At 43.1% G+C, this 144,179-nt stretch overlaps 2 protein-coding genes and 1 pseudogene across 11 annotated transcripts; 2 read left to right on the top strand and 1 right to left on the bottom strand.

Annotated features, from left to right (window-relative positions):
• Positions 1–4,217: 4,217 nt before the first annotated feature.
• Positions 4,218–14,843, top strand: LOC147640298 (protein VERNALIZATION 1-like). 9 transcript variants are annotated; one of them, XM_086778968.1, is made up of 9 exons: positions 4,218–4,381; positions 4,830–5,012; positions 6,538–6,619; positions 6,805–6,866; positions 7,038–7,137; positions 13,852–13,893; positions 13,975–14,016; positions 14,141–14,282; positions 14,408–14,843. In XM_086778968.1, exons 2-9 carry the CDS (start codon positions 4,831–4,833, stop codon positions 14,434–14,436), a joined length of 681 nt encoding a protein of 226 aa, XP_086635094.1. In that variant the 5' UTR covers positions 4,218–4,381; position 4,830; the 3' UTR covers positions 14,437–14,843. The 9 variants fall into 9 exon arrangements, with proteins under 9 accessions (XP_086635094.1, XP_086635074.1, XP_086635066.1 ...); XM_086778948.1 differs by having other exon boundaries at positions 4,827–5,012; positions 14,408–14,842; XM_086778940.1 differs by having other exon boundaries at positions 4,824–5,012; positions 14,408–14,842.
• Positions 14,844–28,652: 13,809 nt separating this feature from the next.
• Positions 28,653–29,489, top strand: LOC147640297 (adenosylhomocysteinase pseudogene; annotated as a pseudogene).
• Positions 29,490–36,981: 7,492 nt separating this feature from the next.
• On the bottom strand, positions 36,982–129,986 carry LOC147640296 (RNA polymerase III subunit RPC82 family protein). Of its 2 annotated transcripts, XM_086778924.1 has the most exons (14): positions 129,836–129,985; positions 129,503–129,650; positions 114,800–114,918; positions 87,947–88,034; positions 87,298–87,437; positions 84,854–85,021; positions 41,010–41,120; positions 40,785–40,896; positions 39,132–39,290; positions 39,011–39,048; positions 38,817–38,906; positions 38,651–38,734; positions 37,503–37,658; positions 36,982–37,320 (listed from the first exon to the last, which is right to left on the bottom strand). In XM_086778924.1, exons 1-14 carry the CDS (start codon positions 129,902–129,904, stop codon positions 37,147–37,149), a joined length of 1,656 nt encoding a protein of 551 aa, XP_086635050.1. In that variant the 5' UTR covers positions 129,905–129,985; the 3' UTR covers positions 36,982–37,146. The 2 variants fall into 2 exon arrangements, with proteins under 2 accessions (XP_086635050.1, XP_086635054.1); XM_086778928.1 differs by lacking the exon at positions 84,854–85,021 and having other exon boundaries at positions 129,836–129,986.
• Positions 129,987–144,179: the final 14,193 nt, after the last annotated feature.

Below are 144,179 nucleotides of genomic sequence, written 5' to 3'. Positions count from 1 at the left end.
TCACTTAAAGTGACACAACATTAATGAAGCCCATGCAAGAAAAGATCATATGTCCAAAAAAAATCTTGAAAGATTGCTAGTCATGGAAGGAGAAAAATTATGTCTCGAGGTCTATACTTGCATACTTCAAGTAATTAAAAATTATGGTGCATTTTTTTTTCTTGCATTTATGATTAGTTATTGAAAGATTGCTAGTCATGGAAGGAGAAAAAATATGTCTTGAGGCCTATACTTGTTGCATACTTCAAGTAACTAAAAACTATGGTGCATTTTTTCTTGCATTTATGGCCAGTTATTATTAGAGAATTGATGACAACACAAAATCTAACCTCCACTCCACTATAGAACAGTACCACTAGCTCAAGAAGTCATTATTCATGAGTCAGAAAACATTTTACATAAGGAAAAAGAGATATTGTATGTGTGAAAAAACTACTAGCACATCCTTAATAGCATCGCGAGAGCATCGCATGTTGATACTTCAAACAAGATATTGTGTAGACTATATCTAAGTATGGATATTGTGTATACTATATCTAGGTATACTTCAAACATGATATTGTGTAGACTATATCTGGGTATGGATATCATGGACACAACAACCATGCTCATGTGAAAATCCTTATAATTGTATGTATTTGCCTTTAGCTACGTAAGTAGGCTCGTGTATTCAATTGTATTCAATCAAAAGTACCTATCATAGCCAAACACTTACAATGGCTTTTATCTTAGAGTTGGCTCTTATAAAAACCACCACTCATAGCCAAACACTTATAGTGGCTATTATCTTAGAGTTGGCTATTATAAAAACACCACTCATAGCCAGACACTTACACTTGCTATTATCTTAGAGTTAGCCACATGTGGTTCCATGTGGATGTATTCAAGAGAAGACTAGAACCAAAAAAGTTTGAATGCATTTCTTAGAATTCAAGTCCTATAAAGGATCCTGACTATATTATTGAAACCCAATATTGAGTAAAGTTTACCAGGACTAATCTTCTTATGATAACCAATTTTTGAGGTGGCAAGTTTAGAATGGAATTAACCAATTTTTGAGGTGGCAAGTTTAGAATGGAATTATTTTTCAACTTGTGTTGTGCACACCTTTGGTAGAGTCTCAACTAGTGTAAATTATCAGTAACCTCATCACTTATTCAACATTTATGACATTCATTTTGTCTTTGTACTTACAAACAACATTCAATTGTGGTGATCACCAACAACCATATTTTTGAAAATGGGTATAACGGGTTATTCTCACATTTATAACAAAAATGGGTATAATTATTGCATATCTACCCACCATTGACTAAAGGTTATGTATATCTACCCACCATTGGTGGCCACCAACTTGACTCACACAAAAAAGGACGAGATACAAGTCATGTTTCACATTTTTGAGTAATTTGATATCACGTTTTATAAAGATTTCCTAGCCTTAGATTAAAAAATGAACACTTTTCTCAATGATTTTGATAGCTTCCTTTGTTACATACACTGTAATAACCATACCATGGAAATTAATTGGCCTAATTTTGTGAGATAGTAGTAGCACCTTGGTGGCCATGTGGTGTGCCAAAGGAGGGAAGGGCCTATTTTCACAATGTGTTCTACAGTAGCGAGGTGATGAACTTCCCACGTGGTATACCTAGTATGCCACCAGTTCGCATAACAACATTTAAAAACATTGCATAGGCAAGGTTTTGTTGCTTTGCAACTGTTTGGTTTCTTTTTTTTGGGGGTTTACCTCTAGGCTTTGTTTTTGGGTTTATACTTTTGTACAGTTTCCTATTTTTTGGTAATCTATAAATTTCGTTATTTAAAAAAAAACATTGCATAAGGAAGGTTTTACACATTGTTGGGAAAAAAAAAAACAACAACATACATGTGGAAGAGAAGATTGAAAGGAAAAAGTAGGGGCCTTAATTTTCCGTATTTAGTTAAAGAGGACAAGAAAAGAAAGAAAAATGAGTGCTTATGAGAAAGGGGACGATTGCAGGCGATTGTCAATCAAATGAGGAAAAAAATTGGAGTGTACGCGATTGCACAAACCACGTGAATGTGGGCAAGGATGCTAGCAGGTAAATTATTTATTATTGTTGGACGGACAAAAGGGTGGAGAATGGGCAAAGGGCGAATTATTGATGGACGGAAAAGCCAATTTTTATTATTATTAATGATAGAAAAGGAAAGGCTTCACCACGTTTTGTGCGCTTCTCTTGCCATCTTTTTTATAATTAACTGCAAATTTACCCCCCCCCAAAAAAAAAGAAAAAAGAAAAAAGAAACTCTCTCATTAAAAATCCCCCCTTCCTGCTACCATTGGAGACACAGCCTAGCGGTCAGGTGTTGAAGTCCCATGCAATGCAGGAGGTGCTGGGTTCAAAACATGCTAGCTGTTGACAGCGGCACGAAAGCACACGAGCACACGAGCACAAAAGATCGAAAAAAATCCCCTCGTCTTGTGGCTACTTTAAATTTTATTTCCTCAACTTTAAAAAATCTACAAAATTTAAGGCATTTTATCTACACTTCAGCTCACATTTTTACAATCTATTGTATATAAAAAAACCTTCAAAAGGCTCTTAGTTTGGTAAGTTGCTGATAAAAATGTTTTATATGGTCATAATAGAGAGAGTCTACCTCAAATTCCAACTCAATTTATTTACACACATATAGTATGTCCCCTATCTTTTGGCTATTTATACTTAGGCTTGATTTTTTATGCTTGTTTTGAATACTTAAGACATTTTTTACTTGTATTAATCCTGTTATTTTACTTGCATTAATCCTAATTGTGTAGTTTGTAGAGGTTTTGGGAAATTTTGATTGGTCAAGGTCCCTTAAGAATAACCCTACTTGTATTGATTAGGGGGGGGGGGGGAGAGAGAGAGAGAGAGAGAGAGAGAGAGAGAGAGAGAGAGAGAGAAGGGATTTGGTTGTATAAAAGGGTTACTATTGTGGCAAGTCTCTTCCTTGCGGTCAACTCTCATTTGGTGGAGAATGACACGGCTATATATTGGATGAGGATACTCCGAGCTACACCTGTGGTTTGGAGTAATGAGTGAGGGAAAGCTAGTACATCACATGACAGCCATGTGGCCATTTATAAAGTAATTTTGGTAATATATCTTCTTCTATTATGAAGAGAGAGAGAGAGAGAGAGAGAGAGAGAGAGAGAGAGAGAGAGAGAGAGAGAGAGAGAGATTTAATGTATTTTCCCAATAGGAATTGCCAATTCTACCAATTTACAAGGCTTTTTTTTTTACATATTCAGTTATGATGCCAACATATAGTACCTTTTCTCAATAACTTTTGAGGATTGTCTTATCTTATTGGTTCAAAGAAATGCTTTTTTTCCGACTCATAGCGCACCAGAAACTTTTTTTAGAAAACAGACACAAAATTCCTCTTCATTTCATGAAATCCAAAAAGTGAAGAAAATATGCGTATAATTCACACCATCTTTGTAAATTCCTTGTAGAGAGCTCTCAATTGACCTTTCTAAATTTTCAATGGGTTGGAGGATAAGATGAGAGGCTACCCTTTCGTGAGAACACAGGACAAGATGAGATAGTAGCAGTAGGTCACGGTCATAGTAGGAGACCAAAAACTCACCCAATAATAATGGTCTTTTCTTGGTTTTCACTTGGCCTCTAGTCTCCTTTGTCTAGTGTTAGAAATTAACTTTTCAAGCTCAACTGGTTTTTATTGAAAAAATGCATTTTTAAACTAAAACTTCATAAATTTGAATCTTTTAATTCAAGGTTATGTAAAATTACAACCGGTTTTTCTTAATTTGGGCTGTGAAAATTGCAGTAAAGGATAGTTTTTTCTAACACTGCCTTTGTCTACTTTGTGGCTACTCTCACACTGGCCACCCCCATAGGTGGCAAGGTGATGAGAGTACAGAACATTGAGCATGTGACCAAATTGAGGAGGCCACTAGTGGCCTGACCCCACAACTGGCCACAAGAGGCCTACATGAGGACGGCCCCTTGTGTGCTTCCATTTTTGACAACGAATAAAAAAAACACATACCATTTAAAAAAAACACATACCATAAAAAAAGTCACCCAATAATTAAGTATGGTCTTTGAAGACTTGGCCTATAGTATCCCTTGTCTACTTATGTGGTTCTTCCATTTTTGTCAACCCTAAAAGAAAAAAACCACACACACACACACACCCCCTCCTCCCCCCCCCCACCACCCAAAAAAAAAACACATCAGTTCTTCCTGCCTTCCTGCCTTCCTGCCTCTATCCATTGTCTTGCCTGCCAAGCTTCTCTCTCGCACACCATCCCCACTTATTATACTTGATATTAGTTAACCACCCAGTCTCTATACAGAAAATTTTGGCATTAGAAAAGGAGGAGGTAATGCTTATATTTCCTACCAAAAGATGGCATTGTGAGCATCTCTGGCCTGCAAATAAGTGCATATGAGTAGGACTTGAACGTGTTTGAATTGGTCAAGAGCAGGTTAACCTTTGATTACAATAAGACCTTGAGTACTTAGTCCTTAGGATTAAGAGCTGATTACTGCTATAGCTTGAGGGAAGGCCTTAAAAATTTAGCTATATTTATCGTTGTAGCCTGAGGGAGGCCTTAAGCATTAGGATTATACCTTCAATTATAGCTAGACCTTGATGAAGGCTGATTCAGGATAAAGCTGAGCGAGACATCAATGTATAATCAGGGTTAATACTGGGATTAATCTTGAGTATTAGAGGTAATGCTTGAGGCAGGCATGGTTAGGATTATAATACCTTTGAATCTAGGTGGGTTAAGGTTTTTGATTTTAGTATTTTGATAACAGCAGGAGGATGGGGAGAGGCAAGATTGACATCCGGAGGATCGAAAATTCAAGCAGCAGGAAGGTGACGTTCAACAAGAGGCGGGTGGGGCTGGTGAAGAAGGCGCAGGAGCTCGCCATACTGTGCGATGCGGAGGTGGGGCTCATCATCTTCTCACCTGCAGGAAAGCTGTTCGAGTTTGCAAGCACCAGGTACTACGTATAATTACAACATCATTACTCCTTAATCTAACTGTCCTTACAACATGATTACTCCTCCATCTAACACCATTCGTACTCCTTAATCTAACTTCCAAGCTTGGAGCCCAGTTAATTAATGCTGCTTTAATTAACTCCCTGTTTTGCTTCCTGCTGCTCGCGTATACTTCAGTGCACCTGGTTAATTCTAAACTATAGTAATTAGCTCTAATTAGAGTGCTGGTTAATTCTAAACTATAGTAATTAGCTCTAATTAGAGTGCGAATCTGCTTTTAATACTTACAACTCTTGCTCACTAATATCGTGCATTCTCTCTCTACACGTTGCTACCGCATGCAACATTAAAGGTGGTATAATTTAAATAAACTTCAATTAAACAACTCCTTTAAGAAAAGATGTTCAATTAAAACAAACAAAAGTGGTATAATTCTTTTGTTGGAAGTTAAATAAACTTCAATTAAACAAAGTCCTTTAAGGAAAGGTGTTCAATTAAAGAAAGTCCATTAAAAGAGGCGAAACCTTTTCCCTACACAAGGAACATAGCCCAATTAAAGAAAGTCCCTTAAGAAAAGGAAAAGGTGTTCAATTAAATAAGGGCCATTAAGAAAGGTGAAACCTTTTCCCTAGGCCCAAAATCTTGACTTTAGGAACCCACGCCCCACAAATTTGCCCCAAAGTCTATCGCTATAGTATCTACTTTTGCAAAGCATGCCCAAAAAAGAAGAAGTCGTCCTAGGCTTCTTATTCAAAACCTAATCAATGAGAATCTTCTAAATTGCTTTCCTACTCATGTCAGCATGGGTTTTGAAAAGAAAATGTATATCACTCATCTAAGGGTATTCAAATTTCACATGCACCAGGTGATATAGGTAATGGATCTGGAATTTCCCACTCATCTGACATGTGGATTTGAGAAGCACATGGATTCCAGGGTATTCAACTTTCATACACATCATGTGTTAAAGGCGATGGAATTGGAAGCTAGACAAGCCTGCTTACTTAGTGTTAACATTGAGTTTCATTCTCAAGTTGCATGAGAAATCTAGTTATCTACGAATTTTATTGTTTTGCAATAACAAGACATGTATACATCAAACTTTCAAAGTACTACAAGGGCTATCACTCCTTTACCTATAAGCCATTCTTGATTTACTTAAAGCCTTTGAATTTCATACCCATGGCTTTTAATGGATAAAATATAAGTAATTAATGCACTATATAAGATGTATAGGCATAAGTTTGACGATCTTCTACACTATGATTTTATGACTTTGTAGTGGTGTCCATGAGATATGAAGCCAAGGCCCTTTTAATAAAAAAGTTCAAATTTATAGACTCTTTATGCCTACCTTACTCACACATTAGAGTGTCACAAGGACCTTTGGACCCCTTCTAATGTGTGCTAATTACTTGATCGTTTCTTTAAAATCTTCTCTACCAAGTTTGTTCAAGTTTTATAGTTTTTCAAAATTTTGCAAGCTATTTTATTTTATTAATAATTGGTGTTTTGTGTTAAAAGTATGGCAGAGGTTACTAAGCGATATATGAAGTGCATGGAAGAAAACCAAATCTTAGACCATGAAGAGACAGATAATCAGGATGTAAGATCCCATTACACCATCAAATGACAATGAAATGACCAAAGGTGTTTCAATGAAATTATTGCACAGTCTTGATGCATCTAATGAAATAGGGTCTATACACTCATGTGTGCATGGATTTACTAACATTTCAAAATATTTTTCCAAATACTAATGACTAATACATGAAAACTTGGTGCTTGTAGCATTGGAATAAAAAAACAAGATGTCTCATGAAGCAAATAGAGACTTTACAGTCCACATGCAAGTGAGTATCTTTTATCATGTCAAATAATGTGCATTATTAAATCTCAATTAATGAGATTAAGGTACTTTTATGGCTAAATACAATAGAATTTATATTTACCTACTTTATACATGGTCTAGAACTCAATAAAATCCATCAATTTCTCTTTAACAAGGTTTCCATTTGTTTCAGACATATGAAAGGGGAAGACATTGTAAATCTCAATCTAAAAGAGCTACATCACTTGGAGCAACAAATGGGTATAGGCTTGAGTCATGTCAAAGCTCGAAAGGTTAGAACTCTAGTGTTCTATATATTAGTGATTTTCATGTGTATATGAAATTGCATCCACTACTTCTCCTCATGATCATTTATAGTTAAATTTCTCACCTAAGATAAAGTAATAGCTAATATTAAAAGTTCTTACATACTAAATCTAGCTTATTAAATTTCAAATGTAATCTACGAAATATTTGTGTCTAGCATTTGAAAACCATATTTGCAAACAAATATAAATCTCGTTGCATGGATGTTTTATGCCTCTTTCAACCGTATATGCATGAAATTCCTTTCACATTATATAGTCCCTCCCTCCCTTTGTACGAAGGGTGATATCATATACTCCCCCCCTTTCCTCCTTCCCTCCCCCCTCTTTGTAAGAAGGGTGCCAACTTTATATGCAAACACATTTTCATCCATAGACACAAAGTGTCTAAAGTATGTATGATACATCCAAGTGTACTTAGAATAATCATCAATAAAATTCATAATTAGAGATATCTCCCGATTGATGGTATCCTTATAGGACCACATATATCACAATATATAAGATATAATTCTTGAATAGCTCTTACTATAAACTAGAGATATCCCCCGATCATGGTATCCTTATAGGACCACATACATCACAATGTATAAGCTATAATTTTTTAATAGCCCTTACTAATCCATCTTTTGAGAATGATGTCTATTGCATCTTGCCAAAAGTGCATCCCTCACATACATGTTTGATTGGGGCCTCAAGCTTTGGTAACTCTGACACCACCTCTTATCTTTTTAGATGCAATAAAATGTCGAAATTCAAGTGATCAAAGTGGGCATGCCATAGCTCTGCATCACTCATAATACATATGACAGTTTTTGAACAAGCATTATATGTCAATGTCGTATACATATCCAACCTATAAAGCTCATGGCTTAAAGTACCGGATATCATGGTGGTGATGTCTCCATCACTCCGGTCATGAATTGTATACACCTCAACAAATCTAACCACTAGGCCTACCCTAGCAATGGAAAAGAGCCTAGCAATGAGTTCTTTTTAATGCGTGGAATGAATAAGACTTTTAAGAGAGTGATTGTTCCACCATTTAAAACTGAGCAAAACCTTGCCAACTCGTTTCATTGGATATGAGTTGTTTACACATGTGATTGTGTCTCCTTGAGTAGACTTAGCGAAGGAAAATAAATCATGCTAAGAAGTAATGTGCTTGCTAGCACCACTATCATTTCATTAACATACATATATTGTATGGACAGAAGGATCATACTTTTAGTGTACAATGAATGCCTAATCATCACGTGCATAGTTCATTGACTTCTTCTTTTCAGCACTTGGTGCTGATGCATCAGCCAATAGCCATACCTGACTTCTTCTTCTTCTCCAACCTTTTTCTACATTCATTGATATAATAGCATGGCTTCTAACACAATAGTTGTATTTGCCTTTCTTCTTCTCACCCCCCTTCTCGGAATCCTTATAAAAAAACGAGATTGAGTCCACCTTCACCTTACAGCTTCAAGAAAAGGCTTTGCCTTTACCTTTTTGACTTGCAAAGTGAATGCCTAATCTCCCATATGCATACTGGTTTGATTTTTTTGGATTTTTCTTTTTGCAAGAGCACTGCAATCAACTCATCAACGTAAGGGCATTGGGGTTACCCTTCATCGCAAGCCGAAGTGTGGATGCAAAATCGTGATATGAATCTGCTAAAGCTATGAGAATAGTAGACACCAATGAACTATTTGAATAGGCCTCATCAATATATGCAAGCCGCTCTTTGAGATCTTTGATCCTTGTGAGAAATGCATCCATTAAGTCTTCCTCATTCATATACTTGGACTCTAACTTCTTGTGCAAGTAGGCCACTCGTGCTTACGCATCTCTTACGCATCTAGTAAAGTGCATTTCAAGCCTACTTGGCAGTTCTACATGACCTAATACGAGGAATAATGCTTCCTTTAATAAAAGTTCCACCAATGCATGTGCTTATATATCTCTTCCATCCCACTTGGCTTGTTCCATTATGGGAGGTACGGAGGCAGATGCCACAATTACATCTGAACTAGTATAACCGTCCAAAGTACCTATATTATTTTACATTGGTGAGATAGGGCGTGCCTCAATGCTAATAGCAAAACTTAAAAGACCTTTGGTGACCAATACATGATGCATCATATAGGGCCACAACAAGTAGTTGGTCCAGTCAAGCTTATCCTCAATGGAAAGTATCCCAAATACATCATTGTCTCTCATTTCAGTCTGTAAATAACGAATCTCTTACATAAAAATCAAAACACAATCAAGATGGCTACCATTAGATCACTGATGATGAAGAAACCTGCAAAGTGTACGAAAAATGGTAGAGTGTAGAGTGTAGAGTGTAGAAATGTTACTAGCAGGAATGTAGAAATTAGTGACAATGATGACGATGTTATCAAAGGTGTTGATGATGAGGTCAAAGATGCGATGTCGATGACGATGAGGGCCATGTATGTACACTAAATGTATGCTACTGTAGTGCAAAAAACCTAATATCAAACAAAGACTGTTCAAATTGACACTCCCTTGGGATGTCAAACCTTACAGGGTGCAAATAAGCCTCGAAGTACACCAGAATCTATAGGATATATCTTCTCCACCTAAGAGGATAGCTCAATAAAAATCTTATGTAGCTTATTTCTTGAAGGTTCTTCCCACTTTTACAAGAAGGGTGCAAGACTTGACTAAGGTGTATAAAAAGTCAAATTTGCAAACAATCACATGACCCTACTATTTAATAGCTAAACAAAAGAAGTTGATTGCTAATAAACCAAAAAAAAGGGTTATAGGATACCACATTTTCATCTCATTAGACAAATTATTCTAGAAGACCACTCTTCATTTGAGGGAGAGAAGGGGCACACACAAGGGGGGTGGGGAGAGGGGATGTAAGCAATATAAAATCATGTTGGCTGTTGTTAGGTGTGTCTAGCCTAAGCAAGTGGAGAATGCTTGCTTACATGCACATCAAGTGCCTTGATAGTAGAGTCATTGATGTTGTGTCCTAATAAAGTGAGATGAGGGTCCATTTGAGTCCATTATGTGAAAAATCTATGGTCCATGATGTAGGTGTTTAGAGTGCATGGTCAAAGTGATGAGATTATCTGAGAATTTCTAGTTTAGGAATTTTACCATTGCTTCATGATTGATAAAAGCATGTTAGTAGCAGTGGTTAGGTATGTCTAGCCTAAGCAAGTGGAGTGTAATTAATTCTATGCACATCTATTCTTGGTAGTCATTTATGTTGTCTCCTAATAAAGTGGGTTGAGGGTCCGTTATGTGAAAAAACCATGCTCCATGTAGTTGTTTGGAGTGCATGGTCAAATTTAAGAGGTTATAAATTATTACTAAGGAATTTATCATTAGTATTAGAGAGTGGAATGATATGTAAAAGTGGCCGTCTCTTGCCACTATGGGAGGAATCTTGGTAGGAAAGGACAAGAATGTCATTTTCTTGGCAAGAAGATGTACTCCCATTTATTATTGGGTAAATACCCTCATTTTTTCTATCTTATATTTTTGATAATATGAATACCCTCATTTTCTTGCCAAAATCTATTTGCTTATCTCTTGAAAAGAAAGGTGTATCAACCTTAAACATATGTTTTGGTACCATAGCAAGTTAAGTAGAGATGCTTCTTGAGAAATTTGTGTATGTAGTTTTGTAGTTAGAAGTTCCTTGAAGTATCTGTGGATGTTTTTTTAAAGGATCGATGCTTTTGCGGCCGGTGGTTGGAATTCTCTCTACCTTATGCATCTCTTCAACTAGACTAGTGAGTAAACATCTCTATGCCTTTTCACTATCCCCTCTCTAGTGCAATGGCTTTCTTGGCTTTCAAGTTGATTATCACAGCTAGTTCACCAAGTTTATCTTCACCAAAATTCCTACAAGAAATCCCATTCTTCCTCCTTAATCACCTCTTTAATTTCCTCTTTAGTTGATTTCTACACAAGACAAACCAAAGCATAACCTCTGAGTGTGACACTAGATAATAGCCCCCCAAACTTGAACCTTAGTATATCCAAAGTAATTTCCACTATCAAGAACAATGCCCAATAAAACATTTTGATCTTTAAACTATTTTGATGTCTCTTCGTTCCTAGAGTACTTGTAGAGGCTAAGCCTCTACATGACAACCTTGGAGATGCATAGCTCAATCATATCAGCACTATCTCCATAGCATAGTAGTGTCATTAGAGGTTCATTGTGTGTTTGCTTAATAATATCTAGTGATAGCTTCTCCAACCAATGCATGCTTTCAAAAAGGCTAGTAATACTTTAATAAAAAGCACGAGTAAAGATCATTCCAGCTTATTTTTTTAACAAGCTTGCGTTTTTAGTACATTGCATGATTTCAAAAGGTTTAGTATACTTCAATAAAAAGCATGAGTAAATATTCTTTACTCATGCTTATTCTTTTAACAAGCTTACACTTTTAATACAACTTCCTCCCCTTCTTCACAATGTCATAGAAACAAGTAAGGTAATGGAAAAGTGAATGCTTACCCTATTCCTTGGATGCAAAAGCCCAACCTTCTCACCTCCATTTTCACAAAATAAACCACATTCAATAGATAAACCACATTCAATAGAGGGGATGTAAGCAATATAAAATCATGTTGGCTGTTGTTAGGTGTGTCTAGCCTAAGCAAGTGGAGAATGCTTGCTTACATGCACATCAAGTGCCTTGATAGTAGAGTCATTGATGTTGTGTCCTAATAAAGTGAGATGAGGGTCCATTTGAGTCCATTATGTGAAAAATCTATGGTCCATGATGCAAGTGTTTAGAGTGCATGGTCAAAGTGATGAGATTATCTGAGAATTTCTAGTTTAGGAATTTTACCATTGCTTCATGATTGATAAAAGCATGTTAGTAGCAGTGGTGGTTAGGTATGTCTAGCCTAAGCAAGTGGAGTGTAATTAATTCCATGCACATCTATTCTTGGTAGTCATTTATGTTGTCTCCTAATAAAGTGGGTTGAGGGTCCGTTATGTGAAAAAACCATGCTCCATGTAGTTGTTTGGAGTGCATGGTCAAATTTAAGAGGTTATAAATTATTACTAAGGAATTTATCATTAGTATTAGAGAGTGGAATGATATGTAAAAGTGGCCGTCTCTTGCCACTATGGGAGGAATCTTGGTAGGAAAGGACAAGAATGTCATTTTCCTGGCAAGAAGATGTACTCCCATTTATTATTAAATACCCTCATTTTTTCTATCTTATATTTTTGATAATATGAATACCCTCATTTTCTAATCATGAGGAAGGGCTTAATAAAAGGAAAAACATGCTTACATACTATTTAATAGTGGATCCACTCATAATGTCATTAATTTATAGTTGATAAAAGATTTAAGATTAAGACTTAATTTTCAAAAAATTATTATACATTTGAGCTTGATAAAGGCAAAAGGGAATGAAGAAGTAGTTGGTCCTTAGCTAACTAGTGAGTCCTAACAGATTTTAGCAGCATCAAGATAGACTCATACTTTAGTATCATGATAGATATAAAAAGTGTCCTCAAAGAAAAGATCCAATTTTCCCAACCTTTGGTTGCCTGTCTACTAGATTATGCATAAAATGAAAGATGCTCCACACAAAAGGTGAGCTAGTGATTCCTCAAATATATATGATTGGTGTAACACAATTTTTTTAATTAAATAGTAAGCTTTGTAATTGTTATTCATTCAAGATATTTCACTAAGTTTTTCAAGGACACAAATATAATAACTATCTGTTTAAATTCCATAAAGCATCTTAGAGAAGAAGCCGAAGATGTTTTTTTAATATATTTTCAAAATCATTTACCATGTTTACTTGTATAAAGAATATTGAAGAAAATGATTGTATGGATTCGGTCAATTGATCATTGTATTGGATAAGGTTATTAAAAACAAAATAAAAAAGGTGATTGATGAGTACCTTAACAGTTATTCTTTCCTATTCCTTGCTAATCACTTCTTCTATTCTTCTTCTAGTTGAGAAGAAACTACATGTATATGCATATATATATTACCAAGGTTTATATTAGATAACAATCAATGTTTGATATCCAATGCCTCAAATTGATGATTTTCTAGATGCTAGAACTAGTTTAGTGTTAAAAGTGGACATCATCAAATCTAAAGGCAAAAGGATAATGTTCCAAAGGATTTTATTTTCTTGTTTGAGGAATTATAGGTTCTTAGTGATGCTATCCAATGAACCAAGTATATTTATTATGCTAGAAAATGGCCTTTATAGACAGTCATTGGCCTCTCATTGTGGCAAGTTTGTGTAGACTTCATTGACAATATTCTTGTTTACATGAAGAATATTTTTGAGCATGAACATCATTTGGTCAAAGTATTGGGTGCTTTAAGATGATGCTATCTTTATATAGTTAACATAATAATTCTCTATCTCAAGAGAGGAGGTAGAATACTTAGGTCATAGCAAATGGCCTTTATTACAGACATTCATTGGCAAGTTTGTGTAGACTTCATTAAAAATATTATTGTTTACATTAAGAATATTGTTGAGCATGAACATAATTCGGTCAAAGTATTGGGTACTTTAAGATGTTGCTATCTTTATATAATTCTTTATTTCAAGAGGAGGTAAAATACTCAGGCCATATTATCATTTTAAAGTATTGATACCACAAGTATTGTGAATGTCTTATGTTCTTTTATGTATCAGGATCGCCTACTCTTAGAATATATGGAAGATTTGGCCCAGCAAGTAAGTGAACATAAATATTCCATATTACATGTCCTTTTATTCAATAAGACATAAAAAGGGAGATATTCTTTGATGAAATAGGAGAAGCAGTTGCAGGAAAAAGACAAGGGCTTGAAGGATCAGGTATTACCAATAAATATATTGTATAATTTGTAAATTATTTTTTATTTTCTCAAATTACTCCAATTTTCTCAATTACCTAGACAAGTAAAGTAAATTATTTTACTGATGTCTGTCTTCTTGGCAGATTGTGGAGATTCAAAAACTGTTAGAGACAGCTAGCTCACAGCCTACCAAGGCCACCTCACCACCCCTCGCCTTCCTAGTTCAACCACCCCAACCTAACCTTCATAACTCCCCAAAGAAGCCCATCGTCTGTTTGCAGTTAGGTTAATCATCAACACTCAATAATAACTCGTATGGTGCTTATTTATTATATTGATTTTACCCCTTCTTAGTTCCATTAATCATGTTTAAGGTACCATTATTGTTGCATTCTCCTCATTTTTTATAGGTTGCTTAAGACTTAAAGACCAACTATGAGCGAGGCAAGCAAATGAGAGGAGGTAATGTATCAGAAATAAAACAACCTCACTAGAAGAGTCATCATTTTTGCAAAAGATTTTCATGCAATGCCTTTAATAATTTTGATGAATGTTGATGAGAGTGGAACCACTTTGCATCTATCTACAAGCATGAAGCCAACCCTTAAACTTTGATGATTTAGGAGGAGGGAAGAACTTAGTCTCACCCATAAATGCCAATAGTCCTTTTTGTTATCTAGGCTCTCCTATGTGTTGATTGGCCAAGGAGAGGTTTTTTGGGTGGTGATAATTTTGGCCCTCTTATAGAAAGACTATGTGCAAAGCATGTTCCTTGAAAATTAAGAGTAATTTAGTCCTTCAGATGATTGACCAAGGAGATGTTTTTTTGGTGGTGCTAATTTTGGCCCTCTTATAGGAAGAGCATGTTCCTTGAAAATTTAGAGTAATTTAGTCCTTTTGATATGCTAAATGAATTCTATTAGAATTAGTGAATATAACCACCACCAAAAAAATGTAAATTATATCACTAGAAATACACAACCACTCGCCTTATTCACTTGACTTTATAAGGTATTTGTTGAAACCCATTTGAAACCATGATTTTATTATAATCATGTTGTTTATCTCATAGATGGGTAGTTGCTCATCCAATGTTCTATTGATGATTTCATGTTGCTTTTGGAGACCATCTCTCAAAATGTGCCAAAAGCCTTGGATGTCATTTATCATTTTTTTGTCAACTTTTGGTCCTAATTTGTAACAAAGTCAAATCCATGATTCTTAGTCTCTCTAAAATCTAATCGGTGTGGGGTTATCTATGGATACTATCTATGGATACCTTAAAACACATTTTTGGTTATTGGTGTGAATTTCTCTATTAAATTTATTAGCTGGAATAGGATATTTTCTACGATCTATGTGAAGTTTCATAAACATGATGGTGTTGGTCTTCCTTTCCATTCTTTGCTCGTGGTACTCAATTCTATATTCATATAGTAAGTATATAGTTATATCTTCCTTTGATGTTTTAGAGTAAAACAACTTTTACAATATTTCATAGCATTACTAAGATTTTCTTTGACACAAGGTTCTTAACAAAGAAACCATTAAATTTTGTTCTTTAGTCTTAGCATAAATGTTCATCGCCTAGATGTTTTGGGGGCCAAAAAGTCCCTGATCTTTAGATTTATGCTCACTCATCATTGCATCAATAGGTGATTACTATGGCTTCTTAAGCTGAAACTTGGGCTCCTTTATAGTGCCCTATGGCTTCTGGTCTCATTCACATGAGATGAGAGCATGGCTATGGTTGGAATGATTTTTGCTACATCCCTCAAAGGTCCAAGAATGCCTTTTGCCTTTCTTGTTGCATCCTTAGAAAGGTACCCTTGTTACATCTTGAGGGTCCTTTGACTAATGGCTAATCCCCTAATTTAGTATTCTTTGTGATTGTGCCCCCCTCCCCCCCAAGCCCCCAAAAAAACTAAGAAGGCATGTTAGATGCTTATAGAGATAAGGCTCTGCCCACTATAGAAGTGCCTTAGCACGGAACGAAGTTCCAATTCTTCTTTGTTTGGACATGGAACAGGAAAAGTTAGGAAGGATAAGGAGCCAAGGATTACCTCCTCAATCATCACCACAAAGGGAAACCGTAAGGGCATTTATAGAACATCTCTTCAGTGAGCCTTTAGCCTCAAAGACCAGGCTGACAAAGGACAAGTGTCATTGGAAAGACCAGGCTGACAAAGGACAAGTGTCATTGGAAAGACCAGGCTGACAAAGGACAAGTGTCATTGGAAACCGCACAGTCTAACCCCATAGGGGAAGATATTACATACCACTGGTCTCGTACAACCACCTTCTTATGTTTTACTACCACATGAATATGCAAAAGACATGCTGAGGATGATGTTTAAAATGGGAAGGAGGGTTGCAACCAACATAGCACCTAGAGGCTCAAAGTTAGGAAAAACCAAGCCAATCCACATCTCAAGCATGATGACCAAATTTGATAGAACTAGAGATCCCATTCAATACCTAGAGGAGTTCAATCAAATTTGTGAGGCCATGGGACATATTGATGATCCCACTAAGACCTTATTATTTGGACTTTTCCTCTTGAAGGCAAAGTAGGTTAGTAGTTTAGGTCACTAAACCACTAGCCTACTTTGCCTTCAAGTGGGTTTAGGTCACTAAACCCACTTGAAAAGGCCAGCTATAGGAGGTCTTGAGACACACATCCATAGTGGGATTCTTACTATGCCTAGTGGAGCCAAATAAGCCCTATCACATACATCAATAACCTAAAGTAGGAACAATGTGAGACTATATTCCTAGAACCACGAATCTCCACATGAGATGTAACACTTAGCCAAAAACAAGATTACTTATCGCTCATTAATCAATTTATGATCGATCTTAAGATTAAGAGGCTTCATGGCCATCTCTATAGATCTAAGAACTTCATCTTTGATGAGTGCTACCATGAGGTAATAGACCTAGTAGTGTAGTATAGACAACCTGCAAGACAAGGATATAGAAGTCGTCCAAGAGATAGGGGACACATCATCCAAAGCCTCATCATTATTGACCAAGGGTAACCAAATAGAGCCCTAGTTAATGACATGAGCATGGATGAACTGCACATCTATTCCCATGAAGAGATATGGTTTGGTGCACAATTTGCCATAAGTGTAGAGTGTCCATTGCTGAGGCCTAGACAACAAAAATTTTGCACTCATTGCCAACACCAGGAGCACCATATCACAGATCATTATTGGTACGAGTGAAACCCTCGACACCAAAATCTATGCGCTCCTAGTGCCAAAGTAGCCAGTAGCCCTATTGCCCATACTAAATGCTTCTCAACTAACACATAATCTAGCACCCATTCATCAGAACCCTATAGTGAGAGGTATGTACAGATTGCCCCCACCAATGTGATACCACCTCTGATATTACCACCCCAATCCATTCCTCCTAGAATCCCACCTGTACAAGAATACTCAGTGACATTACCAGTAGTAGCAGACTCAAAAGAGTCTAGAATAGGAAAGCTATGAGCCATATGAGAAATATGATTCATATGGATATTCAAAGCAACCCCCAACTATTGACTATACCTCTCTGTTCAAAGCTATGGTGTAACAAAGAGCGAGAGACCTCAATAATATGGCACGCAAGCCACCTCTTCAATTTTTTCACTGCAAGGGCCCACACTGTGTTATTGAGTGTCCTCATTGAACCATAGCAACTAGTGCCCTAGCTCCATCCCTAAATCTAGTGCCAAAACCCAATGTCATTCCATATGGAGGCACATGTTACACATGTGGATTTGAACATGCTTTCAAGAATTGTCCCAATAGAGTGACAATCACCTATGTGGCAAGAGCATCAACCACTTTGACGAGCCTTAACTCATTAAGTGTTATACAAGGTGGACTTATTCGACAAAACTTAGCACGGCAAGACATGAGACCAAGCCTCGAGAGAGACAAGTTGCAGGAGCTGCCAAGGTAAAAGGTACGGGAGATACCTAATCTATGGATCGAAGCCAGCAAGATGGGGATCCGCAAAGTAGGGGTGGCTAGAGAGAAGGAAATGGTGGCTAACTGCTAAACCAGGCAGTGTTGAGAAATGCAATGTGTGAGGGTACATCATGAGTAGAGCAGGGGAGGAGCATGCACATTAGAAACGGATAGACTAAGGGTACATTGGCAAAGTTTGTATGGTCATTTGTAAAAGGTGAAGTCAAAGGTCAAAAAGATAGCACATGGAAAATTCAAGGAGGCACATGTAGTTTGAGCATTTATGGACACATGGTTGGCACTAGGGTGCACACATCTTGTGAGTTGGGAGCTCCATAAAATCTATAAAAGAATGTACTTGGATCATAATATAATGTGATTATCTTGGTTTGTGCTAAATCATTGTCATTAGTGTAGCTTAATCATATCTTGCTTATTATCTTAATTACTATGCATAATCATGATTATCAAGTTTTGATCCTCCATAATCTCAACCATGATTGATTTCTCAACATGGTATCATAGCCATGATCCCTCCCCAGCATACACCTAATTAGCCTTTAATCCTCTTTTAAGCAAAAATGACGGCTCTCCAAATTTGCTTAATTCTCAAAATTTGCTGATTTTTGAGTGAAACAAACCATATAGGCATCTTGCTCTAACCTTAAGCTACTCCCATCAAAATTCTTATTGCCTAATTTTACTTATGCAAGGAGAATTTGAGCAATTCTCAGTCACCAACAAATTCTGCAAATCCGTCAAGTTCTCAAACTAGAAGCAACATTGTCCAAATTCCTCTCAGAGACAACTTCTTCACTTCAAGGCGCAACTATTTGTTAGAGGATTTGAACAAACTCACCGCCATGCACTTGATTTTTTTAAATTCTCTACAATATGATGGTTTGCGCCATTCGCCATCTACGCGCCGAATTGGGATAATCCCTTTAGTGAGTCTCTTGCTCAGGCCCTAAGCTGCTCACAGTCCAAATCCCACTGCATTTCATCCACTGTATGTAGCATAGCAGACCAACAACCAGTTTTGCCAATCTACATTCATTCTCCCTAACGGTTGCAAATTGCGACAAGTGGCTTCTTTGGGACATCAATAGTCACACAAGATCTACACAAGGTCCAAATTTGTGGAAGTTTGGTTGAAGGATCTTGGAGAACCAGGCATTCTCATTTTTTTGCTAGTTTTTGGTTCATAGATAAATTAGGGGACTTAACTAAAGGGTTTTGTGCAATTGATTGGTCTAAGCATACATTAAAGTGTTGTTAAACACCCTCATACCCCTACATTTCTTTGCCCCATGATTTGTTCACAAAAATTCATCCTCCAAAAGGTACCAATTGTTTTTGCATAAAACAATGAGCTTGTTTGTTTCTTGAGGTTTTCTAGTTAATCCCTTGTATTAGCACTAATCTATTCATTCAAATCACTCTTGTATTGAGATTATACATTGAGCTTGAGTAGTACTCAAGTGTTAAGACCTTCTCAAACCCAAAATGACTACTTCATTTGTGTTTAAAAATTTTAAAGGGAAGTCCTTCCACACATGGCAAGTCAAAATCAAAATTATGTTAATGAAGGATGTGCTATGGGGCATTGTAAATGGAAGAGAAAAATGTCCGGAGGATGAAGCTAATGAAAAGAACAAATGGTTAAGCCAGAATGAAAAAGGATTAGCTATCATTGCACTAGGATTGGGAGATGGATTTAACCATCTCATTGCATCACAAGATACATCTAAGGGTGCTTGGGATGAGCTAGAGAAATTCTCTGGGGGACAAAGCAGAAGAATACAAAAATAAGCTTAAAAATACAATTCTTTGGCTTAGAAATTAAATATAGTGAATCACTTTTAGCACATCATATAACAAAATGAAGAGCATAACACAACAATTGGCTGGCATTGGGGCATTGGTAGAAGAAGAGAATGCCATAGCCATATTGTTGAAAAGCATATGACACTTGAGGGGTCAAGCTACATTGAGTGAGTCTTCTCAAGAGAGGACAAGGACCAAGGACTAGAGAAAGACCAAGGACAAATATAACATCATCATTGTGGCAAAATTGGTCACATATCAAAGGATTAATAGCATAAAAAGAAAGACGAAGAAGCTAATGTAATGTCAAAGAAGGAAGAGAGTGATGAGACCTCGCAGGATGGAGGCAACACCTGATCATCTCTTCTAGATGATATGAGGAGCATGGCTCCTACTGCTAGTTGTAACCCCACTCTCCCAGTGTGTAAAGTGTCAAGATAAAGTCAATAGTGTAGCTCATAGAGCAACCTAGATGTCCGCTCCAACCCATATGAGTATGGAGTGTAGGTTAGGTCAATACATGTTAGGTGTTAGACCCTCATCACATTGAGGGGAGGTTTTGAAAGATGCAATTTGTGAGGGTACAATATGAGTGGAGCAAGGGGAGGAGCATGCACATTAGAAAAGGATAGATTAAGGGTACATTGGTAAAGGTTAATTTGTATGGTCATTTGTAAAAGGTAAAGTCAAAGGTCAAAACAGTGGCACATGGAAAGTGCAAGGAGGCACATGGAAAGTGCAAGGAGGCACATGTAGTGTGAGCATTTATGAACACGGTTGGTACTAGGGCGGCGCACACATCTTGTGAGTTGGGAGCTCCATGAGAGCTACAAAAGGATGTACTTGTATCAACTCTAATATAATGAGATTATCTTGGTTTGTGCTAAATCATTGTCATTAGTGTAGCTTAACCATATCTTGCTTATTATCTTAATCACTATGCATAATCATGATTACTATGCATAATTATCTTATTATCTTAATTACTATGCATAATCATGATTATCATAGTTTTTGATCCTCCATGAGCTCAACCATGATTGATTTCTCAATAGGCAGTGTGAGGCCTAGTAGGGTGGTGTGTAGGGGACAATGCTATGGGCACAGTGCAAGAGGGAAGGGCAGGGGCATGGGAGGCAAGGCTTGCGTGGCGCAGGCAGTGGGTTTTTTTGGAGCAAAGAGCGTGAGGCTATACATATACATATACATATACATATATATGGGCATAGGACACAAGGCTAGATTTATTTATTTGTGGGTGTAGGGCTATATTTTTTGGGCACAAGGTGTGGGACGTGAGGCTAGTTTTTTTGGGTGCACGATGCAAGGCTAGATTTTTTGGGTGCACGACGCAAGGGTAGATTTTTTTTTCTTGGTGATCCAAGTGCCATGTCATCCAAAATCGTGATCCAAGAAACCCAATCGTACGATCACACTTCCTTAATAATCCAACTTTCCACATGCCATGATCTAACTTCTTCGATCATCGATTCTTTTTCTCAAATCGCGATTCAACCTCACCGATTTCACATCTTAAATTTGTCAAACCTTGTATTATTGGTGACCCAACCATATTGGACGATCCCACTTTTTCTAGATGATTCAGTTTCATTGTTTGTCGATTCTTGGATCATGCTGATCTGACTCTTAGAGACGACTCTTGGATTGTGTGGTGGCAATTCGACTCTTGGACGATTCAACTTCCTAGATGGTTCATTATCTCTTTGATTGTTGATTCTAGGATTGTGGACGATCAGATTCCATTAATCTCACATATTAAATCATCGATCCTATTTCTCAAATCACAATTAACCCTCACTAATCACCAATCTCAATCTCAATTCGACTCTTGGACGATTCAACTTCCTAGATGGTTCATTATCTCTTTGATTGTCGATTCTAGGATTGTGGACGATCAGATTCCATTAATCTCACATATTAAATCATCGATCCTATTTCTCAAATCATGATTAACCCTCACCAATCACCAATCTCAATCTCAATTCGACTCTTGGACGATTCAACTTCCTAGATGGTTCATTATCTCTTTGATTGTCGATTCTAGGATTGTGGACAATCAGATTCCATTAATCTCACATTAAATCATCGATCCTATTTCTCAAATCACAATTAACCCTCACCAATCTCAATTGTTGAATCGTCTCCTTTAAATCATCAATTTGACTTTACAAATCACTAGGTGCCCCAAATCATCACAATTCGACACATATTGATTTGACTTCAAATCACCAATCAGGTGATCAAACTTTTGAGATCACCGATTCATAAAAAAAAAGGTTCTTGGTATGTTTTTGGGTTGTTGTGTTTTTTATCATTCATGGTGGTGAAGGTAATCTGAGGCTATGTTACATATTACCCTTGGAGAAAGTAGTGACTATGCAATTGCATGGGGAGGCTACATTACATATGTAGAGTTGCATGGAGAGGCTATGTTACATACCACCCTTGGTGAAAGTAGTGACTGTGCAATTTCATGGGGAGGCTACATTACATATGTATGCATGTTGTCAGCATGCCCAACGAGCAAGGGTGGAGAGTCACTTGCCCACCATGATGAAAGCTTGGACACTACCACAGTCAGCTAGGCTGGTGCACTTCTGAATTTTTGCCTTCTAGCTAGTGAGTTGATGTTGTGGGTGAGTGTTGCCATATATATATAGGCAGTGATGTGTGTGAACACACTTAGGACCGCCGGGGCACTTTTTCCCTCTTTAGGAGGTTTTTTCCCCGGCTTGTATATACGCCCATCCTTCTAGGGCTAACTTATCTTTTGTACATTGACACAATCTAATACACTTTGTGTTGTGTGCATTCTTGCTTCTTCTTCTCCAAGCTTTGTGTGCTTTCCTGCAACCCTAATTCCAACAATTGGTATCAGAGCAGGCATCGGCTCCCAAGGCTACGCCGCCAGCACCCTCCGACTCACGTTCTCCGATTGAGGTGAGCTTTCACGATCGCTTGCAGGTTCCTATACTCTACAAATACGCCCGTAGGGCATTGCGTTCTCAGAAATCACATTTGAGGTCGTTTTGGTCTCCGTTTTTGCATTGCAAGTTCTGCACAGGCGTTTTCGTCATTTTCTGCAGAAATTTTGACAGTACAGTTTTCTGCAAAACAGGCATACGTACTCTATTGTGGATCGTGCTACATAGCACGAGTTGTTTTCTGTTCAGTGTTTGCTTCATTACAGGTAGCTTTTGCATTAGTTTTAGTCAGTGGCCATGGCTGATAACAACAATGATGTATTTCGCATGTTATGCGCTGATGACAAATTGGATGGAGACAGTAACTACCCACTTTGGGCATACATGATGCAGCATGTTTTGGTTGCAAAAGGAGTGTGGAACATTGTGCAGGGTATGGATGTACGTCCAGGTTCTGTGGATGTAGGATCTGTTGAGGATGTTGCAAGTTCTAGCAGCTCTACTATTGCTGCTGTTTTACCCATTGCTGAATAAGCTCGTTTTGGGATGGTAAAGATGCGCATGCTCATGCCTTGATTGCACTTTCTGTCAAACGTAATATCACCCCACATATTCGTTCAGCTAAAACAGCAAAACAGGCTTCGGATATTCTAGCTGGTTTGTATGCAAGTCGTAACTGAGATTAAAGATCTCAAAGAACAGTTGATTTCTGCAGGTGAGATTATTCCTGATCATTCTCTTGTGTAGACTGTTCTTGATGCTTTACCTGAGACATATCAGAATTTTGCTTCCACGTGGAGACTTCTTAATGAGGACAGACCTGATGCTGTCAAGTATGATACTTTAGTCAATAAGCTCTTGCAAGAAGCGCAGTCCAGGTAAAACAGGGCCAGGCAGCGTGCAGTTGATCAAGCATTTATTGCTGCCCAGCAGCAGAGAAGAAGTGGTAAGGCAGTCCCTTCCACTGTTTCTTCTCCTATTAGTAGGTCTGCAACTTCTTCTCCTTCCATAGGTAGCAACAATAAGTCTGATAAGGCTCTTGTGATAAAGGCAAGAAAAAGACCAGGTGCAACTATTGTAAGGCAAATGATCATGTCATTAAGAATTGCCCTAAGCTAAAGGCTAAAGAGGCAAAAAAGAAAGAGTCAAATGCAGCCACAATAGCGGATGCTTCTACAAATGCAGATTCTGCAAATGTTGTGCAGGATACAGAATGGGCGTTTAGGGTGTATTGCCAGTATGACCCATCTGTACATGATGCATGTTTGACAGTTTCTGTTGACTCTAATATATGGTATTTTGACAGTGGTGCTACAAAGCACATTACCTCGTATCGTGATATGTTCACTTGTCTTGAGGCTGTCTCTAATGGGAATACTGTCACATGTGCCAATAATGCTTGAAGGGCGTTGGTAAAATTATGCTTACTGCTGCAAATTGCAGCGCTTTCACATTTTCAGATGCTTTGTATGTGCCAGGGATGAAGAATCTATTGTCTGTCTCTGCGCTTGCTAGACTTGGATTTGTAGTCAAATTTGTGGATGACAGATGCACTGTTCATGATTTGACTTTTGGTGATACGATTATTGCATCTGGCACCTTGTTTCGTGGGCTGTATAGGCTCAATTCTTATGACAAGTGTGTGGAAGATTCAGCAAATGCAGTTTCTGATGAAAAGGTAGTTTCAGATGCAAAACTATGGCATGCTCGTTTTGGTCATCTGAACTTTGCTAGTTTGTTGCGTTTGCAGAAATTTGATATGGTTGCTTCATTGCCCCCTCTTGAGGCACCATTGAAACATGTTTGTGAAGGCTGTATTTTGGGCAAAATGCAGCGTTCTGCGTTTCCAAAGGATGGTTCTGTGCGGGCCACTCGTAAATTGCAACTTGTACATAGTGATGTATGTGGGCCTATGCAAACTCCGTCTCATTTGGTAAACACTTGTACTTCGTGACTTTCATTGATGATTACTCGAGGCATGCATGGGTATATCCACTAAAGGCAAAGTCCGAAGTGTTTTTGTGCTTCAAACAGTTTTTTCTTATGGTTGAAAATGTATCCAATTGTACTGTGGGCACCCTCCGTTCTGATCGAGGGGGGGAGTACTTGTCTAAAGAGTTTGATGCATTTTTGGCTAGTCGTGGGATAAAACACCAATGTACAGTGCCGTATATCCCTCAGCAAAATGGTGTTGCTGAGAGGAAAAACAGGTCACTTATGGAGTTGGCACGATGTATGGTCAACAGCCAAGCTTTGCCACATGCGTTTTGGCTTGAGGCTGTCATGTGTGCTGCATATGTACTCAACAGGTGTCCCACTAAGGCCTTGCAGTCTATTACTCTATACGAAGCTTGGCATGGCAGGAAGCCTTCTATTAGTCACTTACGTGTCTTTGGTTGCTTGGCCTATGCTTTAGTGCCTGTGCAACAACGCAGAAAATTGGATGATAAGGCTGTCAAATGCATTTTTGTTGGTTACAGTGCTGAGAGCAAGGGTTACAGATTGTATCATCCGCAGTCAAAGCGTATCTTGATTAGTCTAGATGTTGTTTTTGTGGAAGATGCTGTGCAGCCTTTGTTATCATGTACCAAAGAGACAGGTGTGAGCTCACGGGATATATTTGATACATTGTTGCCTCTGTTTACAGGTGGGAATTCAAATGTAAGTCTTAATGAGGCAAATATTCAGCCTATGCAGATTTCAAACGACATCATAGATCAACCTATTTCTGATGCAGATTTACAGGATGTAATTTCTGAGGATAGGGCTGAAAATGAGCAGGCTAGAGGTATGCCTAAATGGCTGGTGCAAACCTTGCGTGATAGTAAAATTTATGCATCTATATCTAGTCGTACTCGTTCAGGTTTTCAACATGCCTCTTATGCATCAGATTGTTATGCTTTGGCTGTGTCTAGTATGTGTGAAGACGAAGAATCTCTTTCATTTGATGAGGCACAAAAATCAGAAAATTGGTTGGCTGCAATGCAAAGTGAATATGATTCTATAATCAAGAATGGTACATGGTCTTTGTGTGATTTGCCTATTGGTAAAAAGGCCATTGGATGTAAGTGGTTTTTTAAGTTGAAACGAAAGCCAGATGGCAGTGTTGATCGCTATAAGGCTAGACTTGTTGTTTGCAAAGGGTTATGCTCAAGAAAAGGGCATTGATTTTGATGAGACCTTTGCTCCCACTTGTCGTATGACTACCATCGTAGCATTTGCATTGGCAGCTCATAATGGTTGGAATGTATATCAGATGGCAGTGTTGATCGCTATAAGGCTAGACTTGTTGCAAAGGGTTATGCTCAAGAAAAGGGCATTGATTTTGATGAGACCTTTGCTCCCACTTGTCGTATGACTACCATTCGTAGCATTTGTGCATTGGCAGCTCATAATGGTTGGAATGTATATCAGCTGGACATAAAGACTGCATTCTTGAATGGAGATTTGTATGAGGAGGTATATGTATCGCAGCCTCGTGGTTTTGTTCAAAGAGGGCAGGAAAACAAAGTGTGCAGGTTGAAAAAGGCTTTATATGGTTTAAAGCAAGCTCCACGAGCTTGGTATGAAAAGATACATGCATATTTGACTGCACATGGGTTTCAGAATAGTCCAACAGAAAGCACTTTGTATGTTAAACGTGTGGATGGTGTACATCTAATCATTGCTCTCTATGTCGATGACATACTGCTCACAGGACCAAATGAGAGTCATATTGCTGATTTTAAGGCTGATTTGAATGCCTCTTTTGAGATGTCAGATTTGGGGCATTTGCATCATTATTTAGGGATACAATTTAAGCAGTGTGATGGAGTATTGCTTTGTGTCAGACAAAGTATATTGAGACATTGTTGCGGAGATTTGGCCTTGAAGACTGCAAGCCTATTGCTACTCCAATGGAGACAGGTTTGAAGTTGAGTCTTCATGATGCTGGAGATCACTTTGATGTCACACTCTATCAGACAGCTATTGGTTGCCTCATTTATGTATGCATTACGAGGTCGGACATTCAGTTTGCAGTCTCACAGGTGAGCAGGTTTATGCATAGCCTAGGGTCTCAGCATTGGAAGGCAGTTAAATGCATCTTTCGCTACTTGAGTGGCACCATACATCTTGGGTTGTTTTATCCGAAGGGGGGATCGTTGCCGCCAGATTTACATGCTTTTTCGGACTCAGATTGGGCTGGTTGCTATGACACAAGAGTGTCCACAAGTGGTTTTTGTTTCATGCTCGGTAGCTCATGCATATCTTGGTTGAGCAAGAAGCAACCTACTGTGGCCACTTCTAGTTGTGAAGCTGAGTACAGGGCAGCTTTCACAGCTACGGTTGAGTGTGTGTGGCTCAGACGGCTTATGGCTGACTTGGGTGTTGGACAGGAGTCTGCCACCTCTATCTTCACTGACAGTCAGAGCGCATTGGCAGTTGCGGCGAGAAACCCAGTTTTTCATGCTCGCACAAAGCACATTGAGGTGCATTATCACTATGTCAGGGAGAGACTCTTAGCAGGAGAGATCAGCTTGGCCTATGTGCCAACACAGGACAACCTCGTCGATCTTTTCCAAAGGCGCTTCCTCGTGAGAAGTTCGAAGCTTTCCGCAAAGCTTTGGGCTTGCTCCCCTTTGTGGACTGATCTACTTTGGGCATGGCACTCCCCTATATATGAGTGCCAGCTCTCGTTCACACCATCACTCCCAGGGGGGATTTGTTGCCATATATATATATAGGCAGTGATGTGTGAAAACACACTTAGGACCGCCGGGGCACTTTTTCCCTCTTTAGGAGGTTTTTTCCCCTGGCTTGTATATACGCCCATCCTTCTAGGGCTAACTTATCTTTTGTACATTTGACACAATCTAATACACTTTGTGTTGTGTGCATTCTTGCTTCTTCTTCTCCAAGATTTGTGTGCTTTCCTGCAACCCTAATTCCAACAGTGAGGTGCACGGAGGTGTCGTGGGACTATGGAGGACATCTCTTTGAGCCTTGGGATTACTCGACAGTAACGCAAAAGTGTGTGCATGGTTCTCTTTAGGGTTTGACACCATGGGTGGCTCTTCTTTATCAATAGGAGCAAGGATGATTGAGAATGGTTACGGTCTCGGTCAAGGCCTTTAGCTGGCATTGAGGTTCCCTCATTGGTTCCAGGGGTAGAAACTCCAGAACTGGCTCTTTTTTGCGGCCTCTTGAGAATGGTTATAGTATCAGTCAAGGCCTTTTTAGGTGGAATTTGAGGTTCCTTCATTGGTTCTATGATTGGCTCTAGGATGGGGTTAGGGATTGGCTCAAGCATGGTCATAAACCACTTAAGTACTGGCTCTACTTCAGCCTACACCTTTCTCACAAGCTCTTGGGCATGCTTCATTTGCTCTTTCTTCAACATGGAATTGGGATAGTCCTTGAGTTTCTTTGTAAGGTTTTCATATTCAATCAGTTTCTTCTCTTTGGGAAGAGCTAGTTTGAGTAGGAGATCATTAGCTGTCTTTGGAAAGGGAGGTAGCTTTGGAGCTACGTCCTTCGAACCACTTTCAATGGCCATGACATCATTACCCATGACAACTAATCATGCATTTGCGTTTCTGCTGCAAGCTCTTTGAGGTCTTCTTCTTCTAAACCTTTGGGTCTAGTTCATTAGCCTTTTTAGCGCGACTGATGTAGCCTTTTGGGGCTTGCACCTTTGGCTCTTGGGTTGCTAGCTTTGAGATTGAAGCTTGAGTTTTATACATCTTTGTTTCCTTGGATGTATCCTTGGCAACTGTCCTTGACTTGGTGATAGAGCAGTAGGGGGGATTATATGAATAAGTCCACCTTGTATAACACTTAATGAGTTAAGTGTTATACAAGGTGATAGAGCAATAGGGGGGATTATATGAATAAGTCCACCTTGTATAAGTGCTAAGGCTTGCTAGTGATCCTGCCACATTTTCTCTACCCACACAGGACCATGCTGATGGTACCATTGCTCGTGGTGGTAGTGCATCTTTCTTTACCTGGAAGGGAGAAACTTTATAGAATTTTTCATGGTACACACATAGAGCCTTGGACTGTGGTGGACTGTGGTCCAAGCAATGGCCTAGATCTGATTGTTGTTGAAGATGGTGGTGATGCCATTCTCCTCCTCATCCATGAGGGTGCAAAGGTAGAAGAAGCTTTTGCCAAGGTTGGTACGCTCGTGGATTCTGCTTCACTTGACAAGCTGGAGTTTCATCCATCATCCTGGAAGGCATCAAGTAGGATCCCAAGAAGAATTGCAAGGTGAAGAACACACTTATTAATGTGTCTGAGGAGACAACTACTAGACGCACCACCTCTACCAAAATGGATCTTCTTTGCTCTGTCCTACCATTAATGTGCATGCCTCAGTGACCAAGACTAAGTTTGATAACTCTAAGGATGGCATGACTCTCAGCCTAATTGACTCATAAGGGCCACTAATGTCATGAAAGTTGGTACATTGGTTGTTCTTTGTGTCTATGGTGATGTTGGCAAGTGTTGGACGCTACTATGAAGGAGTGGTTGTTACTAAGATGGATCCCATATGTACTTGGAAAGCCTTAATGGAAGGACTTCATGTCTGAATTCTCGAAGATGTTGTCAAGAAAACTTCTGACATCTGTCACTAGTATTGGTCACAAGCACCTTATCATGGTAAGCCACATGAAGACGATGAAAAATAATGACTTTGCATGTAATATTGGCCACCTCGTGCCAATGTGATCCACTTGCATGAATTGGAGACCTTTCCTACAGTATAGCCTCACACTGAGAAGGTGTTCCCTATTGGGATGCCATCACATGTAGTTTCTATGCTTAACTTTTTAATGTACGAAAAGGAACATGGTGTGTGTGTGTGTGTGTGTGTGTGTGTGTGTGTGTGTGTGAGAGCATGATAGTTTATTTATTTTCATAGTTATTAACTAATCATGCTCGTGCACTAATGTGTTTCCTCTATAGCATGTTGCATTGTTGGGTTATACATTTTATCTTGGGACTATCTACACAGAGACCTTGCACCTTATGTTCACTACTATTAGTGGATATCCACATGGTAAAGCACATGCCTAGATCCCCGAATTGTGTGAGAGCAAGGCATTGAGAGGATAAAGAAAATGCCTCTAAGAAAGCGAGAGAGGAGAGACCGCCTTTTAAACTTCATAATCGGACACCCAAACTTCGCCCTCTTCACCAACAAAACCACCGGACATTCTCCCCCACACAAGCCAATCGGGTTCTTCAACACCACCACTTACCATCTATTGCTACACACTCGCCTACCTCACCAACCAACTCCCTTACAAAGTAATCAATAAAGAGATCGAGATATCGGCCCATCAACCTCAAAGCATGTTGTGTCCCGATGGAAATTTCACGACATCAACACACCCGCGCGATGTTGACAACCCTCAACAAGGCAAACCGTTGTTCGTAAAAAGAAGCCACTGGGTAGAAGACCACATCCGATCACTATCGTGGCAAGCAACAATCAATGCAACATCGATGCCTGTGTTCTTCCCTCGACAACTCGATAAGTGCAGCTAATAACCACTTCACCCTCCTTTTATTGCTTATATTGGCTCCCCACACTGAGTGGGTAGAGCGCTCCACGAACGGTAGAGCTAGTACTATTGGGATTGTTTACAAGTACATTGTATGAATAGCCAATTGTCAAACCACAAATCTCGCTACCACCAAACCCAAACCAGCTTCAACTTACAACCAAACCCTGGCAAAATTTTAATGTACAATCGACCCTCTTCACTCGCATCCATTCATCTCATCACCAACACTTAGGAACTTCACCCCCCAGACAATCTTTCCTACCTTGTGGTCTATCCGACACCAATCCATGTGCTTATGCCTTCCATCGATCACCCCCAATGGTCTTAGCCACACCTTTTCAAGGCACTCCAACACTGGACCCCATTCTTGCATGTAGCTTCCATGCCCCATGCCAACACTCTGCATAGTTTTCTTTGATAATGTTACCTTGAATTCCTCATTGAGTCTTGTTCTTACTTAGTCCAACCCTCTTCCCATCCATGACTCACCATTTTAGTTTTTACACACTCACAAGGACTACTTGCCTTCCTTCCATGCATGGCATGCTAGGCATTCATGAAGATGCCATTGAAGCCTCCATCTTGCCCAATCATCAGAAGGGCATCAAGAATCAAAGTCTATGGAGCCGTCGGATCCATGCACCCAAGTGGAGATCTCCACATAAAGTAATGACTCCATTAAGCACACTTCGCATCTCCCTAGGCACCACACTTGCCTACATTTGTGCTAATTAAGTGACATGGAGCTGCCCAAAAAGGCCAAAGCAACTCCCCCTATTGCTATGATTCAAGAAAACGGGTTGAATAACCACCACTAGTTCAAAATGATGCTCAAGAAGCGACAGGATCCATGCAGCCATGTCCCACAAAAGCCACCCATCATTCGCGACTTACTAATGGTCTAGTCGACCTGGGGATTCTTCTATTCTCATATGGACAACCCAACCTCAGCAGTCACATCCACCTTATCGGCCAACCTCAATACACATCAACCACCGATTCCCTATCTCAAACCATGTGTAAGAGTCAGAGAAAGCAAAGAACACAATGTCGAAGAAAATAATGTGTGAGCGTTTTCACCGGAAGAAGCTTCTACATGGGTCCACCTTTTGCTGAATGCCCATGCATGCCACCTATAATATCCATGGGCTCTACATTTATTAGACACATAGGAACTATTCTCACAAAAACCTACATTAAACCTCATCACTAAGACACCTGTCCAAGTGCATTTATAGATGGGCGAACCATGGCGAAAGCTTGGCCATGCACGTCACTTGTAGATTTCATGACAATGCACAATTTTTTTCACTCCTCACATCTCACGGCACTCTTAAATGCATGCAACTAACCTCGTCAAAACCAACCCTCCAAGTATATCTTTGGATGGGGGGACCATGGTGGTGGTGGTCAAAAAGCCTGGGCCATGGTATGACCCATTGCCTGGAGAACCCTTGACCTTGTAAGTACCTCCAACGAGCTTCCATGCCTCTATCCTCTACTTCAACTCCGGTTCAACACCAATAAAACCTTGCCTTGGCCTTGATGTATTTGTTAAAGCAAAGCCCAATCTCTCGGCATCATGTTATAAAATCCTAGGGTGCGGACCGCTTCTACCAATTACCTCATGTTGAAGGTTCCACACCACTTCCACAACCAATGAAGGCCCGGTATGAAGAACCTCTACATTGCCTACTATCACTTTTCATGCCACCTCAACAAGTTGCCTACCATCATAGCTCCATAAAGCTACCCATCATCTTGCCTTACAAATCAGTTCCTCATTAACCACTTAACATTGACTACGAGCTCCATGGCATATCTTAGACTATCCACACCATCCACTTCTCGGCACAGTAGCTTCATCACTAACTTGGGTGATACGAGAACATAGTCACCATTGGGAAGGGGGGTATGTTAACCACTCCATTGGTTAACATGGTTTCACCCGCTCAACCTACCGTAAGGCGCTTTTCCATCTTACCCGCACGAACATGCACTTATCTTTTGTAAGATGACACTTGAATATATAAAGTAGCCTTACAATGAGCTTAATGTCTAATAGGAAAAGTGTATGGACTTAGTGTACATAGTTGCTTAAGACTAGTAATAGATATTGGACCATTTCTAAGTTTGGTCAACCTAGTGTGAAAACTAGTCAATTGTATATAAGTCATTTTTTATAATAAGCAATACACAATCATTCCGTTGCAATAGTTTTCTCGTGACCTCTTCTTGCTTGTTTGTTTACTATTGAATCTTGCTTACTTTATGGATGCATGCTAGATAGGTTTGATTGTAGCTTTTCTTCTTGCATTAGCCATAAAGACGGATCTCTTGTTGCCTCCATCAAGGTATAGAGAGCTCTCCCTTCACCCCTCGCAAAGGAGCACCAATCTGATAATGGTGTGAGGACACAACAAACGAGCTACATCACCCACATGGGAATTTACGGATTACGGCTCTAAGGCAAGACCTAAGAACACATGCTTTGGCAAGACTAAGGTAAGCTCTTGACTTGAACAGGTATGGTCATAAGAGGACATGCAACACCAGAGGAAGAATTTCCACAAAGACCACATTAAGCTCGAGAATTTAATACGAATGATTTAATATTAGTATATGAGGCAAGATGGATTGAGGGAGCCCAATTTGATAGTTCAATCCCTAGACCCGACCATTTAAAAGTGCCAAGTTATATGATGATGGTACTAGCCGATTGTACTAGTGCAATCGCAAATTTGTCAAATTTGGTGGGAACCATTTACCTATTTAAGATTACCAAGTTATATGATGGTACTGGCCAATTGTTGTCAAATTTGGTGGGAACTTGTTTGCCCATGCCTTTGGTATCTACAACTTCTCCAAGCTAAACATAATCACTAGAGGAACTAATCATCACTATCCCACCCAGAAACAGTATATCCAATGCATGGAGGATAAGATTACACACCCGAAAGCAGTATCCAATGCATGGAGGACATATGTTCGAATACTGGTGGCGTGGTGGTTAATCTCGAAAAAATTAAAAATGTTATGTCGCCACTCACATTCATACACCTCATAAGTCTAAAGATATGTATAATACATAGCATAATTAGTAATTAAAAACCTACAAGAGGGATATGATAAAAACACTAGGTGTACATACCTAAAGTGGATGCCAAATCATGTGGTTATGAAAAAGGAATTGGCAACAAACTTCGACACATAGGTGGTCATGAATTTCAACTCATAGAGGAGATTGTTAAGGCACAGAGTAAGAAAGAGGGAGAATCGTTTCCAAGAAGTGGCAAACCAACGAAGAGAAGACCACAAGAAAAAGATGTGAAAAGATAAGCTTTGATCGCTCCCACTTGAGCTTTTAGTTTGTTTATATTAATAAATATTTATTTATTCTTCTTCTTGGCCAATCATGTGTTAGTATAGTTGTTAGAATGGAATTCAAGAGTCCCCAGGTTGTGGGTTCAAACAACTGTCCCTCATCAATAGCTCACTTATTCTCTAGTCAAGTCTCTAGCTCCTTATTTTCCAAGCTCCTAAACTAGTAAATAAGGCCTAGGCATACCCTTGTGTCATCATGGGTGTTTAATGGTACACTTACTCAGTTATATGCAACTTTGAACCAAAAATGGCTTTTGTCAAGGTGTTGGGTTCTAGGGTTTGGGGAGCAAGAACCCATCGTTGGTTGATGTAAACCATTAATATACCTTTAATCAGCATATTTGACCTTGCTAATGGTGCTTTTGACCATGGGGACCTATCTTGAGTGCCCATCCTCGTGAATTATAGGCTACTTTTGGGCTTTAGTCCGTTTGGCAGTATGCTTTAAATATTACATGCATTAACCTTTTAGGTGGCAACTATGATAATTTAGATGTGATGTTCTTGAAGCTCTATCTAAATGTGACGCCGACCCTTAATAGCTCCCGTTCATTAGACATCATCCCCCCTCAAAGAGATTTTCTTCATCTAAGATGTCATGTGGTAATTATTGTTAAACCATTGTGGTGACAATCTTTGCTTTTCTTTTCTTCTCTACATCACTTTTTTCTTCTCCAAGAGAAGCGAAAATTCTGCCCACAACCTTCTCTTTGGAGTTAACAAGTCCCTACATTATCTCCCTCTTTGTTGCATTGGTCATTGATTAATTGCCTATCTTTGTATGACATACCATTGAGTTGGGGTTTTGCTATGTATTTTGTGCACCTTTAATTGATATTGGTTTCTTAGTCGACTTTGTCGTGAATGCCTGTAATGACATACCATTGTGTTGGGGTTTTGTTATGTATTTTCTACACCTTTAATTGATATTGTTTTCTTAATCAACTGTCTTAAATGCCTGTAATGACCTTTATATTGTCCCTTATTCCTTGTTTGCATGAAAACCCAAGTATTGAGATGTCATTGATTGGTGAAACCACATCTTGAGAAATTTAAATTGTTTCTCTTCTCATCAAACAAATGTGTTGCTTCAAATTCTCCTTATTCTTTTGTGTAAGCACCATGTCTCATTGTAAGGATGGCTAGTATGCTAAGCCTACCCTTACTGAAGGTTCAATCTTTAAACGTGTCAAGGACCATTTTATTAGCTGTTTGTCACTTCTTATTGCTACTAAAGAAGATGTGAAATCACACACACCCTTATGGCACATCAATATAAAATATATCATTAAAATGTAAAGAATCATTAATAAGAGCATCATGATTGTGTTTCAAATTAAATTTTAAATAAATAACAAATTAAATATAAGTTAGTAAACTTTTCTGTAGAGATGGTTAAAGGGTTAATTTCAGAATATAAATGCTTAACAAATTACGTATATAGAGATAGCTAAAGGGTTGATTTAAAAATATAAACGCCTAAAATATTCCGCATATTTAGATAATTTAGTATTTTCAAAAACTCAATGACATTTCAAAATTAAAGATACTTTTAAGTCTATATTTTAAAAGTATATATAAGCTAAGATGGTTTAAAATTTTAAAATTATATATAAGCTGAGATCATTCATATTATTTACATATCAACATTAGTTTATTATTTCTACATAATTCAAGGTTTTTAAAAGTTAAGGTTTATTTTACAATGTTAAAGATAATTTTTTTAATTACAACAATTGTCGAGTATGTATGATTTTAGATAGTATTATCGTGTGAATCAATAGCTATGTGACCCAATTGTTGTTTCTTCACGAGTGCCCGCCAACATCTTCATTGCCTTGTTGGGGATAATCCCATGGGACAACTGCCAAGGTGTGTTCCATACTTAATAATCTTACCCCGTCTCCAGTACCCAACGCAGCCCCCCTTCGGAGTTAAGGTGGTGATATAGGGATTGACCTTCGTATCTATGGTGATTCGGACCCACACCTATACACGTGATTCAAAAGATGACAATAACAAACACCTGGACTCTCACGTCAAGCTTGCTAAGGGGCTTGACCAAACATGGTGCTTGTTAGCCATCCTAAACTACATCCCTGACACAAGGTGATTACACAAGAATAAATTCCAAGTATTGAAGCCTCTTATAATTACAAACAAATATAATCATGTTTTGGGTAGAGAACCCTTTTTTACACTCTTTTTAACACTTAGAATGCCCAATCAGTATCTATCTCTGAAAGAGAGAGTTAAGAGAATGTGGCAGTAAAGCATTTTTCAAGTGCTTAAGTAGAGGTTTCTGGCTTCTCTAGAGCATCTTCAAACTCTTCATCTTCAGTTTCAGCTACCAGGTTGGCATGATTCTTCTCTTGTTCCTTGGCCATTCTTTTGAAGCAACGGCGGTTTTCTCAATTGGTGACATTTGAGTCACGACTTAAAAGTCATGAGAAGTATCCATGTGCCTAGTGTGTGTTGTGTTTTTTTCATCATTATACTATGTTTTTAGGTGGCTTTTGTGTCTTTAAATATATATTGATTTTTTGAAACATCGTAACCTCGAGGCTGAGGTTTAAAAAAAACACACCACCCCAAAAAAAAAAAAAAAACAAAACAAAACAAAACAGCAAAAAAAACCTTGAAACGTTTCTTGTGACTGCCGATGATCTTCCTCATGGTCGGAAACCTCATCAACAAAGTGGAGTCGTATAGCCATGGTAAAGGGAGAAATAGAAAGAAAGAAAGGTCGATTCTAAAATTCAGAAAAGCGGGAGGAAAAAAATATACATTTGACGCGAGAAAAGCATGCAAAACAAGGTGACCCACCTGTGCTCCACACACGAAAGATGAAGAGCCGGCTCAGAATCCTCGCAACAGGCTGCCTTTAATTGGTTTCGTAATGCACTGAGGACAAGTGGTCTAAGGAGGTCGTCACAGCCCACCATCAGCTTCCTTCTCACTGCCCGTCTGTCTGCCAAGCTGCCATCCTGCGCCTGCCTGCCTCCTGGCCCTGTATGGCTGATCCAGGCCCTGTACAGCCTGTTTCAGGACAGCCCTTATGTGCATGTGCTGCATAGTTGCCTTCCCATGCATGACCTGCTGTTAGCGCCTAGACTCTTGTACAGGGCAGCACGCCTGCTGCTGTGCCATCTATCCCATACAACCTGTACATGTCTGCCCCTACTATGCACACCTGGCTGCAACTTATCCATAGGTGTTTGCCCGATGCTACAGCCCATGCTAATCGAGCACATACACATCATGCAATAAAACAGAAATACAACTACTGCAACACTGACATATCAGAGAGAACTGGGGTTTTCTTTCTTTTCTGCATTTTTGGAAAGGAAGCAGCCGTTTCCTGATATTGTACCAGCAATGCCCAGGAGTGATAACTAGAAGACTCAAAAATATATGAACAATCAAGGGAAAACGATTGCCCAGAAGGAATTCTTAAACTGTTTAATGATTAAAAATCATTAAACAGCATAATGCTGTCATCTAATTTTAGCAAGGATGCCTCTAGAACTGCTGCGATGCGACGGATACGTTTAACTTGCTCATGTTGAGTTTGAGTAAGGGTCACATGTGGAGCATCTTTGGATGTTTTGGAGTGATGGTATTGTTTCAACACATCCAACACCTGCAGATGGAATTTTAGAGTTAGATTTTATGGCAATGAACAGCACAAGTGTACATACAACTGTGTGCGCACGTGCACCGGCATATATGCACCTGTGCCTATACCTGCACCCGCACAAGCGTGTGTGCAGGTGGCAGGCACGGGTACCTGTGACTACGATCATCAACAAAAACAACATCTACCTCTTGTTCTTGCTGAAGTTCATAGGCAAGCCTTTGTCCAACATTGGATGCAGCCCGGAACATATCTTCGAGGATGTGGTCCACAACAGATGGATAATTAACCCGCCACAAGTAGAAGGTTTTGGATGGAGCATGATCGGGAGCTTTTGACACTTCCTGAAGACAAAGAAATGGGTCATTGAAATACCTGAATAGCAACAAATCCCTAGGTCCCAGACAATCATATGCATTCCAACAACAATGCAGAAAGAAGCGATTCACGCAACTCCAAACAAAGTTAAGCTCACTAGATTATTCCTTATCCAGACTAGGCAGACTTGAGCAATGCATGGATACAAAACAAAACATAGGAGTGCACTAAGAAAAGTTGTTCTATGAGAGAGATTAACATCTATCAAAAGACCACAGGGGTCTATGAGACCAAAGTGAACAATGTCATCTGATAGGTGACATGTACGAAAAGAGAAAAACACGAGAATAGCCATGTATAATGGAATAGTCTCCCAAATGAAGAAAGGGGGAAAGAGACACGTAGAAAGTCATAATGGGCCTCTACCAACTAATTGGCCTGTCTCTGTTGAGCTTTTGGTCGTTTTCTGTCGACAAGGGTGTGGTCTTCGGTCCTTGTGAATGCAAATAGCTATGTATATCTCAGGTGTCCTCTGTATGATGACCTGTCTACCAGCAGTTTGTTCATCTGCTTCTATTCCTTCTCTCTACAGGATAGGAGGTCACAATACATTCTCTATATCAGGGGTCTGCATCCCCAATCTAGCCTGTAATAAACTCTCTAAGGGTGTCTAATTTCCATAAAGAACGGGCCTAAGCATCTCTGACCTGTGAAGTAAAACAAGATCAGGAGTGACCCCAGATCCCTTTCTGAACGAGAAGTGAAGCCACCCCTTGATCTCATAAAATACTCGGTGTTTGAAGAGATAATGGTCCTCTGTGCTTCTCGGGACCTAGGGTCTCCATATAATCCATACCTAGTCAATGTGATATGTTTCGCATCTGACCAAGTGCAAGTGTCATGCTGTGGAGTGTATTGTTGCAAATAGCTCAGTCACTAAAAGAAATATCATCTGACAGATGCAAGAAATGGTCTCTATAAAAGGAGATCTTTGTCAAACACACCCACACACACACACCTGAAGCTGCAAATACTCCTCCTTCAAAAGCCTGTACAAAATTTCCCTGGTCTCCTTCAATGCTACCAAAGCAATGTCAGAAACCTGCACTCAGAACTTGAGATATGAGAACCTTGCAGCTTCCAATCTCACACGTCCTTTGAATCAGGTACTTCAGAATACATGCCTGCTTTTGCTCTAGCTGTCCCTTCATAGATAGAAGTCTGAAAATACGGCAACTCTCTTTCCCATAACGTTGGAGCACAATACCTTCCAACTACAAAAAAAATAGACACACACACACAACAAGTGTGTATATAAAACACGAGTGCACACGTACAAACACATGCCTCCTCAAAGAACGTTAGATAGTGAACATACCTCATACTTGCGGGCAGCCTCAATAATTTTGAGCAAATCTTTTCAACTCTTGTAAAGGTTTACATGACAACCTCTTGAAAAAAAAAATAGATATTAAAAAGAAAAAACACTGATAGGATACTCATCACGTATTGTGAGCCTAAGTCACCTTGTCTACTTACGAACCCCACCGACTCCGCGCACATCATATGAAGGGCCATCCTAATTCGCTCCATAGTCATTGTTCTTCCCTCAGGCATTGCCCTCACTGCTTGTGTGATTGAATCCATGGACAATGGTGCTGCAAACATGTCAAGTTAAAAATAAAAACTAAAAACAAAGGTTACTTGAATGTAAAAAAGACTTAATTGTCCTCAATTCCGTACCAGTTTTACGTACATAAGCATACATGCACGCACGCACACAAGTACACATACATACAATATTTGCATATACATATATTGTACATGTACATAATGATGATATACACACATACATATTCATACACTAGCACAGCCCAATGCCAAGCCATGAGTTTTAATTTATAAGTGTGTATCACATAAAGCACCCTTTGAAAACAAAGCTTTTGAAGCTTGATCGAGTTAAAACTTGGACCTAAGGTCCGCGGCTTCATAGTCGAGTTGGTAAGTATTTGAACTCTTACACAGGGGGTCTGCAGTTCAAATCCCATTCGCCTCAGCCAAGGGTCACCAAGGTCATTCATCGCCTATGAGCAAACCATGGCCTCTGCTTGCTCCTAGTGGGTTGGGCTTGGAGAGGCATAGCACTAGTTCCAAGCCCACAGCAGTTGAGGAAGTCGGCAAAGGGTGAGAAGCTGACGGGCAGAAGGGGAGCATGAGCAGCAAGGTGGATGGCAAGGTCCAAGCGGCGAAGGTGGGCGGAGCAGGCCACGCTAGAGGAGAAACTGGACGGAGGCAGCTGAACAGCTGGCAGCGGTGGAGTACTCGGCACCAATGCCGTGAGCAAAATGGGCAGCACCGTGGTGTGCCCAGCACTAAGACTACTAAATGTTGGAAACAACGACTTCGAATAACTTGGGGTTGTAAGATGCCTCTCAAGCCTATTCTTATGGAGATGCCTTGTGGAAATACTTCCAGTTTCTACTTTTCTGTAAAATGACATATCTCCAGTGATAGATGTTGTAGATGTGGATGACATGCAAAGTCTATTCCTCATCTTCTTTGGCATTGCACGGACTCCAGAAATTTCTTGCAAGAACTGACTCACAACTTCCAAGGACGTTTTCCATCATTCAAAGGAGGAAAACCCTTTTGGATTTTTGGTATTCTGCCAGCTTGCATGGCTGGATTTGACACTTTCATCATTTGGATGAGATCTTGGGCACTCTCAACTATTTGGAAGGCTAGGAACCATACTATGTTTCGACAACCTTCTCTGGATGCTTATGCTTTCTTTCGTGCCAATCTTCGCCAGTCCGTACATGACTATCACGACAGCTGGAGGCTAGTGACATCCCTCAGTTTGAAGTCTTTTTCTAATGTTTTTAGCTTTCTTCCTCGGATGACTTCTCTCTGAAGTACATCCTCCCCATGTATATTGTTTCTTGGTAATAGAGGACTGGTTTTTTACCCCCAAAAAATGTGTCTGTGCGCGCGCGCGCACGTGCGCGCGCGCGCATTCGCGTGTGCGCACGTACATTTGTATCTACGTAGGTATTGATGTGCGCAGTACATACATACATATGTATATGTGTGTGCATGTGTGCATATGCGTGTGTGTGCACTCTAGTTGTAGAAAAAAAAAACGTTTATACCTGAGTATCTTTGTTTGACATCAGTTTCTGCATTGCGTGTTGTTTCCAGCATAGCTTGGAGAATACATCCTGCACCCGAATCTATTCTGGATCTCACTTGATTAACACAGGCCTGCGAGATTAAGAAAAATTAACACCGGCTTGGTCGCATTGTTCCACCCCCCCCACCCACACACAAATAAGAAAAACTTCCCATTACCATCAACATGGAATGTTTCAGCTTACTTGATGCCTTAGCCTCCTTACAAACTCCTTAAAATTTACACGCCAAAGGACCTCTTTCTCTTCGATCACAGCCATTGTTTTCCCATCCGCAGCCAAAGCATCCCTTTTACGCTGCATGAGTAAAATTACAGAAAGTGCAAGTTATATTGAGTAGAATGGGACATAAAAGCAACCTGAGCCTGAATCCTACCAGAGGCTTTTCTCGAGTACTATGAAAAGGGGAACAGAAAGAGCTGCAAACAGAAGTTATGCCTTTTATAACACCTTGCCAAGGGCTTTGGGGGGGGGGGGGGGGGGGGGGGTGTTGCTGGCTGGCTGCTAGAGGCTTTGCTTACGCATACGTAGTTCTGGTGGTGGTGTAAGATGAAGCGTATTTTGATCGAGGTAGGTGGTTTTGGAATCAATTGCTTTTATCAAGTCCAATGGGTGTGGTGATGTTTTTCACCCTTTTTCTAGGAGACTTGGACCTTATGTCCAGCCATTGTTTTGGGCCTTTACACATCGCCCATGCCTCTGGCATTTCTCTTTGCAAAAAAGGATGTCAACAATCACGAATTTGCAATGTTCTCATGTGTGGGACATGAAACCAAACTAATCTCCCCTGCATGTAGCCTCTCTTTGACATGGTTATAATGTATCTCTATGTACTTGGTGCGAACATGGAAAACTAGATCCCATGTTACAACCATAGCACTCTGATTGTCAGTAAGAATGGGAGTGGGTGTTTGTTGACTCCCACGAAGATCTACCGTTAGCCATACACACTCAATTGTAGTCGTGAAAGCTGCGCTTCACATGAAGATGTAGCCACTGTAGGTTGCTTTTTGCTCAACCATGATATGCATGAGCTCGCAAGGAAAAAGCAATTTCACTTATGGACTGCCTTGTGTCATAATCACCAGCCCAATCTAAATCAGTGTAAGCATGGAGCTGAAAATCAATCCTGATTTTCTGCATGGGCTTGTCTGGCTGCTGATTGACTGAATCAACCCTGGCACACTACAGTTTGGGCCTTGGCCGACTGTTGCCCAAGCCCAAACTAAGGCTGCCGACTGGGCTTTGATGTTGGCTAAGGGTATTTACACCCCTCGCAAGGCAGTCCCTCTTCGGGGCTGCTTTGAGCTTACTCCCATTTAGAGGGTGATCTGCTACCCTATACATATTCACACTATCACTAAGGGGAGGTTTGTAGGAAAACTCATGGTGATTGTAGCATACGCCAAGCTAGGTCCGTGTGAAACAACGAGGCCTTCTTTAAACCTAAGTTTAGTGAGTCCTTAGCAATCCTTTAAACAACATACATGAATCTGAAAGATGTAGTCGAGACAACACCAGATGGGGTCACAAATTACCCACTAAAGGGCCCCCCCTACAAGTAGGAGTATTTGCTTTATTTCTTCTAGAGAACTGAAAACAAGCTGAACTGTGTCCACAAGACTGAGCGGGCAAACTGACTGACTGATTGCCAAACACAAGGACAAAGTGTCCAAACACTGGGCAGAACTGTGCATAAGCTGTAGGTGACTGTGGAGCTATCTTCGAAGAGGAAAACACCAGCCCAAGACTGAGGGTTGGTGTGCTGGGAACTCTTGAGGAGGCTACGCTTCGTTTGCCTTGGGCTGAAAGCACAAGATTGACGACTGAGATGGGGTCATGGCATACGACAAAATATCCTAAAAAAGAGACCGTGTACCACAATGCATGGGTGCATGTGATAGTGATACGGCTAGGTGTAAACATGGGCTTATAAGGGGCACTTTTTACCTTCTATATTGAAGATTTTTTTCTCCTTGACCATGTTTTTCACCCTTTTTGTAGGAGACCTGGACCTTATGTTTTTCACCCTTTTTCTAGGAGACTTGAATCTTATGCCCAGCCATTGTTTTGGGGCCTTTACACATCGCCAATGCCTCTAGCATTTCTCCTTGCAAAAGAGGATGTCAGTTGTCAATCTTTACGGACAAGCTCTCTAGGCTGTCCATAGGGGAAAGCATTGGCACCCAATCTCTATTGGGATTCGGAGTCTCATGTGTGAACACTCCCCTATGAGAGCCGCCCAGCCCAACCAGCTACGTTGCAAAGGGGGAGAGGTTTGCTGTTGAAAGATGAATTTGGCACAATGCCAAATTGTCGTGGGTGAGTGTTTGGTTAATTGATTGGATAGTGGTCAAGTGTGTCAGGTTATGATGCTGAAACCATCAGTCCCACATCAGATTATTCAGGTAGAGTTTGATGCACCTCCTACGGTAGTGAAGGCACTCTTCCAAACGATCACTTACATCCACTGCATCCGTGACAAGCATCCCTCATGCATTCCAAGGCTTGCTTTACAATCATCCCAGCAACTAGCAACCCCAGGACAACGCTGTAATGAAACATGGTTATATGATAAAAGAGGAGAGCTGGAGGGATCAAGCCGTGGTGATGTTATGCATAGACATGAGTGAGTGGAAGGAAGAGAGAGATGTGATAACACACACAAGAGAGAGGAGTTGCACCACACAATAATGGATGTACAATGCTTTTATAGGCATCAAGCCTCATCTTATGCTCTCTTAAGAAGTGTTGGGTATTTCAGGGCTAGCCTCGAGTCTGGTCAAGTGTCATTAGTGGTGTGAACACACTAGGTGTGAACACCCTCTTATATAGGGTCAAAAGATAAGGCTTGATGCCTACAAAAGCATTGTACATGGTGGAAGTATTATCATAATACAATCATTCTTGTACCCATTACCGGAGCATGGCGAGTAGGCAGAGATGAAACCAGGGCAAAGATATTGATCATCAGGTTTGGTGACTTGGAGAAGAAGGCCTTCCTCTCCAAAAGGATGGCCCTTAAGGGGGAAAAGATTTATTTGGATGAGGACCTTACACCGGCACAGATAGCACACCGGCAGGAACACATGCCGCGTGTGCTTGAGGGAAGGAAAGAGGGGAAATGGGCGATATACAGAGATGGCCGAGTCATCATTACGGAAAGGACGCCCCCTTGACGGTGCGCGGCCTATGAGACCTTGCGATTCACGGTGTGGAATTGCAACGGGGCCCTTAGAAGAGATGCAGGATACTTTGAGGATACTTTCAGACACAGTGATATTGCTATGTATACGGAGACCCAAGAATGCACAAACAAGAAGCTTCCTGACGTCTTGGGTTATAGATACGAATCAGTTTTCCGCCCTCAGCCACGCACAGTGGGAGGTACCAGAGGATCTGAGGATCTGGAGGAGTGGCAATACTTTATAGGGAGGAGCTTTGTGACAAAATACATGTGGGGATATATGCTTTGTATGAGTTTGTGACAGGCGGAGTCTGAGCTCCAGGGGACTATCTGATAGGGTGACTGACCAGCACGATAGGGGTGAAGCAGGGATGCCCGCTATCGCCCACCCTCTTTGAACTGTACATTGATGCGGTCTCTGATTATGTAGACAAATTGGGAGGCCCAGGGCCATGCTTGGCAGGGGTGTTGAAACCCATCTTGTTATATGCTGATGATATTGTTCTAATCTCAGCCCCTCCGGAGGGATTACAGAGACACCTGGATGCATTACAGGATTTCTGTGCGGATAAAGATCTGACAGTGAACCTTGGGAAAACCAAGGTTATGGTGTTTAACACCACACAGGCATGGGTGACGAGATCAGAGCCTCAGTTCACTTTCCGAGGGGAGCCAGTAGAGTACGTCAGGTCATATGTCTACTTGGGAGTTACTTTCACAGGACCGCGTTTCTCCCTGAAGGAGGCAGCAGCAGCTAGATTAGCTCGAGGGCATGCAGCCTTGGGGGCACTTGAGAGGAGGCAGTGTGCACACATACAGTTTCAGGAGCCACGCACCAAATTGTGGCTATTTGATACGCTTGTCACACCGACCCTCCTGTACGGAGCTCCAATTTGGGGACCCAGTATACATCACAGATCTCAGAGAGGGACAGATGAGGGATGAAGGCAAATGGAGAGACCACTAATTATGATGATTGCCCGCATGTTTCGGAGCAAATCGTCAGTACCACATGAGATTGTTCGGGCTGAGCTGGGTGCCCCACCAGTGGTAACCGAGGCCCTATTCCAGGCAGTTACCTTTTAACAGCGGCTATGGGAGCTCCCTCAGCAGAGGTACTCCCGATTGGCATTGACCTCATCCATACAGTTGGCAGAGGATGGAGATACTCATTGTTGGTACGCTCAGATGAGATCATGGTTTGACCTACATGGTTTGCGGATAGAGGCACTACCACCCTTTCAGTACAGTCTGGATTGTCCATTTTTGGATCTCACCCGCTCAGAGCAAAACCGCGTGATCAAGATAGATATCATCAGAGTGGACACAGAGAGGACATGGACTAGCCCCCTTGAGCCCTTGGGCACGAAAATGGCTCATTACAAGAGCCATTTTCTACACCTCTCACCGGATGATTTTATCACCCGCCCGGCGTACATGGATGTACACCTGTCACATGGGATACGTTGTGTCATTGGACAGATCCGGACCTCATCATCACACCAGCTGCGGATTGAGACAGGGCAATATGTGCATCAGATCTTGGATGACCGCATTTGTCAGCTCTGCTACTAGGAGGTAGAGACAGAGGAACACTACATTTGCCGATGTACAGTCTATTATGAGATCCGAGGGAGATATCACTGCCTCTTCCGAGAGGGTTTTGGGCCGTTACGCAGGGTCATGGAGTTTGAGGATTAGAGATGCCTGGGATTGTTTCAACTTGAGCTCAGGAGACGCAGAGAGACTCTCTTGGCAGACAGGAGGCCGAGCCATGATGTACCTAGACAGAGGACCCTAACAGATTTCTTCGGCACCAGCACCAGCAACCCAGCCCACACACCTCCTGATACCTCCTCCATTGGGCCATCAGGGCACCGACCACGCTCCCAGGGAGTCACCACCACTGATAGAGCAGTTATCTTATGTTGTGCTCGTCGACCACGCCCACCAGGATCCCGACCATGGCATCCTCACCATCACCAGATTAGAGCCATTATTGCTCGGCTTCTACGAAGACGCCTACCTCGCTTCTACAACCTCTCCATTCTAGATAGCCCCATGGCGGAGAAACTTGATCTAAGGAGAGGGCAACACTTCAACTCATCAGCATACATGGATCTACCTGATATACATTTTTCAATATTTTCCAGTATTTTCTATGCAGTATCATCTCGGAGACTTACAGTTCTGTTCTTATAACTGTAGGAAAATCAGTTTATTGTACTTTCTAGTCTCATTTAGTTGTTCTCTTTGATGAGACACCAACTTCAGATGTACTCTCAGTTTTGGTCTCATAGACCACTATGGCCTCTTAAAGATGTTAATATATCATTTCATTTCTCTCTTCGCCTGCATCTTCCTCTCTCTCCGCTGCCTGCATCTCTCTCTTCGCCTGCACCTCTGCACCCCCCTGCATCTTTCTCTCTCTCCGCCCCCTACATCTTTCTCTCTCTTCGCTGCTTCCATACTTGCGTCCCCTGCATCTTTCTCTCTCCACTGCCTGCATCTGTCTCATCACCTGCACCCCTGCGCCCCGTGCATCTCTCTCTCTCTTCGCTGCTTCCATCCCTACGTCCCCTGCATTTTTCTCTCTCTTCCCCTGCACCTCTGCGCCACTGCATCTTTCTCTCTCTTCGCTGCTTCCATCCATGCGCCCCCTGTATCTTTCTATTTCTTCACCTGCATCTTTCATCTCTCTCTGCTGCCTGCATCTCTCTCGTCGCTGCTTCCATCTCTGCGCCCCTTGCATCTTTCTCTCTCTTCGCCTGCACCCCTTGCATCTTTCTCTCCCCGATGCCTGCATCTGTCTCTTCGCCTGCACCCCTTGCATCTTTCTCTCCCCGATGCCTGCATCTGTCTCTTCGCCTGCACCTCTGTGTCCCCTGCATCTTTCTATCTCTTCGCCTGCACCTCTGGCCCCCTGCATCTTTCTCTCTCCGTTGCCTGCATCTGTCTCTTCGCATGCACCTCTGCGCCCCCTGCATCTTTCTCTCTTCGCTGCTTCCATCCCTGCGCCCCCTGCATCTTCCTCTCTCTTCGCCTGCACCTCTGCGCCCCTTGCATCTTTCTCTCTCTCCGCTGCTTGCATCCCTGTGCCCCCTGCATCTTTCTCTCTCTTCGCCTGCACCTCTACGCCCCCTGCATCTTTCTCTCTCTTCGCCTGCTTCCATCCCTGCACCCCCTGCATCTTTCTCTCTCTTCGCCTGCATCTTTCTCTCTCTCCGCTGCCTTGCATCTTTCTCTCTCTTCGCCTGCACCTCTGCGCCCCCTACATCTTTCTCTCTCTTCGCTGCTTCCATCCCTATGCCCCTTGCATCTTTCTCTCTCTCCGCTGCCTGCATCTTTCTCTCTCTCCGCTGCCTGCATCTGTCTCTTCACCTGCACCTCTGCGCCCCCTACATCTTTCACTCTCTTCGCTGCTTCCATCCATGCGCCCCCTGCATCTTTCTCTCTCTTCGCCTGCACCTCTGCGCCCCCTGCATCTTTCTCTCTCTTCGCTGCTTCCATCCCTGCGCCCCCTGTATCTCTCTCTCTCTCTTCGCCTGCATCTCTCTCTCTCTCTCTCTCTCTCTCTCTCTCTCTCTCTCTCTCTCCGTCTCCGCTGCCTGCATCTGTCTCTTCGCCTGCACCTCTACACCCCCTGCATCTTTCTCTCTCTTTGTTGCTTCCATCCCAGTGCCCCCTGCATCTTTCTCTCTCTTCGCATGCACCTCTACGCCCCCTGCATCCTCCTCTCTCTCCACTGCCTGCATTTGTCTCCTTGCCTGCACCTCTGCGCCCCCTGCATCTTTCTCTCTTTGCCTGCACCTCTGCCCCCCTTGCATCTTTCTCTCTCTTCGCTGCTTCCATCCCTGCGCCCCCTGCATCTTTCTCTCTCTTCGCCTGCACCTCTGCCCCCCCCATATCTTTCTCTCTCCGCTGCCTGCATCTGTCTCTTCGCCTGCACCTCTGCGGCCCCTGCATCTCTCTGTTCGCCTGCATCTTTCTCTCTCTCTGTTGCCTGCATGTGTCTCTTCGTTGCTTCCATCCCTGCGTCCCCTGCCTACTACAGATACCATAGCTCTACATCGCGCATAGAACCAGCTTCTTATGGACCGTCTCCAACTTTTGGAGGCAACAGCAACAAAACCCACTCCTCCAGTTACCCCTGACTCCGTCACCCTCTTCTTTCAGATGGAACAACAAAGACGAGAGGATGAAGCCACACAACGACAAGAAAAAGCAGATAGATGGGACTATAAGGAAGCCCAACGCAAGATCGACGAAGACCGGCATCAGGCTGAACTCGCCGCTCGAGAGCACCAACAAGAGCTCGATCAAGAGTGCATGTTACTCGAACACCAAAGGGAAAAGGAGGTCATACATCTGAAGTATCAGCACCTCTCTTCAGTTTCCCCACCCATAAGTGCCAGCAACGAGAATCCCGCGACATCGACTACCGTCATCCGAACTCAACCGAACTTTAGTAAGAATGATGGTCAGTGTGATCATTTAACTGTTAATCAGTTTATTCATCAATTTAATGCTCATTTTCCTTTAGCTAGGATCACATGTTCTCAAGATAGAGTCCACGTAGCGGCTTCCCACCTTACGGGTGAGTCAGTCACTTGGTGGCAGCATTGGTCTAGTCTTCATACAGACCCGACCACACGTGTCACAGCTTTTCATTGGGATACCTTTGTCCATGACCTTAAGACCAGATTTCTCCCTCTCTAGTATTTGACCAACCTGGCAGATGAGTTCTATAGACTCAGACAGAACGGGTCTCCCATGCTTCAGTTTTCCGGTAAGGTTATAACTTTAGCACAACAGTTAGGGTTATCTAAGCAAGCCAAGATGAATCAATTCATTCGTGGATTGGATCCTAACATCCGGTTCACAGTTCGTAACTTTGAACCCAGCACATATAACCGAGCTTTGACTCTGGCTCAAAATGAGGAAATGAAGATGAACAGAGGCAAGCCTAAGCAACCGCAGTCTAGTACAAAACCCGAGCAGCAATAATCTGCTCCGCAACCAAGGAAAGGTAATGCATCCTCTAAAGATGCTAAGAAGGACGGCAGTTCTAACTCTAGTTCAGGGGGTAAGAAGGATAAGGAATCCAAGCCTAAGAAAACCCCCGAGGAAAAGGCTAAAGCAAGCATCACTGGAGGCTATCTTCCTCCAGAGGAGCAAAGGAAGTACCACTCACAGTACATATGTTTTTTATGTCATACCATTGGGCATGGTAAGAAGGATTGCCAAAAATGGCAAACAGAGCAAGCATCCAAAGCACCTTCTTCCACAGTTGCCATAGCATCTCTTGCTCCTCTAACCCCGCCTACTACCACAAACACAGTTCAACTTTTACTTTCTATGCATCCTATGCCATCCATGGTATTTGATGCTAAGCAGGAGGGTAAGAGCGATGCTGCACAGAAAAGCCTCATGCGAGCTTATGGCTCTGCCAAGGGCCGCCAGTTTGTAGTCGTATTTCACATGGACAGTTCTGAAGACGCCATCTCTCCCCAGTTGACTACCAAAATGAGCTGTACATTAGTGCCACATTAGTTTGTAGTCCTATTTCACATGGACAGTTTTGAAGACGCCATCTCTCCCCAACAATTGACTACCAAAATGAGCTGTACATTAGTGCCAGGGTTCACACCTGGTCTCGACACCCACATATCTTCGAAGGCACAGCAGTTTGCTTCATTCCAACGAGATTTCATCGTCTCGCCTCTTTTGGGGTGTGACATGATCTTAGGAATCTGGTGGTTTCGTCAGTATGAGCATATTCTTGATTGGGAGAAGGACACTTTTACTATCTATAAAGGTTTTCCTGAGCCCGTCATGATTCATGGGGATAGAAGCATTCTTAGCATTCAGTTGATTTCTCATCTCCAGGCCCGACGAGCTATCCACCGCAAGGGAGCGGAAGGAGCATTGATTTATGTTCATGCTCAGACAACCTCTTCCTCATCACTAGCGGCTATCTCATCTTCATCTCCAGTCCAACAGTTAGCAGACCTCATGTCTAGACACCAGGACATTATGCTTAGGGACGATCTCCCGCCCAGTCTCCCCCCATCCCGTCCTGATGACCATCATATCGATTTGGTCCCTCGATCAGAACCTCCTATAGCAGGTTTCCCTATCGTCTTTCCAAGACTTTAGAGAGCGAGCTAGAAAAGCAGTTATTTGAGCTCCTCTGAGCTAGATTCGTTCGGCCATCTTCCTCGCCATTTGTTGCACCCATCCTATTTGTCCAAAAGAAGGACAAGCCCGCATGCCTTTGTTTAGACTACAGGGCATTAAACAAACTCACCATGAAGAATAAGTTCCCTATGCCAAGGATTGAGTACATTTTAGAGCGTTTAGACGATGCAAAATTTGTCACTAAGATTGACCTCAAGAGTGGTTAATATCAGGTCCGCATTTATGCCCTATGGGCTTACCACTGCACCTGCAAGCTTCAATAAAATGATGTCCAGGATTTTCGCAGTCCTCATTCTTAAGTGTGTTTTCATATTTCTTGATGACATACTTAAATTCTCAGCCACTTCGGAGCAGCATGAGAAAGATGTGGAGAAAGTCTTGCAACTTTTGCGAGATAATGGGCTCTACATAAATGCCAAAAAGTTTATCTTCGGCGTTACAAAGATTCAATACTTGGGCTATATCATCGGTTCTGCTGGGATTCGATTGGATCCCTCAAAGGTTCAAGAGATCTTGGATTGCGACATCCCTCACACCGCCCAAGAGATCCGTTCTTTCATAGGTCTTTGCCAAGCCTACAGCACTCATGTTCACCAGTTTTCCAACCTTGCAACACCTCTCACCGACTTGCTTAAGGGGGTGAAGACTCGTAGACAGAAAGTCACAGTTACAAGCAAGGCACTTGATGCATTCCGTGCACTCCGCCAAAAATGAGGTGTGATGTTTATTAACATGTTCAAGTCTGTAAGATTTGTCATAAAATTAAGGTTCCACATATATCTCCGACGGACCTTTCATCGACATTTCTATGGACTTTGTAGGACCTCTACCAGCATCCACCGAATCTCGTACGACTCAGTATTTTACCGTTGTGGATTGCTTCAATAAGTTCTGCATGCTCATCCCATGGAAGCATACGGCCACAGTCGAGGACATAGCCCGCCTTTCTCTCAAGCATTGGTACCCCACTTGTGGTTTGCTTAGCAACATTACATCAGACAAGGATTCCAAGTTCACCTCGCATTTTTGGAGAGCTTTATTCAAGAACTTTGGGACGGACCAAGTTACACTTCTCTAGTGCATTCCATCCAAAAACAGACGGCCAGACACAAATCTATAACCAGTTGGCCTTTGATGTTCTCAAGTCATACTGTCATGACCAACGGTCCAAATGGGAACATAATCTTCCTTTGGTCCAAGTCATCTGGAACGATACTCATTCATCCAATGTCGAACGGACTCTGTATATGAGGTAGTCTTTGGTTGCCGTTTCTCTTCTCTTTTGACGAGAATGATGTCTCCATCTCTTGAGAATAACAAAACGACGAAAGCATTTTCCAAAATCATTGAGTCAGTTAAAGACCACTTGACCAAAGCCCAAGAAGCTTATAGCAGACAGGAAAATAAGTCTAGACGAGATGTCCACTTCAAGGAAGGAGATTGGGTCTATTTGTATATCATGACACAAAGATTGAAACAAGTGGACAAACGATATCCCAAGCTTTCTTTCCGTAGTTTTGGACCCTTTCCTATATTTAAAAAGATAAGCAATATCTCCATGAAGTTAAAGTTCGATGATACATGATGTTTTCCATGTTTCTTGGCTAAAACCATATGTTAGACCAAAAGTGTTTAATGTTTCAGATGAACAGCAGCTAGACGTGGTAAACGAATCAAAAGTCATTGAGCCTAAGCACATCCTTCTTCATTGTTGGAAGCCTCGTTCCAAGCAAAGACTCCATCAGTTCTATACGAAGTTCAAAGATCGAAGTATCCACGAAGCAATTTGCCTAGACGAAGAGTTCTTTCAAGAGTACCCCTAGTTGTTGGCGGACTACTTGGAAGGCATGAACCTGCCGCCAAGCTAAGCAAGAGGGAATGTCACATGCACTCTGCACTGTAGTGCATGGTGACAACATGCCTCAGCATCAGTGCAACACCGTATAGCAATAGAACCCTTTAGGATTTGATATTTGTCGTACGCCGCCGTGACCCCATTGTAATCCTCAATCCACGATATGTCAGGCACGAGCTACGTAGGTCATTCCTCAGCTTTAGAGATTCAATCAGTCAGTCAAAGTCCCTTAACCCACTTGGAGAGAATCATTCATGCATATAGAAGTCATAGAAGCCTTACGGTTTGCATCAGAACATGTTTGAATTTTGCATAGCATTCATCCCATATGCATATAGACCATCTAGATCATTGCAGAACACTCAGAATATCATCCAGTATTTTTTTCACATTTTATAACATTTATTTGGCATTTTTACCATATTATTATTAACATTATTCATTTAATGCAAGACATGAAGCAGTCGGCCAGCTTTCAGCCAGCCGACCTGCTCATGAAAGGCATATAAATAGCCTAGCATTCCATTCATTCAATCATCAGTCTTCAAGCGTTTCATCCTTCAGCACAAGGAGCATCAACGATTGAGCATCCAGCCCCTCATCATCAAAACACAGCACCATTCAGCATTCAGCCACTTCAGAACCTTGCATTTACAGTATATACACAGTTTTCAGCATTCATCATATCATTGTTTTGCTACAGCCCTTCTGGTGAAGGTAAAACGCATTCATACATTCATTTTCAGCATACATTCACAGCCTAGAACAGTCCCAATCAGCCCCTTCTCTCACCCTCACATTTGCAGCCTTCCTACATTCCATTGAAAGAGTGCATAGGCTTGAGATCGGTCATCATTGGTGCTTCTACGGCCGTGTACAGTTCAACCCAACTCTTGGTCTTCAAAGGTCTTGCGTATGGCTTATCTCCAGTCCAAAGTCAGTCCTCATTCATTCTCTTCAAAGATAATAAAGCAAATACTCCTAGCAATACAAGGGGACCCTTCAGTGGGTAATTTGGGACCCAATAAGGTGTACAAATCTCTCTCTCTCTCTCTCTCTCTCTCTCTCTCTCTCTAATCTCTTAAAGTTTGAAGTGCTCAAAGTGGATTGCTAAAGACTCGCCAAACTCAAGATAAAGAAGGCGGTGTGAGACTGTGTGACAGGATCCTTCATTACACATAATTCCGCTGCATGTTACATTAATGCAGATGACATCGTCCTCCTTTCAAATTCAACCGAGGGGCTTCAGAGACATTTGGATGCCTTACAGGACTTATGCACTCAGCGGGACCTCATTGTTAACCTTGGTAAAACCAAGGTAATGGTCTTCAATAGCTCCCGCCCAGAATGAGCTTCACATGCAAAGGGGATCCCGAGGAGATTGTCTCATCCCTATGTCTGCCTCGGTGCCACTTTCAATGGCCCACGCTTCACCATGCTTCCCGTAGCACATGCCAAAGTGACACAGGGATTTGCAGCCTTGAGCTTACTTGAGCGGCAGTGCTTCCAACCACATTTCCAAGAGAGGACGAAGGGTTGGGTTCTTGACACCCTCATCGCATTTCCAAGAGCCAAAGACGAAGGGTTGGTTTTTTGACACCCTCATCACACTAGCCTTGATGTATGGAACCCAGCCATAGTTCAACATGTTGCTTCTTCAAGCTCATTATCCTTATCCTCATGGAGGTGCCAAAAGACCAATAGTCTTCGACCTTAATGAAGGCCTACATTTTTGCCAACAGCTAGACCTTTATGGCATGGTCAAATATTTACATAGCCACCTTCAAGAATATGCCGGATAATACCAAGTTGTGGAAACCCTTTGACATCATGCACGGGTCAAAGATAGATGGCTTTCTTGCAAGCCCTTCATCACTTCCTTCCACAAGACCACTATACATGGATTCATCGAGAGGCCGGGATACTTGCGAAGACATATGTCACCCACCATGCGGATCGCAATTGGATAAATTCAGGTCTCCCTCACCACCTCGGAGTGGAGACAAGGAGAATAGAGGGCATGGGCATTGCCAAAGAGGACTGGATTTGAAGACTCTTCCCTACCGAAGTCGAGAAAGAGGAGGACTACATTTACAAATGCCCGACGTGTCATGAGATCCGGGGGAGATTCCACTGCCTTTTTAGGGGGAGTTTTGGTATACTTTCCAAAATCACTAGTTTTTAGACATGCATTTTCCTGACTTAGTACACTCAAACAAATAGTAGAGCCCAACTTCGGGAAACCTCACAACTGACCATTACTAGCTTCTTCCACGTGCAGGATGGTAGCACAAGACGATGAGCCAAAGAGGTACATGAGCATGATATACAACCCACTTTGACCACATGAGGTCACCTTGGACTGCACTCGCTAGCTACACCACACCTAATTCTCTAGCAACATAGGGATTGTTACGTCCCAAGGCTAATTAGGCTTCATACCTTTAGGTTAGGTTAACCATAGCCTAGGGGTCATGCATCTTAAGTGGGGGTTAGTAGATTTTATGAGACATGTGCTATATTTGACTCCTGGTTTATAGGAGGCCTATATAAGTGACTTTATGAGTCAATTTGGGGGAGAGCTCCTCATACCTGGACTCGAGGCCTTGAGACTATTCCGTGCTTATCTCCGATGGATGTGTGTTAAGAGGTATGGGACACCATGGTTTATAGGAGGTCACCCTATTGCACGATCTACAACCCACTTCGACCACTTGAGTTCACCTTGGACTGCACTCGCTAGGTATAGTACACTCGATTCTCCAACAACGCAAGAATTGCTACATCCCAAGACTAATCAAGCTTAAGACCTTCAGGTTAGTTTAACCATAGCCTAGGGGTTATGCATCTTAAGTGAGGGTTAGTAGCTTGTATGAGACATGTGCTATATTTGGCTCATGGCCTATAGGAGGCCTATATAAGTGACTTTATGAGTCAATTTGGGGGAGAGCTCCTCAGACGTCTTGAGCCTATTCCGTGCTTACATCCAATGGGTGTGTATTGGTGGTATGGGATACCATGGACTTTGCACGTTGTCTCAGATGCTACTATCCCCCTGTGCCCACGGGTGAGCTTAAACGGCTCTATGGTTGGGCATTGAGCTAGATGCCAATGTCTATGCGTGTTTCTTTATGTTTATGCTTAATCGTAGGGTGTAAGCCCAGCGGGGTGTGCAATGACAGACTCAACCATGTGTCCAAGAGATAAAGATATAGAGAGAGAGAGGGGAGAGATAGAAGGGAATAGGGATCTTGCACAGTACACCACATTGAGCAGGGAACAGGCCCCGCCCCTTTCAGGAATTTATTCAGGAACAATCCACGGGCACACTGGCCAGGATCAATACAATCAATGAATACAAAACAAACAGATATGCCAATGTAGAATATCCAAGTCGATGTCAATGTCGAGGCATGAGATCTCTGAGCTGAGCACACCACGGGGATGACCCACAAGTATCTCTCACACCGGGCTAGTACCAAATCTAATATCCAAATCCAAATCCAATGAATCCAAATCCAAATCCAAGTCCAAGTCCAAGTCCAAATCCAAGTCCAAGTCCAAGTCCAAGTCCAGATCCAAGTCCAAGTCCAAGTCCAACGTCTAAGTTCCATGTTTCATATCAAAACTTCATGCCCAAGCTATATATCCAAGTTCCATGTGTAAGTTCCATGCTTCATGCCCAAGCTATATATCCAAGTTCCATGTGTAAGTTTCATGCTTCATGCCCAAGCTATATACCCAAGTTCCATGTTCATGTCCAAGTTTCATGCCCAAGTTCAAGCTTCCAAAGCTGGGCGGTGGCTAGGCGGCGGCGGCTCTGAAGTGGTTGAGCTCGGCGCAGCGGCCGCACTAAGCTGGGCACTCTGGGGAGGCTAAACTTAGCGGCAGCTAGGCTGAGCGGAGCGGCGGCAACAGGTGGATGAAGATGCCCAAGCTATATACCCAAGTTCCATGTTCATGTCCAAGTTTCATGCCCAAGTTCAAGCTTCCAAAGCTGGGCGGTGGCTAGGTGGCGGCGGCTCTGAAGTGGTTGAGTTCGGCGCAGCGGCCGCACTAAGCTGGGCACTCTGGGGTGGCTAAACTTAGCGGCAGCTAGGCTGAGCGGAGCGGCGGCAACAGGTGGATGAAGATGAGAGTCTCCTTGCTCTCCACAAGCTTGATGCCCAAAACAAGAGGGCTCTAGCTTCTTTTATACTTCGGAAGGGCCTTGCTTTTTGCAAAAAGCCATCATGCTTTTGCTTTGCTTTTTCCTTTTTGCTTTTGCTTTTGCTTTTGCTCTTTTTGCTTTTATTAATAAAATATTACTACTTTTGGTGCTTTCCTTTTCTCGCTTTAAGGCCTTGCTTTTCTGGCCTTAGAGCTACTTTTTGAGAAAGCGCCTTTTAGCTTTTTGGTCCGGCTGAGTCTCCTCTTTTCAATGGTGCCCTTAACTCACCGTCAACCTTATTTGACTTTTTGCTCTTTCTTGCTTTTTGGCCATGAATGGTGCTTTTTCTTAATCAAACCTTATGGACCCTGTCCCCATGTCTTCTTCCACCTGTCTGGTGTCCGGACATGGGTTTCATCATGTGAAATAGACCTAGGGGGGCCATACAGTTACATAGGATCTATTAGCGTGAGGGCTTTACATTGGTATCAAGGTGAGACTTATTGGAATTAAGTTGACCACTCCGAAAGGAGCGGAGATGTCACCAGCCTGGACATTTCCCAGTATGAAAGGGGTCTGGTGGACTCCAAGATGTCTAAATATTTGGAAAGTACAAGCTTTGGGAACGGGGGATTATCCTAGAATACAAAGGACCATACTCCCAAATTTTAGGAGAGTTGCTATTTTTAGCCCAACTCCAATGGAAATTCTGTTCGCGTCATTACATTTGGAATTGAGCAGATACCAAGAGTTGGCAAAGTGCCTATGACAGAATGTCTACTAGTTGGGATATTTTTAGAGATAAAGTTTATGGAAGGACCCATCTCTTAGATTGGGACATGTGGCAAGAAAGTGGACTAAAGTGAGACAAGTGGCCTCACACTTGTTAGAAAGTGGATCAAAGTGAGACAAGTGGCCTCACACTTGTCACTTCAGCTATTGTGTGGCTCTCCACTTGTCATTGTAGCCTTCTCTTGCCATTTTAGCTCATGGGAGGCCCAAATCTATAAATTGGAGCCCTCTCTCTTCATTAAGAGAGACTCTCTTGCTGCACACTAGCCTCTACCACCGTTACAGGCATGATGGCTGCTCTCTTTCTCTCTCACTTGAAGGCTGCCCATGAAGAATACCGGCTGTTGGGGACTGTTTTGGAGGCTTCCATCGCGAAGAAGTACTGAAGGCAAGGGTATTTAATCATTTATTATGATTTCTAGCCATTGTACTTGTTGTACCAACCTTTGTACCTGCTGTACCAACCATTGTACTGATTGTACCAATCCTTGTACTTGTTGCACTTGCTGTACCAACATTGTACTGGCTGTACTAGCTTCTGTACTTGTTGTACCAACCACTGTACCTGTTGTACTAGTCATTGTACATGCTGTACCAACATTTGTACTTGCTTACCTACTGTACCAACCACCGTACCGACTGTACCAGCCACTGTACCTACTGTACCAACCACTGTACCAACTGTACCAACCATTGTACCTGTTGTACTGGCTGAATGGAGAGTTGTTCTTGCTGTACCAGCTCTATTGCATGAAGACCCGTGGTTTTTGGGAAAGAATCAGTACCCACACAGAGGTATGTGGATTATATTGTTGGCTCGGCATTTCTACAGCCTATGTTCCGGCTTGGTAGCCTCGCGTTGGGCTGTGTTATGGCATTTATATGGATAATCCGGCATCTCCCGTGGGGAGAGTAAGGCCCTCAAAGCTTGTACATGAAATTATTCTCCTTGGGTAATAAAATACTCCAAGGGGGGGGGGGGGGGGTCGGCCCATTCTGGCCTCTATGTGGTGTCACGTGTGCAAGCTCCATTTTCAGCATTTGTGGATGTTTTATCGCTTTTATGTTTTATGCAAAGTGATGATGGATATGTGTTAAGGCTGTGGCTATGTTTAAATGTTTTAATATTCATTGATGGTATCAACAAGTGTGTCAAATGCCCTAGTCCCCCGGGCACCCGCCGCGAGTTTCATTGGTATCTGAGCATAGGCTTTCTTGGAAGCGGAGACTTCCTTCTATCAATAAGGAAGAGAAAAGATCTCAAGTGGGGACCACACTTACCTTTATTGCTATTAAGCATGGCCAGCCACTTCAGAGCCTATGAAGCAAGAGCATGAGCAATAGACAGCTTGGTCTAAGGATTTATGAATTCACAAAATTTATCTTGGAAGTATGGAGTTGGCTTTATGTGCACACGTTTAGCGCTCTTTCCATATGGATATTACAAAACTTGATTTGCTCTTCGGTGCCAATGCTAAAAACTGGAAGCTTTCTCTGAAAATCACCTTCTTTGAGTTGCACTTGAAGACAAGAATCTCTTGCTGCACATGTCAACAAAATGAGCCTCATGACTAAACTAGCTGCAATTCAGTCTCCTAAAGATGATGCCATGGTAGTGCTTCTCAAAAGCATGCCTAAGGAGTATGACAACTTGGTGACCACCTTGAAGAACATTCCTAATTCTACCTTGGAGAGAATCATTAGTTCTTTACACAAGAAGAAGAAAGAAAGAAGAAGCAGAGATCAACAGAAGCTGTCATAAAACAAGGTTTTGTTATAAAGACCAAGGCTCATTGTCACAAATCCCTATATTCTAGGGACATGCGGATGCGTGTCAGGCCTAGAAACATGCGGATGCATGTATGTATTATACCTGGGCATGTGTATGGATCATATGAGTGGATGCATATGAGTCCAAGGACATGGCAGGACATTTGTGGACTTTCGGGCGGTGCCCGTGTGGATTCTGGCCATGCACACATGGTGTGTTATGATGGCAGGCGGAATATTTTCAAGTACAAGAATGATGATAGGTGGTTCTCCATGTTTACATGTGCACAATGCATAAATGATGCATGCCATAACTTTATTTTACTTTGTGTGACATTGTCTTGCTGTCTGGACAATGCTTGTTATTTTGGCTTGTGAAGTCCGAGGGACCGGGGACGCCCGGGCACCTTGTGGACACTTGTGTGCACTCCTGCTTGGGCCTAAAACTGTGGGCTTATGGGTTTTGCAGGTGGTAAGTGCGTCCACACTCAATTTACAGCTTATTTCATTTACTACTAAAGTTTATTGGTTTGCAGGTCCACACTCATTAATAAGTGGCCGGACAACTTATAATGCGTTCGCATTTGGTTGGACCAAAATTAATGAAGTCCGGACAGCTTATGGCCATTTCCCATTTGGTTGGACCTAAACTTATACAAACAGGACAAATGGAGCACTATGGGCTGGACACCTACCTGGACACCTTATGGGGGACACATGTCAGCCAGTTTGTGCACCCACTAAGCCCCTTAGGTGGCACTGGAGAAAGGCGCCTCCCTCAAGAGGCCTTTTGGGCTGTTTTATCCATTATTCAACACATTGGAGAGCTGATTGAAGCTTTGGGAGTTGCTACAGGGCTGGTTGCTTGCTTCCCGGACTCACACAAGCTTGGATAATGATCCCCACACTCTTCTAAAGGGCTGGTTGGTAAATTTCAGACCTGTATTTTCTGGTTATTGCGAGTTTTGGGCTGGTTACAGGTGTCCAAAGTCAACTTGGACAATACAGGACAGCTCTAGGGACCTCCACAGGGCTGTAGGACCCTTTACAGGTGGATTTCTCGCGATGGAAAGTTGCTGTTTTGGACTGGTTATTGCATAAAACAGGCCGGACAGCAATGGAATATGTGAGCATGGATGTGTCTCAAGGATTCCTGGTGTAACAGGTGTTTAGGGCAAGCATTGGGAACACTTGCTCGCGGAGAACACAGGTTTCTGGATCAGTTTCTCGCGTGGAAACAGGGCCTAAAGATCCATTTACATCTTGTGCAGGGCGAAGAACCTGTGAGGATTGTGATACTCTTGTGCAGGGCGGATGTACCTGTGAAGAGGCTTGTGCAAGGCGGATGTACCTGTGTGTAGGGCGGATGTACCTACAGATTCTCTTGTTTGAGATGTTTTCATACATGATGTATTTGGAAGAATCAGGTGCAGGCTGGTGGTGAATCCCCAGGCACCCATAATCTTGTACTTTGCAGACTCTTTTGGTAATATAACCTAAAGGGGGGGGGGGGGGTCAGCCTATCATCGGCCCCTTTATGTGGTGTGCTGTCATTTTCAGCTTTGTGGTTGTAATGCTCAATTGTTAAGTGCCCAGAATCTTGTTCACATTTATACGATTCCAATACACGCGTCCGCCTCCCGTTACATTGGTATCAGAGCTCAGTTTTTCTCCTCATTGGAAAACGGTCTGAGGCTTGGAATCATAAGTGGTGACCTGATTTGAGTGTCATGGACAGCCACATTTCTGACAGTGTGGAGAACACACAGGACCGTGAATTTCATGGTACAAAGGATGCAAGAGATGCTGCAGGTAATGATGTCTATGGAGATGCAGGTACTCATGACACTATGCATTGTGATTTGGAATCTTTGAGGCGTCAAGTGCGACGCTATAGGGCTGAAACCGAAGAGCTTACGTCATTGAAAAATGACCCGGATGTACAAAGGGTGTTGGCTGCGAAGGCAAAGGCTTCGGTCCATGAAGTCACTTTTGAAGCAATTGCAAAGGAAATGGATGTTGAGAAACCCCGAGAGCTTGCACTTGCATACCTAATGGTTAAGGGTGATGTATACACTGAAGCAGATGGTACTTTGGCTTTTAAGAAGCCACCCCTCATGGCTGCCCATGGTGATGCACATGATGCACAACAAGCAGAAAGAGCACAGCAAGTGCCAAATGCTGAAAGGACAAGAGTCCCTGGTGCTAGGCTTGATGCAGGTCAAGAGAAGAGTAAGGATGAAGGATCCTCTACTCATTCCCGCTTTGCTCCAAGAAGACATGTCCGTTCTCGTGTTGAGCTTTCCACTCATTTGGAGAGTGTGACTCAAGAGAGAATGAAGAGGGATCGTGAATCTTCATCGCGGCATCATCATCATGCAAATGAACAGGATGTACATAGGGATGCATATAGAAGGAAGAAGCCTCGAGAGTTCAAGTCCAGTGACAAGGATGTAAAGTTTGAAAACTTTCAGGGACGGATGGACTCTACCAAAGCACTTGCTTTCATTAGACAGTTTGAGATAGCTTTTTGCAATGAAGACTTTTCGGAAAAGTCTATGCTCAGGCATGTGGGAATGCATCTCAAGGATACGGCAAGTGATTGGTGGCTTGCAAAAATACTTGATGGAAGTGCTGCCCCAACTTGGTCTTCTTTCAAAATTCAGTTTTATGATCAATTCTTACCACCAAACTTTGCAAAGGATGTACGCAAGGAGTGGGACTGGCTGTCCCAAGATGAGGGAGAGTCCGTTGCTTCATACATAGCAAAGTTTTGGAAAGTCCTTCTCAAGGTTACTCCCTTCATGAAGATTGGAGAGGACGAGAAGAAGAGAAAGTTTGAATCGGGGCTCCATCACATCATTCAACAAAGCTTGGGAGTGTACCCAAATAAGACCATACAAGAGCTTATACACTCAGCCATGATTGCGGAGAACTTGCACATAAAAGCACCCACAAATAAGCCATTTGCAGGTCAAAACAAGAGCAAATTCAGGGCTGGTTATGACCAGAAAAAGGGTGGACAGCCACCTAAGAATGCTCCCAAAGATGGCCGAGATGCAAAGGATGACTCCGAAAAGAAGCCGGGGGGTAAACACCACAATTTTGGGCTCTCAAAACAGCAATTGGAAGAGTACAGGAAGGCTGGAAAATGCTTTAAGTGTGGCAGTAAAGATCATATATATCCTAAATGCCCACAGAATCCTAAGAATGCTGAGCCTAATGTGCAAAAGCCTCTTGTGAATGTTGTACCCGATGTGCAGGGTAATACAGGGCATGAGCCCAAGAGTAGAGTCATATGCAAGGCTTGGGGCAAATTGAAGGATCAGCCCGCTTTGTTTCTTTTTGATAATGCTTCCATAGATAACTTTATATCCGTACAGATGGCTGCCGCCATAGGTCTCAATGTGGAAGACATGGGAATGCAAATGAATGCAGATGCCGCCTTTGAGGGCAAACAGGTTGATGTAACTCCGGTCATTGGTAAGCTCCGTGTACATATACAGGACTACCTCGACTATGAGAGCTTTTTAGTGGCTCCTCTTACAGGTTGTGATGTTTTGTTGGGGATGCCTTGGCATCACCGTTTAGAGCCTATTAAGGCTTACAAAGAGAAGAAAATCAGCTTTGTACATAGAGGCCGTGAGCACTCTATAGATGCTGGTACTACTGGAAGTACCATACCTCTTGTAAGCCATGTACAAATTAATAAGGCAATAAAGAAATCAGCTTGTTCTTACTTGGTTTTTGTACGTGATACCATTGAACATTCTACTGTTGATGTTACTGCATTAGATCAAGACAAGCTTAACTTTTTGAATGAGTTCAAAGATTGTTTTGCAAATGCTTTGCCAGCAAGGTTGCCGGAAGATCATTGCATAGATCTAATTCCCGGTAGCTCTCCACCTAATAGGCCACCATACAGGGTGAGTGCTAGTCAACAAGAAGAGATTATGGCACAGGTGAATGAACTTTTGGAAAAGGGTTTGATTCGGCCTAGTTCCTCGCCATATTGCTCGCCGGTACTTCTTGTTCAAAAGAAGGATGGTACTTACAGGATGTGTGTTGATTACCGTGCCCTCAATAAGATAACCATCAAGAATCGGTTTCCCATTCCGCGTATTGATGACATCTTGGACAAGCTTGAAGGTTCGGCATGTTTCAGCCGAATAGACCTCAAGAGTGGGTATCATCAAGTGAGAGTGGCACCTCAAGATGTACACAAGACTGCATTCAGGACAGCCTTTGGTCTTTATGAGTTTTTGGTGGTGCCTTTTGGCCTTACAAATGCACCCGCTACCTTTAACAGGATGATGGACAAGGTGTTCAGAAAGCATAGAAAGTTCACAGGTATATTCTTTGATGACATTATTGTATTCTCAAAGAATGAAGCCCAACATCGTGAGCACCTGGCTATTGTGTTTAAAGAGCTTAAGGAAAATCAGCTCTACATAAATGCAAAAAAGAGTGAATTCTTCCTCCCAGAAATTCACTATCTTGGTCACATTGTATCAAAGGATGGTGTGCGCATGGATCCCGCAAAGATACAAACCATGCAAGAATGGCCAGAGCTGAAATCAGTCCATGAAGTGAGGAGCTTCCTTGGTTTATGTGCTAACTACAGGAGGTTCGTCAAGCATTTTGCTTTTATTGCCGCTCCGTTACATGACTTAACGAAGAAGAAAGCAATCTTTAAATGGACACAAGAAGAGAGAGATGCCTTTCAAAAGTTGAAGAGTGCAATCATCTCGGGACCGGTACTCATTATTCCGGATTTGCACAAACCTTTTGTTGTGGAATGTGATGCAAGTGGGGACTGCATAGGGGCTGTTTTGAACCAAGAAGGACATGCCATTGCCTATGAGAGCAGACACTTGCAACATGCAGAGCTTCACTTACAGGTTTATGAGAAGGAGTTGTTGGCTGTAATTCATGCCCTTACTATTTGGAAACACTATCTTTTAGGGGCTGATTTTATGGTCAAAACTGATCATCAAAGTTTGAGATACTTTTTGACTCAAAGTAAGCTCTCAGAGAAGCATATGAGATGGGCAAATTTCCTCTCAATGTTTCATTTTCAGATTTTACACACTCCAGGGAAAAAGAATGTGGTGGCGGATGCCTTATCTAGACGACCACAGGTTCATGCTATTACAGTTGCATACCATGAGGACTTATCGGATATGCGTAATACTTATCATCTGGATGAGGATTTTGCACATGTATGGGCTGATTTGCAAGAGGGTATTGCTGTCCCATCTTATGTCATAAGAGATGGATATCTCATGATGCAAAATCGTATGTGTGTGGTAAAGAACCTTCGCCATAAGGTTATGGATGAGTGCCATGCTCCTCCATATGCAGGTCATAGAGGCATTTTGGCCACAGCACAAGCTTTGGAGAGGTATTTCTTTTGGCCACATATTCGCAAGGATATTGAAGCATATGTACGTGAATGTATGTTATGTCAAAAGGTCAAATTTGACAGACATAAAGCACCTGGATTGCTTCAACCTTTGCCTATACCAAATGAACCATGGGAAAGCATTGCTATGGATTTCATTATGGATTTGCCAAGGACGCCACAGGGAAATGATGCTATTTGGACCATTATTGACAGGTTTAGCAAGCATTCATTCCCGTGCGCAAGACAATAAAGCCAGATCATATGGCTAGGATGTTTTTGGCACAGATATTCAAACACCATGGCATGCCTAAATCTATTGTGGGGGATAGAGATCCTAGAACCACAAGTTTATTTTGGCGCGCATTGTTTGACAATATGGGTACAAAGCTGAACTTCTCATCAGCTTACCATCCACAGACAGATGGGCAAAGTGAAATAGCAAATTCAGCCGTCCTCGACTTGCTGAAATCTTATGTATCCGACCGCAAATCGGATTGGGAGAAGTATTTGCCACTTGTGGAGTTTGCCTACAACAATACGGTACATACTTCTACGGGCAAGGCGCCCTCTGAGATTATCTATGGCAAGGTGGTACTACCACCCATCCTTCGTACAAAGGATGAGATTTTTGCAGCAGATGAGTATGTCAGAGACTTGGATACTGCATTTGCACAGGTACGGACAGCCATAGAGAGGTCTCAAACCAAGAATAAAAAGGCAGCTGATAAGCATAGAAGGGATGTACAATTCAAACAAGGTGATTGGGTCTTGCTGAAATTTGAAAAGGCACGCCTTCGGAAGAGGCCAGGAAAAGAGGGAAAGTATCCTAAACTTTCCAACAGGTACTATGGACCTTTTCAGATCTTGGAGAAGATCAATGATGTTGCATTTCGGCTTGTACTCCCAGATTATTGGAACATGCATAATGCTTTTCATGTGAGCCTATTGAGGCCTTATGTGGGACCGACACCGTTTGAGCCGGTTTTGGAAGACCCACCCGAGGTGGATGAGCTGGAAGAGATTCTTCAACCTGAACAGATTGTTTTTCACAAGGAACGAAAGCTTGCGGGAGGCAAACTTGTTCGTAGGTACCTTGTGAAGTTCAAGAATTATTCAGCTTTGGATGCGAAATGGATGGATGAGGCCTACTTCGAGGATTACCAAGATCTTTTGAAGGCCTATCTGGAGGCTTTTCAGTTGCGGTCAACTGAAAAGAAGCCGGGGGGATGTCACAAATCTCTATATTCTAGGGACGTGCGGATGCGTGTCAGGCCTAGAAACATGCGGATGCATGTATGTATTATACCTGTGCATGTGTATGGATCGTATGAGTGGATGCATATGAGTCCAAGGACATGGCAGGACATTTGTGGACTTTCGGGCGGTGCCCGTGTGGATTCCGGCCATGCACACATGGTGTGTTATGATGGCAGGCGGAATATTTTCAAGTACAAGAATGATGATAGGTGGTTCTCCAAGTTTACATGTGCACAATGCATAAATGATGCATGCCATAACTTTATTTTACTTTGTGTGACATTGTCTTGCTGTCTGGACAATGCTTGTTATTTTGGCTTGTGAAGTCCGAGGGACCGGGGACGCCCAGGCACCTTGTGGACACTTGTGTGCACTCCTGCTTGGGCCTAAAACTGTGGGCTTATGGGTTTTGCAGGTGGTAAGTGCGTCCACACTCAATTTACAGCTTATTTCATTTACTACTAAAGTTTATTGGTTTGCAGGTCCACACTCATTAATAAGTGGCCGGACAACTTATAATGCGTTCGCATTTGGTTGGACCAAAATTAATGAAGTCCGGACAGCTTATGGCCATTTCCCATTTGGTTGGACCTAAACTTATACAAACAGGACAAATGGAGCACTATGGGCTGGACACCTACCTGGACACCTTATGGGGGACACATGTCAGCCAGTTTGTGCACCCACCAAGCCCCTTAGGTGGCACTGGAGAAAGGCGCCTCCCTCAAGAGGCCTTTTGGGCTGTTTTATTCATTATTCAATACATTGGAGAGCTGATTGAAGCTTTGGGAGTTGCTACAGGGCTGGTTGCTTGCTTCCCGGACTCACACAAGCTTGGATAATGATCCCCACACTCTTCTAAAGGGCTGGTTGGTAAATTTCAGACCTGTATTTTCTGGTTATTGCGAGTTTTGGGCTGGTTACAGGTGTCCAAAGTCAACTTGGACAATACAGGACAGCTCTAGGGACCTCCACAGGGCTGTAGGACCCTTTACAAGTGGATTTCTCGCGATGGAAAGTTGCTGTTTTGGACTGGTTATTGCATAAAACAGGCCGGACAGCAATGGAATATGTGAGCATGGATGTGTCTCAAGGATTCCTGGTGTAACAGGTGTTTAGGGCAAGCATTGGGAACACTTGCTCGCGGAGAACACAGGTTTCTGGATCAGTTTCTCGCGTCGAAACAGGGCCTAAAGATCCATTTACATCTTGTGCAGGGCGGAGTACCTGTGAGGATTGTGATACTCTTGTGCAGGGCGGATGTACCTGTGAAGAGGCTTGTGCAGGGCGGATGTACCTGTGTGTAGGGCGGATGTACCTACAGATTCTCTTGTTTGAGATGTTTTCATACATGATGTATTTGGAAGAATTAGGTGCAGGCTGGTGGTGAATCCCCAGGCACCCATAATCTTGTACTTTGCAGACTCTTTTGGTAATATAACCTAAAGGGGGGGGGGGGTCAGCCTATCATCGGCCCCTTCATGTGGTGTACTGTCATTTTCAGCTTTGTGGTTGTAATGCTCAATTGTTAAGTGCTCAGAATCTTGTTCACATTTATACGATTCCAGTACACGCGTCCGCCTCCCGTTACACTCATACAGAGCACAAGCCGAAGGTAAAGATTGTAGATTATGCAAGAAAAGCAATCACTTAGAAAAGGATTGTAAAGCAATCATCTTGAAAAAGATTGCTATTCAAAGAAAAGCGCTGCTAATATTGTTGAAGAGCCTTCCATACAAGAGGCCAACTATAGTATTGATGATTATTCCACCAAGAGGACTATGATGAGCCAAAAAAAGTGAATAGTAATGACCACGCCGGGGCCAAGCACCCCACCATAATCCTGGATGAACCTGTGCATTGTGTGAAGCATCCATTCTTCATGGAGAAGGGGTGGTCGAGGTGAAGGTGGAGATATCCAGGGGAAATTGAGCTGCAACTTTGGGTTCTTCTCCAGCTCTTGTCCCAAGCCCATCTTGATTGAATTGGGAAATAAATAGGGCTGACTCTGAGTTACCCGAGAGCATAGCACCACTGCCACATAGGTTGTTCAGCCCATGAGTTCGTGTGTGATTGGAGCAACTTTGGCCTGTGGTCTTTTGCATCCCCGTCGGTCTCTCTTGCGATGAGCTCTTGACCACTAGTTGAACTTCTCTTCCAGGTAAAGTTTGATGAGGCAAATGTCGAGCGATTAGTGATCATGTTGGTATCTAGGGATGGTCTTTCTAGCGTTCCTAAAAGAAGGCTGATGGTCAGTAACTTTCTGCTAAGCTTCACCTCCTGCGTGAAAAGGAGACCGAACAGATCTCTGCACATGAAATGCTAAGAGATCTATGTCACCTCACCTATCAAAAGAAGCATGCATTCTTGGTAAAACACAAGTCAGAATCGTACCAAATCTTTCCGAGTTCTATCTTTTTCAGCAGCTAGTCTTTTATTTTTTTCATGTTGTCTTGACAATTACTCGTGGATTGCATATATCAGCTATTTGGTCTCATAGACCCTTCAAGTCTTTAGTGGATGTTAATAACATCTCTCTCTATAACAGATTTCTTTGTGGTACATACATCCACATCGGAATCTACTACCCACAACAATTCAGCTACTACAACATCAGAGCCCACCACCCGTACCCATGCCCCAGAGGACTTCTTAGTGAGAGAGCTCGATCCATTCTGCGAGCCAAACGTCCCCGACCCAGAGCATCAAGACCCTCCACCACACAGAGACGGATTCGTGAGGTTCTCCGCCGACATGTCACGCTCCCATCACAAAGGCCTAACATTCACTCCACCATCAGATCGGTTCTAGCCGAGGCAGGTATCGACATTAGCTCATCGCAACATATCTCTCTAGACAACTGTCATATATTTTCATTTTACTTTTTCTTTCAGTTTTCCATGGCTCAGTATATCCATGGTATCATTGTATTACTTTTGGTCTCATAGGCCCTTGGGGTCTTCTGTAGGCGAGTCAGATGTCCAGGAGGTATGTTCGAGACTATTGCTAGCACCATTGGTGTGAAGCAAGGATGCCCACTTTCCCCCACGCTATTTGGGTTATACATTGATGAGGTGGCTGACTTCATTACACGGGGAGGCGGAGATGGAGTTGATTTAGCAGGTACCTCAGTACATATTATGCTTTATGCTGATGATATTGTATTAGTGTCTGAGTCTCAAGGTGGTCTACAGCAGCATCTACATGCACTCGATGATTTCTGCACACAGAGGGGTCTTACTGTGAACCTTGGGAAAACCACGGTTATGGTCTTTCATACATCGAGACAGGGCAGGAGTCAGCTGACATTCACTCAGATAGGACACCAGGTGGAGGTGGTGACATCATACGTGTACCTAAGGGTTACCTTCTCTACAGCAACCACACGCTTCACCATGTGTTCACTAGCCAGAGCTAGATTGACACGGGGATATGCAGCATTGGCTATGCTAGAGAGACAGTGCCACCAGGCGCATTTTCAGAAACCCCGAACGAAGGGTGGCTATTTGACACATTAGTCACACCGGCATTGATGTATGGAGCAGCGGTATGGGCGCCAGGCCTTGCTACCCATTGGTGGACACAGATAGAGAGACCACACGCCCTCATGATGGCACGCATGATACGCAGCAAACCGTCAGTACATCATGACATTATCCGAGCAGAGTTTGCTGCGCCTCCTATGATGGTAGAGGCCATATTTCAGACTATATGCCTGCTAGACAGATTCAGAGAGATGCCACAGGATAGATTGTCATACAGAGCTTTTGAGGCATCTAGACAGCTGGCTGAGGCAGGAGACAGAGGATCATGGTATGCACAGGTCACACATTGGTTCTCGCAGCATGGCCTAGACATGGATCACCTACCACCATTCCAGTATGACAAGGATGCACCACATATCCGTCTCTCTCATAGTGAGAGGAACAGAGTATTGAGACAGCTCTATACACGAGAGACATGGATATCGCCTACACAGCCTCTTCCACCGAAGATGCTATACTACAGAGATCACTTCATGAGTATCACTGATGATGGATTTATAGAGAGGCCTAGATACATGGAGGGCTTTTTACCACACGGCTCCCGAGTGGCTATTGGCAACTTAGAGTTTCATCACACCGATTGGAGATTGAGACTGGCAGAGCAGCACGGATCCCCCGAGAGGAGAGGGTATGCAGATTGTGCAGAGAGGAGGTGGAGAGTGAGGAGTATTATGTATGCAGATGCAGAGCATATACAGCCATCAGAGAGAGATATCCCATTTTATTCAGAGAGCCACATTCCCTACGCCAGATCTTTGAGGCAACGGACCAGCACATACTGGGGAGATTCATTCTAGACATACAGCACCACAGAGAGACATCATTACAGGCTCAGACAGCTCCAGAGGGGGGACGACAGACACAGATTACTACATTTTTTCATAGATACATCCCACTCCCAGCCCCTACACGGCAGGGAATTACTCTCCAGAAAGCAGAGACACTCAGAGCCCGCAGGAGACAGAGGACACCTGGCTTTCGGACACTCACGCCTATACCAGAGAGAGATGACAAAGATCAGAGCTCAGTTTCACAGATTGGGTGCGGAGTGACTGGCTCGCTTCAGAGCACACCCAGGCATGTTCTTCAGGGAGCTGTGGACACCCCCTTCATTGATGTATACCATTTTATACCCCTAGTATGGTACAGGATGGAGCTAGCTAGGTTGCATATCATGATTGTATACTCCATGCATATAGCTTGGCATTCTCCTAGTAGTAGAGCTCCATTCCCTCCACCACTCATTGTATTTATTGCACACCCAGATTCAGCTTTTTAGTTCGGTACTTTTTCATTTTGTTGGGATGACAAAGGATACCCCATATAGGTACACCGTTTTGTCTCATAGGCCGAGTTCGGTCTTTTGGAAGACGTTAATAAAACCTTTCTTTCTTTTCTCTCTCTCTCTCTCCCTATGTTTATGTTTTCTTTCTATTTTATTTTCCATTCTATGATGAGATATGCCATGGACATTATTGCATCACTTTGGTCTCATAGGCCCATTGGGTCTTTAGTAGACGCTTAATATATCTTTCTTTCTTTCTTTTCTCTCTCTCTCTCTCTCTCTCTCTCTCTCTCTCTCTCTCTCTCTCTCATCAGCTCCAGATCCAAGACATGCTCCACCGCCATCAAGCTACCTTTCCATGTGACGTAGCTGAGGGAGACCTCTCGGCCATACTTATTAGCCCCATGCTTGATATTTTGGAGAGTAGTATACCATCCATTGGGGAGTCGGGACTGATGCTCCTCTCATGTTCCATGTTCCTAGTATTCCATGATGAGTTTCCATGGACAGTTTTGTATCACCCCAATGAGATAGCTACATTTTGTTTCTATTTTATTTTCTATCCCATGATGAGATATGCCATGGACATTATTGTATCACTTTGGTCTCATAGGCCCATTGGATCGTCTTCGAGGCAGCGACATGGGCCGAGATGATTAAGAAGACACAGAAACAAGTGGAAGAAGTGTGCAGTTAGATTGAGGTTGCCAAGAAGCAGCGTAACCCACCATCATCACCAAACATCATCAATGACACACTCGAAGAGGAGAAAAGAAGGAAGATTAGGGCATTGAATGTGAGAGTGATGGGATGGAAGGAAGGAGCCTCGCTGAAAGAGGACACCATAGGACTATGCAGAGAGATGGAAATCTCTGATACCCCCTTCGTCGAGGCATGGATGGTGGGCAAAGACACCACCAAGGAACGCGCACTCATCCTCAAGTTTGCGGGGTTGGAGGCGTAGCAAGCGTTCCTTACCAAAAGGCGGGCACTAAAAGGAGAAAAGACTTACCTCGAAGACGATCTCACACACACAGGAGGGAGTGCATGCCACGCATCTTGGATGCACGGAAGGCAGGGAAATGGACAGTGTACAGAGATGGGAGGGTGATCATCACCGAGCAACGTGCCCAATGACGGTGCGAGACCTATGAGACCAAGCTAGAGATTGTGGTTTGGAACTGCAATGGTGCCTTGTGGACAGATGCAAGTCTGTTCAAGGAGAACATATAGAGGGAGAGACTTGGTCTTATACACAAAGACCATCGTCACCGAAAACGGGAAACGGAAACGGAAACGGCGAACACGTAGAAACATGAAACGCTTGTCACTAGGAATCGGGACCGGTAGGAACCGGCGGGTGGAGTCGGCTAAGTATAAATTATTGAAATAGATAACGAACAACAATGAAAAACATAGAAAAATGTAAATAACAAACAACAATAGGAATTTGAGACCCCTTGATTTATAATCAATGAAATTACATTGGGATACAAGTTACAACAGTCTCATAAGTGAGAGGCTAGCTCAAAAACTGGAACAAAAACCTTCCAGCTCGAAAAAATCATGATCAACAGACTCGTTGGAGCCACAATCTCCTATTGTGGTAGTAGAAGAACTAGCAACCATGTTGGGTGGAGTAGAGGGATGCTCCATCCGCTCCAAATCCTCTTCGTCCTCCTCTGACCACTGCTTCCAAAGCGACAAAGCGAGAACAACCGATGGATTAGTCTCTTGTCCGGATATCCATGGGCGAGGCCCCGAGTGTGGGACCCTGCCCCGTGCAAGAAGTGCTACTTCTGCTGCTAGCACCCCTGAATCTTTTGCATGGTGGGGACAGGGATCTTACATTATGCATAAACATAATGCATAGTGTTTTAAGCTTATGCATAGTACTTTCGACATAATGCTTGCATAAGGCTTGTCTAGCTTGCATAAGGCTTGCATAATATTTTTTTAATATTTTCTGTTTGTATAGATGTGGCATGGGTCCTCGTCCTCTTGTCCCACAGACCCATAGGTTGAGGCTCTCATCAAGTCTCAACAATGATTTGCTAGGGAGGTAGAGGGCATCTTTGGCTATACAAGCAAAATCCCTTGCCAGGCACTTCACCTGCCTTTACATTCACCCCTCATCCGTCAGCCCCAGTTAGTGGTTATTTTTCCATTGATATTTCCATAGGATAAGTTCAAGATACAAACACAAGGCAACTGCCTTAATTCAAGGTGAGTTTTCAACATTTGGAATGGCACTAACTCTTCCTAGAGGAATTCCCTCAGTAGGAGAAGGTGCTTGTGCAGGCAGCACATCTTGCCACATAGGGACCCGACGACGACGACGACGACGACGACATTTTCGGGCATGTTCTTCTTTCTTTTTTAAGCAATCGTCGTCAAGCCAAAACCATAGAGGCATGCACCGACAACGCTGGGCCCTCTTTCGAATCGCATCAACTAAAATCTAGGCTTTCCCTTAATGGCAAAGGGCAGCGACATCTGACAGTTTCGATATATTGTCGTTCCGCCACACACAGGCGACAAAAGCAAACAGTTTGCTTATAGAACGTCATACTAGCAAGCACACCCACATGAAAAGGCCTCACCAATCACCAAAATATTATAGGAAGGAGTTGAAAGAACTTATAATTTAGGGGAAAAAAAAAGGGTAAATTGAAGGCCTCAAAAAATGCAAAAAAAAAGGCATATACAAATATTGATTTAAAAAAATACCTACTAGTGTAGATTCGGTGTAGATTTGTAGCTCACACGAGTTTGGCTCCGGGACCAACTCTGCACGTATAATCTTCTTTGTTTGCGCTCTGAGAGAGAGAGAGAGAGAGAGAGAGAGAGAGAGAGAGAGAGAGTAGGAAGGATACAAGAGAAAGGGCTGATGTAGAGAGAGAAATAAAGAGAAACTGGCTGCACTATGGTTGATGTAGAGAGAGACAGAGAGAGAGAGAGAGACTTGTGAGAAAGTACAAGCTGCTCTGTTTTTTATACAGATTTTGCAACCACAGGCCCACAGCCCAACGTATTAAAAAAACGTACATAAAAAAACGGCCCACAGCCCAACGTACATTAAAAAACGAGCTTATGCCCAACGTTTAGAAAAAAAACGAAAGGAAAAAAAACATGCTACACTTTTTTTTGGGAAAAAAACGGGCTGCGCTTTTCTATCTCATGCACGTTTTTTATTTTTTTTTAAAACTCGCTATGCTTTTCTATTTGAAAAAAAAAAGGCTTCAAACGTTTTTAAAAAAACGGGCAGCTTCAGGCCACGCTTTTAATTAAAAACGGGCATGAGATGGGCCACGTGTTCTCAAAGTTGGCTGCACGTTTCCGCCTGTTTCCAGCCCGCCTATTCATACGATCCCTGTGAGAAACAGCCGTTGCAAATCGATTAGCGTTTCTACAACGTTTCATGCATCACGGTCCCCAAAAATGACGTTTTCACATTTCTACCCTTGGAAACGAGCGTTTCCTATGTCTATGACAGAGACACATCAATGCCAGGGGAGTCGGCTTCCAAAGGTGAGAGGATACAGATGGGAGTCTATTCACCGCCCACAACCACACACAATAGGGGGTACCCGAGGGTTGGGAGGGGTGGCTTTACTATATAGGAATGTCACATGCACTCTGCACTTTAGTGCATGGTGACAAGATGGCTCATCATCAATGCAACACTATACAGTAGTAGAACCCTTTAGGATTTGATATTTATCGTAAATCGTGACCCCATTGTAATCCTCAGTCCAGGATATGTTAGGCACGAGCTACGTAGGTCATTCCTCAACCTTAGAGAGTCAGTCAGTCAGTCAAGTCCCTTAACCCACTTGGAGAGAATCATTCATGCATAGAGTCGGTAGAAGCCTTAGGGTTCGCATAAGATCATGGTTGCCTAGTGCATATCATTCATCTCATTTGCATATAGACCACTACAGAAGCCTTGGAATATCATCTACTAATTTTACCATATTTTACAACATTTATTCTAGCCTTTTTACCATATTATTCCAATATAATCGATTCTTGCAAGTCGTGTAGCATTCGGCCAGCTTCATAGCCAGACGACCAGCACATAAGAGCAGATAAATAGCATAGCCTTGCATCATTCATTCCATCTCATCATCTGTGGAGTCAAGCATGCATTTCAATCCTTCAGCACAAGAGCATCAACGCTTGACCATTCAGCCATACATCATCAAAACGCAGCATCATCAGCATTCAGCCAGAAGACGCACATCAGAACGTTGTGTTTTCAGCATACAAACAGTTTTCAGCACTCAAACACCTCATTGTTTTGCTACAGCCTCTTTGGTGAAGGTAAAACGCAGCATTCTCATTCATTCATAGTGCATAAAATAGCCTAGAAACAGTCCCAATCAGCCCCTTCTCTCAGCCTCAGATTTGCAGCCTTCCTACATTCCATTGGAAGAGTGCATAGGCTTGAGATCAGTCCTCATTGGTGCTTCTACAGCCCTGTACAGTTCAGCCCGACTCTTGGTCTTTCAAAGGTCTTGCTTTTGGCTTATCTACAGTCCCAAGTAGATAATAAAGCAAATAATCCTAGCAATAGGAGGGGGCCCTTCAGTGGGTGATTTGGGACCCAATAAGGTGTACAGATCTATCTCTCTCTCTCTCATCTCTAAAAGTTTGAAGTCATAAAGTGGATTGCCAAAGACTCGCGAAACTCAAGATAAAGAAGGCGGTGTGAGACTTTGTGTGACAGGATCCTTCATTACGCATAATTCCGCTGCATGTTACAAGGGAGGAGCTTTAGCATGTGATACAGGTGGTTGGGCGAGATGAGGTTGCATCATTTTTGTGGGTGAGGATCCAGACAAAGAGGGCCCAGGACATCTACCTTGCAGTGTGCTACTTTCCACCCTCCACTTCTAAATATGCCACCCATGGAGTGTCCTCGTACCTGCCCCTTTATGATGACATCATAAAGTTTTCCAGTCTAGGGGACATCCTCTTGGCTGAAGACATCAATGCCCGCACCGCATGTGCACAGGTACGCTTCTTTGAGACAGATGATACCATATACCAGGAGATTGACATGGTGGGTACGGATCTGGAGCAGACATCACAAGATACAGCAGCCCCCACAGACTATGGAGAGTATCTCTTAGCCCTCAGTGTCACCACTTCTCTGGCAGACGTTTGGAATGATGTCATGATTGAATACATGTGGAAGGGCTCCATGGAAAGATTGGTATCCTGGTGTGAGTTCCTAGCATGATTTATGAACTCATGGAAGGGTGGTAACCCTGGTGAGTGACTCTGGACTCATGGAAGGGTGGTTACCCTGGTGAGTACTTTTTGGTCCTATATGGACGGCGCCTGTGAGCGGGCTAGTTGGATGTACAAGATGTAAGTTGGGAGACTTCATCCACTATGTTTGTGCACCAGCATATGTATGTGAGTTGCACATGCATGGATGACTTGTTTTTGATGCCTGGACATTGCTTGGTGTTTTACCTGTGAATTTCCACAAGAACCGAGGACGCCTGGACAACCCATGGATACGCCTGTGCACACCTGTTGGGACTCATATGGTTTCCTTATGTGTTTTGCAGGTGGTACGTGTGCACACTTAACCCAAATTATTCATTATTTCATGTTTCTAAGGTTTATTGGGTGCAGGGTTCACATTCACTTAAAGTGTGGGCGGACACACTTATAATTTTATAAGTGAGTTCACATCAGGCTGGACTATTTTTAATGAACCAAGGCCAATTATGAGAGATGGGCACCCGGGCACTCCCAAATAGCTCCACGAGTTGCTATTCTGGGTGGGAGGGCCAAAGTGGGCAAGCCCTGACTTGTAAAGCACTCATCTGAAAAACGTGGGCTGTTAGGAGCTCTTTGGACAGTAAAAACAGCAAGTTTACTCAGTTTGCATGAGCTGCAGGTGGAGTACATGCCTTAAGCAAGAGTCCCAGGGTTGGCTGGCTGCTATTTCTCTCTCTCTCTCTCTCTCTCTCTCTCTCTCTCTCTCTCTCTCTCTCTCTCTCTCCAGCTTCGCACATCCTCACACCAGCTTGAGATTGAGATTGGCCGATATAGAGGTATACTAGCTGAGGCCAGGATATGCCGAGTATGCCATGGGGAGCCAGAGACAGAGCTGCATTATATATGCCATTGTACTGCATACTATGAGATACGTGGTCGTTTCCACTGTTTATTCAGAGAGGGTTTTGGACCACTTTCCAGAGTCATGGGGTACCAGGACCAGAGGTGTTTGGGATTGTTCTTGCTTGAGCTGCGGAGACATAGAGATAGCCTGCTTAGGCGCACAGAGAGCCAGACTCAAGAGGCACATTACAGACTTCTTTAGTCCAGCCATCACTGCGCCAGATGGACCACAGCAGCAGCAGGACATGGATACCGCCCACACCAGGGGTACACTGATTGATCGTGCGATTGAGCTTTGGGTGGTCCAGACGCCCATGACTACGGAGGAGGGCATCCCAGCATAGACGGAGGTTGCAGCGGCAGATTCGGATTATTCTTGCGAGGCATGCGGGACACCCAGTCAGGGTGCTGACCACAGAGGATATTGAGGAGATCCGCCAGTGTCCGATGCGGCACATATTATGAGATGGAGGTACCTCCATAGTGTACCTTCCAGTTCCAGTTTCATTTTCTAGGTGCCAGTAGTATCATCTTTATTTTTCATTTTTTGGGTTTTTTTTTTTTATCCAGACATTGTATCAGATCCACCATGATGTAACTTTTGGTCTCATAGGTCATTATGGCCTTTTGAAGACGTTAATATAACATTTCATTTCATTTCATTTCTCCACACAGGGCTGGCCGACTGCATCTACAGGGCTGCAGGCTGTTAGATTTGTTTCCAGAAGCTGGCGCATGGCTGTTGGGACTGTTTTTGTGCTACTATACTGAGAACACGGCTTGGACGAAGTGAACAGAGACTCAACAGGAGCTGGCTGACTGTTGTAAGGGCCATTATTGGCTGTTTTTACAGGTTTGCAGGAGGTTTCTCGCAACGGAACTTGAGCAAACATGTCCCTAGACAAATATCAGGCTTGGGGATGTGATCTGGTGGAACCTGTGGGTGGCCAATGAGCCAAAACCATGGCTGCTTACTGTTTTGCAGGTTTGGGACAGCACTTTGTTAGAGGGTTGGTGACCGCTCTATCAGAGTAAAGGAGTGGTTGGTGACCACTCTACCCTGGTTGGTGACCGAGGGTATTTCTACAGGAGCGGTTGGTGATTGCTTAACCTTGGTTGGTGACCGAGGGTGTTGCAACAAGAGTGGTTGGTGACCACTCAACCTTGGTTGGTAACCGAGGAGTTGCAGGTAATGTGTTTACCTATGTTTTCACAGTTGGATAAATCTGGTGTCGGCTGGATGAGTGTGTACTCTCCGGGCACCCGCATCTTGTACATATAAATACTTCTGTTGGTAATAAAGATACCTCAGGTGGGGGCTGGCCCAACTTCAGCCCCTAGTGCTGTGTCATGTGCAAGTCGGTTTATGCTCATGTAATGTTTCACAATGATGGTAATCATGTATATGCCAGGAATGGTTGATGTATGTATGCTGTTTTGGTAGTGAATTGGTTCCGTATACACGTGCCCGTTTGTGACACTCGGAGGGGCTCATAGGCTAGCCATTTATAATGCCCTAGCCAAATGGCCTGGATCCAACTCCTTCACCTCCTACCCCTTCGGACATGGAGCCAATATAGTGGACTATCTAATGGGATCCCTCTCTCTAATCCCACTCATCCCAGAGTTTACCATCTCACCTCGTCCCATTGGTGTTGCAGCCAACCATGCATACCTGGCCTTCTCCCTCACATGCCGATACACCACCCAACCACCTGCTTTGCCCCATCACCGCCCGAGATACCACTTCACCAAAGAGACCTCTTCCATCGATTATGATCACGTCTACCGCGTCCTCTCCGACTTCGACCCCCACATCCCATTTGAAGAGCTTACCACACAACAGGGCCACCCTCCATACGTCTGCTGCAATCGCCTTCTCGCACTCCAAAGCCACCCCTACATCACCAGGAGGAACTACTTTCCCACATAATAGCTGGTACAACGAGGAATGTCATGATACCCGAGCCCGTCTACATCAGGAGGTGACGCTAGGATCCACCACTCACCAACAGGCATGAGTGATCTTCCGACATCTCACATGGAGGAAGAAGTGAGCCTCCCTAGCGAGGCTTGAGCAGGAGCTATACCAACTATTTCTTGGGAGGAACTATAAGGAGGCCTGGAGGATCTTCCAGGATCGTCGCCTACCGACTCCAATTACTTCACCCGGCACCTGGCACACCTATGCCACCTCTCTCTACCATGCGCCCGAGCAGCCACCTCTCCCCCATCCACCCGAACCTCGTCCCCCGCACTCTTCCTTCTTTCACTTGCGCATGGTAAAGAGGAATTCCATGATATTTGAGATCCAATAAATTAAATGGAAAAAAAGAAATTTTTAGCATAATTCAAATTATGAGTATTTATCAAAAGTGAAATTTTGAGCATTATTAATTTTGTTGGAAAATATGGGTAAAATTGATTTTTGTAAATCCCATGAATCTTTACTCAAAAGAAGAATATTAAATATATTTCACTTAAGAAATTTGAGAAAGAATATGAAAATATCCATCGAGAAAAAGTGCCTTTAACTAGGCCAAGCAATTGGCAAAAATTTAGAAAAAGTCCCGTCGGTATCGAAAGTAGAAAATGTTACTAAATGTGAATAGATGTGAATACGATGTGAATACGATGTGAATACGATGTGAATAAGATGAGAATACGATGTGATAAGATGTGAACGCAATGTGATAGGATGTGAGTGGATGTGATAAGATGTGAATGTGATTGTGATGTAAATAGATGTGGATGTGGATGTGGATGTGGATGTGATAAGATGTAATGTGAAGTAAATGGATGTGGATGTGGATGTGGATGTGATAAGATGTGGTGTGATGTTGATAAGATGTGGTGTGATGCAAATGAATGTGGATGTGGATGTGATAAGATGTGATGTAATGCAAATGAATGTGGATGTGGATGTGGATGAGATGTGATGTAAAGAGATGTGGATGTGAATGTGATGAGATGTGGATGAAATGTGATGTGATGTGAATATATATGGATGCGAATGTGAATGAATGGATGGATGTGGATAGACGTGCATGTGAATGACTGGACGGATGTGGATGAATGAGATATGATGTGGATAGATGTGGATGTGATGTCATGTGGATAGAATGTATGTGATGTTTGACAGGGCTCTATGTGAGAGCTTCCCCGCCAGCTAGTCATTGAATACTATTGTACCTATCTTGAAAGCACGTGACCCCAGCGACTACAGGACTATCATGATTGGTCACACCTTGGCCAGGATTTATGGTTCGATTTTGGAGCATGAGCTTAGTAGATGGTCCAAGGAGCACAGACTCAGAGCACCAGGGCAAGCAAGCTTCACGAGAGGACACTCCACACTAGATCATATCTTTACACTACGGGGGATCATTGAGAAGGGGAGAGCTCACCGGCATTGGATATACTACTGCTTTGTGGATTTCCGCAAAGCTTTTGATACCGTCCCATAGGCCAGACTAATGAGGAGACTGCAGGATACGGGAGTGCCAGTAGAGATGCTTTGGGGGATCATTACACTCAATGAGTCAGTCACAGGCAGAGTATGGGCTCGACGAGGTGACTCAGAGATCATACACAGCACCATCGGGGTGAAGGAGGGCTGTCCCTTGATTCCTACTCTATTTGGCCTATACATTGACGAGATCTCGGATTACATAGACAGACAAGGAGGACAAGAAGCACATTTAGCAGGAGTCCTGATACCAATCCTCTTGTATGCAAATGATATTGTTCTTATTTGTGATCCACCTGAGGGGCTGCATGGGCATTTGGATGCACTACGGGCCTTTTGTGAGGACCGGGACCTCACTGTGAACCTTGGAAAGACCAAGGTCATGATCTTTAACACCTCCCCACAGCGGATAGGTAGATACACTGGAGAGCCTGTGCAGTATGTTACCTCATATGTATACCTTGGGATCGCTTTTGCTAGACCTTAGTTCTCGATGCGGAAGGCGGCCAAAGCTAGATCGATGAGGGGATATGCAACCCTTGGCTCGCTAGAGAGGCAATGCTCACAGACACAGTTTCAGGAGCCGATGATGAAGCTAGGGCTATTTGATACTCTAGTTACACCTGTACTACTGTATGGTGCCCCCATCTGGGTCCCAGCTTATACCACAGGGGGAGCTTGAGGAGAGAGCCGGCCGAGACAGATACAGAGGAGGTATATGATGGGTGGAAGCCGATGGAGAGGCCCCTAGTGGCGATGATCTCGCGCATGATTGGGAGTAAGCCATCAGTGCCACATGAGATTGTGCGGGCAGAGATGGGGGCTGCACCGATAGTGACAGAGGCTCTATTCCAGACAATGACATACTCGCACAGGCTATGGGAGCTTCCACTAGATAGATACCCCCGCCTAGCCCTGAAGTCCTCGTGACAGCTGACACTCGAGGGAGATACAGAGTGCTGGTATGCACAGGTAGGCACTTGGTTTGGCATGCACGGCATGCAGATGGAGGCACTCCCCCCATTCCAGTACAGCATAGAGGCCCCACCATTTGCTCTTAGCCGCACAGAGTGGAACAGGGTTATCAGGAAGGACATTGTGAGACTGGATGGAGGCACTCCCCCCATTCCAGTACAGCATAGAGGCCCCACCATTTGCTCTTAGCCGCACAGAGTGGAACAGGGTTATCAGGAAGGACATTGTGAGACTGGATACTCAGAGGACATGGAGTTCACCTAGTCGTCCTACTGGGGACGAAGATGGCCTTCTACAGAGATCACCTCCTGTGCCTGACAGAGGATGGTTTCATCGTCCGCCCACGCTACATGGACAAACACCTATCTTTTGGGGTGAGATGTGCGATCGGCCAAATCCACACCTCGTCCCAATGGAGACTGCCAAATATGGGCCCGGGCCGGCCGCACCAGAGGCCAAGGTTATGCCAGCTCTATCACACAGAGCTCGAGACAAAGGATCATTACATATGCCGATGCCCTATATACTATGAGATTCGGGGGAGGTTACACTGCCTCTTCCGAGCTAGGATCGGACCACTTTCTAGGATCATGGACTTCCCAGATGAAAGATGCCTGGGACCTTTTCTTCTAGAGCTCCGTAGACACGGGGAGTCCTTAGTGAGATCCAGACCATCTGTACTTGCTCGAGGACCAGCACAGAGAGCTCTCACCAACTTCTTCCATACAAGCACTCCGAGGGCCGATCCACCCACCATACCCGGACCACAGGCTAGAGTAGGAGCTCGGCCGAGAGGTGTGACACTCGACAGAACCACTGAGTTATGCAAAGCTCAATGCCCCAAACCCCATGGCCCTCGCCACCACAAGAGAATCCGGGCCATCATCTCCCATCGTCTCGCAGGACCTCCTCGCGCTGGCTCAGTTTTACCACCTTGAGCACCATGTCACAACGGCCCATGAGGGATGTACTAGGGTGATATGAGAGCTCTCTTCATGTACCTCGATCAGTTATAGTTCTAGATTTTTGTTATCTTTCTTTATTACTATTATGTACCCAGGATGATGTGCCTCATAGATATAATGTAGCCTTTGGGTCTCACGGGTCATTTTGGCCTTTTGAAGACATAATACAACTTTCTTTCTTCTTCTTCTTCTTCTTTCTTCTTCTTTTTATGTTCTTAGTTTTCCATGGACAGTTTTGTATCACCCCAGTGAGATAGCTATATTTATGTTTTCATTCTGTTTTATTTTCCATTCCATGATGACGTATGCCATGGACATTATTGTACCACTTTGGTCTCATAGGCCCATTGGGTCTTTAGTAGACGCTTAATATATCTTTCTTTCTTTCTTTCTTTCTCTCTCTCTCTCAACACTCTACATCACATGTGGAGGAGGACAACATAGAAGCAATCCAAATTCAAGTAATATCGCATGCATATTCACCCCGATTACTGGGTTTCATACACATACGAGCACGGCCAAACACAACCACATATCCACTACCCATGCCAGCACAAGCATGGAGATCAGTCTCACTGCTACGTAATCAATCTCATAGATCTTGGCAGAAGCAATCAGCAAGCACTTGTATGGGCACTCTTATGTCAACTACATGTTGACGAGACTGAAGAACATGTTGTACTCACATGCCCAGCTTACTTGATCATTAAAGCGTGGTTCTCCCAACTCCTTCAAGAATGTAACAGCTTGCAGCAACTTCTCTGGATCGGCGAAAGGGCTCATATTACCCTCGGTACATACTTTGCCACCATTCTTGATTAGCGACAACACCTCATGGATTATCAGGATTCCGAATCAGTCAGGATTATCAGGATTCCGAATCAGTCAAGGACTGAGCTTCAGGCTTTTCACATGACTTCCCATGTCTATGTCTATCGAGACATCTCGTACTTGTTTCACATTGTTCTCCTCCCTCGTGGAGGGAGAGTACTTGTATACAGCTTTTATTATTGCCAGATGTCTTTTCGGCCACTCCTGCAGAAATAATATATTTTCATTTCATTTCATTTCCCTCCCCCACCAATTGGTACCTCTATTTATTCATATTGCATTGCTTGGCCTCCATAGACTATGTGGACTTCAAATTTATGTACTTCACCACAAACATGTCCTCCTTTTCCATGTGCCCATAGTGATGAATGACATGAGTAACCCTAAATCATTATGGATTTTGATGCCACCTGTAAGGCCTAACTGCAAATGAATCACACATACAAATATGCAATGGAAGACTTAACCAAACTCAAACGCATGGATTCCCAAATGACAGAGGCTGCCCATTAGCTGTACAGGAATTAACGCCTGCTATCCACATAACCTGGATCATCTCTGGTGAAAGGATTGTCACACCACCACACTGACAAGATGAATCATGCTGCCTGAGAGAGCTTCATAGAGCAAGACATGAACACTTCACAATTGCCTCTTATTTTTAGGAATCGTCACTCACTAACTATCAAGGCTAAAAGAATGGCACAACGACAAGTTTGGAAACACACAAGGGTGGTCTCGCAAGATTCCTTGAAGGCCTTAATTACAGAGAAGAAGCTGCTGAGGCACTCAGTGCACTTATGTAAGGGAATTCTTTTTGAAGGCCTACGAAAAAGTTGATTGGACCTTGCTGGAGAGCTGATGCTACAGAAGTTCATCTTCTTCTTGCTCTGCTCTCTAGATATCCATTCATCTTACCATCGGTAGAACAAAGCTGCTAACAAGCACTGGATTCCTTCATAACAATTACTGGACCATGAGAAACTTTTTAGCAGCATGAGGCAAAAGACTTCAAAAACTCTTTCTCCAATATTTGCAACACTCAAGAGCTACTAGACTTGGAAGTTCAATGATAACACAAGGGCTTACCAAGAAGGCAGGGAAGAGAAACTGTGTTGCTACCAAGCGAATAGCCTCCAACTCGAAAAATCACGTGGCTTCTTGGCCCCAACATCATCTTGGGGCACCAAGGTTTGTGTGAAATGGGTCCCCAGGCATACTCTCATCAGATACCTACACTGCAACGTGGGGGTTGGTGTTTTCATAGAGCGGCAATTAGAACCCCCTTCTTGCAAGCATTCTTGAGATGCTTCTCCATTGAAGCATCACTCGCCTCATCCTAGCTCACCCCATGGTAGTGACTGAGGTGCTGTTGGCCAGGATATGATCCCTCACCTCCTACTACACCTTGCATTGGCAAGATTAAGAGGCTAGTTTAAAACATAGTTGTTTCCGTACGGCGTACGACACCATATCGTATGAAATACCATACGGTACGATACTATACGAACTCATACGGTTTTTCAAGAAAAAAATATATACAAATTTCAGAAATCCCTTTTTTCTTTTTGGGGGGGTAATGGTCCTGTTTTTGCTTGTCTATGGCTATTTAAGCTTCCTCTGTGCGATGATGCTTACCTCTTTTTTAAAATACTCCATATCTCAAAATTGGAAATGCCTAAGTTTATAAGTATTTTTTAAAACACCGTATTTTATCGTACGATAAGATATTTTTTCATATCATACCATATTTTCCCGTGTGGTATCCTATCATACAAATCATACAGTATCGTACCTAACAACTATGGTTCAAAACTTTGTTTGATCACACAATGTTGGCAATAAAAAGGTTAGAGCCAAAATTGTGTAGGCATTATGGACCTCAAAAAACAAAACCTAGTGTTTCTTTGCAACCCTATGGTGCTAAGCCAACAGCCCAAGGGGAGCATTTGAAAAACCAATTTTCACCATGAGAATGTAATCCCTCTCCAAGTGTGTCCAACCATGGAGGGAGGACCCCTATCCTTGTTTTTCGGTCATTTTGAGGGGATCTTATCAGCTCATAGCTGATCCAAGTTTCTTCAAGCATGAGTCATGACTACAGCATAAAACAAGTCTGGTGGATTATAAAAACCTGTGTCATGCATTTATTGTGCCTTCTTGTTTTTTTTTTAAGCATCAAACAACTGTCTCTAACCTTCTGCCCCACTTTTTCATCTGCTGCAGACTTCAACCTATCTACATCTGATTCTGGTTTGTTTACAGCAGCAGATGAAGCCAATAAGAAGCGTTCTGCCTCCATAGGAGCAGCAGCAGCAAGTATTCGATTCTCTTCAGTCTCAATGGTCCGCTCAGCTTGTGGAGCCTGAAAATATCAAGCAAAAATAAAGTATTAGAAATTATTTCAAAAAAGTCAGATTGAAGTACCTAATAGATTTCAAAAATATGATACAAAGCTGGCCCCATTCTTCCTAGTGAGGTCTGCTCTCCACAATGGTGCCCCGTTCATGGTGGAAGGCATACTACGGAACTCAAGAGTATGTTTTTCTCTAGTGGGTCCTCAAAAACATCCATGGAATTCAGGTGACAACTGCATCTAGAATAGGCAGCGGCTGCACCTATGACCACTTGTTATTGATGAAAGGGCAAAAACATCCAAAAGAAGAGACTGGACTTGCAACTTCTGCCAGAACTCCAAAGTCTCCTTTCAAGGATAGTATAACCTTGCAGCTTGTGCTCAAACTCCAAAGACTCCTCTTAGAGGCCTACATACAATGCTAGCCCAGAATCCTGATGAAAAGAAGCCTCCAAGTCTACTAAAGGTTCTGTGCATTAGTCCTTTCAATCTCCATTCTCTATGTGCCTCAAACAAAGAAAAGTGAAGTGTGCCTGTTGTTATATTCAAATGGAAACCAATAACCTTTAAGAAGACTCGTGTTCTAAAGAAAACAAAACAGAGGACAGAAGTATCTTAAGTAGACTACCTAAAAGTCCACAAGATTGGCAAGATCGGCAAATCAACTTATGTAGTGCTCCTCTACGCAAATTGGAGACCTTTAGTAAGCCACTTCTAGTTTAGGTCATGGCCATACAAGCACCAATGGAGCCAAATCAATGTATAATCCTTGTCTATCAGAGAACTGTAGTAAGCAGCTCCTTCTTTGGCTCTGAGAATTTATTGCATCCAAGCCCGAAGGGAAGAAGTAGGACAACTTTCCCAACCAAATGTCATCTCTGCTCAATTAACCACGGAATGGGTTGTCTATTGATCTCTCCAAGAGGGATTATCTCAAGCAACACCGTGGCTCGTCCAAGGGCATGCCTGCTTCAGCATCCTCACGACCTCCTTGCGGCGCGGGGGGGGGGGGGGGGGGGGGGGGGGGGGGGTTAAAGCTGTCCATGTGCACCTCCCCCTCCCACCCCCCTCCCCCCACAGGGCAACGACGAGGCAACCATGCCGCGGTCAGCTGAAATGCATCAACAGCACCCTGTGGCAAGACACCACGGGTGGTCTGCTCCACTGCTAAAAAAAACGGCATTCTAATGTATTCGTACCGACTAGAAATAAGAAAAACCTGTTGAGATTTTAAGTAGCCCGTATTTTTAAGGAATGATATTTCATATATTTTAGTTATAAAACCGGCATATTATAGAGATTTCAGAAACAAAAACCGAATAGATTTATGAGTTTTCCTTATTTTGATTGGGTGAAAAATATGTCCCTCCCCTCCCCCCCAAAAAAGGAGGAGAATCAGTGTTTGCAGCCGCCATAGTTGTCATGGTACGAAAATACGATACCGTACAGGAATTTTTGGTACGATATGAAATTTTCGGATACCGTACGATCAAATACGGGTTTTTTTTTTTACACTTACAACCTATGGAGCTTCAAGCTTGAATGTGAGGGAAGGTTGGGAGGGGAGGATTTGTACCGACTAGAATTAAGAAAAACCTACATAGAATTTAAGTTGCCCTTATTTTTAAGGAATGATTTTTCATATATTTTAGTTATAAAACGGTATATTGTAGAGATTTCAAAAACAAAAACCGAATAGATTTAAGAGTCGTCCTTATTTTGATTGGGTGAAAAACATGTTTTCCCCCCCCCCCTTCCCCCAAAGGGGGGAATCGGTGTTTGCAGTCGCATCGGCCCGCCCGATGGTGCATGCGTCGAAAAGGGCTTGTGAGGAGCGGCCCAATGGCGCACCGCGGACCTCCCCCTCGATCGAAAAAACCGAATGGACCTCAGATCATGCAAGGTTACCCATTGAGTTTAAGCATATCACTAAGTGGAGGAAAAGAAACTAATGAGGATTTCCCTAGTAACAGTGAGCGAACCGGAAAGAGCCCAACTTGAGAATCAAGTGGCCTCACCATGCGAATTGTAGTCTAGAGAGGTGTCCACTGCGCGACGATTGGGCCAAGTGCCATGGAAAGGGGCATCGGAGAGGGAGAGAGCCCCGTCGAGCTCGGGGCTAATATGTACTTTACACAACATCTATGCAAGGGAATGATTTGTGTGCAGCTCTCTGCGAGTTAAACCTAGTAGGAAAGAGAGTATTTGCTAGAACATGCTGCCATTTAGAAAGTGAAGTGTGTTCTTTATAGTAGACCCAGATGATGTAATTGATCATGGCTTACTACGTTGTTACGGCTGCGCTTCGTCTCAGGAGGTGGTCTTGGTGGAACCAATGGCTCTGGTGCAGGACATCGTTCGACATAATGTGCACGAACCAGAGTTGCAAATGTCTCTTTAAGTGTATGTTCGACTTCTGATTCCACTGCAAAAAATATTGAATGCATGGTTGGAATTTTAAAAGAGATGCTAAAGAGCAAACAAGTAAGAAAAGAATTAATAAAAAAGGTAAAACATGAGTTTAACAATATAAGGATGGAACATTTTTTACTTTCTTGCATCCTGTGTAAAGCATTCTTCAGAAAAAGGCCTTCTCAAAAGGCTAAAAAGAAAGACACACGCGCACGCGAGCACACACGAGCACACACACACACACGTGCATATGCACACACGTACAGTCTATTTACTTGTATTAAATACACTCATGTACACGAGTTGTGTGCAAGTGTATATGCAGTAGCTATGTGCACATTCATACATGTAAGTATGTATGTGTGATGTATGCATGCATGCACTTACAACTCGAATGTCTTGTGTTTGCATGTGTGTGTGTGTGCGCGCACGCGCACAAGCAGCAGACGTGCACGAGCGCGTGTGAATGCGTGTGTGTGTGTGTGTGTGTGTGTGTGTGTGTGACAAAACATAGATTTTTACTTTTGCTAGATCGTGCTGCTGCTCGTTGAATTAACTGCTCCAAACTGAGTCTCCCGTGCTCCAGCAGGCCCTCGATCAATGCTTCAGCCTATTTAAAAAAGTGAACAACTTTTATAACATTCCAGCAAAAAACCATACTGAATAAACATTGAAAACTCAATCTATTTGTTGTGATTATACCACATCTATATTTCATATACAAACTACATCCCAGATATCAGTACAAAAATAAAAAATTAACCACTAAATATTACCACATCCAAGGGTGAAGCCTTGGCATGAACCTACTCCATGTATTAAGAACTTGTTTCCAGCACCAACAAATCTATCAGCAGATAGAAGGGCAGATCACAGCTTACAGCTCTCTTAACCGTTACCCACAAAGAACCACCACACAACTCTGCTGCCCACAATGTAACACTCCTCTCTCATTTGGTACAGATCAGACGATCTGAAAGCATTTGGTCCCATACACCTGGGCAACCTCCATCAGAAACAAGCTGCCCCGGTTAAGTGCTCACACGTGGATGTGTGCAAAGCGTCTCGGCACAGCAGGCAGGTCCCAGACTAGGCACGGGTGGGCAGGCAGGCAGGCCAGGCACCAAGTCTGAACAAGGCGGGCAAAGCATTAATTCTTAGCCTTGTGAAAAATGGGCCAAAAAGCATGCCATGACGCAGCCTGGCCAACGTAAATGCAACTCTTCTTATTCCATGAAGGGATCGGTGAGATTGTGATAACAGCAGCAGATGGGTCGGATCTATGCCTTCCTGATGTGTTGTACATTCCAAGGATAAAGAAGAATCTCTTAGAACCAAACATTAAGCTAAACTTTAAAAAAGACTTCGACTCAAAAGTGCAACCATTAACTCCAATGTCTGTCCAAACATGAAGTGTAGGTTCATCAACTCTATGATAGCTCTTATTGATGACTATTCCACATCTGCATGGGTTTACCCCATAAAGGTAAAATTTGAGGTCTTCATGTGTTTTCAGCATGTGCTGCTATGGCTGAAAATGAGATATAACATAAAGTGCAAACACTTCGTTCAGATAGAGGGAGGGAGTATGTCTGACGCCTTCACGGCATACTTGCTTGTTTGCTCTCTTGCAAAGTACATACCAGCCACCTAGGCCTCTTGTACGGCTGTCCTCTCTTCCCTGACAATATCCTCCATCATGTGCAATGAACTGATCATTGGGCTGATTTTGAGCATCCACATGCTGTCCATTTGGTTGCAAATCATGCTCTATTGCTGGCTGATTTTTCTACTATCGAAAGCCAGTGGAATACAAACATGTCATGTGAGCCTGCATGCAGCTATCTGTTGAATTCAGCCATGGGCTGAATTGCATTTTCAGCAAATACAACATCTCTACTCACAAAAATCCTTTGACTAAGAGGACTGTAGAGACGGACCACGGTACCCTTTGCTCTCATTGCTATAACCCACAAATATGCACTTTGTGGCCCTATCATCAAGCTTGCCTCTCATCTGCTAATGCACATGCAGACCGTAATCATTCGACCTCCCCATGCTATCATTGTGAAATACCTACACGGATCTACAGGCGTTTAAGGAAACCTCGTCTTTTTTCGTGCGCCTCACGGCTTACACATATGCAAGGCAACCAAACACCCTAAAGTAGTCCACTTTGGGCTTCATGTCATACCAAGCCTCATAAGGCGTAATAGTCTTCAAAACTTGTGGGGCAATCCTTTGTCCTTCATCATTCAACATGCCATCTCCATGATGGATCTCTTCTTCCTCTCTGCAACAACATTTTGGTGCGGTGTATATGGCATTGTACATTGAGGCCTTATGCCCTTTAAAATTGCTCCCCTCAGTAGGACACAGGCTGGAAGCTCAAGAGAACCACATCATGTTGATGCCGCTAAGCCGCTTGGATGAGTAGTCTTTGTGCAAATGAGCCTGAATCCTTTGAAGAAGCCTAGAAAAATGTTGGATGAGAGCCATGCATGAGATGAATGCCATAATAATTTCTCATGGGGTTTAGTTGACTTGCCCTATGGCAAGAAAGCTATTGGTATGAAGTGGGTTTACAAGGTCAAAAGAAAGTTAGATGCTACTACTGACAAGTACAAAGCAAGACTTGTGGCAAACGGATATGCTCAACAAAATGGCAGTGACTATGATGAGACTTTTGCACCTACTTCCACGATGACCACCATTAGAAGTGTTATTGCATTGGTTGCCCATCATAAATGGAATGTACATCAGTTGGATATCAGAACGTACATCAATTGGATATCAGAACAGCCTTCTTTAATGGGGACTTGCTGCCTGCACGAGTAAGTGTATGTGAGTCAACCCATGGGTTCAATGGTGCATGGTCGGGAAGGGCAAGTATGTAGATCACGCAAGGCTTTGTATGGCCTAGAAACTCCTTGAGCATCGTATGAAAAGATACATCCTTATTTGACCAGTCCAACGGAGAGTATCCTTTACGTCAAGGTGGATAAAGAGGATTTGATTATCATCATCCTATATGTGGATGATATGTTGCTAACAGGGCTCAAGATAAAATTCAGCAATCAAGGCTGATCTTGATTCCTCATGTCAAACCTTGGGCTATTACACTATTATTTGGGCATACAATTTGTACAATTACAAGAGGGCATTGTCTTGCTGCAATCCAAGTACATAAAGGGACTATAACTATTCGGCCCTCCTATCTCTATTCACATGATGGAACCCTTGCCTAGACATTGGACAAGTAGAAGGCATGGGGATAGGGACCATTAGGTTTACATATAGAAAAGTGCCAGCTTTGGTCAAAAAGCAAAGAAAAGCAAAAAGTCAAACTGAGTTGACCACGAGCCAGGTGCACCACTAGCAAAAGGGGACGAAGCAAGACCGAAAAGCAAAAAGCTACTTCTTCAAAAAGCAGCTCTAGGGCCAAAAAGCAAGGCCCTAAAGCCCAAAAAGCAAAGCATAAGAACTTTGATAAAAGTTGGCCTTATTTAAGTAATTTTTTATTATTAAAAGCAAAAAAGGAAAGCAAAGTGATAAAGGCAAAGCAAAAGCATGGCTAGCTTTTCTGGCAAAAAGCAAAACTCCCTTGGGTATAAAACTCATCAACTCTTCCTTCTCATCATCATCAAGGCGTGGCCATCATCGTTGAAGCATGGAGCTCATGACCATCATCATCTAAGCATTGAGCTCATCATCGCCAACAACCAAGCGTGGAGTTTCATCTCATAGCTGCCTGCTGCTCAAGAATACAAAAAATCGGTGACACTTCCTAATGTGGAATCGCCGCCAAGTTGGAAGGGCCGCTACTTTGCAGCCCGTCTTTGTTCAAAACAGCTCACCAGACTAACAGTCAACTACAGCAGACTGTTTTGCTGAAGACAGTTTTTGGTGGTCAAGGCATTGACTCTCTCGTGGCATTGGTCAACATTTTGGAGAGATTTTGAGTGCAATTTCTGCTCACAGTTGTGGAGATCTTCCTCGTAAGAGTTTGAGACTCTTTCCCCTTGACTAAGGTGATAGATTTGAAGGAACAATTGGCCAACATTGGTGAAGTTGTGCCTGATAGTCAGCTTGTGTCCACTACTCTTGATGGACTACCTGACTCGTATCAAGGATTTGCAACTACATTGAGGTTAGTGGCGATGGGTAATTCCAACCACTACACCTTTGACCAGCTTGTCACATTATTGTTACTAGAAGAGCAGAGCCGTGCTAACCGGACTGCATCTATGAAAGTGGATCAAGTCTTTGCTTCCCAACACAAAGGGAAAGGTAAGGCAAAGACATATGGCAAATCCAAGAATGATGGTAACACTTCAGATGCCTCTCAAAATGCAACCAAGAAGAAGAAGAGATGCCATTATTGCAGAAAGCCAAGGCATGACATTTCAGAGTGTAGGAAGCGCATTGCTTCTGAAAAGAAGAAGCAATCCGGTCTTGCAATCACAAATGCTTCTACTGCAGGGGCCAGGGATGAGTCTACAAATCTTGCTCATCACGATTGGGCTTTCCTTGTCAAATGCCATTACAATCCTTCTATGGATGTCTCATACATGTCAGTCTCTTGATGCTTTAAGTACTTGGTACTTTGATCACATCATGCAAGAATTTGTTTTTATCTTTGAGGGATGCAACTAAGGGGGGAACAGTCACTTGTGTCAATGATGCCTCATATACAGTACAAGGTATTGGGCAAGTTGAGATCACTTCTACTTCAAGTGATCTTGTCACTCTCCAGGATGTCTTGTATGTTCCAGGGATTAAAAAGAATCTGATATCCATTTCAGCTACCCTGCAAATTCTTTACAGCCCTCAGATAATTCTGATTTGCAGCCTAATTTACCCACTCTTGAGAGGGTGTCACAGACAGAGCACTAGAAGATGAAAAAGCAGTCATAAGACAGCATAAAACAGCCCCCAAATGGCTGTTACACACATTGAGGGACAGCAAACAAGCTGAACCCTTGGCTGCCCGCACACAAGCAGCTTCTCGTCACATGCAAGGACACATAGTGGAGGTTGCCTTAAATACTACAGCTTGCAATGAAGAGCCACTGTGTCACAAGGATGCATTCGATAGCAAAGATTGGATGGATGCAATACAATCTGAGCTAGACTCTATTCATCAGAATCACACTTGGGTGTTGTGTGATTTGCCTGCTGGCAAACGTGCTATAGGCACAAAGTGGGTCTATAAACTCAAAATTGAGGCTGATGGCAGTGTTGACCACTATAAAGCCCGTATTGTTGCAAAGGGTTATGCTCAGCAATGGGGTATTGATTTTGAGGAAACATTTCCCCCACTTCATGCATCACTACCATCAGATGTGTCATAGCAATTGCAGCCCATCATCATTGGCAGGTGCATCAACTAGACATTAAGACTACCTTTCTGCATGGTGATTTGCTTGAGGAGGTGTATGTCACTCAACCTCCTAGCTTTGAAATTAAGGGTTCTGAAAATAAGGTATGCCGGCTGCGTAAGGCCCCTTACGGATTGAAGTAGGCCCTTTATGGATTGAAGCAGGCACCCCATGCTTGGTATGCTAAAATACATGCCTATCTTATTAGCATTGGTTTTCAGAATGGCCCTACAGAGAGCACCCTATATATTCGCAAGTGTGGAGCAGACTTGCTGATTTTGATTTTATATGTTGATGACATGCTCTTGACTAGGCTTGATCCCCAGCATATTGCAACATTTAAGGCTGATTTAAAGAAGTCTTTTGAAATGTCAGATTTGGGACTTCTTCACTATTATCTTGGCATTCAGTTTGTTCATGTCGAGGGAGGCATAATGATGACTCAGTCCAAATATATTGGACAGCTTTTGCAAAGGTTTCCGTTTGAGGATTGCAAACCAATGTCCACGCCTTTGGAACCTGGTTTCCGTTTCTCTATGGATGATGCTAGTGGTTCATTTGATGTCACACTTTATCAGCAAGTTGTTGGATGCCTGATCTACTTGTGTATACACAGCCTGATTTGCAGTTTCTCAGTTGAGCAGATTCATGCATAGTCCTAGTACGCAACATTGGCAGGCAGTGAAGCGTGTTTTCAAGTACTTGAAAGGCACCACACATTTGGTCCTTTTTTATAGTGACACTTCCTCACTTACCATGCATGCTTTTACAGACAGTGACTATGCTGGTTGTTATGACACTAGAGTGTCCCATAGTGGCAACTGTCTTATACTTGGCACGTCATGTATTTCTTGGTTCAACAAAAAGCAGCCTACAGTTGCTACTTCCAACTGTGAGACTAAGTACAAGGCAGCCTTTACCACTACAGTGGAATGTATCTAGCTTCGGAAGCTTCTGGATGTTGGTCAGACCTCTCCCACCATTATCTACACTGACAGTCAGAGTGCTTTGGCTGTTACGACCCTGTGTTTTTCCCTCTAGACAACAAGCACGTGGGCACGAGCACGGGATGGACAGTGTGAATAGGCATCTGTTTGGATATGAAAAGGAAACTCATATGTGTGGGCAGCCCAAGTGTGAAAGGGGACAAAAGGGAGTTTTTGAGTTTATAAGGTTTTAAAACCTTAGATGACTTAAAATATTATTATTATTTTTGGGCATGCGTTTTTGCTATTGCTTTTAGTTTTTGGAGAAAAGCAGGTGGTGACGCCTCTTTATAAAGCAAAGGGTGGCGGAGCTGAAGGAGGGGTGGTGGCCGTGTGGTCAACGACGAGTGCCGGGTGGTGGTCATCGTTGGGCAGGTCGTCATGTGGAGTCGGCGCTACTGCGCGTATGTGTGGTACAGCCGGGCGCTAATGCGCACATGGGCTACAGCCAGCCGGGTGCCGCTGCACACATGGGCTGCAGCCAGCAAAGGGGCATCAGATGGGCTGCGTATGGCTGTGGGCGCTAGGTGGGCTGCAGCCAGCAAAAGGGCGCCAGACGGGCTGTGTGTACGGGCTACAAGCAACCAGCGACCAGGCAGGCAGCAGCGAATTAGGCCAGGAGCTAGCGGTCGTGGAGCAGGCCACATGCATGTGACAGCCAGGCGGGCAGCTTTGTACAGCATGGAGCAGGCCGCATCGCTGGGGCATCTCCGCAGCCAGACCGGACAGGCTTAGACCAGCATGATGGAAGTGGGTCTATGGATAAGCTCACTGAATACCCTTCATCCCCTTGCATACAGCACCTTTTTGTTACAGGGCAACAGACCGCCTCTAAGGACACTACGCCTTCTGAGCCTCGACTGAAGGCACCCGCACCAGCCGAGAGACCTTTTTCTCTCTCTCTCTCTCATCATGGATTGCAGGCCTTGTTTACGAGATTGGGATACAAAGGATCAAGCTAAGATGCACAGGATGATGTTCTTGGAAGAGATGTGTTGTTGCTCTTCGACTTGGACTTATGTGTATTCAGGAATTGCTTGACACATCCTCTATCTTTCTCTCTCTAGGTTTTGGCAACCGTGATTTGATGGTATATCTGTCATGGAAACAGGACATTGGTTTTCGAGAGGAAACAGGACTTTGGTATCGAGGAAACAGGACTATGGTTTTGGGATACAGGTCTTTGGTTTATCAGATACAAGTCTTTGGTTTCATGTGGAAAACATGTCTTTGGATTCATGTGGACAGGTTCTAGTTTTCTCAAGGTTACATGCAAGCTGTGACTATAGGGAAGGTCATATGGTTCGGTGTACAGCCCTACTGCTGTCTAGGAAAGGGTTTGTGGGATCCATGGTTGAGATGGAGAAGACCTTTTCAAGCACGGAGGCGTCGTACAGGTGAGCCTTCTCTATGGAATGCTTTGTTGTAATAACAAGAGTTCTTTTTTGGAAGTCCTAGGTGAAAGTTTCGAGGGATCCTATTGTGTCATGTGCATCACAGATGCCATGGACATTCTCAGGGCTAGATCCAGAAGAGGCAAAACAGATAAAGACCATGAACCAGTAGAAGATGGACATGGAGCAGGACTTGGAGCAAAGCATGGATCAGAGAGCTCTCGGCTGCAGGACAGAGGATGCTGGCTGCCAGAAGAGCTGTCGGCTGACGTCAGCAAAGTGTGGGCAGCATGCGCATCAAGAACATGAAGCAGATCTAGTTGGGCTGCATTAAATGGATTTTTATGAACTTGTAACTGGCCGACCAGCAGTCGGCCAGTTCCCCATGTAGTCCAAGGGCTATAAATAGCCCCCCTTGCTCTATGTTGTAGTCATTCAGCCCACTAGGGGTTTGGATCAGTAGGGTCCTAGTCTAGGGCAGAATTTTGGGTGTTTTACCACCTTTTCAGGAAGGCAGCCAAGGGCTGTAGACATGTACCTTTTTGTACCATAGTACATACTGAATTTCCAGCACTTCTCTCTCTCTCTCTCTCTCTACTCTCTCTCTACTTGCGTTTTTGCATCAGATGGTGCGTTTTTGCATCGGAAGGTTTCCAAGAGTGTTTAGGGCTGAAAGAAGACTACCCAGAGCTTCCGCGTGTTACATATTGGTAGAGGATTCTACAAGTTGTACTTTGTACGCAAATTTTGATGAAGAAAAGAAATACCGCAAGGGGCGCCAATGCGTTTTGGGGCCAATCGGTGTCCTTGTAATATTTGCAGGAGCACTCTAGCTCCCCCTGTTTGTTTCCTTTTCCAGGTTCCTGAAGTGTTTTGTGTGCGAGTGTTTGTTTCACCGCCCGTCAGATTCCTGAAGGCCGGTTTCAATGGCCTTTGCGCACAACCCACTGTTTCATGCTCGCACCAAGCACATTGAGGTTCACTATCATTATGTTAGGGAAGACCGTCACCAAGGGATATTCAGCTATCTTATGTTCCGACACAAGGCAATGTGGCCGATATCTTTATCAAAGCGCTACCTTGACCCAAGTTTGAAGCTTTTCGACAAGCTTTACACTTGTCTCCCTTTGTTGCTTGATATCGCCCATCCCTGTACTTTCATAGGTTGCTATATCCTTTTTTGGATGAACATGTGCAACCATGATTTAGATTCTAGGTATCTCTAAGACATTTCGAAGATACTTCGACCATGCCATGGAGGGGGTTTGTTGCCACTTTTACCCTAGTATGGCCTTGTAGGCTAGCTAGTCTAGATCTAGTTATTTTATGCTAGTTAGGACACTTAATACAGTAACCAGTTAGTACACTTAGTCCTATTCTAGCCTAGGACACTTAGGACAGTTAGTCCTAAGTCAAGGTTATGTCATGTTGACATTGTACTTTCAGTAGTGTTCTCAGATTCCTGTAGTACATGCATTGTTCCCAAGCTTCTCTTGCCAACAAAGAAGACTATTCGCACAGAGCATATGGCGAGATTGTTTATACAACAAATTTTCAAGCACCATGGATTGCCTAAATCCGTTGTGGGGGGTAGAGATCCTCAGACTACCAGTTTCTTTTGGAGAGCTCTTTTCAATAATATGGAGACAAAGTTGAATTTCTCTTCGGCTTATCATCCTCAAACCGATGGACAAAGTGAGATTGCAAACCTCAATATCTTGGAGATGCTGAAGTGTTGCTCTTGATGCAAAGGATCAATGGGAGAAGTATTTGCCTTTGGTTGAGTATGCTTACAACAACATCATTCATTCATCTACAAGCAAAGCTCCTTTTAAGATTATCTATGGCAAACCATTGTTGTTGCCCGTGCTTAGAACCAAGGAAGAGATCGTCCATGCGAATGAGTTTGTTCGAGATACAGCTTTTGCTCAGGTTCAAAAGGCTATTGAGACATCTCTAGCCAAACAAAAGAAAGTTGTGGATAAGCATAGAAGGAAGGTCTCATTTGAAGAAGGGAATTGGGTATTGTTGAGATTCGAAAAAGCAAGACTCAGGAAGTCTAAAGCCAAGAAGCACAAGGATCCAAAGGTTGCTCCTAGGTATTATGGACCTTTTCAGATTACAGAGAACATCAACGATGTATGTTATCAATTGGTCATCGGAGGATATATAATGCCTTCCATGTCAGTTTATTGAAACCTTATACGGGACCTCTCCCAAAGGAGCCTGTTTTGAAGGATCCACCAGAGGTGGAAGAGCAAGAAGAGATTTTGCAACTAGAACAGATTGTGTTTCATTTTGAGAGAAAAAGTGGAAAGATAGTGGTCAAAAAGTTCCTTTTGAAATTCAAGCCATTGGATGCGAAATGGATGCCAGAAGAGTATTTCAAGGACTATCCAGAGATACTTCGAGCTTATGAGGAAGCGGTTGGTCCAGATGTGTTTGAAGTACACACATAGACGTCTTGCGAACAAGCCAGATTCAAGAGGGAGGGATTGTACCTCTAGGCCTCTTCATTGTATATACACTCTAGAATGTAATTGATCATTATTCTGCTTTTGTAATGGTTATTTCGACATGCTCTAGTTTGGGTCGATTGCATACCAGATGACCAAGGAGCGAGATTTGTATTTGGGTGGCAACGATGCCAGATGACCCATTGGGCGGCCTTGTGCCAGATGCCTCGGATTTCACAATCAAGCAGTCATAGTGACCAAATAGTCTAGATGACTATGTTGGATTTCATAGTCAAGCGATCAACGCGACCAGATGGCCCAGATGACTATTGATGAACACTCAAGCGGTCATAGTGACCAGAAGGCCCTGATGATTGACTGAGCGGTTTCCTTTGGGAGCCAAATAGCTCAAAACTCGTTTTCAATGAGACCAGACAGGACAATCCATGAACAGGAGGATCTTTACGTGTGCATCGCATACTGATGTATGTTTGAATTTCTTTGACTTTGAGTGTTGTTTTTGATGCTTGGATTTATAGCATGTGATAGTCCACAACTTACAAGGCTCCAGATTACCTGACCAGTACCTAGAATACCCAGTAGACGCGAATGATGCATACCTGTTTGTTAACTAGATTTTGTCTAGTTCTTGTAGGAGGTAAGTATAGATTTCTTTTATCTAACACGTCACAGGTCATGAGGAAGAACCATCAAAGACAAACCCACTAGTCAAAGATAAGGCATAGAGATGTTGTCTGATGAACAGATAACACCACAAATATACGGATGACCAGATGCACAAGCTGGGCTAGTACTTGGAACATATGGATATGCTTGGAACGCTTGTATTCTGCGGTTGAAGACAACTGCAGAATACAGTTGAAGACAACTGCAATATAAAAGGGAGGGAATGTAACTATTTGGCTCTATTCACATGATGAAACCCTTGCTCGGTAAAAGAAGGCATGGGAACATGGACCATCAGGTTTGCATATGGAAAAGTGCCAATTTTGGTCAAAAAGACAGAGAAAAGCAAAAAGTCAAACTGAGTTGACCACACGAGCCAACAGCACCACTGGCAAGAGGGGACTAAGCAAGACCAAAAAGCAAAAAGCTACTTCTTCAAAAAGCAGCTCTAGGGCCAAAAGCAAGGCCCTAAAGCCAAAAAAACAAAGCACAAGAACTTTGATAAAAGTTGGCCTTATTTGAGTAATATTTTATTATTAAAAGTAAAAAAGGAAAGCAAAGTGATAAAGACAAAGCAGCTTTTCAAGCAAAAATCAAGACTACCTTGGGTAGAAAACTAGCATGAACCTCTCCCTTCTCATCATCATCAAGCTGTGGCCATCATCATTGAAGCATGGAACTCATCATCACCATCATCATCTAAGCATTGAGCTTATCATCACCAATAACCAAGCGTGGAGTTTCATTTCATAGTCGCCTACTGCTCAAGAATGCCACTGTCGACCCCTACCTATGCCACGTCATCCAGTCGTGCAACTATCGGATCCGTATAGTCGTACGGAACTGTACGACTGCCAACTGTGCCGCCTACTGTTCAATCCCTGAACCGCCTCCGCCTAAACCTCCATCGTTTATATGTTGGCCTTATTTGAGTAATATTTTATTATTAAAAGTAAAAAAGGAAAGCAAAGTGATAAAGGCAAAGCAAAAGCATGGCTAGCTTTTCAAGCAAAAATCAAGACTCCCTTGGGTATAAAACTAGCATGAAACTCTCCCTTCTCCTCATCATCAAGCCGTGGCCATCATCGTTGAAGCATGGAGCTCATCATCAACATCATCATCTAAGCATTAAGCTTATCATCACCAGCAACCAAGCGTGGAGTTTCATCTCATAGCCGCCTACTGCTCAAGAATACCGTTGTTGACCCCTACTTGTGCCACATCATCCAGTCGTACAACTATACAAATCCGTACAGTCGTACGGAACTATATGACTGCCAGCTGTGCCGCCTACTGTTCAATCCCTAAACTGCCTCTAGCTAAACCTCCATTGTTGATATGTTGGCCTTATTTGAGTAATATTTTATTATTAAAAGTAAAAAAGGAAAGCAAAGTGATAAAGGCAAAGCAAAAGCATGGCTAGCTTTTCAGGCAAAAATCAAGACTCCCTTGGGTATAAAACTAGCATGAATCTCTCCCTTCTCATCATCATCAAGCCATGGCCATCATCGTTGAAGCATGGAGCTCATCATCAACATCATCATCTAAGCATTGAGCTTATCATCACCAACAACCAAGCGTGGAGTTTCATCACATAGCCACCTACTGCTCAAGAATGCCGCTGTCGACCCCTACCTATGCCACGTCATCCAGTCGTACAACTATACAGATCCGTACAGACGTACAGAACTGTACGACTACCATATGTGCCGCCTACTGTTCAATCCCTGAACCACCTCTGCCTAAACCTCCATCGCTGATATGTTGTGCGCTGCTAACCGCCGCCTGTGCCTACCTGGCAGCCACCACCTACTGTTTTAGCGTCGCCGTACGACCTACTGTTGTGCACCGTCGCCTGCTGACAGCAATGCATGTTGTCTGTCATCCATACAAGCCGCCGCCACTTGTTGAGTGCTGCCACCGCCTACTGACTACTGCCTGCGCCTATTGATCAGCTGGTACCGACTCATCTGGTCTACAGATTGCCGTACTGCCCTGCAACCATGGTCCTAATTTGGTATAAACTCCCATGTACGGCCTTCTTGTTTCTGTTCCGATTTGGGCAATAGAATCTACAGCTGGATATCACAAGCTTCATCATCTACTCGTATCTCCTGTGTACCTTGTTTACAACTTGGGGATTCGTTGGATTTGGATTTGGATTGGCACTAGCCCGGTGAGAGATCTTGTGGGGCATCCCCGTGGTGTGATCAGCATCAGGATCTCGTGCCTCGACATCAACAACGACATCGACTTCGACTTGGGTTTCTACATCGGCATATTTGTTTGCTTTTGTATTCATTGATGTATTGATCCTGGTTTGCAAGCTCGTGGATTGTTCTTGAATAAATTCTTGAAAAGAGGCGGGGCATGTTCCCTGCTCAATGTGTGTGGCCTATGCAAAGTTCCCTAAACCCTTCTCTCTCTCCCTCTCTCTATCTTCTCTCTCTATCTTTCTATCTCTTGGATACGTGGTGGAATCTGTCAGAGCACACCCCATTGGGCTTACAAGGACTGCTATAAAGGTCCAAATTTCAGAATTGTAAGCCTATTTCTACTCTTGTAGAACCCGGGCATAGACTAAGTATGTATTATGAAGGAGAACCTTGTGATGCCACTCTTTATACCTAGGCTGTTGGGTGCCTCATATACTTGTGTAACACAAGGCCATACATACAATTTGGAGTGTCCCAAATGAGCAAATTTATGCACAGCCCAAGGACAAAGCATTGGCAAGCTGTTAAGCATGTGTTTAGGTGATTATAACACGAGGCAGTCCACAAAGTAGGAATTGCTTTGTCCTTAGGAGCTCATGCATATCATGGTTGAGCAAAAAGCAACCTACTATGTATGGCTTAAGAGTTTGATGGCAGATCTTTGCGGGAGTCAACAAACACCCACTCCCATTCTCGCTAACAGTCAGAGTGCTATGGCTATGGCAGAATCCAACCTTCCATGCTCGCACGCACCAAGCACATAGAGATACATTGTCACCATGTCAGAGAGAGAGGCTACTTGCAGGGGAGATCAGTTTGGTTTACTGACCTACACATGAGAACATTGCAGATCTGATCTGTTTACTAAGGCATTGCCTAGAGAGAAGTTTGAGAGCATTGAGCTTACTCCCATTTTGGAGAGTGATCCGCTACCTTGTACATATTCACACTATCACTAAAGGGTTTTTTTTTTGGGGAGGGAGAGGGGGGAGGGGGGGTGTTGGGTTTACTAAGGCATTGCCTAGAGAGAAGTTTGAAAGCATTGAGCTTACTCCCATTTGGAGAGTGATCCGCTACCTTGTACATATTCACACTATCACTAAAGGGGCACTATTTACATGGAGAGTGATCTGCTACCCTGTACATATAGAAAAACTTATAATGGTAGCGCTAGGTGTGAACATGGGCTTATAAGGGACACCTTTTACCTTCTATATTGAAGGGTTTTTTCCCCCTAACCACCCGGTGTGAAAGGGCACCATATGGACCACATTTTATTATTATACCTTGTACTTTTTACCTTCTATATTGAAGGGTTTTTCCCACCTAACTACCCGGTGTGAAAAGGCACCAAATGGACCACATTATATAATTATGCCTTGTACTTGTGCTCATATACACACAACCTTATCATTCTAGCATTGTGTTGCTCTCTCTCTCTCTCTTCAGTAGCCGAGGACGAAGCTTGGGCTATTTGACAAGAGGAGACAGAGGAGAGAGCTGGCCGAGACAGAAACAAAGGAGGTTTATGATGGGTGGAAGCCAATCGAGCCCCTAGTGGCAATGATCTCGCGCATGATTAGGAGTAAGCCATCAGTGCCACATGAGATTGTGCAGGCAGAGATGGGGGCTGCACCGATAGTGACACAGGCTCTATTCCAGAAAGTGACATACTGGCACAGGCTATGGGAGCTTCCACTAGATGGATACCCCCGGCTAGCCCTAGAGTCCTCGAGACAGCTGACACTCAAGGGAGATACAAAGTGCTAGTATGCACAGGTAAGCACTTGGTTTGACACGCACGGTATGCTAGTATGCAGATGGAGGCACTCCCCCCGTTCCAGTACAGCATAGAGGCCCCACCATTTGCTCTCAGCCGCACAGAGCGGAACAAGGTTATCACGAAGGACATTGTGAGACTGGATACTCAAAGGACATGGAGTTCACCTAGTCATCCTAGTGGGGACGAAGATGGCCTTCTACACAGATCACCTCCTATACCTGACAGAGGATGGTTTCATCATCTGCCCATGCCACATGGAGACACACCTATCTTTTGGGGTAAGTTGTGCAATCGGCCAGATCCGCACCTCGTCCCACCAGCTGAGAGTGGAGATTGCCAGATATGGGCCTAGGGTGGCCGCACCAGAGGACAAGATATGACAGCTCTATCACACAAAGCCCGAGATAGAGGATCGTTACATATGTCGATGCCCTATATACTATGAGATTCGAGGGAGCTTCCACTGCCTCTTCCGAGCTGGGTTCGGACCACTTTCCAAGATCATGGACTTCCCGAATCAGAGATGCCTGGGAATTTTTCTTCTAGAGCTCCATAGACATAGGGAGTCCTTAGTGAGATTCAGATCAGTTGTACTTGCTCGAGGACCAACACAGAGACCTCTCACCGACGTCTTCCATACCAGCACTCCGAGGGCCGATCCACCCATCATACCCGAACCACAGGCTAGTGCAGGAGCTCGGCCGAGAGGTGTGACACTCAACAGAGCCACTAAGTTATGTAGAGCTCGACGCCCCAGACCCCATCGCCCTCGCCCACAGCCACGGCCACGCCACCACAGGAGGATCCGGGCCATCATCTCCCATCATCGCAGGACCTTCTCACACCAGCTTAGTTTTACCACCTTGAGCACCATGTCACATCGGCCCATGAGGGATGTATTAGGGTGATATGAGAGCTCTTTGCTCATGTACCTAGATCAGATTTTATAGTTCTAGATTTTTTTTATCTTTCTTTATTACCATTTTGTACCCAGGATGATGTACATCATGGATATGATGTAACCTTTTGGTCTCATAGGTCATTTTGGCCTTTTGAAGACGTTAATACTCTCTCTCTCTCTCTCTCTCTCTCTCTCTCTCTCTCTCTCTCTCTCTCTCTCTCTCGCGTTAACACCTATGGTAGTAGAGCCACTTTTCTAGGTAGTCACAAGCATTCACAGGAACAATGCCATGGCCCCACTCCCGAGGCTCACCCTACAGTCCTCCCAACAACTAGCAGCAAATGGACAATAGTCATGGTATAGCCAAGTATGCACCTGGTTCACGAGGCAGAGACTCAAGATGAATCGTCTCCCACCACTCCACTAAGACCCGGACTCCCCATTCATCAGGTTGTCTCGGGATGACAGGAATCGGGTGATTAGAAATGCTTTATTGGGACTATACATACAAGTTACCTGGATCACAATACATGAGCCACTCTCACACAAACGACAATACTACATGGATACTTTCATTAGGCTGACAAGGGATGGTTTCATACTCAGAGCCAAATATCTTGACATATACATGTCACATGCCATGCGGATTACAGTGGGCCAGTTGTGGGTGTCATGCAAATGCACCGTATATTATGAGATCCGAGCTGAGAGAGGGGTTTGGACCCTTATCCAAGATCGTGGATTATCCATATCAACAATGCCTAGGCCCCTTCCTACTAGAGCTTCATCGCCACAGGGGGATCATGGCAAGTTATGGCCATAATAACAAGATTAAGGTTTTAATGAATAAGTAATTAAGCAACTAATTAATCACTCAAGAGAGCATAAGATAACACACTCACTAATTAGGGAGTCGAGACCTCGTGGGAGGCATGCACCCCAACCCCAAGCAACCATCACTCAGTTCTTCCGACCACAAGAGGAAGCCACACCAGCCATGGATGACATACCCACAGCCTCATCGAGCCACACATTATGGAGTGCCCCACCTCCCGCCAGACCCCACTCTTGTGTGACTCTAGATCAGGGCATAGCACTACAACGAGGACGTCCTAGGGTCCTTGGAGCTCGCCAGCAACATAGACATCAGCCCCAGCTTGAGGAGATCTTGGAGAGGCACAGAGCCACCTTTCCACGCCTAGCAGATCTACAGAGCCTTCTGCGGGCTACCCCCATGCTTGATATCCTTGATGGCCCCTCTCCTACCTAAGGGTTATCTCCATAGGTTGTATGATGATGATGGTCCGGTTTTGCATCATATGGCTTGGATTTGACATTCCCAACTCATAGCTCTCGTCTTTGTCTCCTTTTGTACCATGATGAGATTACATAGACACTGTCGTATCACTTTTGGTCTCATAGACCCATTGGGTCTTTTGAAGACGTGACACGTCTAATATAACTCTCTCTCTCTCTCTCTCTCTACATGAGGACAGGAACCAAGTGATCTAATACGATCTACTAGGGCTATACATACATAACACATGGATCACACCGGTAAGCCCATTGCCTACCAAGATGCAGTACTACATAGATCATTTCCAAAGATTCACAGCACAATTTCATACAGAGACCAAGTTATCTCAATGCCTTCATGTCCCATGCTATTACGATAGCCATTGGCCAGCTTAGGGTATCATCCCATAGACTGAGGATAGAGACTAGCAAAGCTGAGCAGATACCCAGAGAGGATAGGACATGTAGACTATGTCAAACAGGGGTTGAGTCGGAGGAGCACTATGTTTGCCAGAGCCGAGTCTACTATGAGATCAGAGCGAGGTTTCACTGTCTATTCAGAGAGGGCTTTGGACCCTTATCCTGGATCATGGAGTACCCAGATCAGAGGTGCCTTGAACTCTTCCTACTGGAGCTGAGCTGACACAGAGAGTCACTACTCAGAGATCCTCGCCCCCAATAATCCTCCTCTCAGCTTACCATCACCAGTTTCCTCCAACCTAGAGAGGCACTAGAGCCCATCACAGTGGATACGGGAACCTATACCACAATGCCCCCTCCCAGAAGGCCCATGAGAGTCACAAAGAGCAAGCACACACACTCCACAAAGCTAGACGCCCTCATCCCGCCAGACCCCGGCCACCCCCAGCTCATCAGCCCTAGATTCACGAGATCCTCACCTGCCATCGAGCAGCCTCATCCTCACATAGCAGACTATCAACATCTCTAGCCTTCTTGTATTGCCCATGATGGACATCCTGGATAGGCCTTTGCCCGGCATACAAGGTTGATTGACTATTTTTATTCAGCTCTCCCATATCCCATCACTTATTGTACCCTATACCTAGCAAAGTAGGATCTAGATTTTCATCTTGTATAATCTCATAGTCTGAGAGCTTAGCTTTCAGTTTTCAGTTTTAGTTTATTGTTGCTTTTTCTTATTTCATCTGTATACATCATTTTGGTCTTATAGACCCTTTGGGTCTTTTCAAGACATTAATATAACTTTCTTTCTTTCTCTCTCTTCTAATTTCTGCCCCCAATTCCTGCACATTAGGTGTAAGCCTAACCCAACAATGATGCAAGGTGTCCCGTGCACACCCATGTCATTGGCCAGCTTAGAGTATCATCCCATAGACTGAGGATAGAGACTAGCAAAGCTGAGCAGATACCCAGAGAGGACAGGACATGTAGACTATGTCAAACAGGGGTTGAGTCGGAGGAGCACTATGTTTGCCAGAGCCGAGTCTACTATGAGATCAGAGCGAGGTTTCACTGTCTATTCAGAGAGGGCTTTGGACCCTTATCCTGGATCATGGAGTACACAGATCAGAGGTGCCTTGAACTCTTCCTACTGGAGCTGAGCTGACACAGAGAGTCACTACTCAAGGATCCACGCCCCCAATAATCCTCCTCTCAGCTTACCATCACCAGTTTCCTCCAACCTAGAGGAGTGGATAGAGAGGCACTAGAGCCCATCACAGTGGATACGGGAGCCTATACCACAATGCCCCCTCCCAGAAGGCCCATGGGAGTCACACAGAGCAAGCACACACACTCCACAAAGCTAGACGCCCTCATCCCGTCAGACCCCGGCCACCCCCAGCTCATCAGCCCTAGATTCACGAGATCCTCACCTGCCATCGAGCAGCCTCATCCTCACATGGCAGACTATCAACATCTCTAGCCTTCTTGTATTGCCCATGATGGACATCCTGGATAGGCCTTTGCCCGGCATACAAGGTTGATTGACTATTTTTATTCAGCTCTCCCATATCCCATCACTTATTGTACCCTATACCTAGCAAAGTAGGATCTAGATTTTCATATTGTATAATCTCATAGTCTGAGAGCTTAGCTTTCAGTTTTCAGTTTTAGTTTATTGTTGCTTTTTCTTATTTCATCTGTATACATCATTTTGGTCTCATAGACCCTTTGGGTCTTTTCAAGACATTAATATAACTTTCTTTCTTTCTCTCTCTTCTAATTTCTGCCCCCAATTCCTGCACATTAGGTGTAAGCCTAACCCAACAATGATGCAAGGTGTCCCGTGCACACCCATGCCATGGCTTAATCTTCAGCATGAGCAGCATAATCCCTGACTAGTCCAGCAATTAGGACACCATATAGGTGTCATCATCAGCATCAACATCATCATCCACATCAGCATCATCAGCAGCCTCACCATCACCATCATCATTGACATCAGTTAGGGGCTAGGTGATCTGTTGGCAGCCAGCAGCATTTAGTCGGCTGCCATCAGAAGGTCTAGGCAGAAGGCGGCAGCAGCCACTATGGCATGGAAACACTATGGTCAGCATTTAATGCTAACCGCCTAATTAAGTGGAATTCAATCCCTTTGTTCATGTCCACAGCAGGTTGACAGCCCCTCGTGCTGGCCGACCTGCATCCCAAGCATATATAAAAGTAAAAGTCATCATTTCAGTCATAATCATCAAGTAATTCAGCAATCAAGCAGTTCGTTTATCAGTAGAGCATATGTAGGGCCAGAGGTCAACCCCTTTGGGCCTGACCAAGGGCCCAACCCATGTACATTCAATCAGTAACCTTTTTGTACCATATTAAATACAGAAAACCCTAACACCAATCTATCTCCTCTTCTCTCCTGTCTTAATCATGTTTAAATCAGCATCTTGTTCTTAATTAGGCTTAGGGTTGTGGATCAGTACAACAAAGGCTTCCGCAGATGCAACATTGGTATCACAGCATTTAGGCTCAGTCACTAAGCATAGGTCCTAAGGAGGCGCATATTTCCTTCAGAAGAAAGAAACCAAAGTAGCAAATGGAGTGGTGTGCAACAAGCGAAGCTAGAGGAAAGCATTCTCTGGGAGTATGTACTCGGAACCAGTACATCATTAAGCTTTGAGATCAGTTCCAAAAGGCCTAGCAACAGGCATGATCAGTTCTGGCAAGTGACCCACTGTTGTGTTAAGGGTAAGGGATAGCAGGCATGGAGACAATAGTGGAATAGTTGCTCAGTTCTTCAGCAAGACTTGGAAGTGGAGATCAAAAGTGGAAGTGCCAAACTCAACACTAGAAGATCAAAGTCAAAGTCAATAGTCCAGGGAGGAAGGAGGACAGAGCGTCCACCCCATCATCAAGTTTGGTAGGAGGGGATGTCACGTGCATGCCTGTGCCATGGCTTAATCTTCACCATGAACAGCATTATCCCTAACTAATCCAGTAGTTAGGACAGCATATAGGTGTCATCATCATCATCAACATCATTAGCAGCATTACCATCATTAGCAAAAGTATTAGCATCAACATCATCATCTTCAGCAACAGCATCCACATCAGCATCATCAGCAGCCTCACCATCACCATCATCATTAACATCAGTTAGGGGCTAGATGCTGTGTCGGTAGCCAGCAGCATTCAGTCGACTGCCATCAGAAGATCTAGGCAGAAGGCGGAAGCAACCAGTATGGCATGCCAACACTCTGGGCAGCATTTAATGCTAAGCGCATAATTAAGTGGGATTTAATCCCTTTGTTCATGTCCACATAAGGTCGACAACCCCTGGTGCTGCCAACCTGCATCCCAAGCATATATAAAAGTAAAAGTCATCATTTCAGTCATAAGCATCAAGTCATTCAGCAGTCAAAGAGTTCATTTATCAGTAGAGCATATGTAGGGCCAGAGGTCAACCCCTTTGGGCTTGCTGACCAAGGGCCCAAGCCATGTACATTCAGTCAATAACCTTTTTGTACCACATTAAATACAAACAACCCTAACATCAATCTATCTCTTCTTCTCACTCCTCTGTCTTAATCATGTTTAAATCAGCATCTTGTTCTTAATCAAGCTTAGGGTTGTGAATCAGTACAGCAAAGGCTTCCACGCATGCAACACAAGGGTAGGTGATGCCATTAGTGTTGGATGGGAGAAACTCTGCAAACACACAGACACACACACACAACCTCGAAAAGAAAAAACGTGAGAGATATCACGATGCTGGAAAGAGATAGTACTTCAATAATAATAAGATGTGTGAAGTACAAGGGATATAAAAGACCTAACCCTAAAAGGCCAACGCACCATGGGGAAAAAACCCTTGTCTAGTCAGGGTAAAAACTGTTTGCGGATAGATCTTGTTCACACCAAAGACTTCCCGAGAGTGTGGCTAACAGACCCCCCTGAAGTAAATGATGTGATTGTAAACAGGGAAGCCACAAAAGCAACAGACTAGGCTTCTGTAGGAACTAAGCCCAAAGCTTTGCAAAAAGCTTCAAACTTCTCCCATGAAAGAGGTTTTGTGAAACCGTCTGCAACATTGGCCTGTGTAGGCACTTAAGTCAAGTCATTCTCTCCAACATGGAGCCTCTCCCTGACATAATGGTAATGTACCTCAATATGCTTTGTGCAAGCATGAAATACGGGATTTTGAGCAACAGCCAAGCACTCTAACTGTCAGTGTAGATGGTAGTAGAAGACACTTGTCTAATACCAAGATCGGCTAATAGACGTCATAACCAAACACATTCCACAGTAGCTGTAAAGACTACCCTATATTCAGCTTCACAACTGTCGGTTGCTTCTTGCTAAGCCATGAAATGCATGAGCCACCAAGAAGAAATTAGTAGACACTCCCGTGTCATAGCATCTTGCCCAATCACTGTCTGTAAAAGCAATCAAGCACAATGTAAACGAGCTGCCATAAAACAACGCAAAGTCAATGGTGTCTTTAAGACAGCGAGAGGCACGCTTACATGCTTGCCAATGCTAAGTGCCAAGGCTATGCATGAATCTGCTCAACAGTGAAACAGCAAACTCAACATCCAAACGAGTAGTGCATAGATAAATAAGGCATTCCACAACCTGCTGATAAGTGGCGGCATCAAATGGCTCACCAGCATCCTCAAGTGAAAGTTTTAAACCTAGTTCCATAGGAGTAGAAACAAGTTACAATCTGTCATTTGGAAACGTTACTCAATGTATCTCCGCTTAGATAGCAGGATACCCCCCTTTACAGATATAAATTGAATGCCCAAATAGTAATGTAAATGCGGCAATTCAGCTTTGAAAGCTGAAAGTTTGTCCTCATGAGGACTAGTAATGAGCATGTCACCCACATAAAGAATAAGGATCAGAAAATTGTCCCCATCTCTACAAACGTAGAAAGTTAGTTGGACTATTTCGGAACCCATCAACAGTCAAGTACACATGAATTTTCTAGTACCAAGCACAAAGAGCCTGTTTAAGGCCACAAAGTGCTTTATGTAACCTACATACTTTCTTTTATGGCCCTTTCTGAACAAAGCTAGAAGGTTGAGATACATACACTTCCTCCTGCAAATCGCCATTAAGAAAAGCAGTCTTAACATGAAACTGATGTACATGCCAACCCTTGTGTGTAACCAAAGCAACAATAGTACGAACGGTAATCATACACGAAGTAGAAGCAAAAGTTTCCTCATAGTCAATGCCCTCTCGCTAGCATAACCTTGGCGACCAATCGAGTCTTATGACGATCAATAGAACCATCAGGCTTATGTTTAAGCTTATACACCCACTTAGTGCCAATAGCATGCTTGCCAACAGGCAAGTCACATAACTCCCAAGTACTGGTTTTTTCAATGCAGTCCAACTCCGACCGCGTGGCTAGAACCCAATGCTCATCCTCCAAAGCATTAACATGAGAAATAGGTTCCTCATTACATGCAGTGGCCACAAGAGCAGTGTCAACAAAATGTGAAGATGCATGACGAGACACAGTACAAGTACAACCAGGCATAAGAGTAGGATGTTTGCTATCACGCAAAGTATCAATCAGCCAACGAGGTACATTCTTTGTCTCACGAATAGCTGCATTTTCATTGTCCAATCCATCACCCAGGGTCTCCTGATCAACATGTGGCACATCAAGACCAATTTGAGTAGTGTTAGTAGGTGGTTGAATTTCAAGAATTTCATCATTATGTGATGGTTGTAAACGAGCCAAAGCGGGCTCTACATCATCAGCATGTGACCCAAATAAAGGTAGCAATGTATCAAAGACATCTTATGGTCCAATTGATGGCTATTTTTGCATGAAAGGAATGGCTAAGATGCAAATTCATCAAAGATAACATCACAAGACACAATGATATTGCCTGCAACAAGCACACAAAGTCAATACCCTTTTCTTTCACTGTTGTAGCCTGTAAAGATACATTTAATGGCCTTTGCATCAAGTTTATGTCTTTGTTGTGCTCGTGCATGCACATAAGCCAAACAACCAAAGACTCGCATATGAGTAATCACTAGGATTCTATCATTCCAAGCCTCATAAGCTGTCATAGATTTCAAGGCTTTAATGGGACAGCGGTTCATCACATAGTTGGCACACATGACTCCCTCAAGCCAAAATCTACTTGGCGAATCCTTGCAATTAAGCATACATCTAGCCATCTCCATAAGAGTACAATTATGTCTCTCAGTAACACCATTTTGATGAGGAATATAAGGTGTAGTACATTGAGGAGATATGCCATGAGACCGCATAAAAGTTGTGAAGGCATTTGATAAATATCCCCCCCCCCGCGCGGCGGTCCAGCGCGATCTGTACGCAAAGCAATAAGCTTATGGCCACAAGCATTTTCAGCCAAGGGTGAAAAAGCACAAAAGGATGCAAACACATCTGATTTGGCTTTCAAGCCATACACCCAAATGAATCGAGTGTAGTCATCAATGAAAGTGACAAAATATAGATGTCTCCCAAGAGATGGAGCCCGCATCGGGCCACAAACATCACTATGCACAAGTTGCAATGATCGAGTAGTTCACACAGTGCCATCCTTGGAAAAAGAATGTCAATGCATCTTCCCAAGTAAACAACCCTCGCATACATGCTTAACAAGGAGCTACAAAGGAGGCAACTCGTGAACCATGTTATGCTTTTGCAACCACATAAGAGATGGGAAATTAAGGTGACCAAACCGAACTCAATGTCACGTAGAACTGTAGGGGTAGAGACAGCCATAGCATCATGAGACTCTAGTATACTGTCATACATATCCACCTTGTACAAACCATTGCACAATGTGCCAGACATGACAATAGAATCTACATCTCGATGGTCCTAAACTTAGCAACAGTCATCAGAAAACTAAACTTTAAACCTAGTTTTAGCAAGAGCAAAGACAGAGATGAGATTCTTACGAATTCCAAGTACATACAATGTGTCATGTAAAGTGAAAAATTGCATGCTATAAAATCTGCATTCCCAATGCCTTTAATGGCATATGATGCATTATTAGCACACATCATTGTACCACCTTTAGGTGCATCCTGCAAAGTGGCAAACAACATCTTACATGAAGTGATGTGCTTTGTAGCACCGCTATCAAAGTACTAATCAGCATCAGAAACTGACATATAGGAAGAAAGCATAGACGGGATACTACATGTGACAAGCAATGCATAGCCATCATGGGCCAAGTTGCCCTCTTCCGTAGTGTCATCTGTAGTAGCACCCAAACCCTACTTCTTTTTCTTTTGCTCACTTGCAATACGCTTTTTGCGTTCTTCAATGACATGTCCAGGTTTTTTGCAATAGTTACACCGTTTCCTCTCGTCCCCGCCCTCTTTTCCACAGGAGGATCTGAATGGGCAAGTGCCTTGCTCTTAGGCTTAGCACTAGAAGATGTCCCAAATTTCCCTTCGCCACGAAAAGAAGCAACAAATGCCTGATCTACAGCAATCATGCTGTTCTGGTTTGACCGAGATTACTCTTCCTATAACAAGAGCGCTACCAAATCATCAAATGTGTACAAATCTGAATTTCTCTTCGTCAAGAGCCGAAGAGTGGTGGCAATTCCTATCTCTTCATCAAGAGTTGAAGAGTGGTAGCAAATCCTTGATAGGATTCAAGAAAACCATTGAGATCAGTAAAAACAAATTTGAATTTCTCTTCGGCGAGAGCCAAAGAGTGGTAGCAAATCCTTGATAGAATTCAAGCAAACTGTTGAGAACAGTAGAAACAAGTAAACTGTCAAATATCACCTCATTAATATTGATTAATTGATCTCACAAATCCTTAACATAGGTGAGAAATACATCCATAGAATCACCCTCACTCATATTTTTGTTGCAGGTGCAAGACCAACACGTCTTAACTCAACACTAGATACATATACCCATAAATTCTTTGCAACCAACACATGCTTCATCATGTATAGCCACATGGGATAGTTAGTCCCGTCATGCTTGTCCTCGGCAGAGAGCATCCCGAATACATCATTATTAGCCATGATTCAAAGCAAACTATCAATCTTCCCCAATCAAATGTCACTACACAATGCACTGCATACACTCAATGTCCACTGAAAGGCAGCCTTCAAAGATGCTAAATGACCCACTCATGGTGACAAGGACTTGCAACTATATTGAAATGACAGAGTGTAGGGATAGAAAAGTTATCCGAATAGAGGCTTGATGACCATAAAAGACCCCAATGATGGGTGTCGGAATGTTGTATGCGGGTGACCAATGCACGAAAAGAGAGCACGAGGAATGCCGGATTCAACCCTATGCTCAATTCAACTCTGTTTTTGGAAAAGCTGAAAATTTGCACCATAAGGGTTTTGATGGCCTAAATGGGCTCCGATTCCGGGTTTCTTTGGCCTGGGAGACTCGAAAAATAATGAGGAATACATCCGTGCAAAAAGAGTCCAAAAAAACTTTTACTTTCAAAAATGGGCTCTGCAATGGTGGCACCGCCACAGCGGCAGCGGGCAGAATTGGCAGCTCAGCCGGCGGATGGGCGCTACTAGGGTGGAGGAGACGGAGTTGCCCAAAAATTGATTTGGGGCTTCTCTAATTGGTTGCTGGGCAAGTCTTCTGCTGTAGGTGAAAATGCGGAGCAGTGGGCGGAGGCAGCGGCATTGGCTGTTTGTTTGGGCGGCAGCTGCCCTAAATAGGGCAAGCTCCTAGTTGGAGCTTAGGCTCCCTTAGTGGGGGCCTAGCAATGCTGTTGAGCCCTTTTGGAGGGGCTTCCCAAAGAAAACGTACATCTGCAAACAAAATGAGCTCCTCGATTATTGTGCTGTTTTGCCCACGAGTTGCTTTAGAGTACTCAAAACCATAATAGCTATAGCCTCGGCTTAACAGGCTCTGATACCAATGTTGGATGGGGGAAGCTCTGCAAACACACACACACACACAGCTCGAACAGAGAAAATGTGAGTGAGATATCACGATGCTGGAAAGAGATAGTACTTCAATAAAAATATAAATGTGGAGTACAGGGGATATAAAAGACCTAAGCCTAAAAGGCCAACACACTGGAGTGTGTTCCCACGGGAAAAAACCCCTGTCCAGTCAGGGTAAAACGTGCCCACGGATAGATCCTCTTCACACCAGAGACTTCCCGAGTGTGTAGCTAACAATTATTCGCATGGGTAGCACATGGGCTGATTGAGAGAATAAGGGATGGTAGAGAGCTCATGCAGATTTGATGGAGATAGTCAAGAGATGAATGTGGATCTAGATGCTCTTAAGTGTTCTATTAATCCTTGCTTGTTTAGTTTATCTTTTCAATCACGGAGTTTGTCTCTTCCTATGCTCTACCCAACTCCTAAGCACCTATTGCGCTGCCAAAGCTGCCCAAATTGGACCATATCTGGCCCCTAAACTTACCCTTTAGGCAGCTGTAAGAAAGATGCATGTCCACATGGCACAGGATTAAGATGTGCACATGACATTGTTTTCAGCCCACCACACCCTAGGCCATGTGCCTCAAGGACTTGGGAAAAACCTTCGCTTGTGTGCACTTACACTTATTACCCATGTGCATCCCCAATATGGTGATTGATTTCAAAATTTTAGGGTGACAGTACTATCTCCTACTAGAGCACTTGGTAGACTAGTAAAGATAGCTACTTGGATGAACAAATAATAAACAAAGTAAAGCAAAAAAATTGCAAGTTTAAAAGATGCCTTTACAGCTCATTAAAAATGTAGTTCATTACATTAAGCCAAAAAAAAATATATTATATGTGCTTTCAAAAACATTAAGTGCATAAAAATACTGTACCCAACGTTATGTAATACCTCTTCCCCCAAGCCTTCACGCACTAACATCAAGAACCTGGGAAACCGCATCCTGTGGAGAATGTTATTCACGATGGCAACATATGAGGTGATGACCCTTGATGATGCCAGACCAGCACCTACACCACCACACACAATTTATGAGCTTCAGAAATCTTAGCCTATCACAAAAGCCAATTTTCAATGATACACAACAAAGCTTAATTTAGGATTAAGAAAAGCTTAAAATCTTATGTAGATCATACACCTATTGAAAATATGCATAGTGGGCAAGCCTTTTCCTCTCTCTCTCTCCCCCCCCCACAATCCTCTCTGAGCTAACATAAAATGCATCCAAGTTTGTTGTATTGACTGATCATCAGTCAATCAAGTATGTGTGTGATGCGGACAATTTGAGAGGAACGAAAGCTCGATGGGTTGAATTAATGCAAGATTTTGATTTTGAGATTCGTTATAGAAAAGGGTCCATGAATAGTGTTGCAGATGCGCTTAGTCGAATTAGAGAGGTGAATACTTTGTCGTTCACCGAGATTTCTACTGACTTATTTCAGTCATTGAGAGGGCTTTGCAGGATTGATAGTTATTTTGGTCCATTTTGGCAGAAGATCCAGAAATCCAGGACGGGAGCTCATTGATTGACCAGACTGAGCAGCCTACCATTCAGGCTGCAGGAGGCCAGTGGATGATTCGGAATGGTTTCCTATTCCGTAATGACAAAATTTGTGTACCACAGATCCCGGACATTAGGTCCAAAATTCTTAAGGAGTGTCACGACGCCCCTTCTGCTGGACACCCTGGGGCACACATGACATTATCGTTAGTGAAACACACTTTTTATTGGCCAAAGTTGAAAGGGTATGTAGAAGATTATGTTCTCAAGTGTCAAGTTTGTCAAGCAAATAAAGCTGAACGCTTTAGATAGGCTAGGTTGTTGCATCCTTTGCAAATCCCAGGTAATAAATAGGAAAGTATTTCCGTGGATTTTATTACCAGATTGCCAAGAACACGTCAAGGCCACGATTCTATTTGGGTTGTGGTAGATCGCTTGACAAAAATGGCTAGATTTTTACCAACCCGGAAGACCATTACAGCTACGCAATTAGCAAGACAGTTTATCAAGCAATTGTTTAGACTGTACGGGTTACTGCAGGACATAGTCAGTGATAGGGACTCTAAGTTTACGAGTGATTTTTGGAAACTTGTTTTTGAGAAGTTGGAAACAACTTTGAATTTGAGTTCCTCAGATCATCCTCGATCTGATGGCCAGACTGAAAGAGTGAATCAGATTTTGGAGGATATGCTTCGGGCATATGTATATATAACAGTACTAAGCATACGAGTACAAGTTTTAGTCCTTTCATGCTTATGTATGGTTTTCAACCTTGATCACCTGTTACAGTGGGAATCTCAGGACTTCAGCATGATGCACCACGTAATTTTTTGCAAGATATGTAAGAAATGTTACAAGTTGCGAAGGAATCTATTAGAAGTGCTCAAGACCGAGACAGATTTTATTCTAATAGACATCGTTCACCCAGAGAGTTCTCTGAAGGAACAATGGTGTATTTGCGAGTTCCGAAAGATTCCGAGACTTTAAGAATAGGTCGATCTCCGAAATTATCCCCTAGATACTGTGGACCATTTCGTATTACACGATGGATTGGTTCAGTCGCATATGAATTGGATTTGCCTTCTCATGTGAAAGTTCATCCTGTATTTCATGTCAATAGACTTAAGGAAGTATTGGGTGGAACAGACCAGTTAGTTACTCCTCTAAAAACTCACATTTACTTAACTTAGCATATAGTCGATTCTGTCTTAAAATAGATAAGATAATCGTGAGGTGTCGAACATGATCGTCAAGAGTACAACTATATATCAAAATATCATCCAGGAACACCACCACAAATTTTCCCAAATGTTTACGAAAAAGAACGTTCATCATTTACTGGAAAGTGGCTGGAGCATTGGTTAACCCAAAAGATAATACGAGAAACTCGTAATGGCCATACCTAGTCCGAAAGGTGGTTCTTTCGCATGCCTTTCATGAATACGTATCTGGTGATGCCAGTACGTAAATCTATCTTCGTGAAATATTTCGCTCCTGCTAGCCGGTCAATCAGGTCATTTGATCTAGGGAGAGGACAACGGTTCTTAATTGTCAGCTTGTTCAATCTCTTATAATCTATACACATTCTCCAGGTGTTGTCCTTCTTTCTTCTAAGCAACACAGGTGCACCCCAAGGTGATTTACTTGGACGGATCTGGCCCATCCTCAAATAATCTTCAAGTTGTTTAGCCAACTCATCTTTCTCAGCTTGGCTCATCCTGTAAGGTGGAATACTAACAGGATGAGCACCAGGGATCAAGTCAATACGATGATCTATTGCCCTTTCAGGTGGTAAATCCGATGGCAGTTCCTTAGGAAATACATCTTGAAACGAATCAAGTATCTTCTGTAATTCTTTGCTTTCAAATACACTTAATTCATTGACATCCATGGAAGGTATGAGAAATGAAGAAAGTGGAATCAATACACAATGGAAAGTAGTATACAAAGAAGAATCCATTATATTTCCAAAATCAACTGTATTTACAAGAGGTCCCAGGGAGGGATGTATACAATCACCTAAAATACTATGCTGGGTGTTCCTATGCTGAAAAGAAAAAATATAACTAGACTAATCTATCTGGACTTGAAGAGTCTTAAACCACTCAATCCCTAATAGCAAGTCTACATGTTCTAGATGCATAACATAGCATTCCAAAGTATCTTTGTAGTCCTGAATCCGGATTGGTATCATCTCCACCTTTCGATCCCATACTTGCCTTCCCGCAGGTAGGCGTACCTCACAAGTATGATTACTGGGTGTCGTATCAAGACTCAATTTCTGCACAAGTTTATAGTTAACAAAATTGTGTGAGCTGCCAGGGTCTAGAAGAACGTAGATTCTATGGCCATTCACTTCTCCATAAACTCGAAGAAGATCATGCAAACCAAAAACTTTAGAGTTGAACAAACAATCAGAACATGAACTAGGACGAGAAAGTACAGTAACTGACGTACCTATCAAAGACAACTGGTTAGCTGCCTTTGGCTTGGGTCCTAGGTTGGTCTTTGCACCCTTTTGCTTTGGGCACTCGTTACGCATGTGTCCTTTTTCTTCGCAGATGAAACAACGTCCCTCCTTCTTGAGCTTCAAAGCTTTAAGGAGTCGTTTCTTCTTCGCTGGTGTCAAACTTGAATTCTTCGAAGGTTGGTCCGAAGACTTTCCTTAAGTCATGTTAGTCATTGGTGCGGAGAACTTTGTTTTGTGCTTGTTCCCCTGCTCAGTATAGCAGGTTTAGACTTAGAAGAGACCATTGTATCATCATAGATACGAGCTAAATGAATGGCCTCGTCCAAAGTTTTGCATTTGTTATTTTTAATCTGTAAACGGTATGAGTCTGGTAAACCGGCTACAAAGAATCCCAAAAGAGTTGTGGGATCCATCTTTGTAACTTCTGGAGATAAACCTCATAAGTGAGGTGCTGCGAGGTCATGGTCAAAGCTGTAAACCGGGCAACAACATCATAATCATCCTCTTTCTTGAGGAATTCCTTCTTGAAGACGTCTTGGAGTTGTGGGATCCATATTTGTAACTTCTGGAGGTAAACCTCATAAGTGAAGTGCTGCGAGGTCATGGTCAAAGCTGTAAACCGGGCAACAACATCATAATGATCCTCTTTCTTGAGGAATTCCTTCTTGAAGACGTCTTCGAATTGTGCCCAAGTCGTTGACTTAGGATTGAGTTTCTTCCACCAAAGCAAAGCTTTGCCTGAGAAGAAACCTGTTGTTAACTGGATCTTTTTTCCATCATCATATGGATGAAACTGAAAATGGACTTGCCACTTATATAGCCAAGTGTCCACGATCTCCTTGGTATGCTGCTTTTACTCGCCCCCGAACTGTTCCGGAGTAATGTTGGGACCTAAAGCAGAGGCCAAGGTATCCATACCTGAAGGAGTAGATAGGGTAAGGGTAGTGGTCAAAAGAGAGATGGAGTTCTGCAAAGCTTGCATTTGCGCGGCGATTCGTGACTGACGTTCCGAAGAAGAAGCTTCGAGAGCTACTTTGAACTCTTGGAAATCAGATTTGGACACATAATCGTCAAAAAGATCAGCATCGGTATCTTCCGTAGCCTGCAAGCCTTCGCGATCGACAAGGGGCTCCAACTCGAATTCTTGGGTTGACATCGTGAAGAGGGCAAGTTAAGAGAAAATTCGATCTCGCACAAGAAAAGTGCGGGAGAACTTGAGAGCTTGAAAACTTGAGAGATGTGTGGCAAGAAGCCCACTAAAGAGGTTTATATAATCTTCCCCAAAAGCAACTTGAGCTTTTGCTTTTGTGTTTTTTTTTCTTTTATATATATATATATATATATAATTTTCTTTAAAAAAAACTTTTAAACCTTAGGGGGCCTTTAAACTCTTTAAAAAAAAGTTTAATCTAAAAAAAAACAAAAGCAAACTGAAGTTGGCGTGAATGCTTTTACTGGTTTTCTTTTCTCCCCTTCTGGATTTAGCGCTGCCAGTGCCTGCGTTGCTACCGTCGCCCACTTGGCTGCCGGCGCCACCTTCGCTCAGGCGTCCGCGCCGGCCTGGGCTTGCCACCTGCGCAGGCCTGGCCACCTGGCTGCGTAGGCCCAGCGCCCGCCAGCCTAGCCGCCTGCGTAGGCTTGGGTGCCTGCCTGCGTAGGCCGCCTACATAAGCCTGGCCAGCTGCCAGCCTGGCCACCTGTGTAGGCCTCTGGCTGCCCACACGCCTGCGCCTACAACTTCCGATAGCCCACGACCAGCACGCGACCACGCTTAGCCCATCGATCGCTTCTCTCGCTCTCTCTCTCGTTCCAACAAAAGCGAACATGCTTTTTTCTTTTTTCTCTCTCAACAGTTCATACGACTGCAAAATTTCAGCCTTCTTCTTGCAAAGCAAACAACCTTGCTAACCACCCTCATCACGGGTTTCTTTGATGAAAAAAAACACATACTAATCTGAAAAACAGAAGTATGCATAGACAAAAAACAGCAAGCTTCTTGAACTCATACCTCTTCTTCGACCTCATCTTCGCTACCTACCGACTTGCTCGTTCACAAGGCACGCTCTGATACCACTGTCAAATCCCCATAGATCTCCTCGTAGAACGCTCTTGGTACAAGACTCAAAACCTGCAAACAAACAAACAAACAAGAAGGGGGTGCAAGCCTAACTCACCACCCAACCATGACAACCGTGGGCAAGCCCACAAACTTGGCTGTCCCCACCGAGCCACGAGCTCAGCTAACTAGGTTGACATAACGACCAATCTCTACCTCGTGACGTCCCATACCGCCACGAAGCTACCCTCGCGGGCCTCGAGATTGCCGTCAGCCTCGGCTGCGTAAAGCAGGTGCACGTCTGCACTAGATCCAAGCTCCAGACCATAGAGCTCTCACAAAACATGCGAGACTCTATATGACTAATGACTAACCTTGGCCACCCTTTTATAGGCTCTTGGCCGGTCATCGCACGTCCACACTTGGGCGCCCGCCCGTCCATACTTAGGTGCCCGCCCGTTAGTCTATCCCTAACTCAGCTCGCCAATCAGCCTGCCTAGCTCCAAGCTTCCCCAAACCTCGAAGCTAGTCTTGTGTGCGTGTAGCACACGGTAGATACACACTGTGCACATGACAGGCATATTGCTTCATTTGGTTTTGTGCCTTAACCATGTTATCCTTGCACCTTTGCAATATTGCACACATCTTCTCAATCTCATCTTTGGCTTGAGGATTCACCTTTTCCTCATTGAATGCAATAGAAGGTATATGCACCTTATACCCATACATGGCTTCAAATGGAGAATGCCAATACTCATGTGATAGGTATTGTTGTGACAAAATTCAGCTAGGTGCAGCCATCTATCCCATGAAGCTTGGGTGTCATAACAATAATGTCTCAAATAGATTTTGAGCCACTTGTTCACCCTCTCGGTTTGGCCATCCGTTTGTGGATGATAGGCCGTACTTGGGGTGAGTGTAGTCCTCATGGAATCAAAGACACTCCTCCAAAAATGGCTCATGAACTTGACATCCCTCTCGCTTACCACTTGCTTAGGCATTCCATGCAACCTAAACACATGCTCCAGAAATTGTTGAGTCACCATAGAAGCTGTATATTGCACCTTTGTGGGTATGAAATGAGCCGCTTTTGTCAATCTATCCACTACCACATAGCTGCTATTCCACCCTTGCTTAGTAGCGGGCAGCCCGGTAATGAAATCCATGGCTGTGTGTATTGTGTGTCCACTTCCCTTCTGGAATAGACAATGGTTGCAACAATCCTCTCGGCAATTGGGTGGGATCCTTGTTTTGTTAGCAAGGCAAACACTTTTGCATATAGTCATGCACATCCTTCCAAAGCTCTTTCCAAAAGAAACTCTTTTGTATCTTATCATAGGTCTTGAACACCCCCAAATGACCCGCCATGGGTAAAGAGTGCATCTCTTGTAGGATTTTCGGCTTGAAGGATGAATGAGGGACCAAATAGACCTTTCCCTTGTACCTAAGCAACCCATTGTGCACCTTAAAATGTGGATATTCATCACATAACCCTTGCTATAATTTCTGAAACATTGGACCAACCATGTCATCCACCAAATACTTCTCTTATATCTCATGAATCCAATCATGATGCACTTCCGAAATGACATGTATAGTGCAAGTCCACATCCTAGAAAGTGTATTCGCCACCACATTGTCCTTTGCTACCGTGTAAGAGATCTCGAAATCATAGTTTTGCAAGGTAGCAAGCCATCTCTTTTGCTTTGGAGAAAGGTTTTGTTGGGTGAGGAAGTATTGGAGCAACCGATGATCGGTCCTTACTTTGAAATGCCCACCATACAAACAGTGATGCCACTTTTTCACGGCATGCAAAATGGCCAACATTTCTTGATCATAAACATGAAGCTCTCTCTCCTTCTCGGTGACCTTTCTTTACGGACCTTACGTATTTTAACATACCTCAAAATCTCAACCCGTACCCAAATGCGTACCTTACCATACCATACCTTATCGTACTTTTTCACCTTGCTCAGGAGTGGATTCTAGACAATGGTGCTTCCAGGTACATGACTCGAAGTTGTTACAAGATCTTCGAAGGCAACCAGGTCACATCTTTATTGGTGACAAATCCACTATCCCGATTCACAATGAGGGTAGGTTGGAGCTTGTTCTTGATGGCAGAGGAGGGAAGCATTCCTCCCGAGTTCTTTATGTCCCATCTCTTGGCTTTCATCTTTTGTCAATGCATGAGGTTTGCAAGGCTGGCATGCGGGTGGAGTTTGATGAGCATTTTGTTGCTCTCTAAGACAAAGCAACAAGACAGCTTATTTGGGAAGGCGGAGTGGAGAATGGATTTACAAACTCTCAACACTCTCTTCTCTTACACGTACTCAGCTCGGTGATTTCTGGCATTCCCGTTTTGGCCACTTGAATGTGGACACCCTACGGCAGGCTTTCTGTGACCAGATGGTGAATGGCTTGCCAAATGTTGGCAATAGGCAAGGACATTGCAGTTCTTGCATTCGTGATAAAACTCAATCAGAGGAGCCTTTACAAGTGAACTATGCATTGATGTCTCATATCATTTGGGACAAAGAGCCTACTTCAGTTAAGGAAGCTCTTTCCCAGGAGACTTGGAGGAAAGCCATGCAAGTGAAACTTGAAGCCATAGAGAAGAATAACACTTGGGAGTTGATTCAAGGCCGTCAAAACAATCAGTCATTCGTGTCAAGTGAGTCTACAAGACCAAGTATACGTCTAATGGGTCGATGAACAAGCACAAGGCCAGACTTGTGGCTAAGGACTATGCTCGGCGGCTTGGCATCGACTATGAGGACACTTTTGCACCAACAACTAGGATGACCACGATTCGGAAAGTTCTTGCCCTTGCCTCTTCTCAGCAGTGGCTCGTGTATCAGATGGATGTGAAATCTGTGTTCCTGAATGGTGACTTGCACGAGGAAGTGTATGTTCAGCAACCTCCAGGCTTTGAGGTTCCGGGATCAAAAGGTATGGTTTACAGGTTACGGAAGGCCTTGTATGGTCTTAAACAAGCTCCCAGGGCTTGGAACCAGAAGATTGATTCTTTCTTTCTTAGAAAGGGTTTCTAGAGATCAATCGCAGATGCAAACATGATCTCTTTCGAGAACGAGATATGGTCACCTTAATTTACTCTATGCGGATGATCTTATTCTCACTAACGGTCATGTGGAGCACATAGCTGTGACAAAGGCTGCCTTGTCAAAGGAGTTTGAGATGACGGATTTAGGCTTACTCCATTCTTTTTGGGATTGAAGATCTGGCAAACCCAGAGGAGGTTCTTTCTTTCTCAGCAGTGGTAGTTGCTGGAGTCCTTTGGGATGGAGAGCTGCAAGCCTATTTCATCACCGATGGATCCGAATACCAAACTTATAGTACATGATCCTTGTGAGCAGGTTGATGCCTCCTTGTATCGGAAGCTTGTTGGTTCATTGATTTGGTTGCTGAACACCAAATTGGACTTGAGTTTTCCAGTGGAACTGTTGAGCTCATTTATGCAGACACCTTTGAAGACTCGTTGGGACACACGATTACGGATCTTGTGGTATATGCAGGGTACGAAGGATCTTGGACTCTTTTATAACACTGGAGGGGAAACGAAGGACCGAGTCAGTCTCCAAGGTTGGAGTTGTTAGAAGTCATCTCCTGTATATATTTATACACCAGGGCCTCTGTTGTGGGTGTGCCCGCCCTGTATAAGGTGTTTTAACATTTTTCCTCACTCCCCGTATTTTTCCCTATTTTTTCCCATTTTTTCCAGTGGTGGGGAGGGATGCCAGAGGTTGGCAGGAGCACTTCAGGGCTGGCCGACTGTCCCATCTGCAGTCCTGTGGTGGCTGGCTGACTGGATGTATGCAGTCGTGGAGCTTTTTGTTGCTGGCCGACTGCTCATACAGTCGTGGAGCCCCTTCAGTGCTGGCCGACTGCTCTCATAGGGGCATATAAATAGGCCCCATGCCCCCACCACTTCCTCATTCAGTTTTCTGCGGGATCTTGTGTATAGAGAAGAGTTTACACACCTCTCTCTCTGTGCTTCTTGTGCTGTCTATTTTCTGCAATCTACTTGCTCTTGTCTACCCAAGTTTGGTTATCATTTACGCTGCATATTCTAACATGGTATCAGAGCCCTAGGCTCGTGATAGATCTTGGGAGTTTTTATGAGCAAGAGGGGGAGCGTTAGGCTGCTGATTGGTGGACACTGGACTGTTTTGGACTGTACGGGAAGAGAAGGTGCAAGAGAAAGGCGGGCCAAAGGGGCTGGACAGCCACTTGCAGGTTTTACAGATTTTTTTTCCCACCTACCCACCCTTTCAGGTTACTCCCCGCGATGGCAGATTTACTAGAGATGGCTGAGAAGCACGTGAAGATTCCGACTCTCCCCACGTTCCCAGTGGATCGTCAATTGGACGGGTCCAATCACGGCATCTGGAAGGTCATGATGGAGTCGGTGCTGGAGTCATATGACCTTGCTGATTTTATCATCATCGGGGTTCCACGGCCGGAAGCAGAGGAAGGGGAGTTACTATTGACAAGGAAAGACCGAGAGGCACAGGCACACATCTGGGATCGTGTCAACGCCAGGGTCCGGTCGTTTATTTTCCTCAACTGCACACCACAAGTGATCAATCATGTGAAGCACATGACACTGGCGAGAGGCATATGGGAGCACTTAGCTTCTTTGTATAACAGGGTATCACCCATGAAACGGATCTCCTTGGAAGTGCAGATGCGGGTTATGAACCATACAAAGTCTTCGACGATGCGGGAACACATTAACAAGCTGCAGGCCCTTCAGGAGGAAGTCCTACAAGCTGGGAAAGAGATATCATCTGAAGACATGGCCATCACTTTGCTGTCCCACTTGCCTGCTCAGTATTCTGCTTTCTATTCCTCGTTGATTACGAGTGGCAGGCTCATTACCTGGGAGGAGCTTGTGCCAATGGTCTTGGACCAGGAGGAACGTTTCACGAACCCTCCTCACAGCGGAGGTTCGGAGGCCTTAACTGGCCAACGGTCGAAAGGCCGGAATAACAACAAGGGCAAAGGGAAGGCTTCACCGGAGAAGTCTTCTGAGAAGAAGCCTGATTCAGAACGAGAGAAGCTGAAGGCCGAAAGATCCTGTAATGATTGTGGCGAGAAAGGCCACTATTGGAGGAAGTGCCCTAACCGGACAGGGAAGAGTGCTGATTCCTCAGCCTCAGCTGCAAAGACTCCGGCATTTGTGCACTTAGAGATGGTGGACACAGTGGTGCTTCCAGGCACGACTCCATCCCGTGACTTCTTTCTGGATCTGAAACGACAGTCAGGTCGCATCTTTATTGGCGATAACTCCACTATTCCGATACATAGTGAGGGCCGGATGGAGATTATTCCCGACGGCAAGGGGGGCAAGCATGCTTCGCATGTTCTTTATGTCCCTGCTCTGGGTTTTCATCTTCTGAGTTGCTCTAAGGGACCGTGAGACTGGCCAGGTTGTTTGGGAAGGCGGTGTGGAGAATGGTATCTACAAGCTCTCTGCACTCTCCTCGTTGACAGGTTCTCAGCTCGGAGACTTGTGGCACTTTCGTTTTGGCCACTTAAATGTGGATGCATTGAGGCAAGCTTTCCGAGACCAGATGGTGGTTGGCTTGCGAGATGTTGGTAGTAGGCAAGGGCGCTGCAATTCTTGCATACGTGGTAAGCAGCACAGGGAATCCTTTCCGAAGCAGGCTTCCAGGCGGGCTTCGAAACCATTGGAGTTGATTCACACTGACTTGTGTGGACCTCAGCAGACACCATCTTTGGGAGGATCTCTCTACTTTATGCTGCTTGTTGATGATTGTACCAGATTCACGTGGGTCTACTTTCTTTCCCAGAAGGACCAGGCTTTTGCTCGGTTCAAGGATTGGCACGTGATGGTGGAGAAAGAGTCTGGATTTCAGATCAAGACTCTCATGGCTGATAAAGGAGGTGAATTCTCCTCGATTGTATTTCTCAGATTTTGTGCAGATCATGGCATCAAAAGGAAACTGGCCAATACTGGATCGCCTTCGGAGAATGGAGTTGTTGAACGCAAGAATAGGACTGTGGTGGAGATGGCAAGGACCATGCTGGAGCATCGTGATCTTCCTCGTCCACTTTGGGGAGAGGCTGTGGCAACGGCTGTCCATACCCTCAACCGATCTCCGACGACTTCAGTACCCCATATGTACCCATTTGAGGCATACTTTGGCAGGAAACCTGATGTCTCGCACTTCCGTGTCTTTGGGAGTGACGCGTATGTACATATTCCGAAGAAGCAGAGGGGGAAGCTTGACTCCAAGTCCCGCAAGCTTATATTTGTGGGGTATAACTCTCTTTCCAAGGGACACAGGTTGTATGATCCAGACAAGAACGAGATTGTTGTCAACCGGGATGTGGTCTTTGACGAGCATGTTCCAGTCTAGTCTCCACTGTCGAGGAGCCGCCACTTCTTGGAGATTGGGTCTTTAAGACCAAATATGCGTCTGATGGGTCGGTGGACAAACACAAAGCCAGACTTGTGGCTAAAGGTTATGCTCAGCGGCCAGGCATCGACTACGAGGATACCTTTGCACCAACAGCACGGATGTCCACGATTCGGACCGTTCGTGCCCTTGCTTCTTCTCAGAGATGGCCCGTGTATCAAATGGATGTAAAATCTGCGTTCCTTAATGGTGACCTTAATGAGGAGGTGTATGTTGAGCAGCCTCCAGGCTTTATTGTTCCAGGATCTGAAGGGATGGTTTACAGGTTACGTAAGGCCTTGTATGGTCTTAAGCAGGCTCCCAGGGCTTGGAATCAGAAGATTGATTCCTTCTTTATTCGGACTGGATTTCAGAGATCAGTTGTTGCAGATCCGAACCTGTATCTCTTTCGGGAACGCGGCATGGTCACGCTTATCATCCTTTATGTGGATGATCTCATTCTCACCGGCGGTCATGTGGAGCACATTAGAGTGACGAAGGCTGCCTTGTCAAAGGAGTTTGAGATGACCGACTTAGGCTTACTCCACTTCTTTTTGGGATTGGAGATCTGGCAGACCCAGAGGGGGTTTTTTGTCTCTCAGCAGCGGTATATTCATGAGTAGCTTGAGGCCTTTGGGATGGAGAACAGCAAGCCTATTACTTCGTCGATGGACCCGAACACAAAGTTAACAGTTACTGATCCTTGTGAGCCAGTTGATGCCTCGCAATACCGGTTGGTTCATTGATCTGGTTGCTGAACACCAAATTGGACTTGAGCTTCTCCGTGGGGCTGTTGAGCTCTTTTATGCAGACGCGGGATTGCGGATCTTGCGGTATCTGCAGAGTACGAAGGATCTGGGACTCTTTTACACAGGAGGGAATGGAGTTAGGCTCCAAGGTTGGAGTGACTCAGATTGGGGAGGAGAACAGTTTAACCCTCGGCTCAGGAGCAGTTTCTTGGAGCAGCAAGAGGCAGCCAACTATTGCCCTTTCTTCGACAGAGGCAGAGTACCGGGCTGCTTGTGCTGCTGCTTGTGAGGTTGTACGGCTGCGGAGGCTGCTAGGCGAGATTGGGTTTCCACAGAAGGAGCCCACAGTCATCCAGTGCGATAACCAGAGTTGTATAGCTATTGCTCCGAACCCGGTCTTCCATGCCCGGACCAAGCATATAGAGATACAGTATCACTTTGTACGTGAAGATCTTGGCTGGTGACATCTTGCTACTTTATTGTTCGACGGAGGACAATGCGGCGGACCTCTTCACGAAGTCTCTACCTCAGGCTACGCTCAGGCGGCACTCCAGCTCCCTTGGGTTGGTTTCACAGCCAGGAGCTGAGAGGGGGTGTTAGAAGTCATCTCCTGTCTATATTTATACACCAGGGCCTCTGTTGTGGGTGTGCCCGCCCTGTATAAGGTGTTTTATCATTTTTCCTCACTCCCCATATTTTTTCCTATATTTTTCCATTTTTTCCGGTGGTGGGGAGGGATGCCAGAGGTTGGCAGGAGCACTTCAGGGCTGGCCGACTGTCCCATCTGCAGTCCTGTGTGGCTGGCCTACTGCCCACACATCATTCGTGGGCTTTTGGATCGCTGGCCGACTGGATGTATGCAATCGTGGAGCTTTTTGTTGCTGGCCCACTGCTCATACAGTCATGGAGCCCCTTCAGTGCTGGCCGACTACTCTCATAGAGGCATATAAATAGGCCCCATGCCCCCACCACTTCCTCATTCAGTTTTCTGCGGGATCTTGTGTATAGAGAAGAGTTTACACACCTATCTCTCTGTGTTTCTTGTGCTGTCTATTTTCTACAATCTACTTGCTCTTGTCTACCCAAGTTTGGTTATCATTTCCGCTGCATATTCTGACAGGAGTGACTCTGATTGGGGAGGAGATCCAGACACGAGGAGATCTACTTCAAGCTACGGCTTTACCCTTGGCTCATGAGCTATTTCTTGGAGCAGCAAGAGGCAACCAACTATTGCCTTGTCTTCTACTGAGACAGAGTATCGGGCTGCTTGCGAGGTGGTGTGGCTGTGAAGGTTACTTGGCAAGCTTGGGTTTCCACAGAAGGAACCCACGATCATCCAGTGCAACAGAGGACATCTTGCTTATCTTTTGTTCAACGGAGGACAATGCGGCGGACCTCTTCACGAAGCCTCTATCTCAGCAGATGCTCCATCAGCACTCAAGCTCGCTGGGTTGGTTCCACATCCAGGAGCTGAGAGGGGGTGTTAGGAGTCATCTCCTGTTTGTACCATATTACACAGTAGGGAGTGAGGGCCATTTTTGTGGGTGTGCCCGCCCGTATAGGAGCTTTTCCATTTTTCCCCATTGTCCATATTTTTTCCCAATTTTGCTAGGAGTAGGGGGGCTGTATGAGCTGGACGACTGCTGTACCAGCTGGACGACATGCATCTCCTAGCCGACTAGTGTTTTTCTGCTGGCCGACTGCTTTCATGCTGACCGACTAGACATTTTCCAGTCGTGGACCCATCAGGGGGCTGTCGGCCCAGTAGCTACTGGCCAACTGGCTGCCCTTCTTGTATATATAGCATGCCTTGCCCCCCCACTCAGTTTGTACCGGATTCTGGTGTATATAGTAGAGTTTATACCACCTTCTCCTCTCTTTCATTTTTGTACTTCTGCTCTCAGTACTTTATCTCATTTCTGCTGCCCATTTTGACATCTACTTCCTCTCCTATGTAGAAGCGACCTTTGGGTGAACTTAAAAAGCAGGAAAAGTGCAACCAGCCAGCATTTGCATCCGAACAGCAAGATTACTCTGCAACTTGCGCTGAGGCCAGAGTGTTTCTCTCTTTTATGACTTCCAGCTAGCCATCTGTACTTCTAATTGTTGTATAATCAGGCTAGGGATCTCGAGTCAATAACTCTTAGCGTAGGTTACTTGTGTATGATTGTGTTTTCTGCAAGTCTTCCACTCTCTGTTAACACCTTCATAGCACCAGTAACAAAACGTGTACGTATAAATGTGAAGATGAGCATGTGAATCCACAACATATGTGAACACGACTGGGAAGAGTGTAGTTTAGAACTGTGTGAGCTAATATTTGTAATTAATGCCTTCATTGAGCAATGGATGAGGTAGAGAAAAGAACCGACCTTCAACCTCAAGTCTAAAGCCTTGGATGCAGTTATGCTGAACAAGAACCAGAAGACAGTTCCGGAGTTGCGGGGTGGCCATCTCTGAAAACCTTGCTAAATCTGGCAAAGACAGATGTCCCCTAAACAGTAGACATTGGCAAGCTTTCTGCAACAACCAAAGAACATGCAGAGTGACCTTTGAATAGCCATCTTGACATTAAATCCTAAAAACTTCTCTCTCTCTCTCTCTCTCTCTCTCACTCTCACACACATCCCCACAGAGCGCGCTCTCGCCTGCTCTCTCTCTCACACACAGGCACGCATCAAAACGAGCATGGAATGCAAGCGTACCCCGACCAGTTCGCCAAATTGGTTGTGAATGATTTCGTAAGCGAGCTTGCGTCCGTGTTGGCCGACCATCTCTTACCACTCACGCTCCTTTGAAGCAAGTTCTCTGATGTATACGTGTGAGAGGAAACAAAGAGAAAAAAAGAATCATTTTATTTCTAAAAAAGAAAGCTGACGTGTTTTTTATATCCTGTTTACCTTAACCTTAAATTGTGTTAATTATATCTCTTAATAAACCACGAATTTGATCTCTTGCTACAATCCACCCTAGCTTGGTAATTTTTAGTATGAGAGATGGAGATTGGGAGGCGGTGAGTACTCTCAAATCACCTCAAGAGATGGAGATAATTAATTGATTGATCTTTTTATTCAAAAACAAAAATCTTGTCCTTTCTTTCTAAGGTTCCTAGCTCTTTCTTTTTTCAATCAAAATCTTCCTAATTTAGATATTTTGGACATCTATAGCTTTCCGATGCTTCATGCATTTCTGTTATCGCCTGGTTCTCTTCTGTCTCCTCGGTGCTACACAGTGTAAGGAAGGAGGCCTCTCTCTCTCTCTCTCTCTCTCTCTCTCTCTCTCTCTCTCTCTCTCTCTCTCTCTCTCTCTCTCTCTCTCTCTCTCTCTCTTAGAAGGGGGTTGTAGAAGGGGGTTGAGGCAAGGCCACCAGTGGTAGAAGGGGACATGGATAGTTCATGTGCGTGAGCACACCCAAGGAGTGGAGAGTATGAAGTAGTTAACCAAGGGGACATAACACCTCTATATGTGTGTGAAGGAGTGGAGAGTGAAGTAGTTAGATTCAACCGAGGGGACATGACACCTCTATATGTGTGCAAAGCAATGGAGAGTGTGAAGTTGTTAGATTCAACCGAGGGGATATGATACATCTATATGTGTGTGTGTGCATGCATCTCTCTCTCTCTCTCTCTCTCTCTCTCTCTCTCTCTCTCTCAAGGGGCTTGCTGCACAGAATGTGAGACAAGGGTGGCAGTGGAAGCTAAGGTGTGAGGAAAGAGATCGATGGTGGTAGTGTGGGCAAAGCACAATGAGAGGCTAGGGACCTTAGTTCACCATAGCCATATTAATCTGTAAACCTTACGAAGGCCTAAGATATTGGGGATTCACCATTCTCTTGAACCTACCAAACAAATTTTAAATTACTGGGATACCAATACCGAGTTTCGCTCCACAGTTAAACATTCTAAATTACTGGGATAACAATATTGAGTTTGGTTGCATGGTACTTTAAATGAGCCTATGTGTTTAAACGAGCCTATGTGTTTAGACTAGTGGGGTGCATTATCAGGATACTATTAACCACAATGGTTAACAATATTTTAAAGCATGGTTACGCTTCATGTAACTCATTTTTATGTAAACCACGCAAAGCGCTTCATGTTTAGACTAGTGGAGTCCATTATTAGGATATTGTTAACCACAATGGTTAACAATATTTTAAAGCGTGGTTACGCTTCATGTAACTCGTTTTTATGTAAACCGCGCTAAGCGCTCCATGTAAAAGATATATGGGATGACCGAGCATACGACATGTGTTCTAAGCTTCCTAGGCTTTATGCTGTTGGGAAATCTAGCAAGGGTTACGCCCTCCCCATTTACTAGATATAAGTCTTTGGAGTACTTTGGGGTTGTAATGCCAATCATGAGCATAAGCCTAGGTGTACATGGAGCTAGAAGAGCCAATTTTGGACCCCCAATTGTTAAATGGGCGGTCGGCCATTGTTAAAAGAGAGCTCATGTATATAAGTGAGTTATGAAATATGAAAAGGGACAATCCCATTATCACAAATGAGTTTCGTTCTCTCTCTCTCTCTCTCTCTCTCTCTCTCTCTCTCTCTCTCTCTCTCTCTCTCATGGTTGAGCTTGTGTGTGTGCATGCTTGCTTTCTTGGTTGTGTGTGTGCATGTAGGTGATGCTCTCTTTGCTTGCCTCTTCTTCTTCTTGCTCTCTCTCTCTCTCTCTCTCTCTCTCTCTCTCTCACACACACACACACATATGAAGGTATTGAGTAGTAGGTGAGTTCTCCATAGCTTCTTCTCTCATTCCTCCCCACCTAGCTTAAGGAAAGCTCCACCTGGGTGACATAAGTGGTGGTCGAGTGAGCCCCTAGAGTGGCTTCACATCATCGAGGAGTTAATAGTGCATATTCCCGAACCGACCCTTGCATTGTCTCTTTTCTCTTTTCTTCTTTTTATCTCATTTAAGAAAGTATGTTTATTTTGGTAAACATCTTTGGCACCGTTTTGTCGGGGAAAGCACTTAGCTTAGGATCCTCCACATTCTATTCCTTAGCTGGAGTCTTGAATTACCCTTATAAAATGCAAATCCAACCGTAGTAATAGGTTATGAGATGCATGTTTTATTTGTTGATTTTGTTTTTCTTCATACAATGGAGTTCAATGGAGAAATTAGGGTATAAGGAGCTTGGGAGGCTACATCAAAAGCGAGAGCTACAAGTAAGTGCCCTAATCTTGCTCTTAAGTCCATTATTATTATTATTATTCTTTAACTAGTTAAAAACAGCATACTAGCTTACTCCTGCAATTAATCTTAGGATTTTAGGATTAATTACGTATTTTATGCATCATTGGGTAGCTTGGGACTATCCTAAGCCATCCTTAAAAAGAAAAACCCAAAAAATCATCATTGAGAGGCTGAAATCAATGAAAAACTAAAGAAAAACTTGGGCGTAGTTCAATCTCAGCTTGCTTCTCTAAGAAGTGAATAGCCATTCACTTCGTAGAGGTACGACTGTAAGCTCTTAGGGCCCAACAGAACTTTTCCATATCTGCCTCATTAATGTGAGTAATGTGCATTAAAGAGATCATGAAGTGCATTAAAAAGGGTATAAAAGAAGTACATCTAAACTGTCAAGGGAATATTTGAAGGCAAGCTCTCAGAAGATACGCCCATCGGTGCAGTTAAGATACCTGCCAGTGTTTGTAAGCGTGCGTCCGTACCTTCACAAACGTACGTCTGTTCCTTGATAAGTGAACGATCGTACTTTCTCAAGTGAACGCCCATTTCTACCATTGGAAAATCTTCTCACACAAGTCATAGACACACTTTTCCTAAGTGAACATCCGTTCCTCCACCAAGGAACTTCCATTCCTCTATCTATCCACATCCATACTTTTCCTCAGAGAACGTTCGTTCCTCCACCAGGGAATGCCCATTCCTCAGCCTATCCATGTCCGTAACCTTTTGGCTTGTTCTCCTCTCAGTCCACATCCGTACCTATATCAATGTACGACTGCAACTCTCACTAACGTACCTTTACGAAAGAACACGTGTTCCTCAGTTCCTAAGATTCCAAAGGGTGAAAACTTCTCTGTCTAGAGTGTGATTCTACATTGTCACTCGACACATTCATGTACCTACACTCAGGGAAATTAGTGCAAAACAATCCTTTGTTTGACGATGCTGAACCATCCTATGCACAATCACTTGTGAGATCTGACCCTTCAGTCAACACAGCATGGAGTCAAATGGTGTTAGTCCTTGACAGCGCTAATGAAAGCAAAGAACATCCAAGCACGGGATGCACTACCCCCAACCTAGAGACATGAGGATTGGCTACCCAATGCATGGACAGACCATTGACTCACGAGCAAGACCCTAGATCCCCTACACATTCGCAAAAGAGTCTTGCCTCAAGACTAAGAAACTTTATCTTGGGAAATGCACAATCAGAAGAGCCTCATCCCTCGGACACAGGCATGGAACGTTAGCTAAAAAGAACTAACACATCGTCACTAGATGCTAGACCGGAGATGGGGCAAGGCCCAAGTAATCTAATCCAGACCGATCCAATAATCTAAGAGCCATGCCAACTGCCATGACGACAGATTCATACCAAGACCGTAGGCTAGCACCAAGCCTAGGTCAAGAGCCAGATCACCAAGGTCCAAAGACCTCTTACAAAGAGAAAGAGCCCACCCAGAACATTTCAGCCAACACACGGCACAAATGTACAACCACTACCTACCTCGTGGAGTGTATCCTGGATACCATGTGGATCCTTACAAAGCACACACTAGCCCACCCCCACTGAGGCACAATCCATATATGGGATACTATCCTCCATGCCTAGCTCCCCTACCTAGCATACCCCAACTTGCACTAGCCCTAGCCATGGTAGGACTGACACCAAAAATGTTGAGGATAGCCATGGAAATAAGGAGGGGGTAGCTCTAGGAATTGCACCATCGGCACCTGAGCTAGCGCAATGGCCAAGACCGAAGAGGAATACTAACGTGACCAATGAGGATAGATTCATAGAACTAGATGGAATTATTGGTGTTCTCAAGATCCAAGTGAACAAGGTAGGGTAGTATTTTGAAGGAGACAAACTCAATGTAGCATTGCCCTTAACTTTTGATAACCTTCAAGTCACCGCCATCTTAGATGGCAGGGCAGGAGTAAGCATTGTTACCAAGCAATGCTGGGAAAACCTCTTATGGATGATATCGCATTAATTGTGAAACTTGTTGACAGTGCCACCGTGAAGCCCATAGGTCTTCTGTGGGATTTGAAACTAAAGATTCTTGAAACCAATTTCTATCTTAGGATGTCCCTTCATGAGAGAAACCAAAATGATCCATGACTGGGACATGGATCATATTTACATTCGAAAAGATTACCAAACGCTAAAGGTCAGCCTATGTCCTTGGAAGATCCATCCTATGAGTGGGGGACCCTTAGCAAAGGATTCAATGATGACTGACAGGTCCACGACAATACACTTATGCCAAACTTGCCATAAAACATCGGACAATGAATGAGATAGCATGGAATATGCACCTCTCCCAGAGTCAAAATCCTCTAAGAATTTGATGCACAACCTTACTACCATGGACATACTTCCAAAATGCATGGGTACAAGATTTTCCATGACCGATAGGCAAGAGATCACATTCCTCTACATGCTCAATGCCGCATGTATGCCCAGTGTTGCAAGAAGCCAGGAATCTATGAACATCAGCATCAGAGAGGAAAGACCATACGGGAAAAACACTCCCAGAACACTCAAACGGCTTCAGAGGAAAGGAGGCTTACATATTCCCAATAGAATCGAAAGAACATTAGCTGAGATATGTGGAAGTTGTTAATGCACGTCCTACTTATGCCAAGTCTGGCAATAGGCGCTCGACAAGTTCATTCTAGTTAACACCGTAACCGCAAAAGAGGAAAAATCAACCAATTCCCAGCTCGAACCCCAAAAGCTTTGCCGCTTTATACACCAAGCACGAAACAAAAAATAGGCGCTAGCCGAGCGAGAAGCCAAAAAGCTAATGTCACTAAAATAAAGAGACCAAACAACTCCCCGAACACTTCAGGGCCTACAAAGGTAGGAGACCATTTTGTACAATACAAAAAGGCCCAAAGAACCCATGATTGGAAGCTAGGAACATCTTAGGATGGTCTGGTCAAGGTCATGGAAATCAACCTGGCAGGCCTAGGTTAATATCCGAAACCCATCTATATAGGGAAAAATGAGAATGACCTTATTGCCCCGCCAACAAAGCCTACTAACACCACTAATTGCTAATAGGTACCAACTCCCCCCCATTCCACCCAACCCACTGGTACTCACTATTGGGTGCCCAAGAAGATCCTAGTTGCCCAAAGTTATTATAAGGGAGCAACTCCCCAAAGATCCAACCTTTCCCCTCAAACCTCGGCAACCCCAAAGGTTCCAACACCTCGTCATATTGTCTGAACCTCACGTCAACCTCTGACAAGGCAACCACAAGCCCGCAAGGTCAGGGGGGAGAACATCTGTTTTGGTCCTCACCGCACCAAAACAGTCATCATCACAACCCACCTTGTCCCCTCAAACCACAACTACTTACAAGTGGGTACCTAAAACTCTTCTCATAGCCCAAAAGTTCTATGAAGGCAATTGGCAAATATGGTTAACAAAAATGCCGACTCACAACATCCCTACCCCTAAGCTCACTACATCACAATGCTTGCAAAACGGAGGCCGAAGCTAGCCCCAATTGTTGTCACCCCACTAGCACTCTGCAAGATAAGGAAAAAACAAAGATCTAAGAGGAAGCCAAGGCCACACCACCCCCGCCCACACTGTCTCCACCAACAATATCCCATCAACCTCAGCTACCCCACCGGCCCTTATCATGTATACCTAAGGTTTCGACGAAACCTCTTGGGTGGGGATGGTTTGTAACAAAGTAAAAAGGAACTAAAGTCAATTTGGACCCAAGGCCAAGGGATGAAAGGAATGTGAAAGGGACCAAGGGCTAGGATTAGGGTTGGGCATGTCTGTGGACATTAATAAGTGTAGTGTGAAAGGGTGGCCTAGTATATGAGTGAAAATGGGCCAATGTTATAAACCTTTTGATAATCAAGAATACACAAGTCTTACTCTCTCTTATCTCTCTAAACCTAGGCCAATCTCCATAATCAGGCTAATCCAAGGCTAATGAGGCTAATCTAGTTGCCACTTTCTTTCATATGCACACACACACACACACACACACACACACACACACACACACACACACATTTATATACATATATATATACACATATGTATACATATATATATGCACACACACATATATATATACACAAACACACACATATATATACACACACACATATATACATACATACATAGTGTATTTGGGATGCTTTCTGGTTGAGGATAAGATTGAGAGGACCAACTACCCATGTTGTGGTCATATATGCTACACCATGTATTGGTTGCCAAAGAGATTTAGAATGTATTTATCGGCATTAGGGCATGCTTTGTCTCCCCAACGTAGGATAGGACAAGTACTTCATATGGTAATACTAGTTTAGATGTAATTGTAGCATCTGTCTTTACACCTCTCATAGTAGAACAAGCAAAATGGGATGGCAGGGATGTATGGTCACGCGCATTGGTGGCACTTTTCATGAAAAGGATTTGCTCGCGTAAAATTGCCAAGTGCATCTCAAGTGTTGATATACTTGCTATATAATGAGGCACGTGTGGGGCCCACTTGTGCAAGCAATTAGAGTTCAAGCATATGAATGAGGGAGACTTGATTGATGAATTTCTCACAAGAATCAAAGATCTTAGAGAGCAATTTACATGTATTATGATAGTTCCTTAGTGACTAATGTTGATATACTTGCTATATATAGAGGCACGTGTGGGGCCCACTAGTGCAAGCAATTAGAGTTCAAGCATATGAATGAGGGAGACTTGATTGATGAATTTCTCACAAGAATCAAAGATCTTAGAGAGCAATTTACATGTATTATGATAGTTCCTTAGTGTCCAATGTTCTCCTTAGTGTCTAATGTTCGCATAGCCTTGCCATATTCATACCAGGGATTTGCATCCACACTTCAGCTTATGATGAAGGGTCTTACGTTTTGATGAGTTGGTTGAAATGCTCTTCCAAAAAGATAAATCCCCAAAAAACCAAACTAGTATGCATGTGGGAGCTCAAGCATTCACTTGTCTTCTGGCAAAGATGTCGAGAAGCAGGAGATAAATCCCCGAAAAACCAAACTAGTATGCATGTGGGAGCTCAAGCATTCACTTGTCTTCTAGCAAAGATGTCGAGAAGCAAGAGATAAGCCTAAGAAGGAAGGTAAATGCAACTATTGATGAAATCCATGCTTTATATCAGTGAATGCAATCTAACAAGGACAAGCCTAGTGGTTATATTTGTTGATGTGACAGGTGTAGAGTTCAACCAAAGTGATGGAGACATCATTGAGGTATCCACTACTCTAATCCATGGGCTTTACAAGTTAGACATGTATGAGAGATTGGCACATAATTATTGTTAAGTTTACTACCACACATGCTATGAGTGGTACATAGCTATGGCATGCTTGCTGTGGTCACTTGAATTTTGGCCATGTGTCGTGCCCTAAAAGACAAGAGATAGTGTCAGTGTTACCATAGCTTGAGGCCCCTGTTAAACATGTATGCGAGGGTATGTTTGGGGCAAAGATGCAAAAGGCATCATTCCTAAAATATGGATCAGTAAGGGCTGTCCAAAAATTACATCTTATACATAGTGATGTATGGTGTCCTCATTAGTAAGGGCTATCTAGAAATTATAGCTTATACATAGTGAAGTATGGTGTCTTATTAGCATACCATACATCACTATGTATAAGCTCTAATCTTATACATAGTGAAGTATGGTGTCCTATAAGCATACCATACATCACTATGTATAAGCTCTAATATTTAGATATCCCTTACTGATCCTTCTTTCGAGAATCAGGGGATCTCTCTACTTTGTGACTTATTGATGACTACTCCATGCACACCTGGGTGTACCCCCTACAAAGTCAAAGGTTTTTCTATGGCCAAAAATGTGTCTACATGTAAAGTTGGCAGCCTTTGTAGAGATTAAGGGGGCGAGTATATGTCAAAGGAGTGCATATATGGCCAAAAGTGGCATAAAACATCAATGGACGGTGCCTTACACACCTTAGCAAAATGGTGTGATTGAGAGGAAAAATAGATCTCTCATGGAGATGGCACACTGCATGGTTAAAGGTCAAGATTTACCTCATGTTTTTTTGTTAGAGTCAGTTATGTATACAACTTATGTATACAACTCATGTTTTTTTGTTAGAGTCAGTTATGTATACAACTTATGTGCTAAAAAGATGCCCCACCATGCCAGTGAGTGAGTATGTAAGTGACCTTATATGTACTTCACTCATTCTCATCAATGTACTTTGAGTGTTGTGCTTCTCCATAATGTCTTTGCTTACTTGCTACACATGTGTGTGTGTGTGTGTGTTGCTACCTTTGTCTCCACTCGAACAATATTGCTATGGGATTTCATGAACCTTTTTCACACTTGCATAATTCATTAAAATACTGCCTATAATATTTGTTTTGGATCTGTTGTGCAATAGCCATTCACATATTTGCAATGGATCTATTGTATAATAGCCATTCACACATATTATTATTCTTTATTTGTGCAATATTTGTTTTGGATCTATTGTGCAATAGTCATTCGTATATATGATTCTCCTCTACAAAATCTATGGGAGGTGGTGTAGGTGCATTAATAGTAAGATCGATATATCCTTCTATGGTGTACTTGCATCAATAGTAAGATCAATATATCCTTCTATGGTGGGCCTTCTTGACACTTCTCCCTCTTTAGTTTAAATAAGGACTAAGTAAACACTTGAAACATATTTGTCAAAAGCACAAAATATTTAGATCTTTCCATATCAAAACATTGATTTTTCCCACATCGAGTACAATTAAATTACATGCAATAATGTTTTTTAATCTTTTAATTTGGATTCTTTGACAACTAAAAAATGGCCTCTAGAACATAGAGAAATGCACCCATCATCCATGGTGTTAAATAATAAATCAAAACGGATTTTCTCCATAGTATTGGGGGTGTGTGTGTGTGTGTGTGTGTGTGTGTGTGAGAGAGAGAGAGAGAGAGAGAGAGAGAGAGAGAGAGAGAGAGAGAGAGAGAGAGGGCCAAGGAAGATTCCAAATGAGAAATGCAATGATGTGTTGTGAGATCAAAAGAGGTTGCAATAATTGTGGCACATAGAGTGATGGAGAACTTGTGAGTATTAAATTGCCTTCAATGATTTGCAATAATTGTGGCACATAGAGTGATGGAGAACTTGTGAGTATTAAATTGCCTTCAATGATTTGCAATCATTGCCCAGTATGAAAAGTTGAGGAAACTTAGATTTATTTATTTTTTTAGAAAAAGTGTACATGCCACCTTTTTCTTGGAAGGAAATCATAGGGATTACACATGCTCCCTAGCAAGTTTCAAGCTCAACACTTGTTGCTAAACAGCATGTGCCTCCTTTTTCTTTAAAATTGTGAAAACTCAAAGGAGATTTAAGGAATTTTTAAAACTTAAAGGGGCACATCACCACTTGGGAGCATGTGCCCCCTTTTTTTCTCAAATAGAGGGATTTTGGAAAAAAATTTGGGCACCTCTTTTTTCCACAATTATGAAAATTAAAGGAGTTTTGGAAGAAAGCAAAGGGGGGACATGCCCCCTTTTGTTTCCACAACTATTAAAAAGGTTAGACATGCTTCCTTTTTTCATAATTATGAAAAATGGAAGGAAAATAGATAAATAGAGGGATTTTGAAAAGAAAATAAAGAAGGCACATGCCCCTTACCAAGTAGCAAGGTGGCCACTCTCATTAGGGGCCCCTTTTTTTTCCTCAGAATTCCTCTAATTTTCTTCTATTTTCATAATTATGGAAAAAGAAAGGGGGTAGATGCTCCTTAGCAAGCCATGAGCTCGCGACTTGCTAGGTCGGGGCATGCACCTCCCCTCTCCCCCTCCCTTTTTTCCCCCAAAATGCCCCCTAGCAAGTGACGAGCTTGCCACTTGCTAGGAGGCATGTGCCTCTTTTTTTCTTGAAAATTAATAAATTCCTTCTATTTGTCTAATTTCCTTCCAATTTTCGTAATTATGTTTTTTTCCCTTCAAAATTCCTTGAATTTCCATAATTGTGAAAAATAAAGAGGGCACATGCCCCCTTTTTTTCTCAAAATTCATGTAATTTCTTACCAATTTTCATAATTATGGAAGAAAGATCCCTCCCCCACTTTCTTTCTTTTTCCTTTTCAAAATCCATCTATTTGTCTAATTTCCTTCTAGTTTTCATACTTGTGGAAATAAAAGGGGGGCACATGCACATGCCCCCTAAGTAAGTGGGGGGCTCGCCACTTACTAGGGAGCATATGGCATGTTCAGCACTTACTAGGGCATATGTGCAACTTTTTTTGACTTAAAATTTATCTAATTTCCTTGAAATTTTCATAATTGTGTAAAAAAGGGGGCACATGCTCTCTAGCATGTAGTGAGCTCCCCACTTGTTAGGGTGTATGCTCCCCCCCCTTTGTTCTTTTTTCAAAATCCCTTTATTTATCTAAGTTCCTTCCATTTTTGCATAATTGTAAAAAGGAAGGGGGTAATATGTTCCCTTTTTTCCCTCAAAATTTTCACTTTTTAAAATTGTAGAAAAAAGGAAAAACATGCCCCTAGCAAGTGGCAAGCTTGCCATTTGCTAGGAGGCATGTGTAGAATTCAAATAAATAAAGGAATTTTAGAAAAAAAAGGGTAGGGTCCATATATTTCCCTCCTCCCTCCCCTGTTAGATATATAGTAGTACTACACACTGAGGTTATGCACTTATATCATGGGCACTTTTGTCCCATTGGGTTTTTCTCCATGGCCATATAGGAGTGAACATGCACCTTAGGGTTAGATAGTATATAAGCAACCTCATTCTCAATTTAGGGTGGTTGTTCATTTTGTACTTCATTGTACCTTGACCTCTTGCTCCTAGTAGTGAACTAACCTTGACCTCTTGCTCCTAGTAGTGAACTAGCCTTCTACCTCTTGCTCATAGTAGTAGGTACTTCCTTGTACCCTGACCTCTTGCTCCTAGTAGTGAACTAAACTTCTACACTCTCTTTCTCCCTTGTGTTCTCTTTTATCTATGATGTTAAGTGAGTGAGTGTTCAGAGCTTTGCTTCCATTTAAAGCTAACAGTGGTATCAAAGCCAAATTTTCCATTACTTGGTTTTCTAGTTTCATAGCTTATTTGTTCAAGCTTTTCAGTGTTCTCTTTCATCTCTTTCTCTCTTATGTTCTTTTTCATCTGTGAACATTGAGTGAGTGAGTGTTTGCGTCTTTGCTTCCATTTAAAGCTAACACTGGTATTAGAGCCAAGTTTTCCATTGCTTGGTTTTCTAGTTTCATAGCTTTCATTTTGTTGCAAAATAGAGTGGATTTCAACTGGTCGAATCTTTAATAGCTTGTTGGTTACAAGTTTCATCTTTCTAAGCTATCATTGTAGGTGGTGCAATCAGCTTATAGAGAGTCAGTAAAACCATATGTGGACAGTTCAATCATCTCGCTTTCACAATCACTTGAGTTTGCAATTAGGGATCCTACTTGACTATACAACTTGACTATACAATCATGTGGTTTTGTGATGGTTTTTCCAATCGTGTTGAGATTATAATGGTTCTCCAATCACCAACTTCTCCGTTCAACCTGTAGTCCAATCGGTGATTCTTCATCTCCATTCATCCCATTCTTCATCTCAAATCAACTGATTCTTCATCTCTACTCGATGATCTAATTGATATTTTCTAACAACTTTCTAGAGAGTTCAACAAACAGCCACACTTTAGTTCAAGCTTCCTTTTCACATCTTTTCTTATCAAATTCTCCTAGTAGTCAGGTATGGCCAATAACTCAATAAATTATTTGTTTGGTATTCTTTCCAAAGAGGATAAATTGGATGGGTTAAATTTCTCCCTATGGAGTTTTAGAAATGTCAGTGGAGATGACCCTCGCCCTACTACTGCAACAATAACTCCTACTATTCCTCAAAGGGGTCAGGGTCAACAGATCCAATAATAAGTTTCTCATACTATTTTTGAACAACGAAGATGAGATTCTCTTGATGCTCAAGCTTTGGCATTGATTGACAAGAAAAGGTCTATTGTTCCACACATTCGCTCTTATAGAACATTCCATGCTTGAATGGAACACTCTAGAAATTACATATCAGGCAAAAAATGATACAAGAGTTACTTTTCTCAAAAGATAACTTAATAATGAAAATATACAAGAAAAGGGATCCATGTGAATGAACATTTAACAAAATTTTAGAACTTGAGAGAGAAACTCCTTGATATTAATGAAGTCATTCCTTCACCCTTAACTCATTGCTTGAATCTTATTTGGGTTTTAATACTTTCCTCTGGCTTTCTTTGAGAGATAATGCAGCCCCTCTTACCTATTAAGATCTTGTTAGCTTATTATTGTAGGAGGAATAGTCTAGAAAAATATCTCTTAGAGTGATTAGGCTTTAGCAGCCAACGATAAGGGTAAGAAATTTCAGCGGAAGACTAATTCCAATAAAAATTTTGAGGCTAATGGTGATTCTCAAAATACAAAGAAGGTTACTTATATTGCTGGCCATGCAGCTGAAATTTGTTTTAAATTTCAAAATAAAGAAAATAAGAGCATGGAATCCAATAAGGGTTCCAACAATTATGCCTTTGACAATCAGAGTTCAAAGAAAGAGGACTCACCTAATGTTGTTGTCTATCAAGACTTCTCTCTAATGGCTATTTGTAGTTATAATCCTGAATAGGATGTATATCTCAGTGCAACTGAGAGTTGGTTTCTTGATAGTGATGCTTCTAAGCATGTAATTTCTCAAAGAAGTTTGATCAAACGTATTGAGACAACATAAAGTGGTTACATTGTTACGCGTGCCAACAATGCTTCTTACCCCGTCAAGTATTGGTGAGATAGTTCTCACTACTACAAGTGGTAAGGATATTTGTCGTCAAAATGTACTTTTTATTCTAGGAATTAAAAAGAATTTGCTTTTTATGCCCACTCTACCAAGGGGGGTCTTAATGTTGAAAATTTGTGGATGATTAAAGGAATTATCCATGTGATAGTAAACATGCCAAATAGATTATTCTTACTAGATATTTAACCACGAGTGGTTTGTACAAATTAGACATGCATGATAAGTGTGATGTTGCTTATTTAGCAAACACTTATAACTTAGTGAAAGATGCCTAGTTGTAGCATGCTATGCTTGGCCACACTTCTATTGGTGTTTTGATGCTATTTTTTTACATTCATCATGATTATAACAAGTACGACTAGTCTTACCCATATGAAGGAAAAATCATTAGTATTTTCTCATTTTCAACACTTTGTTGCTATGATTAAAAATAAAACTGGCTTAAAAATCAAACTCTCCATTCATACAGAGGGGGATGATATATATCCAATGCATTCAAATATTTCTTAGCATAAAAAGGCATTAAGTAGTTTAGAACTCATACACTACAGCAAAACGATGTTGTTGAGAGACAAAACCAGACTCTCATGGAGATGGCTAGATGCATGATTAAAGGTTAGCGACTTCCACAAATTTTGGGATGGAAGTAGTTCTATGTACTGAACAGGTGCTTTCACATAAGTTTTGGATGGAAGTAGTTCTATGTGCTGAACAAGTGCTCCACTAAAGTTTTGAAGACTATCACTGCTTATGAGACTTGGTTCAATAAAAAACCCAAGATAGAACACATGTGTGTTTTGGGTTGTTTGGTATATACACACGTGCTCGCACAAAGCAAAACTAAGCTCAATGACAAGGTAATGAAACACATTTTCATTAGATGTAGTGCTGAAAGAAATGGTTATCATCTCTACAATCCTCTCACTAAGAAGATTATTGTCAGTTGGGATGTCATTTTTACAAAGGATTCAGTCTATTCAATGATGGAGTTGA

Source organism: Cibotium barometz, chromosome 3, assembly GCF_041138505.1.
Source record: "Cibotium barometz isolate CiBa-2024 chromosome 3, ASM4113850v1, whole genome shotgun sequence".
Taxonomy (NCBI): domain Eukaryota; kingdom Viridiplantae; phylum Streptophyta; class Polypodiopsida; order Cyatheales; family Cibotiaceae; genus Cibotium; species Cibotium barometz.
Note: the sequence above shows the minus strand (reverse complement) of the source record. Positions and strands in the feature narration are given on the sequence as shown.

What these genes read in the sequence shown, in the direction of transcription:
- LOC147640298 (XM_086778968.1), top strand. Translation starts at nt 4,831, where the DNA reads ATGGGGAGAGGCAAGATTGACATCCGGAGGATCGAAAATTCAAGCAGC. An exon ending in TTCGAGTTTGCAAGCACCAG is followed by an intron (nt 5,013 to 6,537) that starts GTACTACGTATA and finishes TTGTGTTAAAAG; the next exon opens with TATGGCAGAGGTTACTAAGC. An exon ending in GTCATGTCAAAGCTCGAAAG is followed by an intron (nt 7,138 to 13,851) that starts GTTAGAACTCTA and finishes TTTATGTATCAG; the next exon opens with GATCGCCTACTCTTAGAATA.
- LOC147640296 (XM_086778924.1), bottom strand. Translation starts at nt 129,904, where the DNA reads ATGGTCGGCCAACACGGACGCAAGCTCGCTTACGAAATCATTCACAAC. An exon ending in CTTTAGACTTGAGGTTGAAG is followed by an intron (nt 114,919 to 129,502) that starts GTCGGTTCTTTT and finishes GTGGTGGTGTAG; the next exon opens with GTGCTGGTCTGGCATCATCA. An exon ending in AACTTCAGCAAGAACAAGAG is followed by an intron (nt 37,321 to 37,502) that starts GTAGATGTTGTT and finishes TTCCATCTGCAG; the next exon opens with GTGTTGGATGTGTTGAAACA.